This window comes from Salarias fasciatus, chromosome 5 (assembly GCF_902148845.1).
Source record: "Salarias fasciatus chromosome 5, fSalaFa1.1, whole genome shotgun sequence".
Classification (NCBI taxonomy): domain Eukaryota; kingdom Metazoa; phylum Chordata; class Actinopteri; order Blenniiformes; family Blenniidae; genus Salarias; species Salarias fasciatus.
Window position 1 is genome coordinate 9,776,530 of NC_043749.1, and position 121,896 is coordinate 9,898,425.

Genomic DNA, 121,896 nt, shown 5'->3' on the forward strand with positions numbered 1-121,896 from the left:
GGCAGAGAGAGGGAGGCTGAAATGTTATTGCTGCGTGTGCTGCTGGCACAGTGGGACCGTGTGTGTGTTTGTGTGTGAGTGTGTGTGTGTGTGTGTTAATCAAGAGAGAGGGAGGGAGGCGGCGAGCCGGTGAGAGTGAGCGGAGAGTTTGTGTATGGAAGAGAGAGAGAGTGAGAAAAGGGGCGGCAGCGTTACACACTGCACACACAGGACTGCTCAGAGGCAGAGGGAAAGACTGAAGCTGCTTGTTGAGAGGTAAAAACATGCTCTGTGCTGTATTTACTGAGTGAAGCTTTGGGTTTTAACTTGCCTGTGTACACTCTGTGCTTTAGTTTCTTGTACCTTGCGTAATTTCATCATCTCTGCAGTTACAAACTAACTTCTTTTAACATTTCCACAGCTTTCTTTCTCTCAGAATGCAGCATGTGGTTGTGCAGATCATGTCGGTTAAATCGCAATCAGACTGCTTGCTTGTCCCAGAAAGAGAATTTTCTTAACTGTAATTAAGGCTGATGCAGAAAGTGAAGTGGGGAGTCCCGCTGTGACCTACAAAGAAATACTTACGTTTTAATTATTCAGAGAAGAAAATGAATTCACAACATTTACATTTTAATGAGGTAATTTATGTGAACTTCAGGTTAGCAAGTTATGAACTCTTTATGTAACCCTTCTGCTGTTTATAGCTGTAAATGTCATTTATTTGCATAGATTTGTGCATATGTGTCCATCTATATGCATATTTGTCTACTGGCCTGAGGATGTCCCGTATTATGCAAAACATTTACTGCATACTGTATATAATGTGTAACTCTCTCATGCCTGGCTTTCTGCTATCCCAGCGCACTTCCTCCACATATTTATGTCTATTACGATGTTATGTGTCTCTATCTGCTCTGTTACTCCTGTAGACAGTGAGAGCTCACCAAATGACCGATCAGACAAAGACAAATGGCTGCGTCCGAGACCCAGTCAGCTGTCCTGACATCACTTGATAGATCCTAATGTTGCGTAGTGAAATACAGATGGTTACAGTGGCTGCTCGCAAACACCAGCTGCTTTCCTAATGCCCCACGTTGATTTATGAACTGATACAATGACAGGGATGCTCCATTTGTTTGTATAGTGTAGCCATGCTGTGTGTAATGGAGTTGGTCATGTCCCAACTATGAGCATTGGAGCAATGGAGGCTCGAAAAAGTGCAAATTTCTCATGCAATTATAGTTCAGATTTTGAGTGATAAACCTCTTTTTGTAACTTTTGCTGTTTCATGTCCTCGTGGGGACCCTGCAGCTCTGCTGTCCTGTGCTCATGGTGTCCGTCTGCATTAAAGAGAACGTAGAAACAATTAAATTCACGAGGATGAATGTAGTAGAGTAGAAAAAAAATCAAATCTGATGAGCCTCTTTGTAACTTGATTAGGTTGCTAGCTTATCGCTGTCGCAACGTTGTTGCTATTTATAACCAATACCAGCAGGATGCGCAGCATACAAAGAATGATCGTGGTTAATATAGTTTTACTGCTTTGCTCACCCAATAACACAGAGTCATGTTTATGAATTTAAGGAAGGCCACATTCATTATGTGGAGGCCGACAATAAACCAAACCGCATCCTCAATAGTTGTCTTCACCTTGATCTGAACGGTCAGTCTACGTTTGTCCCCATAAAGTCGACTCGTTCTATTAATAAGACTTTGTATACAGATCCAGGCTTCCACAGCATTCTCACACACACACACACACACACACACACACACACACACACACACACACACACACACACACACACACACACACACACACACACACACACACACACACACACACACACATCAATGATATCCTCAAAGTGTTTATATTTACCTTTGGCTTTTAATTTCCTGAAAGCCTTCGGGTGCACAGCAAATGTTGTTTAATATCTCTGGAATTATACATTTCCTATTTTTTAACAGGGTCATAGCCATGAATTTCAAACTGTATTAAGCTCAGAGGATGTGATCTTTTCAGATTTTTTTTTCTTTAAACGATTGGTCGAAATAGACTGAGGTATTTTAAAAAATACTTCTCTGTTACTCGGTGCTAAATGCTGTTATATAAAGAGCCAAGGACCCATCACATCACACATGCATGTTAGTTTACAGCTATCAGGCCGTCACATGTCAACCGAGAGCAAATTGACTGCCAAATCTCATGAAAATGTGATCAGTGCTGCTGCAGAGGAGACGACTGAAAGAGTGAGGTGACTGACAGGAAAGAGACAAAATGAGCCTTTAAGTGTTCCGAGGGACATTCGGTCTAAAATAAGGAGCTCTATCAAAATAGCTCTGTGAAATCTCTCTGCTCTGTGTCAGTGGTCGGGAGGCATGTTCAGCTGTTGACATCTCTCTCTCTCGTTCTTGCTTTCTCTCTCTGTTTGCCTCTCCTCTTTCCTCTTCCCGTCTTCCTGTGTCTTTTTTTTTTCCTCTGCGCTCTGCCAATATCTGCGCTCCCCTGACAGTTTGCTTTTGCTCTGAGCCCTTGTTCCCAACTCCTCCGAGCCAGTTTGTTACTGACGTGCCTCGGCTGTGCGCGATGCTTATCGGGCCTCTCTGTCATCTGATGTTGTTTATTCTGGTGGTGGGGGGGGGGAGAGCGCACGCTCGTGTCTGATGGCGAGGATGACTGTGGTCATCCCGCCCCGGGGCTTCGTCAGGAGGAGGAGTGGGACACAGGGCAGGGACGGACCCCAGGGAGGAGGAAATGGAGGAATGAGGGTCAAAGATGAGAGAGAAGGAAGAAGAGGGATAATAAGACACGAGAGAGCGGCCATGCCACTGAAGCTTCCAGATCACCCCTATAAATCACTCCTGCACGTGCCCTCTGGTGCCCTGCATCAAACGTTAACTGTCTGCATAAAAATGAAAAGGCCTCAGGCTTTATTTTTTAACTCTCAGTCAATGCTGCACATTAGCTAGCCTGTCTTTTTGTGGGACTGTGGAACTTGGATTAAGCAATGGCTATTTAGGGTTTTTTTTTTTTTTTTCCACTTTTGGACGGGACAGACTTACTCACTTCTCCCTCTCCAGAGTGTGACGTCGGCTCCGAGCCGGCTGTCAGAGTGAAACTTGCTCCTCACACTGATGCCTCCGCCTCAAACACCCACATTTATCCCCCGCTCCCCCTGCTCTGGGAGACCTCGGCTGGATTTCCCTGGAAGAAGAAAGACGATTCACGAGGTGACAGTGATCATATCAGATACAGATTGCCGCCACAGTCGCTCAGCTCTGGAGGAGATTAGCTGCCAGGAAACTGTGAGGGTTTAATGTGGTATTATACTTCATTTTGATTGATAAGACAGTCTGTTCTGCATGGTTGGCGGAAAAAGTCAGGAAGTGGTGAAAAAAGCCCTCATAATTTCTTAGAGCTTATGTTCATATCTTAAAGAAATACCGTAGCTCGCTATTTTTGGAAATTAGTGTTTGTTCTTTCGCAGAGAGATGATTTGTGATCGGCGTTCTTCTAGATGAACTGGAGCCAGGAGCTGATCGTTTGCGTCTCATGTAATCTGTCAAACTGTATCTCTGTGTGGATCCTGCATTACTCTGAGCAACTTGGCTTGACTTAGCTTTCCGTGGCTTTGGTTAGCACGCTTTTTGCAGACAGGACGGATTCCTCCAATCATTTTGAAGATTAGCAGCACATCTAAATGCTTTGCTGAAGATTTTATCCAATCTGACTGATATGCTAGCTCTGAATTGCTTCCACCTGAGAGATGTATCAATCTTCTTGTCTAACTCTCGGCAATAAAATAAGTTTCTCACAACATCAAACTGTTGCTTTAGTCAAAGTTAACGCAGTATCTCTGCCTGAGAGGGAGTATCTGAAAATCTGTGGGCGGTGGTGGGTTTAGAGCAGCGAGGTGATGACTACAAGTTCATCTGGAACAATCTCCCTGCCAACAAGGCACAACTGTGGCTCCCTGACCAAGGCTGCTGTTGTCCAGTAGCTCTCCAGGTGATGCACTGCAGCAGCACACACTGCTCCCACTGTGCAACTATTTTAAAATACCAAGAAATAATCAGTTCGGCATCCTAAGTTTAACCCAGAGGAAACAGATAATCAATCCCTGTTTTCATGAAAAGTTTCTCTCAGCCAAAACAAGCTGAACCGTCCGGTCCAGTAGCTGTCAGCCCGTCCCCGAGGGCGTGATCAAGTGACGCCGTTGGCACCTCAGTAAACGCTAACTCATGAACAAGACAAACTAAACCAGATGGCTCCGTTCCCAGTCCCTCCAGCTCACAGTCCACATGCATTAATGAAGACCCCGAGGCCGGTGGCGCGACCAAAGATGTGTGTACTCTGCATGTATTTGTGTGTGTGTGAACCTGAAGCCACCCAGCACTGACATCCTGTTGAAAATTGCTTCCTGTTGACTCTGGTTTCTTGCCCTTCTTCCCTCATGTGGCATCTCTGTGCTCTCTGCCTCCAGGTTCAGTCCTGTATGTCCTTTTGTGCACATGCGAGTGTGTGTGTGTGCATGCATGTTTTACGTGTGTGTGTCTGTCTCCTACTGTTCCTTCCTGGAACCGACTGCCGCTTTATCCAGTTAACCACCATTATTAAACCTGTTAAGAAGGGAATTCTGCCCCGTGGTTCACTTTTAATGCTCTTTCATTTACTTTTGTTGGTTTCACAACATGTTTATGATCTATTCTGGGGTCCATATCATGTGTTTACTGTCACGACTTGTAAAATGTAGCAACATAACAAAAAAGTGTTGTTCCACCGCCTGTCTGACAGTAATCACATTATGGCATCATCTTGTAAGTTCAACGGGAGCATATTTTGACTTTTCTCTGCCATGCAGTAACCAATTACAGCATGCCCTTTTCCCCTTCACTCCCCCTTTTACTCATTCCTCCCTGGATCACATGCCTGTTTACATTCCCCCTCCTTTTTCCCCTGTCACATTCTCCTACGCTTTCTGTCAATCCTGTGCTTTGCCCCTGAGTAACTTAGGTGTGCCTTGAAACAAGACTTCTATCAGTCGAGCTAAAACTACAACGGTTCGTCAAATTACTGAATCCATTTTTGGGTGATCAGCAGTGCCGAATGCCACTTGTAAACATGCAACAGTGACAGAGAGGGGAGTTGGCTCGAGACACATCTGAAAGTCAAGTTTTAAAGACGTGTGGCTGAAGTCTGGAGCCAGACAGGACACATTCGGAGGTCTCAATGAGATCCTGCCTCGTGCCCAACTGCGTTTGAGGCACACGAAAAGAAAACAGCCATTCAGGCAGGTCACGAGGTTTGGTTTCATCAGTGTGTATTAATAATGTCTGTTTCTGGGGAGTTGCACGGGGATCATGATGCAGCTGCTGCAAGCAGCCAGCCATTCATCACTATTCTGATGCAGCTGACACGATGAGATGCACGCAACAAACACGTTCTGCAGGTCAGACGAGTCAAACCAAGCAAAGAAACTGGAACATTAGATACCTTCATATTGATTAAGTCCATTCACTCATTCATCTCACAGACGGTTTTTATCTAATTTATGGTTGCAGGGTGCTTTAGCGATTCCAGCTATCTGCCATCAGAGGGATAACTCACACGCGTTCGTTCTTTTAGGCAATTTATAGCCACCAGTCCCTAGCCACTTGATCAAAGTTCGAACAGGAATTCAAAAAATCTATTTCACATTTCGTTTGAAAAGCTCCCCACTTTTCTAATGGTACCCTGGATTGTTCTGTTGACAAGAAGTACGGAGTATATGCATCCTTTTCAGATGTTTCTATGGGAGTGCTTGAGTTGTAGATCATTCTGATTGGCATTTGACTTGTTAACCTGTTGCCTGACATCTGTCAGCACCTGCATGCACTCAGCTGCAGAGGGCGGCCGAGCTGCCAGTCAATCTCACAGGATCGCTGAAAGGTCAAAAGCTGACACCGTGTCACCTGTCAAGGTTCAGCATCAAAGCTGATAACTGAGAAGGAATACTAAATACTCGATTTTGTTATTAACATTGAAGAAGTGTGTTTCATGCTATTTTTCCTGTCTTTTTTTTCATATATTTACATTATCAGAGTTCCCTGTCATTTGACTTGACTTTAAATGGTTACCTATCGTGGTCACAAACAATATCTACCAGGTTATCACTCATATGTCAAGCATTATCACTGTAATGAATAAAAAAAGGCAGATGAGCTCCCTGCTGCCTCAAATGTATAATCTATCTACCTTTTTCCCCTCGTAGTCTTTTCTAAAGGCCAAATAACTAAATCATTTTTTTTTTATTCAACACGTTCTATTTTCCAGAATGGGACTTTTTCAGCTACCTCTGCTTGTTAGAGTGTTATACACTGTGCGCACTTTGTTCAGCCACATGTCTCACTGGTACATCGTGAGAAACGGCAAAAAGAAAAACGTGATTATAACCTGCTCTTGAAGGGAAGTGCTGCACCTAAAGATTTACAGTGAGAATTCGTTTCACTATCCTCGCTGTCAGCTCTTCATCCTTCATCTGTGCTGCTGGAGCGAGCCCAAGAGCATTAAACCGAACACATGACTTAGCATGTGGTGGTTCGCTCCCAGAGTGTGTGTGTCTGATTAAATGAGAGGTGCAAAAATTAACTCTTTTATTTTCTCCATGAAGGTGACTCCCATCTGCACCTCAGCGCCAGACCTGGTACGGTTTTCTTATGCGTTGCTGTTTTGTTGTCTTTTCAATTTGTGCACTATGTAATGCACGGTCTCTCGACTCTTTCCTAATTGTACTTTCAGCACACGTCCATTAAATCAACATCCCTGAAGAAGAGAGGCTCCTTGCCGAGGTACCACAAAGTCTGAATCCACAGAAAACAACACTTTATGTTTTGAAGCTGAAACAGACAAAAAAGCTGCAAAACTTCACTATTTCCAGGAGTAAAAGCGTGGAGCAAGTGATGGAGCGAGTGATGGAGCGCCACTACGACTTTGACCTCACCTACATCACAGAGAGGATCATCTCCGTCTTCTTCCTGCCGGACCTGGAGGAGCAGCGCTACCACAGGAACCTGCAGGAGGTGGCATCCATGCTGAAATCGAAGCACCAAGACAAGTTTCTGGTTAGTCAGGAAAGCTGAGAACATCTATCAGCATCCAGTGTAACAGCCATGCTAAATTAAATGCCATCATAAGCTCTGTTTTTGTGAAAGTGTAAAACACAAGAAGAGAAACAACAAACTCAAAACACGTTGTGTGTCTGTTTGTTCCAGCTTCTGAATTTATCAGAGAAGAGACACGACATCACAAGACTCAACCCCAAGGTACGAGTATTCACACCTGAAAGGTGACAGCTGCAACCAAAACACCACCAGAAAGCATAAACCCAGAATGATATATGTGAGTGTATATTTGAGGTTAAAGCGGAGGCTCGCCCACTAGAATTTGAGCCATCAATCTTTCCCTGTGGTTCAGGTGCAGGACTACGGCTGGCCTGATCTCCACGCTCCACCCCTGGACAGAATCTGTGCCGTTTGCAAAGCCATGGAGACCTGGTTGACCTCTGACCCCAACAATGTCGTGGTCCTCCACTGCAAAGTCAGTGTAGCCTGACGGCACATGTGCATGCTTTTTTGCTGGGAAAATTCTCGAGCGGTGGGTAAAATATCATTTTGTTGTCACTGGCTGACAGGGAAACAAAGGAAAGACGGGGGTGATCGTGGCAGCCTACATGCACTACAGCAAGATATCAGCTGGGTAATTTCCATCACTGTTACATTATAAAGCAATCAATATGCCAACATGTGGTAAGAATCTGGTCACTGTTATCAATGTATGGAGACGATGTATGAATGTCGCGCAAGATTTACTTCATAACGAGGGAATGCCGAAAAGCAAGTTGTTTACATTTGCAGATCCAGTTATTTCATCTTGATTCTCACCACATGTCTCATTAGATTTTAGAAACTGAAATTAGTTCAAAATGAAAATTCAGATTCTGTCACTGCTTAATTGCAGTGAGAAGCTTTTCATTAAAAAAAAAACAAAAAAACTTTAAACTTTTTTTTTTCCAAGACTGTCAGCTTCAACTTGTAAACATCAGTATCAAAACATAAACCTTTGTTTGTGTCCACAGAGCAGACCAGGCGCTCACCACACTGGCTATGAGGAAGTTCTGTGAAGATAAAGTCTCCTCTTCCCTCCAGCCTTCTCAGAACAGGTCTGCAACACTAACATTTCCCCTGCTACCATAAATCACGCCTACCCGGGCTGCGGCTGTCGCCCGAGTCGCTCTCACAACTCATAACATCACGCTGTCGCCTCTCTTCGACAGATACATCTACTATTTCGGTGGCTTGTTGTCAGGCTCCATCAAAATGAACAGCAGTCCTCTGTTCCTTCACCAGATCCTCATTCCCTCTCTACCAAACTTCCAGACAGGAGGAGGTCAGTTTCACTCTCGCTGATGTTGGTCTAATTGTCTGCAGGGCTGTAACGTGATTCTGGGTGTGAAAACCATGAACAGAGACTCTCAAAGCAATTCAGAGAGTGTTCTTTAATGCTGAAGAAAAAACACAATACCACCTTTGTCTGCAAACTCCCACCTCATTCGTCACTGTTCTCTTCAATTTCTCTGCAGGTTTTTATCCTTTCCTCAAAATCTACCAGTCTCTACAACTTGTCTACACTTCAGGCGTTTAGTAAGTATCTGGACAGCTGTGTGGCTGTAACAGTGTGTGTGTGTGTATATGTGTGTGTGTGTGCTCTCAGTTTACCTCCTTCAAGCAGATGTCTTCCCTATCCTCACTCATTTTGGCAGACGTGGACTCTGCAGGTCGCTGTCTGTGTTTAGCTGTCACCCGCTCTGTGCTTACATTGAGGCTGAAGTTGTTTACCAGTATTTTACCCAAGTGAGACGTGTTTTGACTTGTTTTATATATGTTTTAAACTCATCGGTGTGTGGTTGTGTAGTGACCCCCAGAGCTCCAGGGCAAGAAAGCTGTGTGTGACGATGGAGCCAGCGCTGCTATTGAAAGGAGACATCATGGTGAGAAACAGCAAATGAGGAAGTTAAATACTTTTTAACATGTTTTTGTGCTTGTCAAGCAGAATCCTCAGATTTTTCGTACTGGGGTAAGCCTCAGTGTCACTCTCCTACCTGTATCTCTACAGGTGAAGTGTTTCCACCGACGGAGTCGAGCAGCGGAGAGGGAGGTGGTCTTCAGAGTCCAGTTTCACACGTGCACTGTTCATGGAGCCCAGCTGTGGTTTGGCAAGACGGAACTTGACCTGGCCTGTACAGGTAGGAAAAATATTGCCTCAGGAGTGTATTTTACTTTTACTTCACCCTTGTTTCAAGGCACTGTAATATGAACATACTGAATATTATGTAATTAAGGACCTTCCATCAAATTATCAACTTGTTTGTATACTGGAAAAAAAAAAAAAAAACACACTGATTCTTCAGACCAGGGGGTGTTTTTGTGTGTTTTGAGACAAACACTGGAGGACAGCGTCACTTTAAATGAAACAGAAACGCTTGCACATTGCTCTCTATGCAGCAGTCTCGTGACAGCTGCTCTAAGTGCTACATGCTGACGTATAAATGCAATGTATAAATAATATTACACACTCGTGCTCAAAAAATAAAAAGGAATCTCATTTCAAAGGGCAGATTTCTCTGTGTTTTGCCCTGTTTACCAAAGCATCTTTTGGCATCTTGGCTCATTTACTTCCATTATGAAAAGAGTAAAAGCAAGCGTCTTTATTATTTACGGTAACTTTGGTCTTCAGATAGCACATCTTCTTGTGGATGTCTTTATCACTCTCTGCACTTACAGTCTGGATATTTTAGTCACTGCCTTTGTGCTCATCTTTCTGTGTAGATGACAGGTTCCCTCCAGACGCTACAGTGGAGTTTATCTTCTCCAATGGGCCAGAAAAAATGAAAGGTGATTATTATTATTATTATTATCTCTCAGCCTGTCACTGTATCTTTTGAAGCATTTTATGCACCACATCTCACTTTTAAATGTTACGAAACCTGTGCGCTCCAAGGACGGGAATATCGCAAGAACGACACATCAGTGAAAGTGGATTACAACACGTCGGACCCTGTGGTTCGATGGGATTCCTATGAGAATTTCAACTTGCGTCACCAGGACAGCGTTGAAAGTGAGAAACATACACATCGCCGTCAGACGAGAGCGGCGGATTAACAGGGGGAAATGATCCATCACGTCACGTTTTCTTCTGCTTTCCATCAGATATCTCTCATACGAGGGGTCCTCTGGATGGCAGCCTGTATGCTCAAGTGAGGAAGCGGCGTGGACCGGGCGCCACTGTCTCAGCAGTGTCTCCCAATGGATGCCTCACAAGCAGCCCAACAGTCAAGACCCAGACATCCAACCAATCCCAGGGTCCCTCCTACAACTCCACACGCTCCTCGGTCACTTCAGATCACTTGAGTGATGCATCTCTGTCTGTTAACTCTCCTGAAAAAGAAAGCATTGAAAGCCCATTGAGGAGGATAGAAGGGGATGACCGAACACCTGAGAAGACAAGAGGAAAAGAAAGAGACAGAGAAACAGCGATTTTGGACGATGGAGACCCATCGAGTCCTGGAGGTCTGAGACGGGAGCGTTCGTGTTGTGGTAGAGGAAGTGCAAAGTGTGGTGAAATGGGACGGGAGCGAGACAGAGAGTCCTGCCTGTCCAACGGCCACTGTCTTGGACGTTGCAACAGCGTTAAAAACAACCCAAAGAGTCAAACGCTGCCAGCTTTGCCATCCAAGTCTGTGTCTCCTCCTCCTCCTCACTCAACTCACATTGAACTGTGCCACCGCCACAGTGCCCATCCTCTACCAGAGTTACCCTGGGAACGATCGCCCCCGCCTCCACCCCTACCGTGTCTCCACAGGCCATGCTACAGTTATTCTGCTCCCGAACACACACACCCACACAGCCACACCCTGCCAGCCTCAAACCGACTCTGTATGGGAGAAGAGTGTCACCTTTTCCATTATTCCAGCCACGGCCCAGGCTCTCACCTCCCCCACCAGTCGCAGCCCTCAAGCCCTTACAGAGAAATGTTCTTCAGCTCCGCTGCGCCGTCCTCTGCTTGTGCCTGTCAGGACTGCTCCAGTAGGCGACAGCACCAATCGGCTTCAGTCAGATCATTCCACCCGCTGCACGCAGACCAGCCAGACCCACACTGGTCCCAAGGAGCAGGGGTACATCGAACAAGAGAGGCACTTCCGCTGTGGGAAACTGAAAATCCGTGGGAGCTGGCGAGAGAGGCAGAGTTCTGGCAGCGCAAGTCGCCCATGACGGGGTTTCGCCTCTGCCACCCAACAACAGACCAGGCTCCAAACCAGGAGCAACCCAGATTTGCCCTCGTGCCTCCCCATAGCTACCCCATGCCCCAGTCATTGGGGGACTTGAGAGATGGAGCCAGCAGTGGGTATCACACCCCCCCACAGCTGCAACACTCCTGCCCCTGCTCTCCTTATCAAGCATCCCCAGCCGAGAGCCACGAGAGCCGCGGTTATGCCTCCGGGTATCACTCGGGATCAGCCTCACCTCTGCCTGCTAGCAGCCCATCTCCTGTGAAAGGAAGACTGCCCGAAACACCTTCAGGATCCAGAGAGCAGCAGCAAACTGAGAATCACAAAGGTGAATTTGCCTGATTGATTTCCTATGGGAATTGTTTTTTAAAGATGGAAATAGCATCTTTTGTAGTTTATCATGCCTTTATCTATTTTAATCTGTGTTTTTAAAGTAGATAAGGAAAAGGCAGATGCAGAAGATAATGTGTCCCAAGGTTCAGTGAGTAAATCTGAGTCCAACGGACAGTCAAGCACGCCCGGACTTGACTCTGATCATGACTACACAATGATTGGGAGCAGCAGTCCCACACACACAGAAGACAGGTATGTTCAAAACCTTTACTAAACCTAGAAAGAAAAGGTTGCCCTGTTATTGAAAGTATTCACCTATTTGTATGATTTATTTCTCCTTTTCGCTAGTGTAAATGCTGACAGCCCTCCGCAAATTCAAGAAATGTCTACGCATCAAGAGTCCGAGACAAATGACAGCAAATCTATCACGCCAACAGGAACACAAAGCTCAAGTTTAACCATATCTGTGAGTCCAACAGAAACATCAAGTGGGTCTTGCCAAAGTTTGACTCCTGAGGGTAAGCCTGAAGCTACCGCCGTCTTGGGAAGTCTAAATGACAGTAAGAAATCACATTCTTCAAGCTATGCTACCGTCATCATCACCCCAGTCCAAGTGCAGCTGAATGGATCGGCCCTACCCAGCGATAGTCCGTCTGAAAGCAACAGCAGAGGGGCTTCCATGAATCCGTCTGCCAGTCCAAGTTCTACCCCTTCCACCCCAAATTCCCCAAGTACTCCCCTTGGCTCCCCAGAGCTGCAGTGTTCCCCACAGCGCTCCACATCCACTGCTGACATACCAGGACAAAAACTGACTCCAGACAGAGACAGTTCAACTGACACTAAACCTCCCTCCCCCGTGCCTGACGGATACCACACGCCGACCTTCCCCTTATCATCCTACTACTACTCGCTACTGAACGTCCCCCACGTCCCGTACACTGGCTACACTGCAGTGACAATCCCCGCCATCCAGCCACCCCTCCCAGAGAAGAAACGCTTTTCCTCCATCGCAGGATCCCCGAACGGGCACAGCCATCTCCTCCGAGTCTCCTCAGCTCCTTCACCCACCCACCACGTTACGTTTTCCCCTGCCGTAGGGGATCAAAGGAGGGGCTCTGCACAGCATCCTTGCAGAGAGGATACAGACATCAGGGTGAATGCAAAGTTTGTCCAGGACAGCTCGAAATATTGGTACCGGCCGGGAATTTCCAGAGATCAAGGTGAGTGTTGGAAAGAAGACGATGTGGAGCATATGCACAGTGTTGTGAAGAACATGTCATGCGTCTAATGTCTGTGAATCATCTCCACAATTATGTGTCTTCTTCACAATAGCCATTGCTGTGTTGAAGGACAAAGAACCAGGAACTTTCCTGATTAGAGATAGTAATTCTTTCCAAGGCGCATATGGCCTGGCTCTCAAGGTGGCTACTCCTCCTCCTAATGCCAACATCACTGCAAGCAAAGGTATGCAATTAATGTTTTATACTTCTACTGTTGTGCTTTCACTGGCGTATCTCGTCATTGGTTTAACATTAGCTTTTAAGAATTTAAGAATTTTTGTGGCTTTAGGCATACGAGAGAAAAACTCATCAGAATAAAGCAGCGACTGTATCTGATCAGTCAAAAAGAATTACATTGTGCCTTTTTTAATGCCCACTAATAAAATAAGCTTGTAAACATCGCATGCCTTATTTCTCCTCTCATCCTCTTTCTCTTTCTCCTCCCCCCTTTCTCAGGGGATCCTCTGGAACAGCTGGTGAGACACTTCCTTATTGAGACTGGGCCACGGGGAGTGAAGATCAAGGGCTGCCAGAACGAGTCCTACTTCGGTCAGTTGAGATGACACTTTGATTGATCTATTTTGCTTTTTTTTTTTTTTTTTTACATATACTCTCATACTTATTTCTTGTGTGCTTTTAATCTTCCTCCTGTGCAAAATTGTGTTTTTGACAAATAAAGGCCTTGAATCTTATTGTAATCCCCTCTAATCTGTCTCAGTTTATCAATAGTCGTTCTTTTGTGTCTGTTTCGTTGTCACAGGAAGTTTATCCGCTTTGGTGTACCAGCATTCAATCACTCCCATCTCTCTGCCATGTGCCCTTCGCATCCCAGACAAAGGTAGACATAACAGACATTTAAATCTAGCACCAAAGTTACATACATTACTGAAAAATAAATATGAATGTGCTTAAAGGAGATGAATAGTATTAAAATGTGACTGAGGTTCATGATGTCTCAGATCTGGTTGGGGAGCTTCAGGAGATGCAGAGTGCAACACACACCAGCACGGCAGCTGACCTCCTGAAACAAGGAGCAGGTAGCGCACCAACTCATCTCAACGCTGCAGCAGCTGCAGTTCTTACCTTCCACCAGCTGAGACTGCTAAACCCTCACATTTTCGTAGCACCGGCCAGCGAGACCACATTGATATTTACCTCGATTTTTCTCTCTCCAATGAAACAGCCTGCAACGTGCTCTACCTGAACTCAGTGGAAACGGAGTCCTTAACGGGACCTGAGGCGGTTTCCAAGGCAACCAAGTGTACTCTGGCTCTGAATCCTCGTCCAGTGGCCACAGTGGTCCACTTCAAAGTGTCCTCTCAGGGCATCACACTAACAGACAGCAAAAGAAGGTATACTTATATATTACTTATCAGATCAAGCATCACATTTTAATTCAGTACGGCAATTTTGGAAGTGAATGAAGTGATATCGTGCTTTATTTCTGGATACGCAATGTGGAATATGCAAAGCAGTTTCACTGCAATTTATCCTTGTAATTTTCAAAAGGCTAACGGGATCATTTTTTTATGCTAAGGCTATTTTTTAGGAGACACTACCCAATCAACAGTGTCACCTTCAGCAGTCTTGACCCCCAAGATCAGAGGTGAGACTCTGAAACATGAGAAGATACTTGTTAAGAAATGTCACCTGTGCTTGTGTAAGCTATAGCTTGTATCTTCAGTAGATGAGTAGATGTGCTTCTTTTTGCAACAAAAAATAAAAAATAAATTCCTCTTACAGACTTATATTTTTAGAATATAAGATCCTTTTTTGAGGTGCTTGTCTGCTTCTTCACTCTGAGAAGTGACTGTAGATTGAGCTTGTATTACAAAGCAGCCTCCACGTCCCTGTGATTCATGTATTCCTACGTTTTGTCTCTGTGTTTCTATCCGTGTGCCCGTGCTTCAGGTGGACTAATTCTGATAGCACGTCAAGCAAGTAAGTGCTTGTGTCACTGTGTGTTTCTCTATGTGAGTCATGTTGCCGACCGGCACCGTCTTTTTCTTTGCATGGCGACTGATCATTAACAGATTTTTTTGATTACATCTACTCGAGAAACTTCAGTCTCTACCTGTGGTGACTGCCGTTCTTCACGCCAGTAATTTGACCTCTGTTGTTTTTCTGTCCGTTGCAGGATGTTTGGTTTTGTTGCGAGGCGCACCGGCACGGCCACGGAGAACGTGTGTCACCTGTTTGCCGAGATGGACCCCGAGCAACCCGCTGTAGCAATCGTCAACTTTATCAACAAAGTAATGCTGGGGCCACAGCTAAGAAGATGAGAGCGCTCAAGAGTCTGAGAACTCTGGACAATTAAGAGATGTTCATATGATTTTTACTTGCTGTTTTACACCACAAATCATCCAAAACTACATTTTTGCTCTGCATCTGTGCTGCCCTCTGTGGTGCTTGGCTCTAGGACTGTTGGCTTTCTTCATATCGGCGGATAACTCCTCCGCAGATGAAAGTATTGTCTCAGTGTTGGTTTACAGAGTTGTCAATGAATAGTTTGAAAAAGCCAAAGACTGTTTCAACTTTGAGTGATCTACTGTTGCCAAATGAGATTGAAGTGAGTTTTGCACTTCTTTTTGTTAGAATGTTTACTGGTGATCCATGAGACATTTGTTTTCATGTTTCAGGCCGTTCACATGATATGCAACAAAATCCACATTTTTGCCACGTTACTTTATCAAGGTGTCTCTACATCGACATTTACAAATGGTCGGATCCTCAGAAGGTTTAAAGGACGTAGAAGACCGAAGAAGCAAGTGTTAAGGTGGCATAGCACAAAATATTCAGAATCGTTGATAAACATTGATAGTGAACTATGAAAATGCTCCACTTAAAAAGTAAACTTCCAGCATGTAAACGCAAAATATCATCTAAATATAACAACTTAGTATATTTATTCACAGTTGTACTGATTTGAGCTACTTTGTACAGTTTGAGCAACTGGTGCTGTTACTGCCTTGTCCAAAGTCTGTCCCTGGGTCCAGTCACAGCCACTTAAATAGCCTGTACCCAATATCCTTGAGACATTTTTTTTGTGTTTTAAATTATATAATCAGGGTCCATTGGCCCCTCAGTCACTTGGACAGCCCTGCAATAAATAGCCGATATGTTTCTAAGTTCATATTTGCTACATTTGGATATATAGTACATGGCTTTATCTCAAAATGAGATGTATAAACAGAATGAAGGGATTATAAACTGAAATGTGATTAAATCCATTTATCAGCTATGGAAGAACAAATAGGATAAAAATTTGATTGGAATGCAACCATAAAATTATAACGTATAAATGCTGAAACAAAATACAAGTACCAACATTTTTAGTCCAAATAAAATACTTGAGTAGATTTAATTAGCTACATTCCACCACAAGCATGGTTTGCTTTTATGTTCGCAGTGTGACATGAGGAGAGTAAAGTATGTGATTTACCTGAACGATACTGTGTATTTCGAACACAAAAGGAAAATGTGTGTTTCGTTGCAGATTAATTCAAAATACACAACTCCAAAGAAAGAAGATTTCAACAATCAGCTATTAATTTTGCAGAGAAGTAACTGGATCTAAAAATAAACTTAAGTGGAATTCTAAACATGAATGTAATGAGTAAAACCAATATCTGCTTTAATCCATCATCTACAGCCAATCGATGCTGATAATGAGTGAAGACGGAGGTCACCCTGGACAGGTCGTATCTGCCTTAATCTGCCTGTAATGTCTTCTACAAATAACTTAAAAAATGTATATTTTATGAAGCGAATAAGAAATAAATGCAATGTAGATGGTAAAATGAGACGGAATAGAAGGGTTAGATAGATCGTATCAGCGGGAACTACTGCCCCATTTTCAGCACATGCAGCAACATTACAGAAGAAAAAGTGATGTGTTTCCAAGATAAGTTTCACTTCAAACCAAAGACTCACTGTGTCAAAGGATTTTTGCTTTTTTCTTCTTCTTTTTTTTAATCGTATATCTATATCATTTTTGTTTGGTATTTGTGTGTTTTTATAAACTAAGTCAGCATTTAAATGACTTCAACACAATCATTATTTTTCATATTGGATTTTTATGTTTTAAAAAAGTAATATATTTTAGGTGTCTGAGGTAGTGAAAAGAACTGTGTATGTCACATTTGACAAGAAAATTAAAGACTTTCAAAGTGGGTGAAATGTGTCCTCATTGGAAAGGTTCATCAAGTATTTCTGATATAGATATTTTCCCTGTAAACAAATATGTTTCCTTTACACCTCCAAAATCTGTCATTGAGACTTGTGCTACAAAAAAGACATCATAATAACAAGACATAATCACTGGTATTAGCAAGACCCTATTTTAGTGGTGATAAGTTTAGTTATAACCATTTCAAAGCACAAAGCTTGAACTTTCACCTGTGACCACAGCTGAATCCCACTTAAAATTAGATAAAGCGAGTGTTTCCGCTCCACAGCGTCATGCTGGCTTTTAATCTATTTTTAATTAGAGACACTTCCTATTCACTAGGGTGAAAAGGATGAGGTCCCACCGAGATTCGAACTCGGATCGCTGGATTCAAAGTCCAAAGTGCTAACCATTACACCATGGGACCATTCGCGCTTGTCCCATCTAAATTTAGCTATTCAAAGATGTTGGTACTTATTACTAGAAACTATGACGAGGAGTTGTGGTTTGACTTATTTGCGATATCAGGCATAGGATCTGTCCGGGTTTTTTTTTTCTTTGGTAGTCACGCAATACTGCTGAACTATAAACAAGACGGCTTTGTCTACCTTTCGCTGCTCGCTGCCATGCTAAAGCTAAACGCGCTAAGCTGTTGGATGGCAGTGTCGGACTGAACGCATGTGAGCATAATGCTAGCACACGTATGCATGCAAAGTTAAATAGTGGAGGGTGAATACCTCGTTAGGCTGACCGAGCTGCTCCGTATCATCGTGGAAGAATGCATGCAATGAGAATTTGACAAACTGGAGCGCCACACCAGCTACTTACGTCGGTTCCCTTTGCTACTCCTTATCAGATCCGCTCTGTGCAAAAAAATAAAAGATACATTTTCAAAATATTTCTGTACAGTGGCTTTATCAGTGATAGCTGTTTATCAGCTGAAGTCGCATTGTGAACATTTGAACATGCTTAATCTGTGTGAATTTGCAGCATCTGGATAAATACAATCTGCTGTGACCTGGAGGAGACCTGTGGAGTGCGCTGCAATAATACTCCTAATATTTTGTGCTGTTTGTATAACATTATTTTGTTTCATTATCAGAGGTTTTTGAAATTTTTAAATCATGGAATACGATGTAAAATAAATACTGTTGCTCCTCGTCCTGGATGTTTTCCCTGATCCTCCCAGAAGGGGGCGCTAGAGGGACGTTATGAGACCACGTTTGAGCTCCCAGCTGCTGAGGTAGAAGTCTGGAGGAAAACAGAGCAAATGATGGTGTGAGACAGAAGATATCTTTAAAAAACAAATAAAGGATCGCATTGACTAAAACGTGACTCTCTCTCTCTTTTCTCTCTCTCTCTCTCTCTCTCTCTCTCTCTCTCTCTCTCTCTCTCTCTCTCTCTCTCTCTGTTAGTTGTAAAGCAAACAGAGTTCAGTTCGAGCTTCTTCTTAGGATTTAAACTAAAAACAGTTACCTTTGGTCTTTTAAATAACTGAATTCCAGAAATGTTCAAGAACTGCTGTAATTTCCAAATAAATAAAAATAAAATCTTTTCAGCAAGTCATCAAACCACTATACTTAATATTTACCATAAAAAAAACAATTATAAGTGTGTCTTAACTAGAACACAGTGGATGGAAAAAATTATATTTGTTTAGGAATGTGACAGTCCAATCTGATGGCATGGAAGACAGATCCATCTTGAACCTGTTGGTTCTGGAAATAAAATTCTGGTCATGTTTTCCATAAGGCAAAGGACTGCACCTTTTGTGGCAAGGGATCCGTTTAGTCCTGCATGAGTTCCCGGGCCTCCTTCAAGCATCTCCTGTGGTAAATACCCTGTTGGGCTGCTCATTTATTGCCTGTGAGAAACTATGCTGTTTATATCACCTGCCGTATAACTTTACAGTTCAGGGCAGCGCAGCTTAGACACCACACAGTGATGCAGCTGCTACAGTTACTCTCACTCCACATGTAAAAGGTTCTGTCGGAGCCATGTTGAATTTCCATGTTTACATCATTCAGTAATACTGATCCTGAAGGAGCTTAAAAGTGCTGACTCGCTCCACTTTAGTCCCTTCGATCAGGGTGTTTTCTCCTCGTCCCTTTGACCCCATGGGGTCCATCATCATCCAGCTCACCTTGTCCTGTCACCTCATTACAGGTTTTATTTTTTTTAATGTGGACTTGCTGCAGTCACAGAATGTTTATTTGAATACATGAAATCAATACAAGTTATCTGAGTAAACTAAATGGAGCTTATTTTTGAGGCCACTGAGGGCATCCAGATTGTTATCAAAAAAACGTTAGGGCTTTATTTAATTGTTAGAAACATTTTGGACTGCAGTTAGACAATAGACACGTTTTGATATCAATATAAAATATCTGAAAACAAATTTAGATTTTTTTTTTTATATCATGTTGATCTGAACCCTTGATCCATTGGTCACCGCTGCTCCTGTGAGGAGGTGAAGTCTTGAAGAGACAGAAAGTAGCAGATGTTGTATGTTGTTTATTTATGAGGCATCACTCCAAAAACCTAGTTACCTCTGCTCTCTGGTTACATTTAAATGTGCTGCTTACAATGTGAGGTCAGAGGATATTCAAACATTAGTTGTTGCTCTTGTTGACAGTAGACTAAAAAAAAGGGTCCACATACAGTACATGACTGCCAAGAAATACAATGAACTCAAAACCCACTGTTTGACGTTATACTTGTGAATCACTGTTTTTTTCTTCCAAAAAAAAATACTTTGAAAAAAGTTCATGATGAACTCATCTGGAGTGTGATAACAGGATAACAGTCTAGTTATCAGTGACGAGTTCAAAAAAATCCTATTTCTTTCACTGTGTTGTGACCCAATGATGTTTAGAGCTGGCTAAAGTTTGGAAGCACGCCTGACACCCAAAGTTGGATAAGGCGGAACTGAAGATAAATAGTAACAAAGCAAAGCTGAACCAGGATGCAAATTACTGATTATATTCCTATAAACTTAATTGTTGCAAGACTAAAGAAACAACAAAAAGCAAAAATGTACAATAAATCACCAAGCACAACAGGGGTTGGGAAGCTAAATGGTCAAATGGCTATTCTTTGTGTTCTCTGGACTTTTGTACTCTCACCTCTGATTAACTCAAAATACTGTAACAGTCCCTTCAGGAAAAACATCAGACATTTAGTGACTTCAGCGTGTGCGTTACATGTAATCTGCCTCTAATGGTTTTCCAAATGATTCACTTATATCTGGATTTTTAAAATATCTTATTATAGATCACTTTCCTGAATGTAGGCCACGGCTGAAGACAGTATATTCAAGCGTTTTGTCTTCTTTCATGAAAGCCACAGCGTTGATGGCATTGGTGTTATTCTCAAACCGATAAAAGTGAGGCTCTGCTGTGGTGGCAGTGATGTGTGATCAGTGAGAACCGCACTGCTTGGGTGTTTGCATTACTGAGAAAAAGAGGGGGAGGAAGTGCCCATCCTCTCCACCGGTGGCCCTCCTGTCAGCGGCTCCAGGATTCAGTTGCACTCAGCCAGAGTCCCACAGGGTGAGGTGAGTTGTAATAAATGCAGTGCTGATGCTGACAAGGTTCTCACCTACTACATCAACGCTCTCAAAGTGGGATGGGCTGTGCAGGGTTAAGGCGGCAGCGACATCCTGGGTTGAGCTAATGCTGATTGCAAAGCTCATTGTCTGTGATTTGCCTTGGGCAAGCCCGCCTGTGCGGGTTTTGACCACTCGTCTGAGGCATTTCATGATGATAGATGTAAGTGGAATCGGGTGGTGCCCCCCCCCCCCCCCCTTGCAGGATATCCTGAGTTCCTTAGGCATGCCATGGATGGATGGATGTTGTATTGCAGTCAAACATTCCAGAAATGGACGAGGGAAAGATTGAGTGCATCTCCTGATCATGTTGTGCTTTCAGGATCCAGTAAAAAGATGCTCCCAGGTAATGAGAGTGGTTTGGTGTACCTGAGGGCCAGTTTACACTGAAAGAGACAACTGAAACAAACATGTTCCTATCTCAAAACATGTGTTTTGAGAGATATACACATATACACGTGTATATGAAACTGTCTTAGCTTTCCAAGCTTTCCTTGGTCAGCCTGCAAATGTTCAAAAATGCCCTTTAAAAAAAGCATTTAAAAAAAAAGCATTTTGTTACTTCACTATTAAGTATTACCATGCATCAAAGCACAACACAATGCATTTTATTAAGCCCTGAATCACCCTTTTCTAAAAATGCTCATTCTTTAAATGTGCAACATTGCTATGTATTACAATACTTCCTGATCGTTTATGGTTCCTGTACCATCAAATCTGTCTAATTGTTGCTCTGTTACGATGTTATTCATGCCTCTACACTTGTGCCACGAATACTAATTCTCATAGTTCCAGTAGGTCAAGTGTTTCTGATTTATTATTTCCACTCCCCTGATTTCCAAACAGCAAGCCAGCCCGCTGTGAACCACCAGAGCATCTGAGGACACAAAATGGCCGGGGCCAGGATACAAGTCTGACATGGGTGTTGTGGAGCCAAATAAATCCCCGTAAGCAGAACGGCCTGATCCAGAGCTGGTGCCAGACTTGGAAAGCACCCAAGCCACAGGACAAGGATCAACTCTCCATGAGCATAAACCTAACACCCACACATTTTACTACCAGCTATTGCATATGAATCAACAGTTAACAGGCTTATGACACATGTCAAAGGTGCTGGAGGGCTCAGGATGGGCACACTCTCAGGCACAAATAGATCCAGAACACAAAGCTGGCATAAACAAGCCAATAGTTGACACTGAACTTTGAACATTGTGTGCTTTGAAGTTACAGTGGGTCAAGTTGCATGGGTGATTTGAACTGTTTTGCCACCAAACAATCGATACCAAATAACGGCCTAATGTGAAATAAACATGACTATTTTGGAGAATGTACTGGGTTCGTGTTGCTGTGAGGAAAGACAGGAGATGACCAGGTAAAGGTCGAAGGACTGCTACAAACGCTAGAACGATAACCAGGTATTGAAGGATGATATGATGAACAGCTGAAGTTACATTTGCATGGCAATAATACGGAACATAGAAAGGAAAATGTTAACTATGTAATGTTTTTCATTAATCAAAGCTTTTGACAACAGAATAAATGATTGTACATATCACTTCATGAACCGATTTAATTCCACTGAGATGTGAAGACTCTTTAAAAACATCACAGATGTACATTTTGTTTCCATGATTAGTTGAAAGAGGATATGTGACCGGATAGGGCCCTTCTCTCTCTTTCCCTCTCCCCTTCTTATCTGAGGCCTTTACAGTGTTTACATTATAGACACACCTCTGACCTTCACTCAGGCCCCCTCCGCTGGCCCTCACACCACATACACACATAGCCACCACCTCTACAGTCAAATACCAGAGATCCTGTATGCACAGAGCACTTCAAGCAAACACCAAAATAATGTTACAAGCAGGTGCAAGAAAAAAAGGATTTGCATCATGCACAGGACCAAATGAAAACGATGGCGTTGGAGCAGAGATGCAATGTGGCAGAGTTGTTCAATCGTCTATTTTTAGCATACTCTCTGCGATCTGTCATGCATTGCAAATGTATGGCAACATCGCCATGCAGCGGCTCTGCCTCTCAGCCTACCACTGTACTGCAGAGTGGACACACCCCTCCGATACTCACGCCTCGTTGCACACATTTGCAAAGTGTCAAAGAAATCACGCAGCAAAAGCGGCGAAATGAAAGCGCGTCGGCCTGACATGACTCGTGTTATTGTTTCGGCGTCGTGATATCGATTTCGTTGGCGTAGTGGCTTGCTTAGATTTGTAATTTAATACTCAGCGCTCGCGGCTGCAAACAAAAGACAGAGGATGTTAGTGGGGACAAGGCGGCCTCGCGGGGACAGCGTGTACCCGCGGAGACGCCTCCCGTGTCGGAGGCTGGCACGGTGGTCCTCCCACACAGGGGGTCTCCGTTGATTCAGAGATCCGAGGCGAAAGGGTGTTGCTTTAAACCTCACGCGGTCAAAGTTGTTTACCTCTTCGTTACCTCTGACGTCACGACACACCCCTGTTTGAGGGGGCGGGGGCCCCTAGTGACGAACACTGTCATCAACCAATCAGCACCCGGCTGAGCGTAAATCTAACCAATGACCGCACAGAAGACACGCCGTGCCCGTCTGTGATTGGCTATCGTAGGGGCTGGGGGGAAATCCCTCTTTCCCGTAGAGATCCTGGAGAGGGGGCGGTGCATAACAAAAAAGTAATGGCCATCTATTTGGGTCTCGAATAAGGAGGGATAGCCTATTTCCCGTCGGACTATCGTCGGTGTGATTAAGCTATCCGTGTGTCGATGCGTGCGTTCCGCTGTCAGTGATTCCCGGTGGTGCGCAGAGCCTCTCGGCGGCCGCGGTGGCAGAACGGTTCACAGGCGGGGTGCTCAACTTAGTGCCGCGGTTTAGGGTTAAATCAGCCAGCTAGCCACGCTAACGCTAGCCACGACCACGGCTGCTGTGTGAGCCGACGTCTGGAAGGGCGGACGAGTTTGACGTCTTCTCCTCAAGTCTCCTCACATTTCTGGATCCAGTGTGTCGCGCTCTCGCCCTCGTTTACGCTAAAAAAAAAAAAAAGAAAAGAAAGAAAGCTTCCCCGCTCAACATGGAGGAGACACACTTTGCAAGTGCATGAAGACCAACGACGGATGACGGATAAATAGGATTAAAACCAACTCGGTCTTGATGGGGAAAAGTTGAGCTGAGGTATGAAACTCGCATGCACAGAAGGAATGCTGGAGTCAAGAGTGGAGTGTTTGTGATTTAGATTGCACAAGAGCTAAGGACATAGTGATTTAGCACAGTTTAGATCTGACGTTTTGCCGAAATGCTGTTTGATCACCACGTCGAGTGTGTATGTTGCTGTTGAAAATAGTTTCAGCGTTACATAAACGAGATCAACTGCAGGTCAGGTATTAGGGTAAAGGCCCAATGTGTGACTTGCGACATGCCATTTTGCTTTTTGTATTGAACAGGATCAACAACTTGGGGGAAAAAAACTGAAGAAAGATTTCAAGTCTTACCTTATTGTGCAAGGGCATGCAAAAACCTCAGGTGAGCCATTTTCATTTATTTTATTGCGTTTAAATCACACCTGATGTTACGCACTAAGTACACAATGAAATTGCCTGTCCACGTGTAAACAAAGTTATCTGTTGTTGCTTAGAGGTAAGAGCTGCTATCAGTTTAGCAGGACTGCTACAGATTCATTACTTAATGCTCACACAATGTGATCACGAAGCTCAGGGGAACAAGCTGTTGCTTGGTTATTTTAATGAAGCCTGCGAAGATGTGACCTAAATCAGTGACACTCCTAACACCAAAACACTGAAGCATCATTTCAGGGGCTGTTTGGTAAAATCATACAGAGTTGTAACTTACAACACTCTGAAGTAGAGAGCATGTTTTAGTGTAAACTAGGAGGATTTACAATAATTTTGACCTATTTTTTTGCCTTGTTACCAAACCGTCAAGCTAAATTTATTGTTTTTATTACACTGTAGTATGAAGTCAGTGTTCCAGGTATAAAAGTCCCAGACTGATAAGCACTCAGTTTAGAAATCTCGTTTCCTGTAGTCCCCAGTCATAAACCCCAAGCTACTGTTAAAGTTTCTGTGTCGCTTCCATCAACACAGCAAAATACATGTGCTGTGTCTTTGCACTTTACACACTGATTTTTGTTGTCATGGTTAAGTAAGCCTCTGGATCATGATAACATAACTTCAAGCCTCTTATCTGTTTTTTCATCTGAAATTCAAAGTAGCCCCCCTTTTTTTTCCCTCTCTGCCACACATCACTACAACATAAATCTTGAAGAGGACAAATCTAATTAACTGCAATGCCATTTTGTGTTTTTTTTCTTTTACACAATTTCTTATCTTTCAATTTCTGCATGAATGTCTTCACTATCCTTGTGGCTTTTTTTTTATCAGCTGCCTCACAGATCTGGGCAAAATGGTCTTCCCCCTCATTAAGTTTCAGCTGACATGAGGTCAGCCACCATATGTGTTTTAAGCTGAAAATGATGTGGAAATTCACTGAAAGCCAGTAGTTTTTGGGACGCATGGACACAAACTTTAAAGATGAGCACACAACGAGCTTCAGATTAGTTGTAAGACTAAACTTTGACCTGCAGCTGAAGGCTTAAAAAAAAACGGTCTTGGTTTGTGTCTTTATTGACTGTAACTGCGGCAGGTTGTTTATGGAGCTGCGGTGATGGTACAGTCCATTAGGTCTCCTATACATTGAAGTCCTCCCCAGCCCCCACCGCCACATCCCCCCCCTTTCGTGACTACAGTAATTGGTTGCTTCCTCCTACATGTGACCCTATAGAAAGAAAGGGCCTGCTGTACCTAACTGTAAAGACCCACCTGTATGTACCTCCATGCATGCATGCCTTTTTCCACATACGTTTAGTTGCCTTTGAGACTAATGAAGTGTTAAGTTCTCCCTAATGTCTTCAGGTCCGCAATTACCTCCTGTGGTTGATGGTTTCTAGGCCAAGCACATCACACAGGTAATATCTGTGGTATATGGAGTGCAAGTCATTCAGAAAATAAATGCCATTGAGAGGCAAAAAGTACTACTGATCCCTGTAGAGAAGTTCATGTTATTTATAGATTTTTTTTTAATTATATAATGTTACAATTTTATAAGACAGTTTTTTTGTTTGAATTTTTTTTCTTTTATTTTAACCTTTCAAGAGTGGACTTTAAAAAAAAAATAGTTCCAAGTGTTGTTCATCTCCTTCATGTTTTTAATGGAGGTATTTCCTGAAAAAGAGACAGCATTTTATGAAGGTTATATAACTTGACTTGTGGGCTAAGAGCTTTTTGCACCCACATATCTGTTGTCTGTCCGGTTCTGTCTAGTTGGCTCGACATGCGCGACCGTGTGCTGGAGAATGTGCATTCTCTGTCAAATTCAGCATAGACATAAACAGGACTTTTGGTGTGTGTTTGAGTGGGCCTCTCCCTGCCTCGTCTCTTTCCCCTCTCCAGAGTCCAGCAAGGGGCCCAGCATAAGGGGGCAGGCTGCCGTCACTGCCTCTCTCACTCTCTCCCCTCGCTGGCCAGCAGTGGGGCCTGGCTGTTGGGGGAGGCGGGGTACAGAGACCATAGGTTTGGACACGGGACATGGGACCCCCACCCCCACCCCCCCCACCCCTTCCACCCAGTTTAGCCCATCCTGTGTGGGGCACAGGTCACCTTGTCATGTGCTATTACTGCTGCTGTAACATGCTCCCTGTGATCGTAAGAAAAGAGCATGAGATAGACCCGTGAAGGCTGCGCGAGGGAGAACAAGCGCGAGGGAAGCGAAGAGACAGGATTGGACAAGTCTGCTCTGTTAGTTGTTTAGCTGCATTACAGAGGCAGTTTGTACATTCTGCTTTAGTTCTGTCCATACTGTTTTTTTTTTTTCATCTATTCTATTCTTTCAGCTATCTCTTTTGATAATTTCAAAAACAGAATTAAATCAAACCTCTAATGTTGATCAGTCACCCTAGATCACTCTTTACTTGTGTCTGTTTTTCATCCTTAATTTCCGTTTTTTTTCCTAACTGTATTGTGGGCCTATTTGTGCTTTTATGTATGGATCAAAAGGCCATGTGTTTCCATTGTAACCCCGTTCCCTGTGCAGACCAGGTCATTCCAGATCTGATTGGTTTTATGTCTCCTCTGTACCCGTAGTGACCCAGCCTGAGGTATGCAGTAGAACACATCGCTCTCTTTTCTTCCTCTGACGAATCCTCTCTCTTTTTCTCACTGTCCCTCCTGTGTTCCACCTTTATTTCTTTCCATCGCTCTTTACTCGTCTTTTTTCCCCCCCTTTAAGTGAAAGTTTTGGCAGCACGGTACAATTTCAGAACCATTTGTGGGATTGCGTCATGTGATGTGGAGCGAGGATGCTCATTGGCCTGTCATGCCCCGTCTATGGCGTTCCAGAGCAATTCCTCTCTTTTTCGCAGTGCTGTTACGGGTCTGGATGTGATTCTGACTCTGACTCTTATGTGTTGGGATGTGGTCTGTAAGCTCATTGCTGACATTCTTTGGACGTGATGCCAGAGGTTTTTTATTTCCCGCTTTTCCTTCTCTCTTCTGCGCGTCTGTGTGCACTTAAAATGATCCCTCCTTGAAACGCTGTCAAGGATCCACCCCTTTTACTTGCTTTCTTTATCTTGCCCCATCCTCAATCACATTTCATTTCAACGCCAGGCCCTAATGGCATCACTTAATTAGGTTTGTTAGATGGGTAGGCGTGGGTTGAGGGTGGGTTTTTATAACTGCTTGATATTGACTTTGATGAAAGTTAATCTAACATCTGGGCTCCGCTCCAAATCTTTTTCACAGCTGAGGTTTCATCATGTTTCTTCTGTAAGTAACAGGGCACCTGACAATGAAAACCAATGACCACTTTCCTGTTTGATAATCACATCATTGTGATGCAGTTGAAAATCTAATCACAAGTGTTGCAGAGTGAATAAGTCACCTTATTTACAGATTTTTTTTTCTTAGTGGTGTTGGACTCCTGCCACAGTCCACCTTGTCATTCAGTCCTGTTTAAAAATCCTTTTGTATATTCTGTATACAGTCGCTGCAATGAGCTATAATGCAGTAATGCACAAATTCCTGTAACCAAAATACTTGTAATTCATGCAGTATCGGTGTGAGAATCTGTTACTACTTCCCATATTAGCTCCTACTAAGCTTCTACTCGGATTCTCAGATTCACACCATCTGCAGTTGAGACCTTATTTGGGATCAACTGACATGGAGTGCCAGCTAATTAGTAGGTGCATGTTGGAGGTTTCCACCCGAGATTCACTGGGATGCAGATGGTGCAGAAAGTTTACGCTGATGAACGTGCATTGGCTTGTTTCATTTTCCAGGAATATTATGCAAACTTTGGTGAGATACTCCTTCAACTTCACCGCGTTAAACCCTGCCAGGTGTCCCTGTAGTAAATATTTAATCACCGGACTTTTCATGTAGTGGAAGATAGCCTCAGATTCTAAGGATATTTGGTTACATGACAAGACCGGTGGTTTTTCAGGCATGTTGATCTTAATTCAGTCCAGGCCTCCAGCAGCACCCAATCATTTATCTTTAGATTAGACGATGTCTTCAACTGTTGAGCATTAGGTCTTCTGCGAAGAGCACCCTATCTTTAAATCTAACCTGAGACCGGTTATAACATCAGTCCCCCGAGTAAGAGAAACATGTGTGTCATTTCGGCCATAATGTGAATAAATCAAAGGGGGAAAGGATGAGTCACTTCTCCACAGCATGCTAAGTAGCACTTGTTCTCCCTCAGCTGGTCTGTTGGGTAAAAAGAAGAGAGGAAACTCCCTAGCCTGTCCTCCAGCTACGCCACCAAAATTGGGGTAATGTCTTTATTTTGCAGCTTTCACCACCCAGTTGAAATGACACGCTGCAGTCTGTCTGTGGTACCCTGCAGTAATTACAATGAGCCTCATCCCTTGCTCATCAGCCCACTGGCGCTGTGTCGGTCAGACCTTTGCCCTCCGGCCTCAGCATGCTTTGCTTTTTGTTTTATCATTTTAATTCTGAGTCCATCAATTATTTATAGACCGAGTGTCATTCGGTTTCAAGGTTAATCTGCTCTCCGATCAGAAGGTCGTACTTTTGTACTGCACGATCCGTTCTTTTCTCAGCTTTTATCTGGAGGAAGATAAAGACTTGATTAGGCTTGAATGAAGATCGTTTCATCCCAAAGCGGAAGAGAATAAATTGTTTCACTGTGGGTCATACATTTAAATGATCAAATTTAAAATAATCAGAGATTTAGGGAATTTCATTAATTGTTTATTTTCATTTAGATCTTTGCCATACTTCCCTGACAAACCCAATAATAGTCCTAAGTGTTAACTGTGACCTTTGGTCTCTCTCAACTATCACTCGGTTCAATAGGGTCCAAAATTCTAACCCCAATAATTTCCAGCCTTCTCTGGAAACTGCAGAAAACATCTGCAAAACTCAGAGTCTCTCATCTACACCTACTGAGGAAGTGATGGGACTGTACATATCATTTTTTCATTAGTTTTTAAATGAAGTCCCAGTCACAGAGCGTGATCTTTGATCGCAGTGGTCACATCCCGGTGTGTGTCACTCACGGGGAGTCTGGAGCTGTCACAGTGGCTGCACCACGAAGGCTCCTGCATTGGGAATAAAACAAAGCATTTTCTCGCACAGACACAAAATGGAGTTGGCCAGCAGACAGATTTCACACCGAGAGGTGTGTACAAACACACACGCATACACACATACACACCAAAATTAGCTGCTTCGCTGGGAAATAGGACGGAGACGAAACCAGCAGAAACAAACCAAGATGTGATCCCAACTGGAATACTGATCGCTTTTAGCTGTGATCCTTCTCAAGATGAAGGACTGTCAGAGATGAGACGTGCATTTATATTTAGCCGCTAAATAAAGCCAGTTCTGATAGTGTATTTTTAGCCAGCTTTTAAAATAACACAATTTTGCTGTTTGTGTTGATCGTCCTTTTTTGGATCACAACTGCCAGCAGAGCAGAGCGGACTACGATGGTTAAGAAAGCCACAGTGGTGAAGAGGTCTCCCTCCCCGACGTGCTGTAGATGATATACTATATCTGTATGTTTTTACTCATTTGCTGCCCACCACCAGCAGCACTCCTCTCTGGCATGCTTGTGTTGTACATCCCTTTGTCCTCCCACACTTTTCTCACAGCTCACTGCATTTCCTCTCGCTGAATGCAGTCGGCAAACAATCACTTGCTATGCAGTTGTTGGAAAGTCATTTGAAAAGGTGTGAGTAACACGGAGAAGTACAAACACATCTGAAGTAGGTCAGCAAGGCGTTGAGACACCATTAATGCCGAGAACCGGCTCGGTACATGTTTCAGATCTGTTGCGCAGGTTCATCAGAATTCAGTGGCGGGATGAGCACCGTAAAACCAAAAATATTTCTTTATTTAGGTTTTCATTGGTGGTGTGTGACACGCCGAGCCAAAGTTTCATAAAGTTGTGCAGTTAAAATGAAATCTGGTGACTTCAAAGACCGTGATATATTACACCAATTACTTTCATTAAACTATTGACTGACCCCATGTGCCCCGTGAATGGGGACACGGACATCCTTTAAAAAAAAAAAAAAAACACTCGCAGTATTACTCAGAGCAGCCTTGTATTGATTTCTATTGACCCTTCCTTCTGTGGTGAAGCAGAAATCATGGCAGCAACACCCCCTGCAGCAAAAGAGAAAAACTTCTGTGTAGTGATCAGACATTTGTTGTATGATTTTTTTTTTTTTTTTTGGGACATTTGCTGCCACAATTAGAATTAACCACATTAGAAAAAGCTCTGTTTCCATATCAACGCTAAACTGAAATGTCACTGGGCGTACCGAACATTTTTACTGCTCTTGTTAATTGCATGATCGTGTCTTGAAGTTGAAGAGTCTGGAAGCATGTGCATTCATTGTGGTTATCGAGGCTCTTATTTTGAATTAATTTAAATTACCTTTTAAATTCTTTTGCATGCATCTGTATGCGGTCAGTGCTAACTGGCCACATAAACAGAGTGAAAACATTCCTGCCCTGTGATGTTCTCAATAGCAACGCGGCGAGGAGATTACAGAAGGCCGAAGAAGTTTTTGCTGCATGAAAGCAGTTCAGTGTTACTCCAGTAATCCTGTGTTTTCACACTTGCTGCCAAGTAATTCATGGTTCAAATAAGGGCAAAGCCATGAAGTGACACATGCGTAAGGTAACCAGGTGACGGAAGACTTTGAATAAACAACTCAGGTATCACAAGATATTCTATGTAAACCCTCGGGGCTTTCTTAAGGAGGCACAAGTGTGTAAGAGCTTCTTCAGCTGCTTTGAGCTTATTCCTGCTCAAACTAGTCATGTGGCTCAGATGAGCCATGTTAATTACTCCCAGTACTTTACTTGACGTGGAATATGTGCAGCCTGTGTCATTCGCTCACTGGAACTGCCCTCGTTTTCCTCTCTTGTCTTTATGACTTCTGATATATATATTTTTTTTTGTGACGCGAGCACAACGTGTTATAGTTTCTTGTATTTCAGGGATTGGTAAAACAGCGCAGACGTTCACTCGATGACTGTTGTGATCGCAAATTATAACACAAAGCCTCATGTTGGCTCGCGCTGTTGCTCAACACACAAACGGATTGTCGGGAGGATAGAAGTGGGCTTAAGATCGAAGAGTCTGTTTTTGTTCACTTCCGCGTTAAAATAACACTGCAGCCAAAGAGGTGTTGCCATCAACCACATCAGACAGAGGAACGGATTGAACAGGACTGCTCTGTTGAAGGTGCAAGCTAATGAAATGACAAATACAGTGTCAGATGTTTGCAACATGTCTGACCCTGCCGCGTTTGATCAGATGAAAGAAAAATGCTGAAACTCAGCAGTATGTGTTTTGGTTGTCTGGTCGATTCCCTTTGGCAGATCATCACATTAAAATGTTCTAAATCTTTAATGGAGTTGGACAGATTTTTGAAATTACAACTGCCTTTTGCATTGCAGAAACAAACAAAAAAAAAATCTAAATTCAATTCCATGCCTTACTTGCTCCTGGTTTATCTGAAACGATAACTTTTCAGAAACATTTTGTTCTGACAGTCACTGTAATAAACAAGTAGCAAGTCAATGCAAACCATTAACCTTCTGAAACATGTATATCAACCGGACGGAATTTTTGACTGTGATCAGTTTATCGCTTAATATTGAATCTCTTTGCTGGCAACATTTTTATGAATGTTTCTTAATTATATGACAAAATTGAAAGAAAAAAATGAGGCGTTTCTGAAGATGTTTGACAGGCGTTTTTTTGTTGCGCAGGATTTCAAACGAGAATCGGTTGGAGTAGCTGTTTATTTGTTTGCTGTCCGGAAAAGCATTTAGTTTAATAAGTCTACTGTGAGATGACAATACCAGATCAGGAGCTGTAAATAATTAAGGAAGTTAAACGCTGCTCTCTAATACCGGGACTCGCACATCGATCCTGCAGCTGTGGGACGGCCTGCTTAAAGAAGAGCGAAGAAAAATGACTTGATATCAGCCTGGTTTGAAGGAGAAAAATAGGGTGTTGGAAAACAGCTGTCACATTTTAGATTTATCAAAGTGACTCTATTTCACTCAATCCATCTGTATCTTTGAAGTGTTGTTATGTCCTCCTTTCAGCAAATACGTTTTTGCAGGAAGCAGCAAATCTGTTTATCACCTGAGAGCTTTTTAGTTCAGATCTTCAACAGTGGTTTGCCCCAAAAGGTTCACACACTACAAGTACTTCCACTGATTCAATCAGTGACATAATGCACAATGTTCCTGCTTTATCAATAACTAATCGAAAAAAACACACACGGCAGTGATTCTATCAATGTCAAACAAGTTTGCCCCCATCTACAAAAACACTCCTTTGGCAGGTTCCCTTTCAGAAGGGAAGTACACCAAGTTCTGGTAAAGAAAATCCATAATTGTTTGTCCACTGTGGAGCTGGACTCAGCCCCGTGCACTAATCACAAATTACGACGCTACTACTTCGCGCTAAATGAAAGAGGGTAATAGTTTGCAGTATTGCGACAGTGGCAGACTTGATGGATGAAGCCAAGCCGCGTATACAACACAATATGCAGATCATTTCAAGAGCAAGACATTCGGTCGGAGCCTAAAGCTGCAAACCCATTCCCCGGCTTTGCGTGCTTGTGACTGGAATGAGTACAGATCTGCTCTAATAACCTGATGCATTATTTAGAGCTCTCTCAATTCTACTGTGCATTTAGTGTAATGGCCTGTCAAGGCTGAATGCAATCACAGAGGACTGACTTCAGTGATCATTCGATGATATAGTAAGGCAAATGGGTGTTTTGGTTCACAGTGAATGATGAGTGGCTCCGCCTGCAGTTAGTGCTTTGCCTCCAGGCAACACAACTGATTTTAATTTTCATTATAATCATCAGGTCCATTCATACTGCTGTCAACTTAGGGAAATATAACATTATACTGAAGCGTATTTTCAGTTTTTGAGGATGAGAATTTTACAGCTGTTTACATTGCAAAGTCCATCCTCCTTTTATTGCCTCGGCCCAGCCGTAGTGGTCAGAGGTATGAAAGTTGCATTTCTGACTTTCAGTCTCAAAGAGAACGAGCCTGAATACCATCCCTGTGGACCCTCAGCAGGGGTTAACAACAGAAGAGCTGGCAGACTTGATTTTCTTGGATTTGGATCCGCTGGTGACTTAGCTTTAATCACTGTGAGAATCACATGGATTTTAACACCCCCCCCCAACCCGATTCGATATTCCAACACAAGAAATGATGATTCGACCAGAGAGACGGTAGACCCCCCCCCGTCTTCCCACCAGACAAATCACAGCCTGATCATAGGAGAATGAGAAAGGTCTTCTACAAAAGGCAACATGACAGTGACTACCTCGGTGTTTTGTTTATCCAAACATAATTTTTTTAAATTGAAATCAAGACACAAAAAAAGAACACAGGAAACTTTCAAGTCTTGGTTTGAGAAATACAAATTCATAAAACCACAAAATAGTTTTTTTTAACACTTGGCTGCTTTGGACACACCTCGTCTGCATTTGTCTTTGAGTTTACAAGCGAACCTCACATATCCTCAGTTAGCCTGCAGGAACAATCGCATTGTTTCGGACACATGGAGTGTGCTTCCCTGAAATGTAACCCTGAAGCCTATTCACAGTTTCATCTCCAGGATATCAAGTGAAGTATTGCCCGAAGGCACTCGCACAAAGACCTGACGTGTGTTTAATGTGACTGATGATGGGGGAAGTCTTTGTAGCTGGTGTCATTCTGAAGGACCTCCATGTCAACATTTGCACTCAGAAAGAAAGGAATACGAGGAAGGAACTCAAGTCGTGAACCGGTACAATCGGGAACAACAACACAAGTGGAGGACACACACACCCACGCCTGTCGTCACTTCACACTAGTTGGTTATCATAATGAGGCAAAACAGGGTGGGCTCCAACTTACGTAATCAACGTATGGAGAGATAACAAATAATCCGCCCACTGCAAATCAAATCAACCGCTATCATTATTATCGTGGCGAGAAAAACCCCAGTTCTAGTGAGCTGATGTGATTTTGTAACGTGAGCGATGGAGATATGTTCCAGTCATCTGGGTATATGTCCTGCTTCAGTAGCCTAGAAACTTTTCCTGTGGCCTGTTGTCCATCACTGATCACGTTGACCCATCTGCTAAATCTCCTGTACCAATATTTGCACACATGTTTGGTTAAAGATGTATCGGATTCTCCCGCTTTTTGGGGCCTTTTGGAGCGTCTACTGAAGCCGGAGCCGCCGCTGTGCTGCGCCTGCAGCAGTGAGCCAACAGCTATATCCTGTTTTCATGCATGTTTTGACCTTTTATTTTAATAAAGACTAAATCTCCTGGTAATGGAGTTGGACAGGATCACAGTATGTTTGAAAGTCCTGCTTGTCATATTCACAGTCAAACCAAAATAATTCGGAAAAAAAAGAAAAGTTGCAAAGCTTTTTTTTTTTTTTTCCAGTCCAGACTGAGTTTTTTGTTGTTTTGGAATACGATCTGAATGATGAAAAGCTCTGTCAAATTATTGTAAATTATTCAGTCAGGTGTCTTACCTCATTTGGATGTTGATTTGTGGGTTTGTTGCAAATTGTATTGGTCCGGCTCCCCCTCCAGCACCCCCACCGCCACCTCCTTCCCATCATTTGCTTTGCTTTCAGTCTGCAGTGGAAGCAAAGAAAGGAATAAGAAAGGAGCTTTGTGAGAAGGACAGTGATTGTTTGTTTATGAGGATGCTAGCCTTGTGGTGACATGCCTTTTTTTTTCTCCCCTTCACAAGGCAGCTAAGTGAAATAGATACTTGTAGCAGTATGTAATCAAATGTAACCCAGATACATCGTTTTGGAGCAAAATGAGAGTTTTTCCACTTGATTCATGTGGCTCCCATTCCTCGCCCCGGGACAAGGAGCTCTGGATTTGAATTGAACTTCTAAAAATTGACCAGAGAGTTTGCATGTCGACAGGTGAAAGCGGACATTCTCATGACCCAGAAATCCTTTTAATCAGCCCCGTTTATTTCTGTTTCTTTCTTGTTTTGTCCGTCCCCTCGTGTTCAGTGATGGAGCCCTCCGTTGTGAGTACGTCCACGCTGGCCCCCGATGAGTTCGACAGGAACGTGCCGCGGATCTGCGGCGTGTGTGGCGACAAGGCCACCGGGTTCCACTTCAACGCCATGACCTGCGAGGGCTGCAAGGGCTTCTTCAGGTACGCCGCCGCGTGCAGGTGGATGTCGAGTCAAAACAGATGTGAACCGCAGCCGGCGGTGCACATGCATGAAAAAAAGCTTCGCGCAGCCAGCGCAAAAGTTTAAGTAACCCCGGTGTGGGAAAAACAAATCTACATATTGACAAAGTTATTGATTCATGCATACACGAGCCTAGAAACACAGATCGGAGCTTGCATATTTAATGGCCACCCACATACTTACATGCATAAAATATAATTGCTGCCCACAGTCACACAGGAACACACACAAAAGCACCGACGACACCGGCGTTCGCGCTCAAGCCGCGCAGCAGGCCGAGAATACAAATGAGCTGGATCCTATGGTTAATGTCTCGGTCGCTCCCCGCTCATTGATACAGCCGCGAGTTTCCAATTTATAGCCGGAGACCAAACTAAAGCGGCTCATGAGTCGGCCGCTGCGCGTGTTTGATAGATCCCGGCCGCTTTGCGTACGTTCCTCTCAGCAGTGTTGATATTCAAAGAGAGAGGAGAGGAGAGACGGATGTTTAATGGCGTTCTTCCTCGTCTCTCAGACGGCCCTCTTGTGAACTCCTACACGGGATGTGTGTCCATGTGCGTCCACATCTGTGTATAAACGTTCATACATGCATGTCCATTTGCCGGCTAAATCATCGCGGTTTGCGTCACTGTTTGGCAAGAGTCATCTTTCACCCATGGATTCTTTGGCTCTCGTCCATATTTGTGCAGTTTCTCTCAGTCCCAGATTTGAAGGGCAAAAAATATTTATCCACTTCTGCCATAATTATTATTTATGTAAAACACTGTCAGAGATTGCCATTTGAGCATGATCTGTTGAAGTCTTCGCACGCAACGTTTCCAAGCGTATTCACACACATGTTCTGGCACACACAAGAATGTTGAATAAATTAAGAAGAAAAAAAAAATCTAACTTCATTCACTCTCTTGGCTTTTTCCACTTTGTGCATGCTTGCAGTCGTCTTGCGTATTTGCATTTTAATGGACTCTAAAAATTGTTCCCGGCTGGTTTAGACGCAGTATGAAGCGCAAGGCCACCTTCACATGCCCCTTCAACGGCAGTTGCACCATCACCAAGGACAACAGGCGCCACTGCCAGGCTTGCCGGCTCAAACGCTGTGTGGACATTGGCATGATGAAAGAGTGTAAGTATGACAGGTGACCCCCATGTCCTCTGACCTCCATTTGTTACGTCGTGAAGTTATTTTGGTTGTGTACGAGGATCTTAGATTAGCCCGTCAGATTTGGAGCATGGTGTGAGGATTTTTTTTTATTATTATTATGGACAAACACTGATTTTTGGACTTGGACACACAAATATTATAAAATTATATTAAAAAAAAAGATTTTTTTTTTTTTACCAATATTAAAATTTACGCAACTTGTATTTGCTGTCCTGGGGAGCCAACTGTCCACTTGTAAATATTATGTAACATTTGGACGGAGGTCAAGTTTCTCTGGGTCTTTGCCCCATTCCAGTGTTTACATGTTCTGTTTGAGCAAGTGGAGCCTCCCCACATTGTGTACAGTAAGTAAGCTCCATCTGAAGTTTAAACACCTTATGTACAATATGACCGGGCCCCTTCTTTCCAGAGTTGTCGTTTGTTTTCATAGTCTGTAAATAGCAGGTCCATCTTTTCTTGTTTTCTTCTAATATCCGGATATTGTGCACAGGCCTTTTCTTAAAGCAGCCAGGTTTTTTTTTTTTCTTTTTTTTTTATGTTTTTTTTCCCTCCCTGGCAGCTGAATGTTTTCTTTTCCCCCCGCAGTGTTTGTGTGAGTACTGCGAGAGCGCCGCAATTTACTGTACGCGAGCGGGAGTCGGTGGCGTTTCTATTTGCCGTTGTAAAAACAGCCGCGTGTTGTTGAGACTCGGCTCTCCCTCTCTCTCTCTCTCTCTCGCTCTCTCTCTCTTGCTCTCTCTCTCCCTCGCTCTCTCTCTCTCTCCCTCTCCCGCCTCTGTTTCTGTGAGCTAATTCAGTGGCTAGAACAACAAGGAGCGAACAGAACAAAGACAATGCGCTCGGTTGTTGAGTACAGCAGGGGTCTCAATATGGACCCATCCCCTCCCACTTTCTTCCTCCGCAGAATAACAACCCACCCCCCCCCCCCCCCCCCCCCCCCCCCCCCCCCCCACCCCCACCCACCCACCTCTGCATTGACATAGCTGTCATCACAATGTAAAACACGAGTACTGAAACGCTTCAAAAACAGTGTACTTTACAGTCACTTTTTGATGTATTCTTTTGTTCTACCTGTTCGTCCGCCGGTTGTTTTTCCGTTTCCACCCCAGATGTTTTCTGTTTGGCTTTCGTATTGTTATTCCCACACAAAGAAGTTCTCACACGCATGTTTTTTTTTGTTTTTTTTTTCCCCCCTCTGAATGTATACTTCTTCAGTGCGTATGAAGTCCCCACACACTCTCCCTGTGTTCTGCCTCCGCAGTCATTCTGACAGATGAGGAAGTGCAGAGGAAGAAGGACCTGATTCAGAGGAGGAAGGACGAGGAGGCGCAGCGCGAAGCGGAGAGGGAGGCGCGGCGGCCCCGGCTCTCCGAGGAGCAGAGCCAGGTCATCGCCACGCTGGTGGAGGCGCACCACAAAACATACGACGACTCCTACTCTGACTTCTGTCGTTTCAGGGTTCGTTTTTTCCACTGTCGCTAATTTCACTGCATTTATTAGCTCTGAGTAAAACTCTGAATAGTTCCTTGTGGTTACAACAAGGTCAATAAATCTGCTTTTATCTTCACTAGAATTTCTCTTTGTCACTGGAATAATAATGAAATAATCGAGCAGCATTTTTAACTGGTCCATATTTCAATCATTTCTTCTTCAACGGTGATGTTTTGCATTATATATACATTGGTAATTAACACAGTAGTGAATAGATTAACCTGTCAGTTTGCATCTCTTGTTTCATGGCTGTTCTTTCTCCCCTCGTCCTCTTTTCCGGCTGCAGCCTCCAGTGCGTGAAGGCCCGGTGACACGAAGTGCCAGCAGAGCTGCTTCCCTCCACTCCCTCTCCGATGCCTCCTCAGACTCCTTCAGTCATTCTCCTGGTAAAAAGAAACCCACGCTCTGTGCTCTTTCCTGAAGATCAAGGAAAAACCGTGACTGCTCCGCGATATATTTAGTTTCCCAATGTCTCATTTAGAAACAAACGAATTAAGAAAAACTACTTGACGTGCCGATCAAAACGGAACCTCTCACAACTCGGAGAAAATGTGCAAAAAACCTGTTTTCTTTCAAGTTGCTTTCTTTCTCAGTTTCCCTTCAGTTTGCGTGTTGCCTTATATAATCTGTTAGGCTGCTTTACTGAGAATCTGGTTGGGACTCGTGGTAATAACCTGTACCGCGCGGACACCTGACTCCTATTAGTAAACAGCGGTTCATTAATGTATCTGTCACTAATGGAGGGAGCGCGGCGAGCGGCTCGATCACGTGGACCGCCGCCGACACTCAGCAGAGACAAATAACTCAAAGCACCCGCAGCTAGCTGTGCATGCATCACATGCTGTATGAGCTGTCATGTACCATTCATCTGACGTCTGCCGAACTGGCGCTCGTGTATTTTCAGATGATCTCTTCAGTCAACAAGCCGTTATTTATATCATTACTGTCTGCCCGTGCGACGAGCGTTTGTAATCCTAAAGAGGCAGAGTCAAGTTGTCATTGGCTTCCTTCTTCTCTCCTTTTATTTTATGTGCTTTGTCTTTCCCGTCCTGGTGACCGCAGAGTCCGTAGACACCAAAATGAACTTCAACAACCTGCTGATGATGTACCAGGAGCAAGGCAGCAGTCCGGACTCCAGTGAGGAGGAGGGCTCCAGCTTCTCCATGCTGCCTCACCTGGCTGACCTGGTCTCTTACAGCATCCAGAAGGTCATTGGTTTTGCCAAGATGATCCCGGGATTCAGGTGCGTCCAGCAATTTAAAGACGTGTTTCTGGAGAAACTGACTGATAAACAGTGGTCATCATAGTAGCATGGCAAGTCAATCATATTTATATGAGACATAAATCTCTCCCTGTTTTCGCACAGCAAAGTAAAGCAGAACCATTGATCACCTTTTACCCCAACGCTTCCATTCCTACCCATCTGAAAACGACAACATAAACATCCCGAGTATCTCCCACTGTCATGTCTTTGTGAAAACACTGCAGAGAAAAAGTAGAGCAGAGGTCTCACTGCCAGTATGGTCAATGTTAGGAAAGCAAAAAAAAAAAAAAAAAAAAAAGAAGAAAGTGATCCTAGAAGGTGACAAATGTGAATATAAACTCACTTGTGGTCTCAAAAAAATCTTGAATTGTTAGTTGTAGCTTTCTTGGGGAAACCCTGCCTCCTGGTGTGTTTTTTATTGACGTACGTCCTCGTGACTTTTTGCTTAAATGTGTGTCGAAGACTTTGAACACCTGCATGCTTGTTTTCTCTCTCTCTCTCTCTCTCTCTCTCTCTCTCGCTCTATCGCTCTCTCTCTCTCTCTCTGTCTGGTTACATGGTGTTGTTCTCCTGGAATTTCCATGGTTTAAAGGTCTTTTCTAATACAGATCCGGAAACCTTTTATATAATGCTGTTGTCTTACTGAAGACGGTTATACATTTGCCAGGTTTGTGAAGCTCAGCCTCGTTTGTGTACTAGTAGGTGACTCGTGGCACGCCCTTCACTGCTCAACAGTCAACTGTTTGCTCAACAAACAATCCAAAGCCTCCGTTATCTGATGATCACATGTTTTATGAGCATGTGATTTTTGCATCATACAGAAAATACGTTCCTGTGTTTTAACCTCGGAGAGCCTCACACGGCCCTTTAAAGATACGAACGTTTCTCATGGCGGAAAATATGAGAGTCAGGTGAACCTGTTATGTGAGAGGCAGGTATAATTACGGTGGATGTTCAAGGTCTTATCGTTGTTTGTGTTCCACTTCCACTCACAGAAACGGTGGGCTTTGGGGTATTTGTCTCTTAAAATGTTGACAGAGATGAACATGGTGTCTCAGAGGGGGGGGGGGGGTCACCCCGAAGTCAAGGCCGAAACGAGTCCGGGCCTGTATTTCCTGAAAGTTGTCATTCTCGCTCGGAACAACTGACGGACATGGCGGTTTACTTCAGGAATGTTTGTCCTCTTACGCTGTGCTTTATAATCCTTTAAAGACAACCCGGAGACCTCCCCGCTAAAAATGTGAATGTTTCTGTGCACGTTCTCATTCCGGCTTAAAAGACGTGTGTCACGTTCGATGCAGGATTTTAACTGCTGGAGATTTATTTCTGTTTATTAAATGTGTCACTTTTACTAAATCAGCCGCTGCAGCATTAGGAAATGAGCAGATGTTTTTTTTTTTCTTCTCCTTTTACATCATTTGTCTCATAAACTTTAAAAACTCACTTCAACCTTAAAGACCTGAAGTGTTCCACGCCTTTGTTTGTTTATCTTGTGAAAACGTTAATCTTTATAGTGACTCTACGTTGTTTCTGCCACAGGGAGCTGACAGCGGAGGACCAGATCGCTCTGCTCAAGTCCAGCGCCATCGAGGTGATCATGCTGCGATCGAATCAGAGCTTCAACCTGGAGGACATGTCGTGGAGCTGCGGCGCGCCGGACTTTAAATACCAGATCAGCGACGTCACCAAAGGTCAGTGTTGGCTCCTCCGTGTGTTCAGTTCCACCGCTGTGAGGACGAGCCGGTGTCCAGGATTATGCACGCGCACGCCGGTGGCGGCACGTTAACACCTTTTTAACTCTGGAGTGCTTGTAGTTAAGAAGGTGACCGTATCGTTTAGGGTGTGAGAAGAGATAGCCTGTGCACACACCCAGAGGCAGAAGATGCTCGTGCAAATGTTTCTGAGAGAAACAGTCGTACATTTCTGCAGAAGCCCCCATGGGCATGGCTTTCATTTGCCTTTCAAACTCGACACTCTCTCCCTGGGATCAAGGGAAGAATGTCACTCTTGACCTGCGCAGCACTCACACACATATCTGAACCAGGTGAACCAGCTCTGTTGTGCTCTTCTTAAAATATCGTGATGGAGTTGACACAGACTCGAGAATTCTCATGCAGTAATTAAAAGTGCAGGCATTACCAACTCTTTTGAACGTCTCCGAAAAACAAACTGTGGTTGTTAATGAATTAAATTCTATTAAGGAAAAATACTTAATCTGGTTGTTTTTCAATCCTGCTCTGTTGTTCAACACAAAAACTACTCAAGCCAAGAAAAATTGCAAAGCTGTTCAGTTATAATAAATAAAATAATTGGTGATTGTAATTAATTCAAGGAGTCATTTGGTGCCGAGTTGTTTTGCGCCGCAGGCACAATTTGGCATGTGCAGAGAAATGACTGAAGCTTAATTCATAGTGCAGCCACAAAATGAAGAGGGGGAAAAAAAAAACCCACTAGTGGCGCAGTCATTATAATCAGTGAATGTTTTGATCAGTACTGCGCAGCTTCTCATTTACACATCGATATGGAAACACATCACCTAAGGAACAGTACGATCTGCAGTCCTGCTACATACCCCGTATCACACGATCTCCTGTCCGGGAGATCTTACTGAAAACAAACCAGAGAGTACACAGCATGAGATTAGAAGAAAAAAAAAGCTTAATCAGAGATTATTCCAACAGGCAAAGTGAAATATTAATGAGGAAGAGGGACGGTAATGTTCCCCAGAGGGCCTTTCTTTCTCCTGCGGTAGTCGGAGTGAGAAGCAGCAGCGCAGGTTGTAATGTGTTGATCGTCTGCAGCGGGACACACGCTGGAGCTGCTGGAGCCGCTGGTGAAGTTCCAGGTGGGCCTGAAGAAGCTCAACCTGCACGAGGAGGAACACGTGCTGCTCATGGCCATCTGTCTGCTTTCTCCAGGTATGCGGGTCTGCCGGAGTGGAGGAGGGTCGTCATGAATTGTTCATGATTGAGCTCAGCTTCATCTTCCTGATCGAAAACCCGCATTTGATGCGGTGAATTATCATCTTGAGCATTAATTCGAAGCAACGCTGCAAACTTTAGATCGACGTAAATCATACTCGGGGCCCCGCTTCTTGTGCTATTTCAAGAATTTTCCATCTCCTCTGAGCAATAGCTCGTACGTGAGCACGCATCCTGGTGTGCGGTATGCATTCGCAGCGAATACAGTCCATTTATTATACATGTATAGTTATGCAAGGAAGCAAGCATGTGTAACTAAGTGGTTATTTGCATCCCTTTGTGAGTATGAGGCGCCTCATTAACAATGCATATGTGTTCTCCCTGATCTAAACTTAGCAGGCCACCTGACCGGACTGATAAAATTATGTAAACAAAACACCACAAAAAAACTACAGAAAGTATTTTATGTCATTTACAGTCAGATTCCTCGAATTCCCAAAAAATGGGAGCAAAGATCAGGATTTTGACTTTTGAGAGGTTGAATTGTGGATATTGACGGGTTAAAAAAGAAAAAGGCAAAATAAACCGCTTTTAAAATGAAAGTTCAGTTATTGCAGTTTCATTGTTTTCTTTATTTTTCTAATTTATTTGCTTTTTTATATATCTCACATTTTGTTACTTTCAGCTTTCTGATATTTTTAAAATCATCTCCTATTTTGTTTAGAAGAGTATTTATTAGAAGTGTAGTTTGTGTAGCCACCATAAATACCTCAAATCTCTCCCGCCCCCTCTGCCTCCGCCGCTGCAGACCGCCCAGGTGTTCAGGATCACGCACGGATCGAAGCCCTCCAGGACCGGCTGTCGGAGACCCTGCAGGCCTACATCCAGCTCCACCACCCGGGCGGGCGCCTGCTCTACGCCAAGATGATCCAGAAGCTGGCCGACCTGCGCAGCCTCAACGAGGAGCACTCCAAACAGTACCGCTCACTGTCCTTCCAGCCGGAGCACAGCATGCAGCTCACCCCGCTGGTGCTGGAGGTGTTCGGCAGCGAGGTCTCCTAGAAGGCCCCCTCCCGACCCCGAGCTGGAGACGAGACCCCCACCGGGTGGAGAGAGGAGAAAAAGAAAAAAAAAAAAGAAGAAGAAAAAAAACCCATGGAGGAAGGAAGTTGAGGATGTGCTGGATGGACTTAATGGAGGTGTGGAGGAGGAAGCCAGTGGAAGAGAGAAAGTGGAGTATGTGTGTGTGTGTGAGTGTGTGTTTATGTTTGTGCGTGTCTGGCTCTATGTCTTGTCTCAGAGTCTTGTTGTTAAGGCCGAGGTTGTGTGGAGAGAAAGCAGATGTTAAGAGACACAGCAAAAACAAGGGAATTTCATAAAGTACACATTAACCTCCTCATTACAACACCTGCCTACATGCAGTGTTTTCGTCTGTATTTAAATCAACCAACAGCTGCTTCGGATGCCTGGACATTTTGTGCGCGGGCGTGCGCCGGAGACGCGCGCGCGCCCGACACGACACAACACACTCAGTTATTCATTTAGCCATTCAGTTGAGCTACCTCTCGGTTTTACTGGGGTTGTTTTGTATTTTACATCACCTCCGTGAAACGGCAACTTTTTTTTTTCCCCCACACAAACAGTTTCAGATACGGATCACATTTCAGTCTGTCGGTGCAAAAGCGAAACGCGGTGCCTGCACATGATGTCGCGTTCCGGTTTTTCTTTTTTTTTGTTTCATTTGTATTTTGTATCTGCTTCTCTCCAAGGCAGCGCTTGTATACGGGGCTGTGTTACAGAATTCAGACACACGCCTTTCACCTTTCACCAAAGGTATGGTAAACTACTTCTCTCAAAAAGCTTCCAGTACCTAAAAATAACCTTTGCTGCTCCATGGCTCGCTTTACTCACGCAGCCGCTCGGCAAGTCGTCCGACGAGCTTCGCGGCCTATGAAGGAAAAGTGTTGGTCGCGCCGGTGTCTCCCGCGGAAGGCAGAGCGGAGACCGTCGTTTCAGTGAGGTTTCCGTGGGACTCTAGGGTGCCTGGCTTCGAGGGGTGAGAATTATCCACTAAATGTGTTAGCTACTTTTTACACTGCTAACTGTCAATCAAAGCAAGCCGCCATTTTGGCTTGTTACTCTTTGGAAATGATCGTTTCCTGTTGGTTTTCCTCTGTTGATTTCCATGTAAATAGTTAATTCCTATCCCATGTATCCTGAGCACTGTTATACCACCTTTTACTCAAGCCGATGTATTGATATACCGTATCTATTATATCATAGATTTTAAAGGGCTAAAATGCCAAATCTAACTGGAATAGTAAAACGAGGCCAAAGCGAGAGGCCTGTCTTCTTGTTAATATATAGCTGCATACCATTTTGTTTTGTTTTTTTTTTGTTTTTTTGTTTTTAGAATTGGCATAGAAATGGATATAATTGCAATACCTTTTACTTTTCTTTTTATTATTTTAAATGTACGTCATTTCACCTTTATGACAATTCCATGAATTGTTGCTCCTCAGTACACAGAGAGCTCAGTGGGCGGAGAGCTAGGGAAGCTGCTTCAGACCTCCACAGATCACACACCCCTTTCGTTTCTGACTGGGAAGTGGATTTTCTAGAATGTCTGAGGGCCGGGTGGTGTTTGGTGCTGCTGCTGCACACCTCCTCGCCCCTGGTCCTCCTGTTTGATGATGTATGCTGCGCAGCCCTCTAGTGGCTGATCCTGTAAATACCAAGTGTTATGAGAGTGAATGAGTGAGAGAGAGTGTGTGTTCGCGTGTGTATATATATATACATATATATGCATACATATATATATATAAAATATGTCTGCCACTGTACATAGGGCTACATAGATTGTCAAGGCTATTTTTTTCAAAACAAGATATATATGCAAATATAATTGACTCTTTATTTTATTTCTGTCCCATAATCAACATGTTCTAAAACACAACGCTCTTTGTTTTTAACTTCTTTGTAATTCGTTTTTATATTCCTGTAGGAGGTATTTTAAGAGAGACTGATGCAGGAATCGCCTGTGTTAATCGTCAAAGCCAGATTGTTGTGTTTTTAAACCTGTTTAGTAGTGTTTTGATGTTAATTTCCAAGGTTCATTCTCAGAAAGAGGACAAGCTAAACATACTGTGCTGCTCTCAATTATAAGCCATATAGATCACCAAGCTAGTTATACATTACCGTTCATGATGACTCCAGAGCCTTGGACATTCGCATTATGTAATCTACTAAACTTTTTACTACTTATCTATGGCTTTTTTCTTCTTTTTTTTTTTTTTTTGGAACAATGAGCTTGTATATGACAGGAACTTGTATGCCTTCTTTCTGCTGTCAGTCATCTTTGGCTTATGCTTCATCAGACAGCGATCAATGGCTTGTAAACCAAACTGCCAAGGGACCTTTACTGCTCGAGGTAACAGGCCCGTCGTATATGGCCTGCTGCATGTGGGATTATGGTAAAATTAGACAAGATGACACGTCTTATATATGCTAAGGCAAATTCCCCAAAGAAAGTCCGTTATCTGCCGAGTGCAAATGCTCAAAAGCTCAAAAGAAAAAGTCTCTTTTTGAGCCGAGCGCGGCAGAAGGGAGCGACGGGCCATCTGGTCGCCCCGTGTCAGCTGTCCCGTTTCCTTCATCTCAGCAGATGAGGGCCGACAAAGCGAGGATGACGGTGTGAGAGAGAGACAGAAAGAATGGAAGAAAGAGAGAGAGAAAAAGCATTTTTATTTGGGCCGAACGTCTGACATGTTCGGCCCACAGGGATTTTTCTTTTTCACTTCCTGCCGTCAGAGTCCGCTCGAACATCACTGTGGCTTGATTCCAACTCTTCTCGGTCACTGTGAGGCTCCTCCAGCTAACAGTCGGGGCCTGATACTTTGATACATAACCTTGCATAGCACAAATATTTCATCGTTTTTAAAGATTCCCCCGATTGTAATCAGTCTTTTTGTCCTCATCCTAAAAAATTTTGGGATTCGATTGTGTGTGTGTGTGTGTGTGTGTGTGTGTGTGTGTGTGTGTGTGTGTGTGTGTGTGTGTGTGTGTGTGTGTGTGTGTGTGTGTGTGTGTGTGTGTGTGTGTGTGTGTGTGTGTGTGTGTGTGTGTGTGTGTGTGTGTGTGTGTGTGTGTGTGTGTGTGTGTGTGTGTGTGTGTGTGTGTGTGTGTGTGTGTGTGTAACTCCCCGTGTCCCACAGGTGACCCTGCTGTGAGTGACCTTAAGGGAGTGGAAGCTCGAGTGTCTTTAGGCAGTACCACTCGTGTGTGTGTGTGTATAGTCCGTCGTTTTGAGGAGGGGTATGATGTGCTTGGTTACTGAAAACTGACTTTTGAAGTTTTGAAGTCTCCATGTTGATTTTTTATTTTTCTTTCTTCCTGAATGCATACTTCTGTATGTAGCTCTGACTTTGTACCTTTTTTTTTTTTTTTTTTTTGAGATAGAGTTGCAGTGTTGATTTGTGTATGTTAAACACAGCGGGAGGTTTTGGTGAATATGTAAGTGCCACGGGGAGACTTCCCTCCACACGAGAACAGGGTAAGAGAGGAGTCGCGCTTGGGGATTTGAAGCCGAACTGTAGAGGAAGAAGAAAAAAAAAAAACCCCAGGAGGATGTATTGTATCGCTGCGAAATGAGAGAGTAGATATTGGTCAGTGCCACAGGGGAATTCCGTATTTTATCATAAGAGAGAAACTTCTCCTTACATGACTGAATATCTGAGTGGATGTTGATTTCTTCAGGGAACTCAAGCATGCGCTCTGACTCGGTTCAGTGTGAAAACGATGCATCTCCCAGAGGTTCCTACCTGGTTTCACCACAAACTTCTTAACTCTTGAGTTGTGGTCGTTTAAAAAGAAACGTCGCTGGAACTTCCAAAAAAAAAAAAGAAGAACACATCAGTGGAAATCCCGACACACAAATCGAACCGATCCGATCTATCGAGATCTCCATAAGCTCGCTACATAACACCGTAACAATGCCTGCAATATCCAGCTCATGGTACACGATCACCAGCAAGCTTTACAGTTTCTCATGTCAGTAGACATTTTTGAAGTGTTTTGTATAACTGTTGCCATTACAAATCCTGTCTGTATGATATCATCCACACAGAACCGTTTGCTATCTCTCATGCAAAAGAACTCAAGTATTTTATTTTATTTTTTTCTTTGTTTCTCTCTTTAGGACAGGGATTGTAATGGAATCAACTCAATGTAGTTCTTATAAAAGAAAAAAAAAAAAAGGAGTGTCCACAATGGATGTACACCATAATCTACCTAAAAAACCTACCTCTTTTAGCTCAGATTTTGCTTTAGCATTAAGCATTTGCCTCTGTTTTTACTTTTATAATATTTGTATTCATGTTGGTATTTATTGCTGTCTAATGAGTCATACTTCAATGATTACCTCAGAGATATCTCACATATTTGGGAGAGTCCAGCTAATGAAGTCATTCATATTTTTTTTTTCCTTTTGTTTTGTACAGGATTTACTTTCTTCTCAGACTTAGCAATGCCTTTTTTTTTTTTTTACGCACAAAATACCAGGAGTGTTTTTTGTTTGTTTTTAATCTAGTGCCTCCACTCTGACCATCGTTGCTCTGGCTAAGCTGAAGCCGCGTTCGCGCTCAGAAAGTGGCGCCCTCCTCCGTGTCCTCGTCCTTTCTTTTCCCCCTCTCAGTGCAGCTTCCAGCAAAACAGCCTTTCATTGCTGATATCTGCAGCAAAAACCGAGGGAGGTGGGGGGGGGGTGACGCTTTCCGAGCGCGAAGGCAGCTTTTGAAGAAGTGACAGACCTGAAAGGCTTTGTGACGGAAGGAGAGGCGAGCGAGGCCTGAACTCCTCCCGGTACCGTCAGCTCAGTCCCAGTCCGACCCCCGTCACCCTCTCCTCGCTTCGGCCTCCCCTTCTGTCGTAAAGCCTGCTCCCACACCTTCATCATTCCCTGCCAACCTTTTGGTCAAACTTTAGGGGGGGGAGGATTTACGAGCAAGAGAGGGGGGCGAAATCCTCAGTATCCATGCAATGCTGCTTTTTATCTCGAGCTCCAGCGAGTTGTGCGAGACCGACGCTGCGTAACGCAAGCATCGTCCAGTGTGTGTGTGTGTGTGTGTGTGTGTGTGTGTGTCAGCCCCTCGGCGGCTCGGTCGGGCCCAAATCCACGCAGCCCGGCGGCGCCCGCCGGGGGAAAAAACGATTCCATTCAGATTTTAGTATCACATTACCGGAGCAACTACTCACTTTGGTGAATTTAAACCAAGTCTTTTTTTCAACTTTTTGTTTCTTTTTCTTTCTTTCTACTTGTCTTCATGTCAAACTGCTTCAGGTAAACACTGAATGAAATTAGAGAGTTTATATTGATCAGTGACTAATGAGGAATAATGTTGCCATGGTCACATCTGCCCCGAGCTGTGTGCCATAACGTGACCCTTTCACTGCAGGGGAGGGCGGCGCGACCCCGACCACGACGATTGTCTCCGACCGGTGCGCATTTAGCCGCGCGCACCGAGGACTAAATTCGAATCTGGCATGGCGCTCTCACCCTGCTTTTGTGAACCCAAATCATGCCACGTTCGATTTGAAACGCCTGAACCAACGAAAGCACTTATTGTAAATGCTCGTAACGTGTGTATATTGATCAAGCTACTAGCCATAAGCTGCCCGCTTCGGCCAGAAGAATATGGCTCCAATTATTAAGAGAATAAAGTCCTCTAAATTCTAATGTAATTGCAATTTTATCTTTTGTCTCTGTTTTTTTTTTTTTCAAAGATCTTTTTTCTATTATAAATTGGTGTTTATGTAATGTTATTTTTGTCGGATGTTTTGCAAATCAAAAATAAACAGTTGTACATAGCAGGAGGCTCCTGTGTCTTGTTTTCCATCAATGGGATGTTTTGTAGTTTTCCATTTTATAGCACAAATATTTCAAAAGGTTTTTTTTTTATTATTCTTTAGTTCTCCATTAAAAAGCAGAAAAAAATGTTGAAATTTAATATATTCACTTGCTGATTACAGTTTGTAGAACTTAAAAAAAAATCCTCAAAGCTCCGAGATATTTCTGTTTCTCACATCCAGACAGTTTTTCCTCCGAGCTGATTGCATAATGCTTCATTAAATTTTGCCATGCTAGTTTGTTTGTATTTAATTAACTGTGTCATCAGTAGATACATAAAATATATAGTCCCAGTTTACACAGAAATCTTTCCACAGTTATTAGAGAAGTTAATCATTAAGCGTTGGGTTTCACACCAGGTGGAGCCTTTCAGAGCTGCTTCATCTTATCATAATGAGGCGTAAAGGGTGCGATTACTCCCTAAACACTTCACTGCTCTTACAGTCTGAGATAAGATAGGACTTTGGACGCCATTTGCCCAATGTACAGTACTGAATATGCTGAATGTGGAGTCTAATAAAACTTCAAGAACACCACAGGAAAATACTCGTGGAATCAGAATAAACCTTAAAACTGTTCAATGTTCTTCAGGTGGTTTGAGAGAAAGATCTGGAGGTCAAGTCCTTCTATAAGCATGGTTTAGTCCCTGAATGTTTAGGGGAAAAAATGAAGAGAAAAATGTTTGAATGCAAATTTTAATTTAATATTAAAGAAAACCAACATGTTGTGACATGTATACAAAGTCACATGATAAATTCATGTTTTAAATTCAAGTATTTACAATAAATATGAAGAAATCGATCAACAGACAACAGAAGAAATACACTTTTAGTGTTACATTGTTCTCATTCTTATCCCTGTGTCTGCACGGGTTAGCTTCTCCAGGTGGTCCAGTGTATTCTAGAGTTATTGTACACACAGTGTTTATGTTCCATGGCTTTATTCTCCTGTTAGTCAAGTAAACAAGTTCAGTATTTTCGACCAATGTTGTCAGATTCTAATCAGTAAGCAAATAAAAAACACCCTACAAAACCTTCCTGAGCCTTTCTTTGGCCTCGGTCTGACTCAGCGCTGTGAAGTGATGATGTTTTTGAATTGATTTCCCTCCATTATGCATTATTTGTTGAGATGAACCTGAACATTTGGGTTCATTTGGTGATTCACTCGGCAGCAGGCGTGGGTTTGACTTTTCCACCAGGTCAGTGTCCGAGCCCTCGGAGCTGCTCGGTCAACCTCAGCATATGTTCCAGTTCAAGCCATCTTTATTTATAAAGCAGGTTAAAAACAACCTTAGAGAGCCAAACTCAATAGCACAATAAAAACTGTAGCGTTAACAAGCAGCTCACACAAATATCAGCATCTTTCAAAAGCCAAGTAGAAGAGATGAGTTTGAAGACTTGATTTAACAAGAGATAAAGAAGATGCCTTTCTGTTCATGTGCATATTAATACCAGAGGTAAGTTAACTTTACTTAGACCTCAGTGATCCGTCAAATGTTTTAGCTGTTCCTACATTTATAAAACTGCTTGCGTGTGGTTCTCGTTGTAAAAGATTTTTTTTCAAGTTATTAAACTTAAGTTGTTGTTGAATCTGTTTTCTCCAATGTTTTAAGTGTTTTATTGAGACACATCAAGAAGTTACTCAGTGTAAAGAATAAAAAAAAATAGCAGGTTGGCTAATTTATGCTGTTTGCTCTCATACATTTGCTGTTTTTGAAAAAATATATTATTACAATGAAGACAGACAAAGGCAGACACCCTCTGTGCTGTTTCCTTTTTTTTGTTTCCAGTGTTTTTGTCATGTTACCATTGGGCCACTAGAGGGCACTGCCCCTCTCCAGACTGCCTCTACATGGCCTCTGTGGCCTTCTGACCTCTCTGATTGAGCAGTGAGGTCAGTCACAGGCAGTCCGGGTCGATCAGGTCACACTGGACCACCTCACGGCAGAACTGTGGTGCATGCAGGGAAGCCCACCGCGGCAGATTAGCACCCTGCCGCAGACGTTTTCTTCAAGATATATTTGACATCTGCGCAATATGTCGGAAGAGATTTGAGCTCACCTCGACTCCTATCTCCCCGGCTGGACGTGGACAGGGCGAGATTGCACGAGCGTGCCGCGAGCAGGGGGAACAAATAAAAGGTTATCAGAGAAATCCAGTCATCGTACGACAGTTAATTGTCAGCTCTGGGACGAAGCGGGGGCACTTCTTTTGCCTGCTGATAAGGGTTTCGCTGGTGCGGTCTGTTGAGCCGTTGCATCAGGGCACGAGGTTAGATGAGGGAAAGAGAGGCTCTGGTTGCAGCAACATCCCTTAGGTGAGGGCCCTCTGACTGCGCTGTGTAACGGTCCAACGTCATTATGCACATCCTGTCCTTTATTCACATTGTGCATCGTTATTTCTGACAAACAGCAGCTATCATGCGTTGATCACTTGCTAAAAGTGAGAAAATCAAAGAACATTTACATGGGAAATAGTTCCAGGTGGAGGCAGGTGAAACGGCTCTTGTGATGATGCAGACTGACGTTCTGCATCACTAAGATGAGAAAATCGTTTAGTTTGTTTTATTTTTAAAACCTGACATGAATGCTGTTTGCAATACTGCAGGTACAGCATATTCTCATATCACTACAGGTGTCACCGGCGTGGATGAGACTGCACAAAAACTCAGCACCACACAATCTATAGGAAGGGTTGAAGATAAGCTCGTGAACACCGATGAGCATTTTCTCAGCTTTAGAGACAGACATTTTCCCCAAAAATGGGCAAAAATGACCCACTAAGTTAGATGAATGCGTACAGGGTGAACAGGACACGGCTGAGAATGAATATCAGTGCTGCTCTGTGTGACAGCATGACGCAGCTAGAAATTCAACGTCGGGACAATAGCCTCTCAGTGACAAACTCGTGAGGCCACGATCGTCAAACACCATGATACAATTTTGCTCCGTAATCATCCAAAACGGTGAAAACACACTTGGAATATGTCGTTCCACTCATTTAATGCTCGAGAATCAGTTTCTTTCAAATCGCATCATGAGATTCAAAAAGAAGAAAAGTAGAGACTGATACAAAAATATATCGTTGTAGTCAGCCTCTGGGTATTCGCGGCATCTCGTGTTCTCAGTGTAACAGTGAACTTTGTGGCGCGAGGTCGCGCCGGGACGCGTTCCTGGAACGTCCCGGCCAGACTTCGTTAGGGGCTTTTGGGTGAGGCAGACGCTCGTCACAGATACAAGATAAGGACGCGCACGTACGAACCGCTGCGTGTCGTCAGCGCCGCCATCATAATGGGGGTGGTCCTCAAAGGCATTTATTTCTGTCTGCGGAGGTATTAATACTGACGGGCGCGGCCCTCGTCAGCACATGTGCGCGCTGATAGGACCCCCGTTGTATTTTGTGTCCCAGCTTGAACCGTGGCTGTTGGGTTGCAGCCGCCTGCAGGGGGGACGTCAGTTGTGACTTTCCAGTAATAACAAGGGCGTGTTGTTTTTTTGTGAGTCCATATCTCTTGTATGTCTGTCCGTCTCTGTCTGCTGTTTGTGTGTGTGTGTGTGTGTGTGTGTGTGTGTGTGTGTGCATGTGTGCATGTATGTGTGTCACTGTGTTTTATTTCAGGCTAAACAGCCAGTCACAATTAAAGGACAAACCAAAAAATGCAAAACTCGTGTGCTGCATCTGCGTGTGAGACCGAGGGCCGATGGAGACTGAGGGCTCTTTTCTTATTTCTGCCTCTCATCCGATGATTTGGTGCCCACTTATCTCCGCTGGATGCTGGATGCCCTTTAATGCAAGTCATCCAAACATCATTAGGGTGAACCCGGCATGTGGTTTGAGCTCAGAATGTGAGGAACGCCTGCTCGACTCTCCGGCCCTTTATGGAGCAAAATAACTCTAACAGAAGAAAAAAAAAGCACATCATAAAGGACTTAAAGGATTCACAAATTGCAGCTATTTATTTTATAGTCTCAGGGGTTGTAGTTGGAGAAGCACACTCCAGTTTCTATGAATAAAATGGAAATGAACTTAGGATCAAAAACATGAGTGAAATACAGAGAGATGTTTTCCCCACAGGGATCAATAAAACATCTTAAATCAGAAGCACACTACAGTCTATAGTACAGTCTGAGTAGTGAATGACAGTAAAGTGCTTTCAATGAATGAGACAAAAAAGAGAGAGTATAAGATAAAATATCTTTTGTTAAAGAAATTTGATACAGCAGCGAGGCTGATGGCGTCGATCAGAAGACCTCGAGGAAAAGTTAAATAGAAGAGCAATTATTATCATTCATTACACAGTGAGCGACTGTATTCCTAATATAAAAGGAGAGAGAAAATAAAATTGAGCATTAGAAAGAGTGGTGATGTGTCACTATCAGATTTAGTTCAGTCCTCTCTCCCCATGCTGCCGATTGTTCCTCCAACTGCACAAAAATCTTTTTGTAATTTTTGGTAACCCTTTACTTGAAGCACCCCTGCAAAACACATAAGTACATTATAGCACTGTATAACTATAGTTATAAATACTCACAAATGATCACAATGCTTTATAACATCAGGACCTAACCCTAACCCTAACCCTAATCCTATGCTGTATAGTGGGTTATAAAGCATTGTGATCTTTTATGAGTGTTTATAACTACTTTTAATGTGTTACACCAGGTGCTTCAAGTAAAGTGTTACTGTATTTTTGTTGTTCTTGTGCCTTTTTTGCTTTCCAGGATAAAGGAAGCTGTGTGTGTGTGTGTGTGTGTGTGTGTGTGTGTGTGTGTGTGTGTGTGTGTGTGTGTGTGTGTGTGTGTGTGTGTGTGTGTGTGTGTGTGTGTGTGTGTAAGGAAGTGTTCTCCTTGGACAATAATGGCTGCAAAATTGCATTAATGGCCAAACATTTCCTCCATGTTTTCCCGTGCCCTATATTTATACTCAGCAGTACACACACACGCACACACACACACACACACACACACACACATACACCCTGCAGCATACCACTGTGTTTATTCACTTTCTCACCACTTCAGTCATGAGGTTTCTATCATGGCCCTGATTTCATTATGCACGGCGTTTGGGTGGAAAGTTGGAAAAAGAGCAGATTTTGTGTCTATGAGCAAAGCTTTGACTTAAATTGCAGTTTTCTTTCCAAAATGTATTTATTGGGTAATAAATCCAAATTTTCACTGAATTTTGCCCATAATCTGCTCACTGAGCATATTCTGCTCCCTCTTGTATTGCAGATATGTCTACGCCTGTGATTATTCCCTCCTGATTGATACACTCGATCTGTTATTTTCCTTTTGAAGTTAATATCAAAGCTAAATTTAGATCATTGAATTGTCTCTCTCAATTTGATTTCACACATAATAACATTCATTTTCCTGTACTTCTCCAGCTCAAAGACGGTGTTGTGCTGTTTCAACTGTAAGAGGCATCTCCACTGTGTTTGGAGACTGTTTTTTTTTTTTCAGGTCACATCCTAAAACATCTGCATGCTGAAGCTCAAATGCTGTGCAAATACTGCGCCCTGCCTTTGTGAGGCCCTGGTTCCTTTCTCCAGGAAATCTACAGAGATTAGACAGTGAAGATGAACAAAGTGCAACCAGAGTAGCATTTAAATACCGTACTCCACTTTTAACAGTCATTGCTACAGCACGTTAAAGGTTTCGTTGTATGGTGAAGTGACAAAAAATTTAAAAAAAAGAAGAGAAAACCTCTCTTGCATGTACAAGGGACCCTTCAACATTCATTAGTTTAGATAAAATGATCAAGATTTGTTGTTGTTTTGTTGTTGTCTCTGTGTGGAACATGAAGGAGCTGTCACTTCATGCACTCTGACTCGCACCTGCGCGACGTTTCCAAGAAGAGTGAAAGTTTTCCGAGCTGAACGAGGTTAAATAGGCCAAGTTAAACCCAGCGAAACTAGGTTATTAGGGAACATTTAGCGACTGTAACAAATTTCCCTGGTGTCATATTTCACAAGTTTTCCACAACAAATGTGACACAGAAATGCCATGATCACGCTGAGCAGTTGTTGACGGCTCTTTCAGAAGAATCAGTAACTTCATTCACTTTTCATTGTTCAGCAGAAATGTGGGGATTGTGTACATGCAGTGAAGCCTTCAAAGAGACAATTACAGCCGTGCACATTTATCATTATGGCATTTACTGCATGCACCACTCCCTGCATTGTTTTTTTTTATTTTTTTTATAATCATTCGCTCTGTCAGCTTCAGACTTGCAGTGTGACGCTTAAGGCATCCCTCCCTGAAATCATAAATTCATTCCTTGACTTGACTCTTGTTCAGTCCACATACAGTACGCATAGACGAAAATGTTAAATGTCATTGTGTGGCGCGGCAGCTGAATGTCTCTGTGGTTTCCTGAACTGGTATCACACACGTAAAGAGCACGGTCCCCGTCGCCCTGAAGCGAGCGGCAGGTCAGACGAACGGCATGTCAGCGGTGAAAAAAATCAAAATGCTAAATAAACTGCATCACCCGTCCGATCTGCGCTTGTGGATTTTCCTACAGGCCACTTATCTGAACTCTGGTTGCCTACATTTCTATTGTGATGTTGAAGCATTGAGCAATTTGTCCCTCATTGTCATCGGCCTTGGTTTGAGCGTGTTTGTGTGTTTGCAGCTCTACGGCCTGAAGCCGTGTGCTGAGCTATGTGTGTCTCTGTAACGGGACATTTTCTTGGTAATAAAAACCGCACAGAGTTTCTGATCTCAGCTGGAAGTCGGGGGACACCTGTCAACCTTCTTGTCTGCTCTGTGGTCAACCTGCCCTACATACGGAGCACGGAGCACGCCCAAAACACATCAAACACCTACTGTGTGAAGTTTGTATTGATCGTGGCATCTGATTAAAACATTTTCTATGTTATAGAGAACTCAGTGAGGGGAATTACAAATACATTATTGCAATTAAATAGTATTTACAAGTCTTTTATGAGTGTTATTATGATGCACTTTTACTCATGGTTAAGAACAACTCACATTATATCATTTAGTTTGCTATTTTTAAAAACATGAGTTGATACTAAACACAGTTTTATGGAATATTCAAATTTGGCAGAATAATAATAACCTGATTCTATGAACACAGAAATGTCCTTCATTACATCTAAATTTGTGCACATTGCACAATAGAAAAAATAATGATCTACTTTTTACAGACTTTATGATTTGTTTGCTTTTGCAGTTCTTTAGTGGAATGTATAATCTTAGTGTGGTTCTGCTCGAGTACAAATTGCGAGTACAGGTGGAGAGACCAGCAGTAACTGTAGAATATGTCTTTAAGAGTGTAAAGTTCACCCAGAATGTACTTTAACAAACCTACAAAAAACACACATTTTCACATTTCTAATCTCCTGTGAACTCTTTTATTTTCTAAAGTTTTTGATTTTTCGAAAACTGATTTGTTGGACCAGGAGCAGCTCCACTGAACACTTGAGACTGAATCCAGTATCTGCTGTTTTTGCAGCTTTAGTTTATATTTACTCCTAATTACGTGTCTTCAGATGAAGAATGTTCCACTGAGTTCAGCAACCTGCTGTTTAGTGCTTCATGTGAAGCTGACGGTCTGCTTTCGGAGCGTTTCTCTGTTCACTGCGGTCTGTTATGACTGAACATCAGAACTTTGAGCTCTGTAAGGATGATCTGTCGTCACAAACCGAAACAGAGTGATGAGACATGTTGAATGTCTGTTAACTATGCTTCCACTTTCACTGCCGTCAGTCTCTCTATGTAATTTATATTTGAAGAAAAATTTGTTGCTTGATTCGAGTGTTTTCAGGCTCCCAATACATGTTGAACCTTGGCCTCCTGTTAGGCTTGGCCGTTCCCTCTTCCATTGTAGGGAAAAACACAAACAGACCGTCGCTCATATCCACTTTTCCATGGGCAATTTAAACTCACCAACACAGAAAGAGCAGACTCAAAACTAGATATTATCACTGTGAGGCGAGAGTGGAGGCCGCGACAACGCCACACCTCCTTCAGCTACGGTGGAAACAGTGATTTATCATATTAACATCATCATTCAGCTCTTGGTTTGTTAGGCTTCAAAATTACTTTCTTGAATTGAGGAAAACACACTTTGGCTAAAATAAGAGATGATTCACCTAATTTGTGTTACTTTACTTGCATATATGCATTTCCTCTGTCACAGTTATTACAGTGATTTAGTGTCAAACCTTCAGCTTAGGGAAAGGCTTTCTGTACAGCTCAGTGAATGAACGAATGAATCAACCAGTGTTCAACTTTCAGACAATAAAACGCAACACAAAGTGCTCTGAAAAGAATTCCCCAATTTATCTGTTCACATCATATTCCATGATCTCTGTAATTATCTAACACCAATAAGACTTAAAATAAACCAGTTTAATAATCATCACTGAAACTGTAAAGACTGTTATGTTTAGAATATGCAAAAAAGGTCATATTCTCTTTTAAGACCGAGATGAAGAACAGTCCATGCATTTTCAGAATGATAAAGCCCACTTCAGTTACTACCAAATGAAAGTATTCTATCCTGACTTTCATACTGAAGGTTACAGATCTGTACAAACAAACAGAACACTGGACTGACAGCTGTTTACTAATTGTTCAACAACAGCGAGAGATTAAAGGTTACACTCCAGAAGCAGTACAGGTGGCCGGTGTGTGTTTGTGTGTGTGTCTGTGTGCGTATTGTGGTGATGAGAGGGAGCTGCATTTCCGCCGGCACAGGTGCATTGTGACATGTAGCCCCTGCACAACCTTGATCTCATGCACGCTCAGACACACACACACACACACACACCGACACGCTCGCTTCAGATGCTCTGATAGGTGTCGTGTCGCCTTCAACTGCGACGACGGTGGTATTTTCAAGAGACGAGAGGAGGAGGGGATTTCACAAGAAGCAAAGATTCAGGGGTAAAAAAAAAAACTCTCGCAACAAAGTCTCCACGTGTGATCCAGGTGTGCACAGACTGTAGGTGTCACATTTTTCTCAAGAAACCGCCTAAAATACTTGGAGATTTTTCTGCAAGCGAGCATATCTGAGTCTACACGCCATGTGAGGCACTGCTGTTGTCTTCTGGCTGTTCTTCATGTTTGTGGTTGCTGCCTTTTTTTTCTTCTTCTTCTTCTTCTAATTGCAACTTTTTTTCTCCTATCTTTGAGTGGATGCTAAAACAAAATGAAGCCCATCTTCTGAAAATGGGGAGTGCCACAACAAACCACATACAGATGCTTTCCAGCACGACAATGCAGACAGTGACACAGAAACATAACGTTCAGATCTGTATCTTGGCCACATCTGCCGCCATAATTGATGGCAAACAGCTTAAGAAGCTGAAAATCTATGTGAATGAAAACATAAAACTGACCAGACTAATGTCAAGCTTCACTCCAGCCACCAAACTTAATGACCAGTACCCTCTTAGTCAGGGTGACTTCATGTTTTTTTCCACCGCCTCCCACCTCCTCCCACGCACACAAACACACAAGGGATCTGCAATTTGTTGTCTTCGCACTGGGCTTTTTTTTTTTTTTTAATTTCGCCTCTCTCACCCATTTGCGTTTTTTCCCAAGGCTGTTTCACGACACAGATCCCGATTAACGGGGGGGCGCGCTGGCGCAACTCTGTATCGGTCAACAGCTGAGCAACACATCTGCCGGGCCCCGGGTCCCCGCCAGGATGCTCTGGAGTTGATTTAGGCCGTCGCTTGACATAAACCGATAAATCTGTTGATTCCACTTCCAGAAACATCCACCCTCTCCACATATTGTTACTCTCAGCAAGCTTTTTTTTCCCCCCACAACTCCCCTTTCTTTCTTTCATCATCTCTTCTGCTGTACCTCGCCCCTCTTCTGTGAATCAACTGGCCGACCTCCACCCTGCCCGCCGCCCCCCCCCTCCCTCCATACAGCTGTTCCTTTGCCTCATGTTGCGCATTCTTTCATTCTTCAGGGCTCTGGCTGTCAGGGACCTATTACACTCCTTCCTGCTGTGTGTGTGTGTGTGTGTGTGTGTGTGAGAAAAAGAAAGAGGCAATGTAACAATTTGAGAGGAATCTAGGGCCTGAAAGACAGTGTACAGCTGCAGCGTGCAGCAGATCCCTGTCCCAAACACACACACACACACACACCACAGCTGTTTGTCTCTCACCAATTACTGTGGTCCCTGCTGGTTCTGTCCCCGTCCCCCCTCCTCCCCAGTCCCATAAGCACCTTCTTGCCGGTGCTATTTTTAGCTCCAGAGCCGAGGAGGGCCAGGGGCCCCTTCACGGCCATAATCACGGCATCCATCATGCAACCACCGCCGTCGTATTTTCAGTGCTTGACCTCCCCCTCCTTTTGTCTCCCACTCTTGGAACTTCCCCTTTCGCTGTCCTCCCCATCGTTGGGGCGCGCAGGCTCAGGTAATATACTTGGGAATGCTAAACAAAGGAAAAGCGCAACACAAAAACAGGCACCAGGCCGACAAACAACAAAGCAATTAGTCAGTGTTTGGTCTGGCTGGGACAACCGTGACCTTTCAGGAAACTCCCCCTTCCTGTGAGAGACGGGTCGGCTCACCGCTCGGCCTGCCTGAAAGCTGAGAAGCACAACAGAAAGCATTCTTGAAGGTGCGCGAGCGCGTCAGGCACAGTTGGTAAATGAATTGCTCCAGCAGGTCACGGCAACCCACAGAGGAGACGTCAGCCTGTCTACGGCTGAATGATGGTGCATGAAATCTATCGATACATGAACTTTTCATTGTCTTAACAATCATATGTAGAGTTTGCATGTTCTCCCTGTGCGTGCATGGGCTCGCTCCGGTTATTCCAATCTCCTCCAAAACATGTATTTGAGACTGGTTAATGACTCTACCTTGATCTTACTTTTTAATGTGAGTGCGTGAGTGACTGTGAGGGGGCTAATCTGTTCAACCTTAGGTGCAGAAATGTTTTCTATTTTCTTTAAAGCCACATTATGTTAAGCACTGACTTTGAGCGCAGAGGACGCGGATGTGACTTGTGGTTGCAGCAGAAGGGACATCAAAACCCATCAAGTCTCAACTGCAAGTTGCAACGTCATGTAACAAGTCATGTAAGGAACAAAAATAAAGCATTGTGCACTATAAAAAAAACTTGGCGAACATCCCAGTTCTACCAGTTAAACCAAAAACTAGAGGCATCATCATGGTACTCTGAGAGATTTCACTTTATTTGCTTCTTTCCAGTTTTTGGATATATCAGTGTGTGTGTATAAAACAAAAAGTCGTTCAAGACGTCTGCAGAGTGAAAAACATCTAGTTGAAAGCAGTGTTGATATTTCACTGTGGTGCAGTTTGATGATATCAGCATTAATACAGCATTTATCATAACAGCTTTTTCATGGAAGATTTTGTATTCTCAGGGTTCAAGACGTGTGTTTGAGGAATTTTGCATTTTTCAGAAGAATCTAAAATGAAACAAAGCTAAGTTCAGAGTGTGTGTGTGTGTGTGTGTGTGTGTGTGTGTGTGTGTGTGTGTGTGTGTGTGTGTGTGTGTGTGTGTGTGTGTGTGTATGGGCGGGCCTGACAACTTTAATTTGTAGTTTTAGTTCCTGAATCTTATTCCGGTGTCAGCTACTATCAAACTATTCAGATTTTTAAAGGTCATGACAAAAACAAATGTATGATTAATTCTTTTAATGATGAAATAAAGAGTATTTATTGCTTTAAAACACTCTAAAAATCCTAAAATAGCCAGAAGAAATGTATAATGGAAACAAGAAAACAAAGCAGAGGTGGTTGTTTTTAGACTTGGAGGAGAAGTGTTCAGCAATTTTCCCTCTTTTGTGATCTGTCTGCTCTGCTCTGGCAGATAAAGGTGTTTCCCCAGCCCCCCCCCTCTTTCCTTCTGCTTCTCCACACACTCATCTGTGGGGACTTTTAACAGGCTGCATGCAACTCTTGTTTCCAGATGAGCAGATCCCATTGTATTCCTCAAGGACTCCCAGTCTGCTTCTTATCAGCCCCAACGTCTTTTTTCTCCTTTTCCTCTCTGCCCTCCAAAAGGAACAGGTTCGCCATTTGTATCAACTTAACCATAAGGGTCCGACTTCCACTGATTGCTCTGGATTGTGAAAAATGTGTGTTCGGGGGTCTTGGGGCGTGCGTTCATCGAATACAGATTTTTTCTGTTGTGCATATTAAAACTGGCATCCTCCTGAGTGGAAATTCTGATAAGTTGCTCTCACGGAGGTAAAACGCTGAACCGATGAAACACAGAGGAAAGAATTACTTCAAGTTCATTAAATACTTGTTCCATAGAGACATATGCATCTTTTTTGGGGCTTGCTTTTCAGGAGGTTTGAATTTTTTTTGCTTCACTCGAAGTTTTCACATTGTATTCCCCCCGTAAAGTTTGTTTGAGGAGAAACTGAGACGGCTAACGCCGACCTCGCAGTCCCTCTCACTCGCCGCAAAGACAAAGGGTCATAACCTCCAAACATGAGTTTCCTTTGGTCAGTATGTTTTCCCAAAGGATGGAGTTACATTTGGAGCGGAGGGCTAATCCACCGCTGGCCGGGCGGCGGCAGAGGCGGGCGGACCACACAACAGCCGGGGGTCAGGAGAGCTGCCGACCTTTCAGCTGCACTTCTCCTGCGCAGACCGAGGAAGTCGTGGAGCATGCACTCTCTAAAATCAACACAGGTTAATTCAGTCTAACAGGACTAATGTGTGCCGGCTACGCTCTCTGTTACCGACTTGTTATGTCTGTCTGGGGCATTGTTATGTCTGCAGGCCAATCAGATAATGTATGTTTTAATAAAGTGCAAATAAAGACAAACTTAACATGAATTAATAAATGCATGTGATCCCTGCACATATATGAAGCTCTGATGGTATGATGGGAATGTGTTTCAGATAATTCTGTCTCAAGACTAGTTGATTGATTGATTGATTGATTGATTGATTTCATTAACAAACACCTTCATGGCTTTGAGCTCACACAACCTTGTCAAAGAACCGTTTACCATTCAGTTCCTCAAAATCTGACAAAGGAAAGAGAAAGAAACAATTAACAACCTCCAAACAATCAATGCTCATGAGAACAAGTCAGATTGACTCTATTTATGGTGAATACAATGAACTTTGTCTCGTAAACATCCTCTATAAACTTTGTCAAAAGGAAAATCTCTTTATTAAAAAGCCATCAGGCCTGGAGAAACAAAGCAAGCCAGGATTTTCAAGTTGGGTATTTTTAAACAGGGTTAAAAAAAATTAAAAGAAATGTATCCTCACAGACGCTAAGATTACAGAAACTACAAATCAGAAATACAAAAGACTTTCTCTTCCACTGTTTGGCCTCATTGCAAAATCATCATTTTTACAACTTGATTGTCATACTGCATGAACACCTGTACAGCTCATCTATTTAATCCGTTATTGCAGATCTAAATGAATGAATGCTCTTCACAGTTCTCAGTGGTGACAAATGTGAAAAAACCACAAGTAGCAATTTTCATTTTCTACTTTTTCTCAAGGGGAAATGCAAGTTTATCCAAATTACAGCCCCAGAATTTAATGCATCTCACAGCTATGACTTGCATTTTGCAATGCTCAATTTAATATGACCGCTATAGACTATTAAAGGAACCCACGAGGTTTGTGAGTAAATGAAGCTGTAACTGGTTAAAAGCTCCCAAATACCCCAGAGCTGTTTTCTGCTAAATCGACCGCCTACTGGATATTTTCTCCCTTGTTAATTCTACTCAGGCTGAAACAATAATTGTTGGGGTGAAATATGTTCACTTATAATGCTGAATGCTCCACTTTGAAATAGGTTGACTAAGACAGGAAAAAAAAACTCAATATGACAACAACCCTAACAAGTGATCTAAAATAATATCAATACACACACAAAAAATGCAAAAAAAGAGCATGTGAAGTCATTTTAACTTAATAATTTTTTGTGTCACATGAGCAATAACACAACATAAAGTGCTAATTTTGGCACATTAAGTGTTAGTTGTCACACTTTCACAACTGTTACATTATTTTTCATGTTTGAAATTAAGTTAAATGCTTGATGTGGCCCTGCGCGCTTTGTGCATCCCAGAGCGGCGCTTCCTGCCATTGTCTATCAGACATGACTACAAAATCTGATACACACACACACACAAACACACACAGTTTTCACCACCACCCCCCCGGAGCGAGCGCGCGGGGCTGACTGTCAGAAAGTTCCAGGGGGGCGGCTGAGGGGTGATAAGACAGAGCAACTGTGTCTTCTTTGTGGACAAAAAAAAATTAGGGGGAGTGATTAAGGAGAGAGAGACACATAGAGAGAGAGAGAGAGAGAGAGAGAGAGAGAGAGAGAGAGAGAGAGAGAGAGAGAGAGAGGTAGTCAGAAGGAAGTTCTAAACAGAGAAAAGTCAGGGGAGCTCGCGGTGTCAGGCAGTCGGACTGTGAGCGGAGCACCACTCCCCCTGTCAGAGGAGCTATCTTCTCCGCCGCCGCCGCCGCCGCCGCCGCCACGGATGAACCTCTCGCTGAATGTCAGCTCACAGAACCGGTGAGATATTGCACCGCTGTCTGATGGCTACCAGCTGTTCTGGAGCGATGTGTCTGGGAAGCGTGTCAGGGAGGGCTCAGCGCCTCTTCTGCTGTGTTGCAGATGTAGACAGAGTTTTGCTCAGGCTGAGGATGGTCCATCAAATTCCTGCTTGGGTTCATCTCCACGGTCGCTCCTGTTTTGCTTTTATTCTGTGGTGAAACCGTTATTACAGGGTCTCAGGTAGCTCCACAGCCATCAGTTGCAAATTCCTCACATTCACGCAGAATATTTGAAAAATTACAAGAGAGTCAGTGTGGCGAGCAAGAGGCGTTTAGTATGGCGTGCTTCATTTTTCTGGTTTCACTTGTTTGGGTTTGGACGCGTTGTTTCCCGGGATGGGGAAAGGGGAGAAAATTGGAACCAGAGAGACCCACCCTGCGGAGCTGCTCTGTCCATCAGGGGGAGAGCAGAGAATGAGGAGGAGACACCGAGCAGCGGTCCCAGTGAACTCTCAGCCACACGGAGATGGGAGGGATTGTTCGGCAGTGGGGATTAATTGAGCCGCTTTAACACTGACGGTCCTGTGCTTTCGAGCAAAGACCCCCGCAAGTGAGAGAGCAAACACCGAGGAAGTGTTGACACGTCCCATCCCGGTATATATTTTTTGCCCACCGGCGCATCTTTTAATAGAAAACTCCACCGGCGCCGTACATCACTTCCCCACCGCGTTATTAGAAAATATAGGCAAGGAGTTTGCAGGGCCGACTGTGTGGCAGATTTAGCCTCTCGCCCCCTCTTCCTTGTTTTTGTGCGCTCTTGCATAAATCTTGCTGCTTTGAGATGAAATGCTGGCCTCAGCCTTTGCTTACTCTGTTGCCCAAAACACTAAAGTTTTTTTTTTTTTTTGCTCTATTTTTACCCTCCCATGTGGCTCCGTTTTTAGAGACAAGCCCAGTGGTTTGTTGAACTATAAATCACTATTTAATTGCTCTGTGTCCTCTCCAAAAATAATAGGGCTTTAATGGTGACATCCATGGTTTTGTTTGGATTTGACTCAAGTAGAGGAATAATGTAACATTTTGTATTTTAAAGAGTTTGAAAATATTCTCTTGTGATAAGCTGTGTTCTGCTAATATATTGAAAGATTTAAAGGTTAGTGTATCAGCTGGGAGAATCGATTGCTGTTCAGTGCAGCAGTATCAGTGATAAAAGACAAATGTCCTTTGGCAACATGTGAAATCTGTCCGAGTATCCAAACTGTATGGAGGGCTTGATGAATGTGACAGTGTGTGACTCCGTCATTGTGATAAATCGTCAGACACCCAGTTTGTTTGGCTTGTAGAGGTCGAGGGGCAGCAGGTTAAGAGGCCACAATCAGCTAAAAGTGGCCCTCAGGGACGAACTCTCCCTCTCACAGACCAGGCTACTGCAGCTTGGCAGAGCAGACCGGACAGCATTGGGAACTCTATGTTCAGATTACATTATCCATTATCTTCATGTAAAACCTGTGAGTCTCAAACTAAAGTTTTGTGAGGATTTCTTTTTAGAAAAAAATGGGTTTGATGATGATTCTCTTGTTTTAATCTCAGGTGGTCAAAGGCGTCTTTTTATTCCATCAAGATCGTGACCTTTGAAATGTTTTCGAGATGCTTCACGACAGCATGTTTCAGACGGCTTTACTGTAAGAGAGAAGTGTGAGCGCCCAGGATGGATCACCTCTCCTTATCTCGGTCTGAAGAGGGCCCTTTGTGATAGGAGAGGCTGTGGAGTGAGACCAAGTGAGCGCTGTGAGGCGTCGAGCGGCGAACACGAGACAAGTGGCTGACAAGAGGGAAAGTCAGCGCCTGGCTGTGGTTACTTCTTTAAACAGTAGTGGGGTTATAGAAAAGTCACAAATTACTTGGAACGTTAACTCTTACATTGCATTTAATTGCCTCTCAATTAGATCTGTCTTGATAAACTACACACAGCTGCATTGTTGCAATGTGGCGACACATTAGTGAAGTCAGTCTGATGACTGATAAACTCCTCACGCTCAGCTCAATTCAAGTCAGATAGTTGGAGAAAGATGCTCTATAACCTGCGTGTTAATGGTTCTTAAAATAATAACTGGAAGCAGCAGCACATAAACAGCAGACAGCTACTGAGAAGGTGTGTTCACAAAATGCTCATAATCATCATAGTAATGCCACTCACGGCTGGTTAGTTTTTAATTTCTGATAGGACGACCGAATTTAGTGTTGGACCATCAATCTTCAATTTCTCACAGGCAGCGTCGAGAGACAGCAGCTCTGCGGCTTTACAACTTTTTCTAAATAGAAAAACCCACAGAAAGATTAGTGATTGTAGTGTTGTTATTACTTTAATTGTGTAATGAGTTTGTCAGTAGTTCAGGTAGTAGTGCTGCACATTCCTGTGATTGCAAGGCTGGTAGTTCGATCCCCACAAGTGCTTTGGGCAACTCCAAGTTGATCGCAATGATGCATGGCAGCTGTCTGCACTAGTATTTGTATTTGTGTGTTAATGTCTCGATATGACAATGTGTAAATTGTGTGAAACCGCCTAGGAAGTTAAAATGTTTTATTTACATTATTACCAGAAATACTGGAAATCCAGCAACACGCATTATTTACCTGCTGTAGATTCTCACTTCATGTTCACTCCTTCTTCTTTATCATTATTCTGACAGGCTCTTGCATGTGTTTTTAATCTCTAATCAAACAGTGAACTAGTTGAATTTCACCTCTTGAAGATGAGTACTAATGAAGCTTTAACTGCTCTAAACCATCATAGACTATATGCTTTGTTTGTATTAAGATCCAATCAATGTAAAGAGCAATGATGTGTTTCGTCTTTTATATGACAAGTTATTAATTCATGGACCAGCCTTTGTGAAAATGTTGCGTTCACAGCGGCTTCAGTGACGTCCCTCGCCTCTCAGGTTAGATCACGTTGACACGTACAATAAACAAGAAGCCACATGTTCCAAGGCTTGCAAACTGTTCTTAAAATTTGTGTTTGAACTTTTTTTCCACGCGTGCTCAACGCAGGAGTGCGAAGGCGTCGTAAAGCAACACGCTTTCCCGCGTCTGTTTCCAGAGAAACGAGGCGAGCGCCGAGTGCTGCCGCTCCCCTCTGTGGTCTCGCTCTGCTTTGCTGTCGGGGATGGAAAGGCTTTAGATGCTACCCACCGCTGTGAAGCAGCCTCCAGCACCTCCTCGGTTCAAAGTTACCACACAGCTGCCAGCTCCGGCTCGGTGGGACCGACCCGAGCAGGCGTTCTTTCTAACACGCAGAGTTTAATGAAGAACGCTAACGTGCTGCGTTCTCACAGTTTAACATTTGAAATAAATGTTTGGATTTCATTTTTTACTTTTTTTTTTTTCATTCATAGACCAGTTTTATTAACATTAGGTTCTTATTCTGAAGCAGAATTGACAGTATTTCTGTTTTCAGGAGTTACTGTTTTCACTCACTTACAGTCTGATACAGTTTGACTTCAACGATATGTTGAAAAGCAGTGAAATAAAAGCAGTTGGTTAATACATGTAATAATATGTCTTTCTGAAAAAACTGAGGTAACAACTATGAAGTCATTTTGCGACGTATTACTAGATGGTTGTACTTCCTTCTACAGCATCAAAAATAACAAAATCACTCCATGGCACTGGATGTGGTAACATCAAGATCTTCTGTCATTTTGTTATTTAGACACATTGAATTGATCTCGATGTTTAAACAGTCACTGTGAGATTGAATCCTGATGTTGGCTCTGGTCTAGTTTGCTCAACAAGTAGCTAACTTTGCTGCTTGACATTTACTGGACTCGGGGATGAAATAAGTTGCTCACTGCAGTTTAATTAGGAGCCAATGCAAGTGTTTGAAAATGAAATAAAGGGGACGATATGTAAATTGAAAGAAATGAGCTGGAAAAACTTTAGTCGGGTGAAAAGCAAAGCCTTCTTTTAGACAATATAAGACAAATCTTTTTTATTATTATCATTATTTAAATATATTATTGCCGTTGAGTACTTCATGTTTGCCCCAAACTCAAACTCCATGACAACCATGACTGCTAGTTTAGCAAACTGTAGATCCAACTCTATTCCCTCAAAAGTGTTTTTGCCTGTGTCACAATATGACTTCATACTAAAAATAAGACATGCCAACCAAACAGGATTAAAAAATGTGCTCAGTCTGAGTTCATGCTGGGCTTCGGGGTCATTTTGTGTCACATCTACACGTTCTCCTTTAGTTTGCATGGATTTCCTCCCCAGTCTCAAGACTCATTTTTAAGGTTAATAGGTGACTCTAAATCTCCTTTAGGAGTGAATATGGGTGTGTGTCTGTGTGCGTCTGACCTGTGATGGACTGGTGACCTGTCCAGGGTGCAGCCCGCCTCCTCCCACACTCAGCTTTGATCAGCTCCAGCGCCCCGCGACCCTGAGCTGGATAAAGTGGTACAGAAGATGGATGGATGGAGAAAATGGGCTGAGCTATTTCACTGATATGTGACTTGTTGGTGGGCTGCTGGATGTTAAGTGTGGAGTTGGACAAACCAGATGAATATACTTAATAACTTAAGATTTTGCAGTGCAAAAGTCAGACAGAGGTATGTCTCTTCTTTCCATCTGTGGGGTGACTAATCGGCCCTTTTGGCAAACTGAGTATACTTTTAAACCTATTAAACTACTTTTAGACTATTGAACCTAAAAGAAAGCAAATTGACAGGACATTTTAAAAGTGACACGTGCAGATTTTGGGTTTATTCTGCCTTTGTGGCATTGTTTTGTTTATATTCTCACCTCAGAGTCTGTTTTGTGTACATATGAGTGTGGTTGGACAGGGTGAAAGATGTTTTTAGATCCGCAACTTGTACCCTACTGCCAGAAAAAGTACCTACCTGATTACTTCACACACTCCTTAAAACGGACCGTGGTGTTTACTGTATCACTCCAGTATTATATCCTTTATCCACATCAAATCATTAATTTCAGAGCAAAAAATGACTCCCCTTTGCCAAAAAAAGAAGTTGTTCCTGGGTGTTTATACTGATCAGAGACATTGCTTTACCCTGTATTTATTGTTCGCACCCCAATACCTTTTCCTGCACATAATCACTTTGTTATCCACCATATCTTTTCCTCAGCTTATTTCTTTTTTTTTTTTTTTTGTTTTCATCCTTTCTGGCAATCTGCCCTGCAACTGCTGCTCCCTCCATCACTGTATTGCTTGACTGCATTCCTCTCATTCCTACCGGCTTCCTGTGACTGGAAGGGAAGAAAAGCCCCACAGGCCACAAACCCTCCACCTTCCAGTCGTGCCCCTGTGTGCCACATGTGTCAGCTCTCCCCTTCGTCATCGCGCCATTCAGTTTTTCAAAAACGTCCAGGAGTTTAGTGGAAAGTTGAATGAGCGTGAGAGCCTGGTGGCAGGATGACTTCTCCAGAGCGTATTGTTCACTTCAAGGTGGGGATGTTTTTAATGAGCGCTGTTTAATGACTCTGCTTATCTCTCTCAAGCATCCATGTATTTATGGATACAAACACAAAGGCTGACATACCGACGCTCTGACCAAAACACTGACACGGTGCCAGCGGTGACGCTGCCTCTTGGTGGCAACAGTAATCTCAAGATAGCGTGAAGCTAAACGATAAGAAGTATCGACCTCTTGACATCAGATGATGGAAGGGAAACAGAAATACGTACATCAGTCGTGCAAGGCCAATAACCAAACATCCTTTAATTTTCTAATAAATTCATGTATGTTTATCATATAATTCTATTCTGGTTGAGTAAATGCTTTTACATCGCAAGCTAAAAAAATAAATGCACGTTTTACTTATTGATATTTAAATACTTTTTTTAAAGTTGATTTTAAAAGAATGCAATTTTAGGGGAAAACATTTCAGGACAGTTTTTTCATGTGAAGAGAAGCGTGAAGCATGTGCTCCTCAAACTGGAATGTTATGAAATTGAATTTGTTTGAGTGTAAGTCAGATTATTCAGGCCACCGTCAGCCCCGTGACTCCGGGATGGACGGTTATATCCTGCCAAGAGTGCAGGAGGGAAAGACACACTGTTGTTGGAATCAGACAGCTGACCCCGTTGTTGATTGCTGTCCTCCCATTCCACTTTCTGCTCTGAATACATGATGAAACTGAACTTTAGCAGCACAGAGTCGCATTTTGATCTGCTCTTGTCTTTCTTTCAGGACTTGGAAACTCCCAATGGTATCCAACGTTGTCGTTACAGACATTTATTTTTTGCCATCAAGTTTTACTGCGTTCAGCAATGAGCAACTGTCAAATTTATCTGTAGACTTTGCTACAAATTGCTTGTGTGCTATCAGACATTAAAATGAAAAGACATTAGTCTTGCTTTATTAGCATGTCCCCAACTTGTTCACAACGTTTCTGATTTTTCCTGAATTAAAAAAAATCATGGAAAATTTGCAATAAAGTAGAGGTTTAAAAACATATGACTGGAGGCTGACGTTCTGTTCTCCATATCCTAAATATTTTTGCACAGCCTCCTGTGGTTGTTCAGTCATTGTGGTTGTTGTATTACCTTTCTTTTTTCAGTTCTGAGTTGTGTAACACCTTGTGTTATTGTGTCAAAATGCATTGGCTGATTATGTAAGTCATTATTGGAGTGATATTCCTGCTCTTTTTTTGTGTGTTGTCAGCCTGAACTGAGCTGCTAAATGCTGTGTCATCAGCATATTTGCACATAAATAGCTCAAATTAATTATATGTAATTGAAAGTTTGTCAGCAGTGAATGAAACTTTGAAAAGATTTGAGCCCTGCCCCTGATTCATTTTTTTTATGCGCTTACTGTAATTACTGCTATTCCTGGAGAGATGCGCATTTTGTCTGACATAACCAAAGTGACTCAGTCTTTTGTCGTGTTTTAGTTTCAGCTCTCGCTGTACCTGTACTACCACTTTCCTTTGGAAGAAAATTCAAGCAGTTCAGTCTATATTTGTCTCTGAGAAACGTTTCAGTCTGTCGACTGCACCTGCGGACCTTTTTCATTACTGACATTATGAGTTATTAAAAAAGCGCGAGTGACATTTGAATAAATGTTGGTTGGTTGATTAAAACAACCACGCCTGTTTTAGTTTCAGACCTCTGATAATGCTCCCATTGACTCACTGGCACATAGACATAATTCACAGGGACAAATGAGTAATAGAGCCTTTGTTACTAACCTATTAATAGCAACACCTGTGATTTACCTATTGTTCATAAGTACAGATGTCTTCCAGGTGTGTTTTTCTTTACATTTTTAATTATACAGTCAACACAGAAAGAGGCTCATAGCCTGGTTGTCACAAAGAAAAAAAACTCCACTGCAGACATCTCTGTGGGTGTCCACAAAACAAAATGTACTCGGAGGATAGAGACACCTTTCGAGTGAGCAGTTGATCACATCAGAGAGTTTTCTTTCACACTTCTAACCAGGGGGCCTCTCACAGTTTCAGGGGAGGTCCCATGCTAGAAATGAAATAGTTACAGCAAAATCACACTGCTTTCTTTTACTGAGGACTCATGCATAAGGTTAGACCCACGACTTACTGCCACATGGAAATTTAGGAATTACATGTTACAGAATTTTGTTGTTGGCTGAGTGAATATCAGGGAGGAAGGTGGTCATGGTCTCCAGCTGTATTAGCTGTTACGCTCATGGTTTTTCACTGTACTTTAGTTTATGTTGATTTGATTTCATCATGTGTGCATTACCGCCCATTCTAAAAGCGTGTTTTTGTAAAATTAAAAAGCCTATTAGTTTTGGAAATTTTGTAATACTTCCCACTTTGGTTTTTCTTCACAAATCACATTAGCTCTAACTATCAAATGTTTTATATTAAACAAGTTAGGGAAAAGGGAAAGGCAGAAGTGTTAAATGAAACACTTTCTTTGTAGGGTTGACTGTGATGGTGTCATATTTTAGAAGTCATGCAGGAGTTAAAGGAAATCTCTACATGAGATAAAATTCTTACTGGATCTCTTTGTAAAGGTTTCCTCATTCCTATTGTTTCATACGTAATAGGGTCCTTAAAAAATAAAAATAAATCTGGATTGGTAGAATGTGGCATTATAAAGGGTCAAGTCAGAGGGGTCAAACATAAAGCTTCAATTTGTGAAGGAAATGACCAACTAAACTGAATACACTTCTGTCGACTTTTTAGCAGTTTTCCTCGGCATGCAAAAGGCTGCAACGTACAACAGTCGTAGGAAAACTTTCCTAGACATTTCCCTGTATTGTTCACCATGAAAAATCATTAGAATAAGCTTAACATTGTGAATGGATTCACTTTTGACACTACCTGCAAAATGTTTTGCAGACTTACACTTTTTTCATAAAAATATCGAATTTATCATGTGCTGAATATATTTAACGAATATAAATATTTGTAATATTTTAATTCATTTTTTTTTTCAAATATTTTTCGAAAGTACACTTGTGCGTGGGTCACCGTGCGCTGTCGCGCATGCACGCTCGCTCCCACGCGCGCGGAGCTGCACCCGGCCGGCAGCGGCAGATGGAGCCCGCGCGCCGGCGGCGCTCCCCGCGGAGGAAAGTGAGACTTTCCAGCTGCTTTTTTCGCCGCAGCTCGAGCAGCGTCGGGCGAGCGGAGCGGGGAGGAGACAGACGCGCGCAGAGCGGCTTCTCGCTGACAGCTTTCCCCCTCCGGAGCTGAAATACGGAGGCTTTTCAGAGCTTTGCGCCTCTTGACAGCCGGGGCTTTTAAATGCGAGCATAAGTCAGTCGCTTTAACGTCAACTTCAGTCCAAGAAATTATGAGTTTGCCAGAGATAGACCGCTGGACGACGTTCACGCCCATCTTTTATAATTCTCTGACTTGTTGCTGCTTTCGAAAGATGTCTTTCACTCCCCGCTGTGTCGCCTGAAAGTGAAAACGCGTCGTTTTGTGAGCTTCACCTCTAAAAGGTAGGCGAGCTTTCTTTTCTCACCACTAAAGTAGATTAAAAATAACTGTTGAGCTGTGCAGTGTTTTGCTTGTATTTGAGCTTAAGTGCATCTCAGCTGTAATAGTTGCTTGTTTGTGAATTTGAACGTTTGGCCTGTATCCAAAAGCAGCAGGTGTAAAGTTCATCAGGCTGTTCTTTATAAGGCAATTAAAATTCATTTATCTCTTTTTTTAAATTAAATGTAAGTCAGCAGGTCATGACCCAGTGCATCTGAGTGCATGTGGCATCTCCAACACAAGCTGCTCTGCGTAATTATTACCCTGATGTGACAGACAGCAGCTCTGTCTTCAGTGGATAAAGAAGGCAAAACATTGTACTGTTATTGCATTACAGCTGCTGGATGTATTTCTGCTCTTAATTACAAAAGCTTGACTCATTTGCTACCAGGCAACAATCGTTCTGTTGTTTGAGGGGGAAACTCTGTGCTTTATTATGACAGCGGTCTTAGAAATTTGTCCGATCACACCCAAGCCTTCCCATCCTCTGGGAAATAAAAGCACTTGAACACACATCCACGGCCGCCATGTGTGCTGTAGTGCTGTCATGTGTCCAGGTCGTCTCTCCCTCTCAGCAGGATGCTTTAGTTTCATGTGAGCCATGCCAGAGGAATCACTTTTTACATTTTTCTCTTGCATTTTGGAAGCCTCCCTAAGTCATGTGTCTTTATTTCCTACTGTCACTTTGCGTTTGTCTACCTGCCCCACTGCAGTTCCACTCAATCTCTGTATTCAAGTTCCCATAATGCTTTTGCACCACAAAGCCAAAAATTCCATTTGAGTCACAAATCATGACAGACATTTGCCTCATACATCATGTAACCACAATCAGGTGGAATTTAGCCAGCATAAAAAAGCCAAGAATTCCCACTCATGCTGCAAATGTGGATATTCTGCCTGTGACTCACTCAAGATATGTTGCTGTCAGCATAAATGATCTCCTTTCCTCTTAAAGCTAGACATACTTTGGTTTGACAAGTTGTAAGTAAAGCATGTTATTCATATAGCTGTCAGCAGACAGATGAAGGGCGATAAGGGATTCCAGCAGATAGCGACGGTGTGACTTAGTCTGGAGACGTGAAACTGGTCTCTCCTTTATAAACAGTTATGTTTCATAATCAAAATGCATTTAAAGTGCTTTTATTTTAGCATTAAACTTAGGAAGTGGCTTGACACATCCTGTGAGGGGGCCAGTGAGGAGGTTTATTGTTAGTTTCTGTTTTCTTCTTTCTGACATCCCCTCTAGATAAAACATTTAAAAGAGCAAAACTATTACTTTTATTTTCAAACTAGCTTTTTCTTGAATTAATTTGTTCTCGAGACATGATAATTATAAAGCTGTCTCAACGTTTAAGTCTCTGTGTCAAGTTTAGATTTTTAACCCAAATCCTGTAACTAGCATGACAAGCGCTGTACTTTTTAATTGCCTAACAGAGCTTATAATGTGATAAAGGTCAGGAAAATTCATTACTGCTCGGAGAGAGACAAAACATGCAGAAGTTCTCAGAAGTTATTGTTAGAGAACTTATACTTAGTCATTATTAATCAGTCAAGTTTCTTTATTTGAATGGCTAAATGAAGAATCAGAAGAAAATCAGCCTCCAATCACATGATATGTACTGATAAATAGGTTTTCAAAGCCAATTTCAAATTATTGTGTTTGTCTACCAAAGGATTATTCTACAAATAATTTTGAGATGAGATGTTTGAAAAATACAGGACAAAGCCAAAGAAATGCTCATGGTACTTTCACGTCAGAGTCAATTTGATTGGTTGTCATCACAAACGTTCACCCAAACATCAAAATACTTTCATATTCGCATTTATTTATTTGTTTGTTTTACTGTCAATGAGCAAACCATTTCAGATTAGTCATCTGAAATACATTGAAGACTCTGCATCGTGATTGTTTTATGCTTGTTTTGGATGGGTACTACAGAGACGGTAATGGACCTTCCATCACTGCAGATTAAACACCTTTTCCCTTTTGTTAGTGATTTGAATGGAGGTTAAGTAAACAGCAAAGCTTTTGTTCAAACAAATCTCTTGACCACAGGTTGACTTCTACATTTAAAATAGGAAACGTGACAATGTCAGTGACATATTTAGTAATTGGGTCGTCACCGGGGTTCCTTTTTGGATATATTTCTTTGCTGCTGTGTAGTTGTGAGAGGGAATATCAACCTTTTCCCAGGACAGATAACCTTTAAAAGTGCCCAGTGTTTTCCCAGGGTGAGCCACAGCACTGCGCTGACAATAGGGACAGTGTTCTGGACCGGCCAGAGCCCCAGATCACATTTCCTGTTCCTGATTTAAGATCAACTCAGCTGACTACTGATACACTCTGCTCCTCAAAAACACACACAGCAGGACCATCGCTCTGCTCTGCGCCGTGCGAGTGTGGGTTAGTGAGACGAAGCAAAATATGAAAGTATTCAGTTAGCCGATATTTAGGCAAATACTGTCATTGTTTTAAATGTTTGCTTGCATCAGAAGACAGTCGCCTCATTGTTACTGACGGTGGGGTTTATTTAAAACAAAGAGGACTCTCTGTGTGTGTACTTTTCTTACCTCGTCTGCAGAAAGAGACGGTTGTTGACAATACGCCTGAGGCTTATGGATGACTTACAGTCGGAAGTTAACATTGAAAACCGGTTTTTCTCTGTCAAATCGTGTACATAGGACAAAAAAAACCCCAATGTGTGGTTTTTTTTTTTTCTGGATGTGTTGGTTCATAAAGACCATATTCAGGTGGGTAACTTTATGCCAATATCAGAGTAGTGATGGATGTCTGTGGGTGGAGGTGAGGTGGGCAAACCACCGACCCGAGGGAAGTGAGACGGTGTCACCGCCGGGTCAAGTGGTGGCTCATGCCTTATTTTACATAACGGAGGGCGATGTTAATGTGATGAGTGTGTGGTATGTCTGAATAGGGTGTGTGTGTGTGAGTTCTAATGCTCTCTGTTGTGAATGACAAGCACCTGCTTATGCTACAAAGACAACAAGGTCAGAACATTTTAGCAGTGATACACATCTTGTGTGCGTGCCCTTGGGCAAGGCGAAGTTTCAGGCTCATGCCAATCTTATGACAGGACGCCAAGCCAAATTTAGCCCTGTTTTCTGCTCCGAAAAACGATGACCCCTGGAAACCCACAGGAGAAGTTCTGAAACAATCGGCAGTCTGTTTGTCTGTGAGAAACCGAGCCAGAGTGACACCAAAGAGCACGCAGGCTTGTGATCCTCTGGAAGTTAGGCACAACTGTACAGTGAAGAAGAGACCCCCTCACCTTTTCCCACCCAGCTTCAGGGACACAACAGCAAGAGCCCTGTTGTGACTGTCTGACCTTTGAACTTTCCATCCACGAAAGTTGCTGCCACTGCACAGAACAATACCGACGACTGTGACAGAGAGAAAATCCTAGATGACAGACGCCTCATATGTGCTTGTGCAATTATGTTGTGACAGTCAAGTAAGAATGTTTGACTTACTTTGTGACATAACATGTTACTCAACAGGTTACCGAAATAACAGCTTAGCGTTCGCTATTGCAATAGTAAACAAATGGCTACACCTTAAATAGATCATGTAAGCTACAGACGCTTCTGCATGACGGATCACTGATGAATATTCTTTGTATTTGGCCATTCGAAAGTACGTGATTTCATGTATAATTCCTTGTGTGGGCTGCATGCTGGTGTAGTAGGTAGTTATTACATTGCACAGTAAAAATACATCAGTTCTGCTCTGGGCATTGGGCTTTTCTGGGTGGAGTTTGCATGTTATTCTTGTGCATGCCCCGGGGTTGTTTCAGTTAATTAATGACCGTATATCATCTGTTGGAGTATGTGGGCATGAGTGATTGTCTTTCTGTGATGCACTGCAGAGTGTGTGCTGCCTGGGACAGTCAGCTGGTGTTGCTCCAGATCGGATCTAGAAGATTAGTAGATTGATGATAAGTGTTTCAGCGTGAGGAAAATTTTAGCTTTTTGCTTCCTTCCAGTTTGTTCACACCAAGTTTTCTTTCCTTTCTTTTTTAATTCATTCAAATTTCAGCATGTATTGAACTGTTCAACAGAAAAAGCATTGTGTTCGAACTGTGTGTGACGTGTTATCATAATATTCATTAGGATCAGAGGCAAATATTAAAAATCAAACACTTGCAATTAGAGTTATGGAAACAGCAGTCAAACACTTGATGTGTGACTTGTAAAACATTTGTAGAATACAAATCATGTTTAAATATCTGCCAACAGCATAGTACATGTACTGTATGCCAGGACTGGCATCGGTCAATGTTATCCAACATTATTAGTTTACCAATGGTTGTTTTAAGCCCGTTCTCTGTTCACATTGATTTGCAGTGTTGCTGATATATTTGCGGCTGGAGGTACTGACAGCCACTCACACACACATCATACACATACAGAAACATGTGTGGGCAATTGCGAATGCTATTAATACACTTATAAGCACACACATGTGCCACACACTCATAAAAACAAGTGGCATGATGCTAATAATATTTCTGAGAAACAGTAATGCACAAACCCGGCGTGCATGTGCGCTCGTATGATTACGCAGAATCACACAAGTGTTTACTGACAGGTGACACTAAAAATAAACCGCCATGGTTACAGGAACTGAAACCGACACAGAGAGTCACAGTGTTCCTTCAAAAGAAACAAATGGGCACTATTAATACACCGACACCAACATGCACCACCGCCGATGCGCCCATACACGTGTGTGCACCCTCAACTGTCTCCCAGGCAGGATCCCACTTATGCAAACACAAAGACCTGCTGTGTACACTCTGAAGAAACAACTGCAAGCTATTAATATCTCGGGCCGTATAGGATGGACACAGACAAGCGCACACACATATGGATGAACACATAAGGAGATTGATACTCCAGCTGCTCGGAAGCGGAGGGACAGAATGTGCCCAGCAGCTGTGGATTCCTGTAACCGGCGGGGGGACGGGGGAGGGACAGAGGAAAGGACCCAGAGATAGGTGGCCGGCCGAATTGAATGGTGTCCAACACCGTTGAGCAACTGTAAAGAAGTACTCATGTTGAACGGGCTGTCGGCATGAGTCGATAAGCTTGATAGCTAATTGGAAAATCCCAACGGTTCCCAACCGGTTTTCTTTGGAACTCCAACAGATTGAAAGATGTCTCCGCCGATATCTGATTTGAAAATATTGCAGCGAATCAAAAAAAAAAAAAACTGGAAGACACCCAAACTGTCATGAACACTGAAAAGTAGGTTCCCAGGTCGGCTCTTGATTGTAAAAATTGTCTTATTATAGTTTCCTTCTGAAAAGTCTCAGGGCAGGTTGACTTCGGTATCCACACCCCCGACATCTTCACCAAAAAAGAAAAAAGAGGAATTGCTGTGACAGGGAAATGAAATTTTATTTTGCTAACCATTTATAACCAGCCATAAAATTCATTACGATACTAAAGCAGATTTTCCAGGCATTCATCTGAAAACAAATAAACGAAACTGAACTCTGTAGATCATGGGCAAATTGACAGAGTCTGGTCCGCCCAACACAATTATCTCTCACTGTGTGAACGTGAAACAAACTAGGCAGACTTTTCAAGAAAAGGCAGTGCTGTTTTCATTAAGAGATTAGTGAGACCAGCGCACAGAAGTCTGTGCTGCAGGAATGAAAGCTTGCTACCTTGTTTTAGAAACAACAGGTTTTTCAACATTGGTCTGAAGAGAAACACATGAAGACAGGATACTTGAGATGTTTCACCTGAATTGACAAAAAGCACAAAGTTGAGTGATTTGGAGCATTTTAGAAGACATTACTTTTGAACAAATTAATTTTTCTCTCTTTGTACATGCAGGCTTTCTTATATTATTGGTTCGTCTTGACAATAAAACATAATATAGGTAAAATGTAGACCTCAAAGTTTTTATAGGTTATTCAGCTTTTTTTTTTTCTTTTTTTAATAATCTGGTCCCTTTGAGATCAATTTTAGCTGTATGAGGTCGACACGCCCACTGCAGATGGACATTTGTCAATAAACATAATTTAAATCCCATCTGAATGCAACACACTTACAATTGCACTGCATTTTGTTTGATTGCAGGAATTTTAACAGAAATAAATGCAAAACTAATTTAAGTAACGTGTAAAAAGCAATTCTACACATCTGTGGCAAAGTTCATGTGGCCAAATCTCAGTCAACTCTCATTTCAGTAGTTCTGGATCTGCATCACTATGGAAACCCGCTTTCCAAAAGGTGGTGGTTATTTGGGTGATTATCTCCTTTTCTTCTGCAGTTTGACGCATTTTTGAAAATACTTTGACTCAGCACACAAAGCCCAAACACTCCACCATTACACACCCACGAACTGAATTGTCTGGTAATGTTATTTCTACTTCATGCAAAGTTTTACCTCTCACTCCTCTCTTCTCTCATGCTGCAAGTGTTTATGTGTGTACTGACGGTAATTATCGCTTAAGCGGATGTGTCACTTCCAGACACCATGTTTCAGTACCACCGGGGTGTTTACTCTCAATCCACTACAATAAACGGAGCACATTTTTACCATTTTGTGGGAGGTGAATATGGTTGAAGGATGTCTGTAACCCTCTAAAGCTGCAGAGAGTGAAGCCAAACAACCAAAATAGCAGCTTCTGTTTGCCTAAATGAACCAAGAGGATGTTATGGTGCAGACTAACTTTAGAAACAGGAAGTCAGTGCTTCTTTCAACGAAGTGTGTGTGTGCGTGTGTGTGCGTGTGTGTGCGTTCTTGTATTTCTATCCTTGTCGGGGCCAAATGTCCCCACAAGGATAGCAAAACGTGGAACGACGTGCCTTGTGGGGACCTTTTTCCGGTCCTAAGTAGGAGAAACAGTGTTTTCTTGACCATGTTGTTGTTACTGAAAAAAGTAAAAGTGCAAAAACATTTCTTTAGGGTTAGGGGCTAGACATGAATGGGAGTCAATGGACGGTCCCCACAAGGATAGAAATACAAGACTGTGCGTGTGTGTGTGTGTGTGTGTGTGTATTTGTGTCAGCACTGCAGCGTGTTGCAGCAGAGGGCCCACAGAAAGAGGATGGTGGTTGTGAAACAAATATGCTATTACAGAAACCAGAAGTTTGTCTCGTGCCTATTTTTAGCCCCGCAAGGCTGAAAAGAGAGACAGAGAAGCACGCACGCAAACCTTATCGAGATGCGTTTCTGCTTAGTTTCTAAATGTGCCAGATTTTTATCTTATAATAACAACTTTCGTTTATTTTCGTCCGGTCAATAAATTACTGACTAGACTCCTAAATAACAATACTGGTTATTAAAAAAAAAAAAAGCACTGTGGCACTACGTCTTGTAATCTGATGTCAAAATCAAGCGTGTACTGTACATGTCGTCTCTCTCCTCTCAGTAATATGATAGGAAGTCGTCAGGAGCTGCTTCAACCCCTCAGGGTCAAAGCGGGCGAAACCGTAACTGTTGGGTCGGCTCTTTGAAGACAGTGACCAGGCTGGTTTTGTGTCCAGTCATTTAATGAGTCACACTGTAACTCTGCCCCATCGAACGGCTTCAGTCTCAGCGTGAAAGCTGAAAAGGCAGAGTGAAATTGAACTTTTAGCTGTTGACGCGAGCCAGTGCGTACAGAAAGTGTGTGAATGTCTGTGGAAGGATGTTTAGTGTTGCAGCGTCGCAGCACAGTCTGTGCCTGTTTTCTCTGTAAAAATATACCGCAGGTGTTTCTTTCTTGTTTGGAAGAGAGACCGACCGACTTCCTGATCATTTCCTTTTCAGTAATTTGTGTGTGTGCGTGCGTGTGTGTGTGTGTGTGTGTGTGTATCAGAGAGAAGGTTTGAGCATTATGTGAGATCACCCCACACACACACACACACACACACACACACACACACACACACACACACACACACACACACACACACACACACACACACACACACACACACACACCACTGTCTTCAGTGATTGTCTGATTTCCTTTGAAAACACTGACTTCTTCTGGTAATTCATTCTGTGCTGCTGCAACCGGTGCTTCCTGTAACACTTTCTGATTTGACTGCAGTAAAGCAAACGTTTGAAACTTCACAACAATCTGTGCCGATTACCTTCCAGAGTGTTTCAAATCGCACAGCCACACAGACGCTATCAACCTGTGTGTGAAAGGTGAAGTTACGTCTGACGTGTCGCGGCCACCATGAGTTACCTGGTGAGATTCCAGTGATACTGGAAAATGTGCAGAACAAGAGGCGTGGAAAGAGCTGGCATGTTTTGTTTCTTTTTTTTTTTTTTTTTTTATTTAAAGGAGTTTGTTTTCTCATGGTTTTATCTTGTTCATCAAAGTTTCTTATGTCACCCTAAGGCCTTTCTGTCTGATTGTGTATTGCACTCACAGCAAACATGATAACATGAAATTGCTGCAATTAACAACTGGTGATGGCTTCTGTATTGAGCAAAACAATAAGTTAAAAAAAACAAAATCTTGGATAAAATTGTTGATAATTATCCTGAACTGTAAATTGTTTTGGTCTCAGTACCTCTTTTTTCTGCTGTACGACCTGCAGAAGTGAGTGAGTGAGTGGGTGTGATTTATTCTTCAGAGGAACTATATCAGCTCAGAATGCCTTCATGGATGTGATTATTTCTCTCTCAGTGGGTCTCGCTTTGGTGAGCTGGGGCCAAACCACGTTGCCGGGCTTCTCACAGCTTCCTGTGTGGCTGCAGCAGCAGAGTGGTGCAGGAGGACTTGTTTGCAGCCTGCATACGGAGGTTTATTCTGGACAATACCAGATCTCAGTTTGACTTTAAGTTGCACTCTTTTCAGTTTTTACTCCCAGCACAAGTGACTAACCACGATGAAGAAAGATTTTCTTACTATGCTATCATGTGAGCCACGTCGTCACAACAGATGTGTTACTATGTTTAAGTTCCTTTGAAATAATCCAGCAAGAAATGCCAGTAAAGAAACGTCCACTTACAGGAATCATGTGAGTAATGTTGAGTAATTATTTTACTTCCAGTCATTCAGGCGTACTGGCTCAGTAAATTTCCACATCTTTCACTCCCTCCCTCGCACTGTCCCTCTACCCCAGAGGGTGCAAGGTGTCTCCTTCCATACTGTATCCGTCTACACTTTTGTGTCAGTACCGAAACATTCCTCACAACATTTATGGGTTTCAGGTGTCATCGGCATTGACACGTGAAAACAGCATTGAGTTACCTGTGAGCTTGCATTTGCTTTTGTGTTTGTTCTCGACACTTGAGAAAAATATCAGGTTGCTGATTCCTTACTGTCCATTATCATCGACCTCTCAGCTCATTTCATCTCTTACGGGTCATACTGTTGTGCCGCTGTAAAAACATTTGTGTTGAAATGTCAGGTTTCTCTCAGATATTTACAGTCATCTTTGGCTTGAATAAATGGATCAAACCCTTTGTTGTGCTCTTGCCGCACCTGTAAAAAGACATCTGTCTTTTGTTAAGAGGCTGAAGCTTGGTTCAGTTGTCTCACTCTCGCTAAATTTAGGTTTTTTATTTCTTTTATTTTAATAAAACCTGGAAGAGCGATGACAGATTGATGTTGTTAACTCAAACGCTTCGACCACAGAAGGTTCAAATCCAACTTCCCTCGCTGTGTATTTCATTCTTTCTCTTTTTTATGAAGGCTCAGCATATACAAACAGCCCTCTCTAGCGCTTTCTTCAATGCTGTGTTGTGTTGGACAATGGCCAGTTCACTTCAGGAAGGAAGGCTTGAATGAAATGAAATATGACTGATGAATGTGCAGAGTTCAAGTGGACATCCCAGCATGAGTTTGTGCCATATAAACCAAGTGCAGTATAAATAGTAAATGACTCTTCCATTGTTCCAGTCCTTTTTCTATGTATATCTTTATAAATACATACTTCCTCTTGGGAATGTTGTGTTTCACCCTCTTTATAACTGATTGATTAGGAACCAGGACAGGGAAGAGATTAAATTAAAGAGTATTGACTTTTTTTTTCACATTAAATGGACAGCTCAGATTTCCACAGTCATTGTTATCCTTTAATAAACTGTTATGTTCTCTTTCTTGTCTCTCGTTCTTCAGTGGATGTAATCTTTGGAAATCAAGTTTTATCACCTCTCCGTGAGACGCGGCCCATGGACCTAAGTGTGACCCACAGGCTGTTGCATCCAGGCCCCGAGTCGGCCATGCTGGCCCCCCGTCCTCCCTTCTTCCTGGGACCACTCACCGCTCAGAACTGCTCGCAGTTTTCCCAACAGCACTTGCAGGTAAGACGCAGGTGAAGCTTCAGACCCAAGAAATATCTGCAACTGCAGCGTTGTGCAATGAAACTGTGACTCAGAGCTGCACAAGCATTTAAATACACATAACAGTGAAAGGGTAATGATAGATGTTTTTTTTTTTTCTGGCTTTTTATACAGAAAAACAAAACCTCACATATATCAAGACCAAGTGAGGAAACAAAGAAATGCTAATTTGGCTTTGTCTGTTTTCACACTTGTTAGTCATCTCAGTCAGCTTTCACCAAGCCTCCATTACCATAAGCGTAAATGAACAAGAGGCGGGTCGTGTTACTGGAAACACGACACTTTCTCAGGATTTATTCAATATTGACATTCATCACGGATCAACAGGTTCATGCTGACCTCTGAGCGCTTCATTGTTTGCCTTATTGAGTTATTCAAATCTTGTTCAAATATTCATCCGTATGCATGATTTCACTCTTCAGGTTGTGACAGTAGAAACTTGAGCCGCCTTGTTTTAATGTCACATACGCCGTCCACACAGAACTGACTGATCAGTGTCATTCAATTTTTTTATCTTCTCAGTATAACATGGAACAGAGGAAAAGAGAGATGGAGGAGGAGCAAAGAGAGGAGCTGCAGCAGCTGATACGAAAGAAAAGACCTGTCCAGAGTGAGTTGCGTGGGCAGCGTCTCTTCATCACCGCCTTGTATTTTCATGCAGTCCACAAGGTTGTGGCCGTGCTCTTCTTCTGAGTCATAGCACAGTGCATGGTTCTGTAAAAAAAGAAGGGGAATTCCACTCTGATGGACACTCGGGTTTCAAGGAAGCTTGTAATAAAGTCAAACCAGAGTTAAACAAACACACTTTGTGTGTTTTAGGAAACACTCTGCTATTTTTGCTGAGACTTGAAGATGGACAAATCTATTTTTGAAGCCCCATTTTGATACACAAGGCCTTGAAAAGAAAATAATTGTTTTACCCCACAATGAAAAACATGTATTTGCTATTTTACAGTATCATTGACTCTGCTGGTCAGTCTCCTCTGTGATGTAAATAGTTCTCTTTTTTTTTTCATAGTAAACCTCTTATTTCAACTTTAAATGTCTTGCAGGTGCTGTAGCCAGTCCGCTGGTGAAGCAGAGACTTCGGGAACATATAATTATGAAGAGCCAGCCCACACATGACAGGGTCGCTCCCAGCCGCAACAGTCCTGTGTTGGGATACGGGTGAGAAAGATTTCACGGCAGAATATAGACTCTGAGAACTGTAAACGCAACTCATCCTCAGCACAAGCAATGAAACAAGAAGATGAGCACAGAGAAAAAAAAAATCCTTGATCTGATTTTACTTCTTCCTCTTGTGATGAAATGAAAACAGAGAGGGTGGCGTGGCAAAACAAAAAGCCCAACCTTTGAAGACTCTTAAGAAAAATTTGCATCTGCACGCACTGTGCATGTCTTGATATATTTGTATAACTAGTGTTACACTATGCTTAACCCCACGGACACAAATGAATGTAGACTGTAACATGTTTCCCAAATTGCTCATGTTTTTCACTGTTAAAAATGAACTAGTATCCACTAGATTTGAAGATGTTTTTGACTCCTTTATTTTAAGAAAAGGCACTGTCTTCATATCCACACATGTAAACAAAGTCTTCCATTGTTTTTGTCGCCCAGGCTACCAGTTTCTGACTTGTCCCCGAAGCCTCAGCCTACACCCTGCGACCAGCGTAAGGACCTCGCCCTGCGGAGAACAGGTGAGGCACCTGTTTGTGTGGGAGATCAGGGTTGCCACCCTGAGGTTAGAGCGGTGAAGGTCACTGGTGATTTTCCATCGCAGGTGCTTTCTCTCATGGCTCGCTCTTTGTAATCTGAGTTGAAACTCAGAGTCATCTTATTGCACAGCCCAGTGGAATATTTCGTTCAGTGTGATACTTTTTACTGTCTCAGCAAACTGTCATTATGTTACATGTCCTGGGCTTAAAGAATCACTGAGGGACAGAATGGACATTGAGATGAAGGGAAACTCATTAAGCGTCGAGCCGGAGGGGCGAGAGAGAAAGACCGAGCGGCCATAAAAACAACAGCAGCAGTGAGACACAAAGACCAGAGCAGTTACATAACTTTAACTGATGGTATGTGTAAAATGAACTGCGTGAGAGTCCGGAGCAGGTCTCCCTCTCTGTTTGAATGAGAGTGGGAGTGGTTCTGCTTTCCTGTACATTTCTGCCGCTGCACTGGCTATTATTTATTTGTGTTACCCTGGAACTTTCACACCCACGCACGCACGCACACACACACACACACACACACACACACACACACACACACACACACACACACACTCACACCCTCCATTGCTTTTGTTGGCTCATTGACAAAACAAATACAAAACAAATACCCTTGATCTGATCTGAGCCAGTCACTGATTGATTACTTTGTTTGGGTTTTATTGGAGTGTGACCAATGTATACATGGATTTATTATTTTTTTAAAGCTTTTGATCAGGGATTAAGCACAGATGACTTTAGCGTGGTTCTGTAGTCGAAACTACGAGACTCAAAGTAGTCTGTGTGTTACTGGAGCAATTTATTAAAGGCAGATAACAGTTGAAGCTTTTGGTTGTAATGCTTCTTTTTTTTAAAAAAAAAAACTGAGCTCTATATATTTTGAAATGTCTTTTTGCATGTCTTTATGTATTTTGCATGTCTGTGTGCAGTGTCTGAGCCCACACTGAAGTGGAAGCTAAAGAAACTCATCGCTACAAGGCCAAACCCGCTGCAGCGCAAGATCAGTGCCCCTCCTGCGGTCAAACACAGGACTGAAACTCTGGGTACGTTTACCTCATTGATGACGTTTCCATATAGCTCTTTAGACACAATAAGATATCCACTCACAATTTGAATAATTGAAACTGTTTGAAATATTGTAACGTGCGAATGTTGCGTGCTGTGCAGACTCCTCTCCGAGCAGCAGCAGCAATCCAGCCTCTGGGTGCAGCTCACCAAACGACAGCCTCCATTCAGATAACGGGACTCTGTCACTGGCTCAGGAAGTGAGTCTTTCTTTTATGTTAAAGCTGTCGTCCTTATTCACAAAAGAACTGTGAGCCACAATCTCAGATGTGTGTGTTGGTTTGGATATAAGTATTAAAGTTAATCAGTAACATTGTAGCGCAGCACATAAAGAGTTCATGGGGATTCTGTTATTCAGCCTCCATCATCATGACACTGTTTCACTTTAACAAAGATTATGACTGCATTTTATATCAAGTCATTTAATATTTCTTTTTGATTTCAACACCAAAAAATTCAGAAAATTATTTATTTTTATTTTTATTTTTTTTATTTTATGTATTGTGTATTTTATTTTTATTATTTTTATATTTTTATTTGCTATTTTTGCAGGGTTTTTTTTAAATGGTCTTTTACTAACTAAGCAAGGCAGCTGTATTTGAAAGATGCAATTAGTGCAAAAACATTTCACTCTTACTTACCTTTATCACCTCCAGATGTGTATCTTCCTGGATAATTTTATGTTTTTCTTTATTACAGTCTCAGAGGTTGCTGATGAAGGATTTGGCTCATTTCACTTCGCCTCCCAACCACACAGCCATGCCCAACATCACTGCCGGGCTTCCCGCACCGGTGAGCAATGAATGCCTTTTCATATTACTGCTAAACTTCCGCATTTCCAGCGATCAAGTTCCTGTGTAATGTGTCCCTTAGTAGGCCACAGGTCAGTGGTACTCAGTGATGCTATAAATGTGTGCGTATCTAATAGAGAGTTTCTCAAACTGTGCGTGCATACTTATACATTTACAGAAGCATGCGGTATCTTCATGCTTTCATTTCCCTTCTGATTTCTGTGGTGCTTTCATATTTTTTCAATCAGCTGTGGTGATTTCCTCACTTGATGAAGTTGTGTACGCATTTGTTCAGTCAGCTGTAATTCTTTGATTCGTTAAACTCTCGTTGTCTTCCATGTGTGTATCTTATTTTGTTGAATTCCAGAGAAATACCATTTGTCACCCTTGTTTTCACTTCTTCACCCAGCCTGACCTGCGCTTAGCACGGCCATTGGCAGTGTCTGCCCTGCACCAGGTGTTCCTGCCCCTTGAAGGAAGTAGTCCAGCTCTTGCTCAGGGCCTGCAGCCGGTGCTCGTACTGGAACCACATACCGGGCTGGTCCGCACGCAGCTCGTTTCTCGTGAGTTCATCATTTGGTAATTATGGTAATGCAGAAGAAGAAGCAACTCCATGAATAATAAAATAGCATTTCAGATCTTTTTTTATAAAGATGTAAAAATGTTTTATGTTTTTCTTAAGTGTGATAAATACTGGTGTCACTGCTGATATCTTACACTTGAATATTGTTAGATATTCTCACTTCTCCTAAATGAAGTGTTTTCTTTGTTAAGAATTGGTGTGAATATTGCTCCTACTGATGGTTATGTTGCACAGGTCTGCAAATTTTAGGGTTCTGATCTTTTTTCCTTGTTGTTTTTAGCCTCTGGTTATGTTTTCAAAGCTTGTCCAAATTCATTCACTAAAAAATAAATAATTTATTTAAATTAGTCGCCTCATGCATCGTTTCAGTCCCTCAATATTATAGGTGGTACAAGGGCGCTCTCTGCTGAGCTTTTACCAGACCTACTGCTTCATCCACATCACAGAACGTGTACATTTTTTCTTCACGTCACTTGTTAGTGTTGTGATTCTTGTTAGACTTACGTTTCAATTTCCATTTTACTGTTTTGTTTTTCTTTAGTCACGAATGTCTGTGCCTAACATTTACCCTGATCTCTTTTTAACTTGTCCCTAACTTCACATTGTGACGTCTCTTTTCTGTTCTCTCGTCTCCAGTTCCTGGTCTGTGCCCTGTGCCTCTGCAGCATCACCAGCCTCGCCTGTCCTCCACCTCCAGACGAGAAGCCTCGCTGCACTCCCACCGACCTTTGGAGCGAACACGTTCCGAGCCGCCGCCCTACAGCCATTCATCCCTGTCTCTGCTCAGCAGCCATCCGCAGTACTCCCAGCACCAGCTGCTGCAGCAGCAGTACCCCAAGAGTGGGATGGACAGGTTCAAGCAAAATGCACAGCTGAGCAAGGTGAGAGGAGACACGCCATGACAGATCACTTCTCTCAAAGTCTGACTGGCTTTTCTGAAAAACTTGATGCAAGAGTTATTTGTTCAGAACAGCTGTGCACAAGCACATCTGGAATGAAGACTGAGTACGTGCACGTCTGCTGACATGCAGATACATTGAGACGCTTTGTGTGACGCAGATCCCATCAGAGGACATGGACCTGGAAGAGACTGGATCAGGGTCGGGGACGGGGTCTGTGTGCGGCTCCGAGCCCGGCTCGGTGTGTGAGGACGGCTACCGCAGGAGACAGAGCAACGCCAGCATAGACTCTGTCTACGACACGGAGTCCACCACCTCGTCCCGCGAGAGCCTGATCGAGCCCTCTCACCCTCTCAGTCAGGTATTCAAGTCAAGTTTCCCGAGCACACACATAATAGAGAAGGTGTGTGTGTGTGTGAATGGCTCCATGAGGTTTGCTGTTGCAGTCATATTTCAGACCAGTGCATATGAATCCAGTTGATTGGAGCGAGTTGTTGCCATTAGGAGGCGCTGTTGTTTTACATATGCACTGTGAAATGGGTGAGAGGCATATTAATGGTGCAGAACTGTTGGCCTTGCTCACTTTTCTCTGTGAGTCACTCATTCGAAACAAGCAGCACTAAATTGACTGAATGATGTAACAAAATTGCAATTTATGAATGAGAGGCGTTGGGCTACTCCACTGCATATGAAAACCCTGAACTGCATGCTGCAGCGTTTAATACTTATGCTCTCTTCTTCACCTCCTGTTCTGGGAAACACAGAGGCAGGTGGTCCTTAGGCCGGGTCTCCAGGTAGATCACCTGGGCGTTCCTACCCTAATTTGGCCCCATCAGCCTCTGGTCCGGACGCAGTCCTCCCCAGCAGACGTGGACGTTAACGTGAAATCTCCGACTTCACACCCACCCCCCAGCATTCCTTCGTTGTTTCTGTCCAGCACTGCAACAGACATTCAGCTGAATTTCACCACAGGTGAGTGTCAGCTTTTGACGAGAAACAGTTTCAGAAACCTGAATTTACAACACCGATTTAAATATTGTGCGTGTCTGGGTGTGTGTAGGTTTGGTATACGATGCTCAGATGCAGAAGCACCAGTGTACCTGTGGGGATAACAGCCGCCATCCTGAGCACGCAGGCCGGGTCCAGAGCATCTGGTCTAGACTGCATGAAAGAAACCTCAGGAACCAGTGTGAGGTACGGCGCTTATAATTAATCTCTTCACTAGTAGTTGCACCCGCCTTGGGCTTTATATTAAGTTTATATGTTTGAATATGATCCTACCTTGTGTGTTTGTGTGTGTGTGTGTAGCGCATCCGCAGTAGAAAGGCCACCCTGGAGGAGCTGCAGTCTGTCCATTCAGAAGAGCATGTGCTTTTGTTCGGCACCAACCCGGTCCACCGTCTCAAGCTAGACAACCGGAAGCTCGCTGGTAAGATCAGTAATAACGCAACAATGAAAATGTAAGAGTTATGAAAACAATCCTCACTGTTGTATTTTTTTTCATTCAGAAATCTTGTCTCAAGAGATTCTGTTCATGTTACCTTGTGGCGGAGTAGGGGTGAGTGCTGCACGCAGTCACAAGCACATATGCACGCACGCACACGGACACGCTGAATTTTTATGCAGTATGAGGCATTATATTTTGACAAACATTCATCTTCATCTCGGCTCTTCTGAACTCGGCTGCAACTGCCACTTGCCTGACCTGTGCTTATTGTACACTTGTTGAAATATGAGTGAAATTAATCACAATAATAATAATAATAATAATAATAATAATAATAATAATGACAATAATAATAATAACAACAACCCTCACCGTACCCTGACCCTAAAACAGTTTCATTTAAATAATGATTGATATCCTTAATGAGGACTGCCATTGTTTTGTCCCATCGTGATATAACTGTAATATGCTAACAGGTCTAGGTCTCCACTGGTATAGAAAAACAAGATCATACACACACACACACATACAAAAACACACACACATACAAAGCAGGAGCCTTTAGAACAAAAGTCACGTGGGAGTCTTTCCACTTATCTAATTGCCTTGCTGAATAGCAAACATTACATGCCTGATTACTTCTCATTACACAATTAAGCTAATAGAGCTACAAATTGCAAATACTATTGTTTTTGGCCAAAATAACTCAAAAATTCAGATTGTTGGGATGTCGGGAAAGAAGAAAAGCAAGAATATCAAAAACACAGGAGAGGAAGATTTCTGAGTTGGGGTCAACATCTGGACACAACGTGATGAAATGTAACAGTGTACAATCTGAAAAGCAACAATAAAGCGGATAGGATCGCCAAAAGATGTTACACCTCTGATATGACTAAAGGAGAAGGGAGAAGGCAGGAGGGGGCTGGGTGTCGGTTGATAAGAGGACTGATCTGCCGAGATTTCCGGCCCTCGGCTGCTCTGGTTGAGCAGGGGTGATTGAAACAAGATGGCAGAGTCTGTGATAAAAGCAAATCCTCTGATTTCATTGTTCCATAACAGGGCAGCAGCGCACCGCCGGAGAGGAATCTCAAAACTTCACAGGAAAACACAGGATGGAGATTAAACTTAGAATAGATGGAATGATATGAGCATCACTGCAGGAGAGGAAGACAAAGTTGTTAGCACACATTTATTTTAAGCACATGAGTCAAAAGCACAACACTGTACACAAGTTATATGTTTTCTTTCAATTTCTGTAGGTAGATTTGTTCATAGATTTTGTGGCTGAGTCATTTGAACTAGTAGAATGCAGTTTTTATTTTGGAATGTCATGTAAATTTTCATTCAGATCAAATTTATTTTAAATGACTTAATAAACCTATATTAAAATTAAAATATTCTGTAAAGACAGTTCATTTACATGGATTTTAAACTGACTCTGTGTGTCTCACTCTGTTTTCCTGACAGGTAGACATTGATACAGTCTGGAATGAACACCACACAGCCGCTGCCTCCCGCATTGCAGCCGGATGTGTGACAGACTTGGCTCTGAAAGTGGCCCAAAGAGAGCTGAAGGTGTGGCTTTGCGTAAAAGAATAATACTTTGGCATTACCATTCTGTGTTTTAGTGTGGAAAAAGTCAATAGTACAGTGTAACAGTATTGTCATGTACAAAGGGAACTGAGTGATAAATATCTGTAAAAGCAAGTGTATCCACAGCTTTAGAAACTGAAGTGTTAAATAAACAGCAAGGTGTTCAGTTTTTTTCTGTCTCCTCTCAGAATGGCTTTGCAGTGGTGAGGCCCCCTGGACATCATGCAAACCATTCCTCCCCCCTGTAAGTACAGCAGCACACACACACACACACACACACGCACACACACACACACACACACACACACACACACACACACACACACACACACACACACACACGTACCAGGAGCCAGGAGGCCTGCAAAGTGTTTCAAAGGATTTATTACAGATCAGCCAAACTTCTGAGCAACAGAGAGAGGGAAACAGGGCATCTTAATGTGTGTGTGTGTGTGTGTGTGTGTGTGTGTGTGTGTGTGTGTGTGTTACCTCCTTGTTGCCTCAGGCAAACGACCTCCCCCGCTTGGGTTTTTTTTTTCTTCTCGCTTTCAAGACACAAAGCAAAGCACCTCAAGAAATTTTGTGCATGTGTGCGTGCATTGTACAAGTGTGCCCATGTGTGTTTGTGCATGCATGGATTTGTGACAGTCTTTGATGGGAGGTATTAGCCCAGTAACCACATTCAGCTGGGACAGTGTGTGTGTGTGCTCAGCACTCCTGGTCGCTGGTTATTTATGGGACTATAATGACTTTTTTTTTTTTTTTTTTTTTTTTTTTGATGAGTAAAGTTTGGACAGCGTCTTATGCATACGGTACACGTACACACACGAGCGCAAAAGCATTTGCGATTTACGGCCCTTGCTGACGCTGCCACTTCCACCACCCTTTCATTGTTTTTCATACATCAACAGTTTTTGTGCATACCTCCACCGCAGACAGTGAGTGTTGAGGGAGCCGCTGGATCGAGCTGGGACTTTATTCCTCTGAAATCATCTCACACACCCTGCTAGTAATCATCACCGCGTTATGTGAAATGTGAAGTGAATTTTATGATAAGCCTTTTTTATGTTCGCCGCAACTTTTGTGAGTTCTGCATTTCTCAGGAGTTAAATATATTTCCACTCAGAAGAATAATCCAGTAAGAAAAGACATTTTTTGTTTGTCATCAGGGGATCGTGAAATGTGCAACGACTTGAAATGAAGCATCCTCATTTGTAGAATATCTGCAGTAAATGTTAATGTGGCCGGAGCCTCTCTTTGTGATTCTGCTGTGACTGCCACCGTCTCTAATGACACGACACCAGGCCCGTCTTAGAGGTTCCTGGGGTCCGCGCGGTGACTTTGCGTGATTAATTTGCTGAAGATGTCCTGATGAAAACATGTGGTTGCCACTCATCCTGTCTGTTTGTCTACAGGGGCTTCTGTTTCTTCAACTCCGTGGCCATCGCTGCCAAGCAGCTCCAGCACAAGCTCAACGTCAGCAAGATCCTCATTGTGGACTGGGTGAGGACCCACCACATGAGCAGTATCACTGCTCAACACATGGACAGGAATAAACAGACAAAATACACAAATACACAGTCACAAAAATGTATCACAGGTACAAACAAGGTCCCAGATGCCGAGCAGCCCTGTACAGTAGCACTGCGTTTCATCATTTAGCGCGTTTGGACACCTCTGGTATCCATGTGTGAGCCGAGCCGTCATGTGTGCTCAGCGCGGACGCCAAATCACACACAGAGATACGAAACGCACGCCCACACATACATGTGCTGATATTGATGCGCAGCCAGGTGGTCGTCTCTGTTGTGTCTATGAGTCTTCGCCACATCTTCACATACTGCATGCGCTCTGTCATAATACCACATCAAACACTGGAGACATATTTGACTTGGTCTAAAAGTGTCCAAGTCAAAACACATTTAGACACAGAATTTATCAGTTTTGGATTATGTGTTGAGAATTTGTTTTATTGTACTTAGAAGTAGTTTTTTTTTTTTTTTTTTTATCCGTGGCGGTGGGCGGGCCCACTGTCCTCGTGGCTCTCCACCCTCTCATACAGCGTGCACGCTATGCGTGAAAACCCGAACACACTCCATGACAGAGCGAGCAGTCTGACCATCTGGGCCCTCGCTGTTGAGCCGCTACTTTTTATACTTGCCTTTTACAGCAACACATCATCAGTTGGGTGAAACCAATGTGTCTCACGATGTTGTAAACCCCGCTCGAGTTTTCTATTAGTGGATAAATAATGAGAGGAGCCGGCTGAGGTGGTTCAAGCGTCTAATGAGGATCCCGACTGGTGTCCTGTCATTGGAGGTGTACCACACATAGTCGTTTGGCGAGAAGCCCAGAGGTCCTTCTAGGGTCCGCTGGAGGGTCTCATTTGGTCTGGGTGCAGCTCGGAGATTCCCACAGATTAGCTGGAGGAGCAAACAGAGATATTTGTTCTTCTTTGTTCTCTGCACTATCCTAAGAACCTCGTTTGGTTTGATAAGTTGGATGGATATTTAATTGTATTTATCAGATCTTTCTTGTATTGCTCGATTGTCACTCAGTGTAATAGTTGATAGTTAGTGTTCTCATCTCACAGTGCAAATATTCCCTGTTCAGTTCCAGGCTATAGGAACCTCTATGGAGTTTGCATGTTCCCCTTGTGCCTGCTTGTTGTGAATTTTCGGCAGTTACGTGAAGCCATCTGTGTTTTAATATTTTGCTGAAAATAACAGCAGTCGTAAGCTTCTTCCTAAACCGCCGTCCACCTGTTTTTCCCAGGATGTGCACCATGGCAACGGCACACAGGAGGCTTTCTACACAGACCCGAGCGTACTGTACATCTCCCTGCACCGCTACGACGATGGCAACTTCTTTCCCGGTAGTGGACACCCCAGCGAGGTATGTACCAAACAGCCCTCCGTGGCAGCGCCGTGTTTATCAGCTGTTGTTTGTGTTGTTATGGTGACATCTGGGTGTTTGTCTGTGTCCGCATGCACCTAGATTCCTGTGAACCCAGTCGTTTAATAGTACCACATGAGAAACGCCGACTATTCACCCAGTCTCCTTTTGTAATGTAGATTTGGATTCTGATGCAGCTATGTTTTCCATGCTAATTCGACAGGCTACACAGTTCATAAAAATACCACCCGTGTCTCATAAAAAATAAATATGTTGGCTTGGAAATCTTTGGCAATCGTGCGATTCCAGTGAGACTTTAGTTAGCTCAAGAGCCTTGTGTTTAGCATTTACTTGTCAAAACAGGAAGAGCAATTATAAATCAAGCAATTATACGCATGGTATGAAATTTCAATTATAATTTGGATTTGATCACGAAGACTGGCTTTCATGTTTGCTGCCTGTACCTCACCAGGGAAAATAAGACAGAATAATGTGTGTGTGCTGTCCATTGACAACAAAAGTTTAGGTTTACCACATCTGTCCTGCTGCAGCTGTCACAGTGTGATCAAACAATTTACTGATAACTCTGGATCTTTTCATAACTTGTTTCAATATAAGTGTCTCCCAGATTTAACCTGATGGTTTTTGAAATAAATTTGAGATTTTTCTGTTGTGGGTTTAATGTGTGAAAAGCTGAACAGAGGTTTAAAAAAAAAAAAAAAAAAAAAAAAAAAAGGGGGGGGGGGGGGGGTTGCAGCAATCATCCGGATGTTCTCACTTTGGTTTACTGCATTCTTCAAATTGCAGTTTCAAAATGTTGCAAAGTTGTTGAGTAACTGCCGTAAGTTTGCTTCCATACTTTTAGTTGGTTGGAGAAACTTCAAGGCTTTGGATGTCAAAACTTCACAACAGGATGTGTGCATGCCGATGTTTTCGTACAGGAAATTGAGATGCCTATGAAATCTGCCTGTGGTCTCACCAGAAACCAAGTGTGATGACTATCCTCAGTCAGACGAACTGACCCCAACCCACGCTGGCATCCACCACCCATTCAGTTCCCCCCCCCCCCCCCCCTACATTCCCGCCGCTCGTTCTCCCATCCTCCCCCACAATAATGAGGCTAAAATAGTCAATGTTTTCCCATAAAATCCCCCGACGAGGGACGGCACATAAAACGCTCTGCCGGCTTGGATGTGGCTTTTCCTTAAGTGGCCTCTCAACCTCTGTTGAGCAGTGCGGTAAACCTCTGGAGTCTCGCTGTCCCCCGTGTAGGTATATAACACTCCATGGGGTGGGGTGTGATGTCATAGCCATAACAGAGAGCGCCGAGTACCTCACAGAGACCAGCGGAGGCCTAATCCGGTCCAGCATGTCTTCAGACATGAAAGAGAAGAAAAAGGACACAGAGTAGTGCAAAAGACTTGGAGCTACGGCAGGACTAGTCTGCCTGTGTATGCGTGTATGTGTGTATGCGTGCACGTGCATGTGCGCGCGGGTACATTACCAGTTGGCAGAGGACAGGACGCCTCATGTGTTTTTGGTTTGCCCTGTGAACATCCCGTCCACTGAGAGAAGAATGGAGACAGGCGCTCTGCGATGCTCATCAGCATTCTTTCTCTTTCAAGCATCCTCTCACACTCGTACGCACACATACGCACAAAGGAAATCACCACGCGTTTTTGCCAAGAGCGTGTCAATCAACCGTCTCAATCTCCCCTCAAACTGACACATTGACGGATGGAGAAGGGCTTAGAGAACAGCTAAATGGCTGCTAGCAGAACTACAAAGGGAGACGCAGGAATCCTTCAGCCTCCTTTCCAAGACCCGGGCCTCATTTCACTCCCTGCCCTGAAAATGTGGGGTCAAGCCCAGCGGAGCTCCGTCGAGACTCGGCCTGGCATTTTGCTTTACACGCCAATCTTGATATTTCTTTTTAAAAAAAAATCCACTAAAATAATTTACAACCCATTAAAAGATCAGCGCAGAGTCATACACCATTATTTCACATGTCATTTACCAGACCTACTAATTTTCCGTGCACATAATGGTATAGTTCTTCATTTTGTATACATTTCATATATAGATACACACTATGATTTCTATTTTAATCTTTTTATTTTTCAAGTCAGTCTGCATTTGCCAAAATAAAAGCGATTCCCAGTATAGCGGTGCTCTGAAATGGCTCAGAATGATTTAAAAGGCCATTTGACAAATTGCCTCAAAATCAAAATGGGGGGACAGGGGTGTTGAATTAGCAGCCATCCGTCTTTAATTTAGGAATCATAATCACTCCCTGCTGTAGCTCTAAAGAGATACAGTCACTTTCTCTCAGATGATGCAATGCAAGGTAATGCAAGAGCGGTGCAGATAATGTTTGACGCAAATCTATCACCTTTTCTCAGCGTCCGCTGTGATTCATTAACTTTGTTGCCATGCACATAATCTGTTGTCTCTCTCTCCCTCTCTCTCTCTCTCTCTCGTCATTGTCCAGGTGGGAGCAGGTGCAGCCGAGGGCTTTAATGTGAATGTCGGATGGACGGGCGGTTTGAACCCTCCGATGGGTGATGCAGAATACTTGGCTGCATTCAGGTAAAGCAGGAACACATGTTGTCTGTATTTGCCATGCCACACTTATTTCGATACTATACTATAAAGTTCAGCACGTTACTGGAAAATGAATACACCACCATGCGTTGGTGAACGCACCGTGACTTTCATGTGCGAGCGCTTTGTGCCATTGTCATCTTAACAAAAACCTGCAGACACTCCACTCTGAGCATCATGCTTTAGTTTCCCAGCTACATCGCAGCTGCGCATCATGTTGCTGGACCAATGCTCTGAAGTTCTGTCTGCAAGCTAAGTTACAACAAAAATTGCACTCTGAATATTTCGTGTTAAATCTAAAACACGCTGATCTCGTGCTTCTTGTCCGTGATCACGTCGGCCAGCAGCTGTGCCGGCAGCTCAGGAGCGAGTGCCAGCCTCTTCTGCTATCCAGGTCTGGAGTGCACGAGCTGATCACTCCCATGTCTGCCACACCGGTAACACACCGGCTGTCGGTGTTCCCGATGCAGACGTCTGATATAAATCAGGGCGTTGCTGCTGTGGCCGAGAGTCAATATAGCCTGTCTGAAATGAGATAACCATTAATAGGGCTTCTGAGTCGATAGCAGTAGTATCACATTAGCAGTGAGTCATTGTGGAGCTGAGTTGAAAACCACAATGTGTTACCCAGACTTACCTTCGCTCTCGCCGCACTTTTCGTTTCATTCAAGCCGTTTTTTTTCCTGAATGAATACGGTTTGGTTCTGCACTCGACCGTAATGAACTCAGAATGTTTCTGTCAGCAAAGCTGGCTCGCCACCAGATGATTAAACAGTATGTGAGCTCGACGCAGTGCCGCATGCAGCAGACACAGTGGGTGGGCTCCTTGTCAAAGGAAAGATGCTAATGAGCTAACCCATACTGGTAAAAATCTGTAGGCCCAATATGCAGACTCGGAAACACTAAGTCCAGTGTTTACTGGAGCCCTGCATGCTAATTAAGAAACAACTGGCCTTTTCCTGAACAGGCGTCTGGTTTTGGTATTTTTTTCATCCAGTTTAGGAAATGGCAAGTGTTTTCATGTGTAAAGCTTCCTCAGTTTCACCACAGCATAGTACTGTAAGGTATTGTGTGGTGCATATAGAAATCAAAGCTGTGTGGAGGAGTGTCCCGGTGGTCCGGTGGTTTGAGGCTCGCACCGCTTACTGCGGCTGTGATGTCTAGGACGCAAATTCAGGGAAAGACCTTTGTCGCATTTCACCATGGGGAGAAAATTACAAAAAGGAAGAAAAAAAAAACACACAAGATGCATTGTTTGAATAATATTTCAGTCTGTTGTGTCTACACCCTGTGAACTGCGAGCTGAAAATGAATCTATAACACACTATCAGACAGAATATGATCGCTTCATGATTTTATGTTCATGCAATTAGCTAAACCCACCCTGCTGCCAGCTCGGTGATTTTATTCAAATACTTGATTCAGACGACAGGACGTCCCAGACTTTCTGTTTCTCCTCGGCGGGGAACAGAAAAGTAGCCGTGGTGCGATCTTTAGTGGTCTTCGTGGTGTGTGTCTATTTTTTGGGTGTGCGTTAGTGACAGGGGGAATATTGCGGCGGAGAGCAGCGGTGGGACTCGAGTACAATCAGGACGGGGCTCAGCTGCATTGAGATTGAGTGTCATGACGCAGTGTGTGTACGTGTGGAGGATTACTAGAGTGGTCAGAGTCTGAGGTCAGTCTAATCACCGGTAGCAATGCACATATGCAACTTCCAGCTCCAGAGGCAGAGCGTGTACGCGCAGGTATTTCAGCTGGTGCCTTGCACTTATGCGAACGCACACATTTTCTCGTGCTTTTCTAAATGGCTACTGACCAATGATGAACTATAGAGGAGAAGAGAATACAGCAGAGCAGAGGAGAAGAAGAAGAAGAAGAAGTGGGGGGTGCATTGTTAGGGAATCCAAAGGCGGTGTAATTAGGCCCAATGGATCCCAGATGGCTGGCTGTCAGTGACGTGAGAAGAGGGACGAGCTCCTAATAGGAACCAGACGCACACAAACGCCTTTGAACTGCCGCTGAGCGAGGGCGAGAGAGAGAGAGAGTGAGAGAGAGAATCAAACGCGGCATGGACTGCGCGCTCTTGCTAAATAACTGGCAGCGGGAGACAAGAGGAAGTAAGAAGGAGAGCATAGAAGCAGGGAAAGTGGTCTCCTCCGAGCATGTGGGCGTCTCAGTCCAGATACGGCGAGGGTCTCGTTCCTACCTTTCTCTCTGTCTCAGTAAACCACCTGTCGAAAGTCCCACCTTCCTACATTGATTTTTTTTTCTTTTTTCTTTTCATATACATGCACGGAAGTTTTGCAGCGCAGTCTTTGTTCGGCAGCGCTCTGCTTCACGTTTAAACAGTTGCACACATTCACACCTGGGAGGTGCTCCACCTTCCAGCGCTGGCTGCGAACCAGGAGTGGATCAAGCCCTCAGATCAAGCACTTGGAGCGTTGCCTTTGATAATTCCGCTTTTCATCATTTTCAAATAGCGGGAGATTACAGTGTGGTGCATGTTTGCAGTTAACAATCCAGAAAAAAGCCGTACATTGTATGAACGTTACACTTGAAAAAACTGTCACCACAGCTTTATTTTCTTTACCATTCAGATGAATATAACTCTTCTCAGTTCAGTGATTTGTCTTTTCCACTCGGCATTGATGTTAATCCTCACATTGCTTATTGTATTCAATATATTCATGTTCCCACAAACCACCTGTTGACAACACAAACATCTTAAGTGTCCCATATAAATCAGGCTGGGCCTGCAGAATGCATGAACGTGACTCGACGCACAGCGGTCGGTTGACGGCACGGTGCTTTCTCTCCACGTCTCCAGAGCTGTGGTGATGCCCATCGCCCACGAGTTCTCCCCCGACGTGGTTCTGGTGTCGGCCGGCTTTGATGCCGTTGAAGGACATGAAGCATTGCTGGGAGGCTACAAGGTCACGGCCAAGTGTAAGTACAGCCTCACTCCAGTCAAGGCCATTTTAAATGTTCAAACTTAATATCTATGAAAAATGGAATTTAGAAATTAGTAAAGTCAGCAATGCAAATTTTCATAGAGTCACACTTCTTGCATGTAGAAGCATTTTTTTTTCACGTTCACATACTTTGGTTCGTCTCAGAGCGGGGTGTTGCACAAGTGATTTCTCTTGTTTTTGGTAAGCATGTGTCACAGTTCTGTGATTGACGTCTGATTTATTTTCCAACTTCACATTTCACCTTTTGCTGCAGTAAATATTTACCTGTCTTGCATTTGTTACTCTCCTCCTGTTTACGAAGGCAGAATATCAACAGACTTTGACAGCGCTCGTGTTAATGGACACATAACTGAATCATGAAGCTCAGTTATTCCTCACAAACCTTAGTCAGATGAACAAACACTCAGACGGCTAAACAATCTCAGTTCCGATGTCAGACTAGATCAGCAAGACTCACCGCATAGTACAGCTTTAAACTGCATTAAAATCATTTTTATGAAATAAAAACGAGCATGCCGACATGTTGTCTGTCCGTATTTAGTGTTTTTCCACAGTCCGTGTGCTGAAAATCTGACCTTAAAAGGTTAGCTCTGTGCAAGGAATAAACAAGCCAGCAGGAGCTGGAAAGCCGGTGAGGCTGGAGTCAAATTACAAATTCAGATCGAGGGGTTGCTTCGAGGTAAACAAATAATGATTTACATTTGTGTCGTGTTTAAATGAAGTCTTGAATAATGACAGAACTTGAAAAAAGTTCCAAATTAATATATTACATTACGTCTAACGCTTGTCTCTGTTTATATGAAAGAAAAACCTTCTCATTACATCCTATATAAATCTTGTACATGCAGGAAATTGTGAGCACTAACAAATAGAGGAAGTGACTACAGCTCCAAATGAAGACGTGAAACCAGCTTGTAAACATTCTCTGCAACCTTTGAATCAAACGCTGGCTTCGGAAAGTGTGGATAGCTTTCAGCAACCTTCATTTTCACCCCTGTCCAATCAGTGCGTGGCTCCGCTTCCCGGATGTGTTTATATTTGGGCGTCTGTTTGTGATCCGGCCAGGTTTCGGCTTCTTGACTCGTCAGTTGATGTCCCTCGCCGGGGGTCGGGTGGTCCTGGCTCTGGAAGGAGGGCACGACCTCAAAGCCATCTGCGATGCCTCCGAGGCCTGCGTCAGGGCCCTGCTGGGCATGGAGGTGAGATGAGTGTTTGTGCACGCGCGTCCATCTTTGCACAGGTGCGTGGTCTCTAAACACAGGCTGTGCCCCGTGTCCCAGGTGGAGCCTCTGTCTCAGTCCGTGTTGGACCAGAAGCCGTGTGAAAACGCGGTGCGCTCGCTGCAGAGAGTCATCCAGGTTCACGGTGAGAACTCAACACAGCGTGCAGCTTCACGCCTGCTGTGACGCCTCCTTCACAAGTCTGCCTGCATCTGTCTGAGTGTTGTAATGAGTCCGAGCTGCATCTGTGAATAAAGTCACATCAAGTATTTTTAGCTGTCGTTCCTGCAGTTGCTTTGCTCTTAGGTTAAAGAACCTTCCTGCATTTATCCTCTACAAACATGCTCTACACAGTATATTCAATTTAATCCTTGATCGTGCAAGTTGTGTTTATAGTTTTACTGATAACAGCATCAACACAATCATATTTATCTCTTTGCTTTACAAGAGCATTGTGTAATTGAGTGCCAATTGATGTGTTTATCTTCAACATGGAAGGAAATCGGAAAACCGAGTTTTAATCAGCACTGTAAACAGAAAGCTATTTTCCTAAACATACACCTCATACTTTCAGTGTTCTTTTAGAGAAGCAGAGATATTGTAGGACAGAAGTACTCGTTGTTGTAATTCTGCTGATCTTGGGCAATCTTGAACCACTTTGTAAAAGGTTTTACAAGATTTTTTGAATGTAAGGCTGGTACTTTTTAACTCATTTAAAACTTTGAAGTTTAGCCATGTCCTTCAACACCTTAAGATAAATAAAAATACAAAGTTAAATGTATTTGATGGATGGATGGATGAATGGATTGATGGATGGATGGGTGCTTTAATGAATAGCATTAAGTTAAAGAAATTCAAATTCACAATGACTGAACAACAATCAAATTAACCAGAAAACAATAGGTTCAAAATAATGCCAACAAACACAATTCTATACATAAATACTTTAAAGTCACTAAAGTACACTTCTAAAGTTAAATACGATTATCAGACACAGATACTGATATCAGATAGTCCCCAAAAAATCTGAAAAGCAGGATAGAAACCAGAAAAGAAATACTGGTATAGTGTTAAATAGAAGGTGTTGATTTTGTGTATTTAACGCATGCAGCACAAGCAGTGCTGGAAAAGTCAAACTCCGGTGACGCTGCAGAGCGTGACGCTCCAGTGAGTCCAAAAACCTGAAAATCTGTGAGCATTTTTGCTCTTTGGTTTTCTCATCCCGAATTTTATGGGTTTTCAGGGGGTTGTTCATTTATGCTGTGAGCTCTAAGTGCAGCACAGCATTAACTTTACATTTGTTTCTAATAACATTACACACAGCGGTACGGCACATACCCTGCTCCTTTTACAAGCTCTTTATTTGTTTCGAGATTTGTTGAGGACGTGGATTTGCATAGGGCAGATGAGGCTACAGAGTCTGTGGGAGGTGTTTCGCCATCTTTACAGCTTATTGTGTTTACAGTTGGGCTCCTGCAAGTTAAACTTTACCGATTGTTGATTTCAGTTGTTTGATCGCTGGAATTTTTTTCACACTTCGTTTGTTCTTCTTGGCATTTTCTTGGCGTTCGTGGTGCTTTTACATTCTGGCTTGAAAAGTCATAAAAAAATACTGTTGACGTTGATGAAAACTGACTTACATTAGCTGTATCTCTCTCTTATCTCTACCCAGACCAAAAAATTCACATCATTAGCTGCTATTGTAGTATTTTATTTAATGTCCAAATGATTTTGATTTAAAGATATGACTTATTTGTCGGACAAAGGAGACTTTAGATCTGCTTCGATGGGGACATCCTCAACGTTCCCCGTCTCTATAAGTGACCTCCTGTCCTCCCTCATCCCTCCTGCTCTCTGACCACCTCTCCTCCTTTACATCCCTGTCTCCCATCCCTCCCTGCAGCCGTCCCACACACAGACAGTCGCACGCACACACTCGCGCACGGCCGCCCTGGCTCCAATTATCTTCAAACACTCCTCTGGCACACGACCTTCGCAACATCCTCTCCTGATTGCGCACAAATGTTATCCCAACCAAATTAGATTAATTAAAAATATTTGAATAGCCACAAGAATGTTAAGCCCATAATTTATGCCCGGGGTGAAATATGCGTGAGTTGCGTGCGCGGCCGGAACGCGGCGGCCCGCGGATGAGTACAATCTGATTGATGGTTTTCTTCTGCGCGACGCGGGACTGCAGGCCAGCAGATTGAATTTGAGTTTACATTTGTGAAATTATCAACAAGGATATTTAGACCACGGGCTGTTTACGTCACAGTCTTTGCTTATATTCGGATCAAACGGCCACGACTGGAGGATCAAACACCGAGCGGTGCTTTTTAATAACGCAGCCGCTTCCCCTGGAGGAAGCATTCAGGATGAAAACGAGCGGAGCCATTAATCTTTCTCTCCTGTTTCCTCTCTCCTCTTTCTTTCTTTTTCCGCCCGTCTGCGTCCTGCAGGTGAATACTGGCAGAGTGTGAAGGATTCGGCGGCCACTGTGGATCAGTCCTACCTGCAGGCTCAGAGACGCAGGCTGAGGCGGGACTCGGACAGCGAGGCCGTCAGTGCCATCGCCTCGCTGTCGATGGGATCGCTCAAGTCCGACAGGTCAGGGAAGCACATTGTGTTTATGTAGAGTCAGGAAACAACAGGAAGATGTTTTTATTCCCTGTATTTAATGTGCTTTTATACTTCCACAATATCTGATGTATTAAAACTTTACTTTTTCTCTTCTTTATCAAGGAAACAACCCGATAGAGTGGCGGAGAAAGGTGAATCTCACTGAACAGAGGCTCCTCTCACAGTTGCCTTCAAGCAGTGGAAACACACACATACACACACACACACCTGTTCACACACAACGCTACACATTCGGATCATCACTGGAAGCACAGGAACTCCACCTGTGTGACTGCTGGCTGCAGGCGGACCACTCCGACACACACCAGGACCACCTGGGCCTCAGTGCTCACACACACACACATCCAGCAGGCCTGAACTGAACCCAGCCGAAGAGTTTCTGAAATACTTGTCGACGAAGGGCTCGCGCTCTCCGGTAGCTTTGGGAGAAACGTGACGTAGCACCAACAGACTCGACGGAGCGCAGCTCTGCCACTTGAACCGAGGGCTTTGTGGACAAATCCAGCAGGACCGCTCAGACCACCGCGACCTCGAAGGCAGGGGTGAAAGGTCAGCTTGGCTCACCGGAGCGGGAGGAGCGCAGACACTCTCACCAATCTCGCCTCCAATCGAAGGAACAGCTGACGTCTTCGCACTGTCTCCATGATATATGTCGACAATCAAACATCTTGTTTGTTCATATTTTTAAAGTGCATTTGAATATTCATTGGTTTGACCTTTGGCATACATTTTGGTGGATGTCAGCATGGGATTTATTTATTTTTTAAATCCTGTAATCCAGAGTGAAGCTACAATGAAGTCTGAGATCCATATGTTTCTTATTGTTTTATATGTCCACATATTTTCTTAAATCTTTCTTTCTTTCTTGGCCTGTGAGGAGAGCACATGCAGCAAGGCGTCTGGTTGCTGCAGTTATTGTTATCGCTCCCCGACAGATTGAAGGAGACACGCCAGTCTTTGAAGAGCGTCAATACGTAGATATACTGTAGATTGTATCTGTGGCATTAGTCACAATAAAGAGCTAATACCTCGAGTCACTGAGGCGTCAACGTCAGGGGAGGAAGCAAAATCGTCCAAAGAGTTGTTTTTTTTTTTTTGATGTGCTGTCAAGAGTGACAGAAACTTCCCATGATGCCTCGGTGCAGTGTGACCACTCAGTAATGATTGTATATGAGACACATTTTGACATTTTGGACGTGACTCACATCCAAAGAAAAAGACTTTATGACAATCACACAGACACACACAGACACACACACACACAGACACACACACACACACACACACACACACACACACACACACACACACACACACACACACACACACACAAAGTGCACTTACTCTGCTCTCAGAAAGGAGGGTCAGGATGACGTGGGTCTCAAAATCTGAACTTTGATGTTAAGTGGACCAGTGTTTCTACCTGTGGATGAGCATTCCTGCTGTTTTTAACCAATATTATTGTTGTTGTTGTTGTTTTTTTTATTCCTTTTAATGAGGACAGCCTGATGTGTGTTTCGTACATCGCCCACTCAGCGCCGCTTTGTTTACTGTCAGCTCCGGGGATGTTTGGCTTCCTGGACCAAGCGGTGGTGCTTCAGCCGTCAGGACGGAGCAATAATCCTGAGATAGTTGAATATCCACACAGTGCAATTGGACACAGGTTAAGCGCAACCAGAGCTTATGAGAACAATGTGCTGTCCCTGGACTGGCATGGCCTGAAGAACTTCAAAGACTTTGAAGAGTTTGTGAATGTTTCTTTTCTCTCTCCAAACAGTCGGAAAGCACTGAAAGCACAGAACGGAGATATAAACAGATTCATTTGACATGACTTCTATTTATATTTTGGGATTCTGTGTCTTTGAACTGCTTTTTGCGTGTCTAACCCAATTATGACGGTGCTAATACAGTATGTGTGTTTTTCTGGAGTTTTTCTGTGTTTCTTTAAGGTGTGTTGCATACATGCAACTCAGACCATGTCGGATATTTGTTGATTGTGATGGAAAAAAAAAAAAATGTGAAAGCACATGACAGTGGAGCGGTTTGAGCGCTACGTCCTGCGGGACGGCTCAGCGGAGCAGAACATTCACGACATATCTCCCGTCTTAACGTTGTTGTCTTAATTCATGCAAATGATTTATTTTTGTATTTGATCCAAAAAAAAAAAAAAGAAAATTACCCTGTGAATAACGTAGAGACCAAATTGTTGTTGGAACTATCAAACTGACCAACCTGTGTGAAGGTAGCCTTAAAAAAAAAAAAACTGAAGCTTAATTAAAGCAGACAGAGTCTGGTTTGATCAGAACTGACTGTCTGACTTTTTGTACAGTTGTATATATTTTCTTTTGTTTTCCAGTCTGAATTTTAAGACCTTTCTACTATTCTTGTTTCCCCTGAAAAAAATCCTTAATAAAGGTAAATTATCAGCATTCGACTCGGAGCATTCCATTATTTTTCTTGTGTTTTCAAAATGCAGGTTCATCTGAAAATATTGCATCAGTGGAAAGTTTTGATCGTTGAGCACGATATGAGAACTGAAAACACTTCTTCACATTTTGATAAACGAGAGAGACATGCTACCTTATAGAATATTAAAACACGTTGAAAGACTATTTTATATTACACGACTTATATGCATTTGTTTTTATATTTTATGTCAATGCATTGAAAATAGGTGAAAGTAAACTTTCCCGTGTTGTTATTTTGCTCCTGTACGGCCGGGGTTCTGTCAAACCTGGAAATGCTCTCAATAAGCGAAACGTTACTATTTTATACTTATGAATTAGGAAAGTCGACATTTCATTATCTGACATTTGGTTTGACCATCTTTGTGAAATTTGTAAATATTCTATTTTAACTGACAGGCAACAGAATTCACTGCATTTGGATTTGGAGTGATGAGCAGCGGCCCGCCTCTCCTCCAAATATGAAAGCATCGCACTTATCTACAGCAATGAGAGAAATCTTTATTGTCCACAGGAGATGACACAAGAAAAACCATCACAGGCAGATTTTAAAAACTGCAACAACAAAAATAAAAGAGACATGATGATCAAACAGCAAATGACTTTAAATGGTTACATCAGCTGTGGTTAAAACCACTTCATCGCCACTTTCAGACAAAAAAAAAAACTTCAGCATTTTTTTTTTTCTGATTGCGTTTAATAAGATTTTTTAAAGCATCAGGGTGAAAAAAAATAAGACCCACTTAAATCAGACTTTATAAAAGAAGCAATCTGAGCGGATGAGTAAATAAGCAGACTGTGACCAGTTCTTAAGGCGTCTTTCAATTCTTGCTGAGTGTAATACATGAGCAGACTTTAAGTAATACAGTGTGCATCTTCCAAGATTCACCAGCGGAACACATCGGGAGCCCTCCAGTTCCTACAGCGCAACAAAAGACGAAGATCTGCGTCAGATTCCCCGCGCTGTTCCTCCCCCCACAGAGACGGAGGCCTCCGGAGCCAGAGCGATTAGCTTATTAGCATTTTAGCTGTAAACATTCATTGGCTGTGACCGCCCTCCAGAACCATCGCTGTGCCATCATCGTGAGTCACCCAGCGAGAGGAGTCAGGTGGTAATCGCGGCGTGAGCGAAGGCGCTCCGACCAGCAGCCATTTTGTTTCATTGTCACCGCAGGCCAGCTGTCTTGTTTGTTCTCTCTTTCTTTTTTTTTTTCAGTCTTTCATTGTTCAAGAAAAGTTCAGTTTCAGAAACTCTGTCGAGCACATGTCCGGAGAAAAAAAAAAAAAAAAAAAAAGATTACAGCGTTTCTGTGAGCCTTGAAGGGGAAAAAGAAGACAGGAGATATCTGGTCGAGGCGGGCGGGAGATAATTTCTTCGATGTGTAGAAAACTTTCCATTTTTAGATTTTCTGCAAAAGGAAATGAGACAGAGATGAATTAGAACCGTGGATTAAAAACATCGCGATAAGCGGACGCTTCACTCGGCGGCAGCCTGAAACCTCAAACTTCAATGCAATTACAGGATCTGGGTGTTGAGGTTGTAAAAGTTGTGTACCAACAAACAAACATGTCAGTTTGGTGGGAAGTGGAAAAGAAAAACAAACCCCACAGCTCCCCGGCTTTGACCTCTCCTGTTTTAACAAGCAAACATTTCATCTGGAGTGTTACTCTGAACTACGTAATTACAGCGTGCCTCGCCATGCTTCCAGAGAGACGCTGGAAAGATGGAGGGAGAAGCCCGGCCAGCACGAGCAGGTCGCATGTTTGTGGGTGTTTTTCTGTATCGTGACTCTCTGCAGAGCGCAAATTCATAAACTCACATGGAAACAGAGAACGTGGACTCGTGCACAACCTCTACAAGACAATAGTTATCAAAGAAACATTCCAGGATTGGTTATTTTTGAAAAGTTGACCGTTTAGTCATTTCAGTAATGAAATATTTACATTCAGTGCAGATTTTTATGATAATTTTTCAAATATTTGAATTGATAGAGATTTGATTTCTAAGTGTGTGATTTTTGCAGGAATTAAGTCACTTAAAAACCTTATTTGCTACTTAAATAGTTGAAATATTCCCCAAAAATATGTCCGTATTGATTTTAAGTAACAACAACGAGAGTAAAGTTTATAAAAGAAATCAGAATATGGATCATTTGTTTTGTGAACATGTAGACATGAAGCAGGACTTTCATTTTTTAAAGAAAAGCATCAAGCGCTTAAATTAATTTAAAACGAGAGCCTACACAGTGGCAAACTTTGAATTTAAATGTAGCCAATTACATTAAATAGTGTCAATTATACGAGTAAATTATATGAGTAAAATAACATTCTAATGGAAAGTACAACCAACCACAAATTCTGTTTAATGACAGTAATGTGGATGTTTGTAAAGTCTTACTTCCACCTCATGTAACAAACTTAAAGTTTTGCTGTTAAGGCCATAAAGTGTTGCAGAATTTCCAACTCTAACTGAATTGTATCAAATAATCAGAACCTGGTAATCCTTCAATTAAAATGGCAGATTAAACTTCAGTTTCAAATATCCTCTAAGGATTTCGTTTTATTGACATTTTGGTTTTAAATGTTTTTACTGATTTGGTATTTCTCAGTATTTTTAAGTGTTTTTATCACTTTTGCATTTCTCAATTCTGTTCCTGCATGGCCACAAGATTCTGTTACCATCCTTAATCTTCACACTCTTGATTTTTTTTCAGGTTAAGTAACAGGTTGATAATGGAAATGATGATTTCCTGAAACATTCCTGTGCCTGAGTCTTGTGTTTCCTCCTTCGCCTTCCATTTATCGTTACGGCGTTGTGTCCATGAGGCACGAATACATGCATGCAGCTGTGAGATGCACAATCACTGACATGCGTGCACGGAGGATCTCTCCCACCTGCGCTCGGCTCTTAGTCTGAAGCTCTAAAAATAAAAAAATGACTGTCAGAAGCCACAATTTCTGGATGAGGCTTTAAAAAAAAAAGGCAGATGAGCCGCAGAGGACTTTACATCTGGTCCCAGATCAGCCAAGAGCGAAAGCCAGAGGTTTAATATGCACAGAAGAGCATCCAACAGCTGGTCAGTCCAAATTGTGAGACACACACACCGACACACACACACACACCGACAGACACACATGGATGTGGCAGGAGCAGGGGTTCCAGCAGAGGAAGGAGCAGTGACAGGCATTGTGATTATAGTATAAACAGTGAGCGCAGTATTGTTTTTTCCTGCTGAAACAGAACAATCCTCTCATCTGAGAGGCCTCACGCTGAGCCAGACACACACACACGTCCGGAATCGCGCTCATCTGAACGCACAGCACTGTGATGTGCGTGTACGTGTGCATGCTGTGGACAAAATATCGGGGTTCCTCAAGAACAACAAAAGTGTAACTTTGTACTTTTCATAAAAATTCTGGCTGATTCCTTTTTTTTTTTTAATGTTGTCAGAGGACGTCCACACACACTTCATCGACACCTGACCTTTCCTGACCTCGTCTCACGCCTACTACTGCTCGTCTGTAGAGCCTTGAGGTCCCAGCGCTGCTCCTGCGGAGCTGGTCATAACAGGCAGGGTTACCAGCAGCGATGTGTTCAGGGACAGTTGGCTCCATGTGCTCGGGCCCTGGCTCCTCCACTCACAGCTCCGACCGGAGGCCTTTCTGCCTGCTGCTGAGGCCACAGGAGGTTCCACGGTGGAACACCTGCAGCGTGCACGTGGCCTGCAGCTGCGTGGCTCTGGACAATGTATTGTGTATACGCTGCATGCAGTCCAGTCGTGCTTGTGGTATCGTTTGTGATATTTCTGAATAATGCGCAAGTGCATGAGCGCCACACGTGTTTGTGATCACCGGTGTGCACGCGCCAGGTTGCGGCGTGTTTACCTTGACCTGAGCTCATGAAAAAAATGCACGATACAGACGTGCGGACTCATCCCGACAGAGTCTGCTCCCTGTCACACCGATGGCTGTCGCTGGTTTGGTGCTGGAATGCTTTTATGCTGTCATTTTTTATTTGGAGGGACTTCCTGGCTGCCTTTTTGAAGGCATGTAGCGCTTAAGCCTCGCAAAACTCAAACCAGGAGACCAGAGAGATACAATCACTGAAATAATATCTGCAAGTGTATTCCTGTTTACTTATATGCACCGACACACACACACACACACACGCACACATACACACATACACACACACGCTGCAGCACAGCTAATTAAAGTTCTCTCCACATACATACACATGTACATGCGCTGACATACACAGGCTCGTGTGCCTGACCCTCACCCTGGTACACACACCTTCCTAATACCTCACAACTGTTTCCAATCTAAAGGTTCCTGCTTGTCTGGGCCCCGGCAGGGCCTGATTGCACGATACAAGATCCTGAAGAGAGAGAGGGCAAGGCTGCAGGGGGAAAGAGAGAGAGAGAGAGAGAGAGAGAGAGAGAGAGAGAGAGAGAGAGAGAGAGAGAGAGAGAGAGAGAGATGTGCCTCCACTCCATAACCCTCCACTCTCCCTTTTCTTTCCCTCCTTTCATCCTGTACCTGTGCAGGAATCTGGTGTCTGTTAAAGTGGTCGGGGGGAGGAAAAAAAAAAAAAACAAAAAAAAAAAACTGACCCTAGAGATTGTGAAGGAAAACATTTGTCTTAAATTCATCAGAGGTCTGTCAAACACTGGAGCCGGAGAATTTAGATCACCGTGATGATAGTAAGATGTTTGTTCATTTTAGTTCATGAGGTAAAACAAGCACGATGAAAACCTCGCTCTAAATTTGTTCCCCACGTCTGATCATGCTGTACACAAAGGGCTGCATTGAAGGCTCTGCACGGTGCCCACTGGCTTCATCATGTCAGACTGAGGAAACAGGTTTATAGAGACGCTGATCACATGTTTTGAGTACACACTTTTTTTCCTTGAAGGATAACATGAACGTCGCATTTGCTTTTGCAGAGAAACATTTGCTTTTATCGAAGATTGCAATGACATGTATGATATGTTTTACTTTTTGGAATAATTTCGCTTACTTTTAAAGTTTTAAAATTGTACTTACCTAGCATTTTATTTGCATGCAAATACTGTGTGTTTCCTGCAAAAATCGAATGTTTGACTGGCATTTTACTGTTTATCAAATTTTATTCGATTAGATATATTTTTTTTACAGCTTTCGACACTATTTTGATGCTAACATATTCCTCCCGTTTTTTTTCCAGTAAAGTGAAACTGAAAATAGAAAAATCATTTACACAGAACAAATCTATTCAGTTTAGTAATTCTGTGTTTACTTTGACAAATCAGCATCATTATATAATAAACAGCAAAATTGTGACTAATTATTGACATGTAACAGTTTCATTACTTACTGAAAAAAAAACCTTATTAGTATTGACAAAAAAAAACAGGAATGTTGAGCAGTTATATCTGGCGATTAAACAGGTTTTTGTAACTTTATACTGCAAAGAAAACCCAGCTGGGTTCAACATATTTGCAATATTTTAGATTTGATTTTTTTCTATTTGTTAAAAAAAAATGTGTCAGATTTTTGTATGCATTTTCACATTTTTCCATGTAAATTACAATTTTCAAAGTTATTTTTAATGTTATGCTTTGTTTATATTCGATTTATAACCATGAGTTTAAAATAATTAAGAACCAATACTTAGTTGACATGAGATATAAGCACAACTATCAAGAAAGACACACACTTTTACTGTTTACATTTGTCAAGAGACATTACAATACTTTAAGCTATTTAATAAAAAATACATTAAATAAGCTTCAGTAGGTTTTCCAGATAATTTCACTGTATTTTTCTGTTTGCATGTGGTCAGACAGACAGTCCACAAATGAGAAGACATGCACAGCTTGTGTGTGTGTGTGTGTGTATGTGTGTGTGTTTGTATGCGTGTGGAGACATGCCACAAACACGTGGACGTGTGAATGAGAGCATGAATTTGTGTTTCATCACTTGCAATCTGTTACTCTTTTCTGTGTAAACGTGTGTTTGTGTGTTTGCATATTTTTTGCGTACCTGAGGGGCTGCAGTGGAGCGACTTGTCGCACTGGACGGAGCTGTGAGACAGACAGTGGAGAAAGGTGGAAAGACGAACGTCCTTGCAGAGAGGGGGGGGGGGGGGGGGGGTAAACCGGCAAAGAGAGCAACAGATGTACGCAAAGGTTTCAGATGAAAAGGTTAAAATCAGACCGTGAGCAAGGAATTCAAAGGTTCAGAGGTCAAGAAACGGGTGCAAAGACAGACACGGGTGGGTATGGGAGGGGGCTGAGATGTGGACACGAGAGGAAGTGTGTGAAAGAAGTTCAACGGCTAGTGGCTGGTAGACATGGCCCAGGCCCCCTCCATCCTCCAGACGGAGAAGGCGTAGCTGAGTCTTTCATGGGCCAGGTAGTTGCAGCTCGCCAACTTGGCGTCCATCTCGTCGCTCTGCAGCACCTGGTAGAGGAAGTCAATGTAGCGCGAGGCCAGCTTCAGGATCTGGATCTTGCTCAGCTTGTCTGACGGTAGCGTTGGGATGATCTTGCGGAGCGAGGCGAACGCGTCGTTCAGGGACTGGGTGCGTTGGCGCTCTCGCACGTTGGCGATGACTCGCTGAGAGTGAAGCTCCTCGAAAGGTGGCTCCGTCCTGGGGCCTAGAGACGTGGGGGCCAACGACACAACTGTTGTTGGGCTCTTCTTTACCCGTTTTGGTCCGGTGGGCAGCAGGCTGGTGGGGCTGCCGGTGCTGCTCTCCTCCGCCTGATTGAGACTGTCCTTCTTGGGATACGGCGAACGCTTTCGTCCCTGCAGGTTCTTCTTCGATCCCCTCTCCAGCTCCTCTTCGCTGGCCCCTAGCCCTCCTTCAGGGGAGTTGGTACAGGATACTTCTTCTCTCATTGTACCGTCCACTGATGGCCCTCCTTACCTATGCCGTGCTGACAGGACGCTGAACGCCGGAGCTCCCTTCCGCTGACAGCTTCAGCAAACCTCCGCCTGATGGCACCGCGCAACAAAAGCCTTCTCTTTCCGTCAAGCAAGCTCACGTCTGCCGAAACTCCATCGGATTCGATGCCCTGCTGTCCCGTTTCCTGGTTACCTTGTTAAATTTCTCACTTTCACAATCCCCTCTCAACCCAGCCAGACAGAACAACAACAAACCATCTGACAGGCAGGTCCACCTCCGCCTCTTTTATACCTAAACGCGAACCCGGCGCCTGCGGGCAGCTCTCATTGGCTCAGCGGACCTGGAGAGGGTGTGATCCAGCCTGACACAGGCAGGGAAGCAGGAAGTGCGGTACAGCAGGGCGGGTGATTGAGAAAAGGGGGTAAGTTGTGCGTTCAGCCAATAAGAAGGACCGTGTCTAATGTTGCACTGATGTCTGAGGCTTTATGGTTTCCAGATTGGGCTGAACCTTCGGTCCGCCTGCATCCTCACGTCTGCCCCAACCTCCTGTTTTTGACAGTCACCACATTTGAATTTCAATATCTGAAGCACGACTGAAAAAAAAAAGTTAACAAAGAAAACCTGAAACACAAACTTTCGCTGTGTGATCATCAATTCATTCAAGATTCAGATGGGTGAGTTAAACCAAACATTTGTGCGCTGCGAGCTTCAACTGAATAACAAACCGATTTCAACAAGATGTGTGTGGAGAGACTGAAGAGGGGATTATAAAAGATTCTTTTGTAATTCCTGTTAAGGACAACTGTTGACATTTGCGCGAACAAGTAAAGTTGTGCAAGAAAAGCATTTTGTAAGATACATTTTCCAAACATTCTCTCTCTATTTTTTAATACTCATATCCACCAAACAACTATAATCTCTTTGAACACCTTGTGTCCATCCATTGACCTGAACATTGCTTGTTTCCGAAAAGTTCCTTATGAGTAAGCGCTTCAAAAATCCACTCCTGACGTCGGCGATCTCACGTCTCTGTGTCGAGTTAGGCAGGGGAGAGCAGGCGGGCAGGACCCCGAATAACCCCTGACCTCGGTCGCCCAGAGACCTCAGTCTGCGGAGGTGAGAGAGCACCTAATTGTGCCATCCATGGCCTCGAGGCAGGGCTCACACATGTTCCACCTCCACGCAGGCCCATCTGGGTCTGCAGCCACTTAAAGGCATTTCCCTGACGTTACCAGTCGTGACACAGCAGGTAGACCCTCCTGGGAAACTGACGGCAGGTTGTCCAATTTGTGTGACCTACAATTTGGACAAATGACTAAATCTTGTGCAAATCTACCCTTGAATCTCTATCAGTTTCCCAAAAGTCATCTCCATTTAGACCTCCATGCGTCACAGCGTGAGTGACTCATCCGTGGATCACTGCAGAGAAATCTTGCGGGGCAGTTTTCCACCGCTCGGAGCTGAAGAAAAGTTGTACTTTTTGATGACAGCACACCAAATGATAGACTATACATTTCAACGCCTCAATTTTCATAACATTAATTACATCTGTCATGTCTCTAAAATTGCCTTGAATCCAGAGCCTGTCCGGAGACATTACGTTAAACTCGTCTTATTTACCAACAAGAAGTTTCATTTGATTCCGACTCAATTTCTACACGCTCTATATGCTTGAAAGCTTCCAGGCAACAATTTGGGTGTGACTGTCACAGCATTTGGAGGATCTTATGTGCGGAGAGCGCTTCAGAAGATTTTTGATGAGCCCCGTGATTGCGCTGGTTTACATTTCATTTGCGGAGCAACGTCGAACGGAAAGTAGCTCAATCCCAGTTGGGTTCAATCAAGTTAGAAGAAAAAGAAAAAAAGGAAAGAAAAAAAAAGTCATCTGGCCATCAAAGCAAAGCTGTGGACAGAGACAGTGAATTATATGAGGGTAAATTTACATAACGGGCTGAGTCAACTCCAGGATTAACTAGTATTAGGGCATTGGGAACTCTGGTGGAGATAGAGGAAGGACAGAAAAGTCATTGTTGCGGAGGCTAATCTCAGGAGTTGCTGCTTACCTTTAGCAAAAAAAAAAAAAAAAAAAAGCGTGGCTCCGTGCCACCATCATGGAAAAACTGAGCAAACGTAGCGGGCAGGCCAGCAGGAATGTCGTGGCGCAAAGAAGAATAGAAAAGGGAGAAAAAAGAGGGCGAGAAGGGGAGAAGAATAAGAAAAAAGGGGAAAAGAAAAGGAGAAGAAAGGAAAGGGCGAAGGGGGAAAAAAGTGAGGCCGTCCAAACAGAACCAGATGCAGGAGTGTGGAGGCTCGTTTGATCTCCATCCTCATAGGCTGATTGATGTTGCACATTTCATTTCCTTGTCAGAGTCTTGACATAATGTTTCACTAAACACTTAGGCCCTGCTCTCATCTTCGCTGTGTTTCCACAGGGGTCATAATTAACCCTTTCTGGAGTCCAAAATAGATCATGCACATATCAGTATATATCAATATACAGTGCATAGGCACACACACACACACACATACACATACGCACACGCGCACAGGGCGCTTGGATATCAAAAAAGAGCCGATGTATTGTCTGTTTCTGTCTCTGCGCCATATGGTTTCGACCTGACTGAAATATTGCACTGAAGAGTAGCCACGTAGAAACTTTGAAGTTCAAGGAGAAAAATTGTTTCTTTAGATTCTTAATGCAGTCAATTCAATTACCATCATGCACCGAGAGGTCGGAGCGCCGCGGTGACGTATCCAGCCGGTAGGAGCGCGGCGGCGTGACCAATCATAAGTGATGTGTTTGAAAACCTGCACTGGCTCAACAAAAGGAACCAATCATCGAATTCCTCCTCACCTTCACCCGGAGAGTTTCTTCGCCCTCCCGGCCGCTGTTATTGATGTTTGCACACAGCACATTACGCCCCCCCCCACCCACCTCTCTCATTCCCCCCCCCCCCCCCCCCCCCCCCCCCCTCCCGCTCTCCCCTTCACTTCATACCCATCCTTCAAGGGCTCCATCCCTCCTGAGGAGCTTATAGTGACACAAAGGCGAACATCTGGGACCCATTTCCCCCCTGGAGAAGCCCTTCCTGTGGGGTATCCACTTAGAGGGGTTTGGGAGAAGCGGGGTGGGGGTGGAGGAGGACGCTGAGGGGTGAAGGTGCGTGGCGGTTGGGGGATGGAGGCGGTGGCGACGGAGGCGGGCGGGGCGAAGCGGAGAGGCTTTCGTGCAAACTAATAGTAAGGTTGAAAGGTGTGGATAATATCTGAGTCAAAGTGGAGATTTGAGGCGAGGGCTGCCTGGTTTTTCGAGCCGGCGAGCGGTCTGATTGACAGAACGGTTTGGAATGCGCTGCCGGGATACTTTAGTGTGCAAAACCAAGAGAGTTGACATCAAACGGGTTATTTCATGATCTGTCAGTGAGATTTTTCCACCGTCTTCTGGAATTTTACAAAAAAAACTTCCTGACAAACTGAAGTTCAGTAAACGTCACACGTGATATCCACTGTTATGATGTGTAATGCCTCAGTCATGAAATGCAACGAGTTACTGTTTACCCATAATGCCTGTGGATCCCAACAACTGTTCTGAAAAACTTTTAATGTAAAATTTATTTACACGTCATTCGTTAAATTTCAGCCAAAATTTGATTGATGTGATTCGTTTGTTCTTCTCATGAAATAAAATTGATGCATTTTTATCCCCCTACTGATAAACAACAATTCACCAAAAAATGCTGTATGTGGACCAGATCCTCCTCATCACCAATGCACCTTTATGGAAAAAAAACATGCAAAGTTGTGAAGACACTACTCATTATTTCCACACAAAACACATCCAGAATGTTTCATCTTTGGGCAAGAACTGAAAAACATACTGACCAGCTTCCAGCTTTTTGACCTTCTCCCTGCAATATAAAATAAACACAAACTTTGTTGCTCGGGCCTTATCATCAGTAAAAAAAAGACCGTATCAGGTGATTTTACTTTTCTTAAACTCACAAGACGACTCGTTTCTCCCAGTTGGCAGACGGTGTATCTTCTGCATCTGCAGATAGGAACACTGTCATCTTTCATCATGGGTGAAGATTCCTAAAATCCAGAGATTCAAAATGCTCAAGTACGCTTCATAAATTAGCGTCCAGCACATTCTGAGACATATTCTCTGCCTCACCTCTTAACAATGTGTACTTTGTCAAACTTTATCTTTGAACATTGCTCACAAAGCAGTGAGTATTTACTGCTGAAACAGTTCACTGCAAATAACAGGTAAACTTCTCACGATAGCATCAAAAAACCCAAATTCAACAAGTGAATCGATCTCATGGTGAGATTATTAAGACAAACGTTTGCAGATACGTTCGTGTTCTCGCAAAGGAAAGAGTGCAAACTTACATTAGAAGACATGTCCCTGCCGCCTCTGCGTGCAAGTCTGTATTATTCTTGTTTAGCTGTGATTTATCTTCTCGTATTAGACCGTAATTTATCATAATATTTAGCTCTCGAGCTTCCTTCAAATGCCCCTGCTTTCATGTGTAATTTAGCCAATATCCTGCTCTGGCTCTGATTACAATGTTTAAGTGCCGGGGTCCATCCGTGGCACATTACAAGCAGTCCCAGTGGAGCTCACAGCTGAGCTGCGGATACGGCGCGCCGGACGGGCGTGCACGGAGCGGCGGGTCGGACCGGGTCTGGGAGAGTCATGAAACATGCAGTGCATGATGGTTAAAAGAGATGGGTGAACTTATTTGGCCTCTGGATTAGAAACATGAGGGCCAACGTGACAGGGCGCCTTATTAAAAAGCGATGGCTGGATGTCACTGTGACGTACGCTGGCGTTTTACAGACAGACATAAAACATTAAAAGAAACATTCGGCTGGGAACGAATGCTGGATGAATGTGTGTGCATGTGTGCAGAATGTTTCCTTACGTCATGTCGCCTCCATATGTGCAAGCGGCGGGTCATATGATCCACGTGCATGTGATAATGTGACACAGGGGCGACGCGTAACAAGTGCATTAACCCCGTAACGTCGCGGCACATGAATGTGGCATGAAGCTGGGCTTTTCTTTATGATCAGTCACTGCAGGCTGCATCAGGAACAAACAGAAATCAAGCCGCTAATTCGAAGCAACGTTTATAATGCTGACTCCAAACAGCTGGGCCGAAAGACGCTGACGTGCTCACACTCTATATATAGAGAATCATCACACCAAAGTCATTCTGCTGAGTCAGCCTCTCAGATTCAACATGTTGGCTTCACTTTTTTTTTTTTGTAAACAGTAATATGTCTGTTGATGAGTCGGCAGATGGTTGCTGACCATGTGGCGGCTCGGGCTACAAAATCCGGTTTGTCAGTGAAGTCTAGAAATTAGCAAGAACTGTTATTGGGAAGCGCTTTTTTTAACTTCAAAACTACACCTGGGTGCCAGAGGAAGGGATGTTCCTCCTCTATTTTGCCTCAATTTAAACAGAATCCAATACAGAATTTTGAATCATTTTTAACCAGAAACATTTGATTCGTGTATTTGTTAAATTGTCATCAGCAGCACCTCCAGTTCGATTTTCTAAGTAGAACACGGAGGGCTCTCTCCCCTCCTCTGGTTGATGCATGTCTACTTCTACTGTATTATTTCTATTATAGCAGGGGGATAAAATCTCCCTTTCACAGTGATTAAAGTGACTTAATCATTTCATTGGACAAAATGTAATCTAAAGTCCAAATAAAGCAGAGCTCACATGATTCATTTTCTAACGGCGTGCAACCCAGTGTGAGACTAAATCACTGCATTTGGTTCCTGTTGGGCTTTTAAAGTCAGTGCACATTAAAAGGTTCAGTTGTTAGCAGCAGTTGAGATCAATATCCAGTTTAAAGCACTGTCAGAGGTGTGTTACTTTAAAAGTGGAATTCAGGTGAGTAGATTTGCAACTGTTTGACCGGTATTTCATCATTTTCATTCGTGTCCACTATCGATTTTGAGAACCTCATTCAAATAAAAAAAAAAGTTTCGTATTCTTTTTATTGCTTTTGTATAATTCCTTGTAAAATATCACAGGAAAATAAGATTTTGAAACACCCTCCTCCAGATCCCAGCGGCCTGCATACCTCCCAATACCTCAGGATTGATTCATTCAGCGTGAAAATAAGTCTCCACAAGTCAACTTGATTCTGACATTTTCACACGAGGCGACTGTCAGGGAGTCCCTGCTGCTGCCGACAAGCTCACACTTCAAATGCCGGTTCCTGGAAACGGTGTCAACCTGGGATCTCCGGGATCAGACACTATCACGCATCCAGTTTTTTCAAACGTACAGAGAAGCAGTGTCTCGAGGAGCAGAGGAATGTTGCGTTCCTCCAACAGAGCTATTGCATTAGAAACATCAACAGAGCCAGCTTCAAAGAGATCCGCCTTCACATTGAATCAGTCCCCATTTCCATTGGATTAGATGGCCTTACCAAAGTTACATTGCGCTAACGTTTCTTTATGGTTTCTCAAATCCCTCGCTCTGGTTCTGGTTCCCCCTGTGAAGCCACTTCAAACGGCCTCTGCCATGGCATATCCCTTTGTGCTCTAAAACAGCAAATATGTGTCTCTCTAAAATGTTTCAGATGCAAAAGTTTGCAGTGGTCCCAGAGGCATGGCGAGCGTCGCGCAAAGAAACTCAACAGTCGAAAGAAAAGAAAAAAGAAAAAAAAAAAAAAACAATATCTGAGTGTGAAGGTAAAGATTCTGTTGGGCTGTCAGCAGGCAGGCCTTCAGGTTGGAGAGGGAAATGAAGTGACCAGTGAGCGGGGGCCACAGACACCGACACATGCACGGAGAAAGTGGAAAGAATGGCGAGAAAAGAGCAAAGAGTGTGTGAGAGCTCCTGCGGCAGTAAATCAGTGCGGTAATGGGGAGAGATGAGAGGGGAGGGGGGTGCAAAGGTCTGGAAACATATGTTTCAGTTTGTAAATAAAACAGTAAATTGCTATGGATATTGCTTAAATATCTGTGGGCTTTGTACCACACTTTGCGGAAGTTCCTCGGAAATCATTCTGGGACTGCCTTCTTAAAATGCCAAAGCGACTTGTTAATGTCAGAGAGGCCATCTGGTTCTCGACCAATTCAAGATGTTTGCTTTTCATTTAGCTTTTTCCCTCCTGATGTTTCTTTTTTTAGATCAAATGCTTCACTTTTATATTGTGAATACCACCGTCCATCATCCACGGCGGCGAAGCAAGGAGATCTCTGAGTCACCTCACCTTTTATCAATAACCAAATACCTTCAGTCCGCTACACACACTCATTTCCTTTTATCTCTTTTATTCATTAGTTACGCTTTTTTAACTTCATTACCTCAACTAGTAATTTTCAAAAGGAGATGTTTTGCACTTTTCCACAGTAATCCAACATATTGTACCTACCTGAAATGTCAAGAAATAACGCACTGCAGAGAAACAGACACCCAGCAGGACAGAGAGCTGCTTAAAAACTGATTCCCCTCGTCAGCTACAGAACTGTTTAAGTAAGGCTTTTACAGTAATGAATAAATATTATCCAAGTACATCAAACTGAGCTTCCTTGTGAGAAGCTTTTATATCAAAGGGGAGAGCGATGATATGAGAAAGAGTCACACAATTTTCTCAAACCAAGGAAGAAGGTAATTTTAAAGTATTTGCAATGCTGAAATATTCCGGGTCTAAAGTTGTGTGTATCATTGGATAACTGTAGCATCTGAGGGCAGAATCTTTGATGAACAGATCATCACTGACACCATATTGCAGGAACAATGCATAGTTTGGTATACAGAACATCAGTATAGGGTGGGCTTCACCTGCAGACAGCCTTTAGGGTCAGTCACCTGCAGAGAGAGGAGGCTGTTGGGGGCAAAAGCCAAATCATGGCATGAACAAATCAGCAGATACACAACTTTAACTGCGCTATTATTTCAGTGACACTATGACAGTTACGCACTCTATTGAAACATTAACAAGGTATTCTATCTCACTGGCGTGAAAAGATCATCTCCGTTTCCTGTAAGTCCCAACAGTTCTTCACTATCATGTCGCACACTGTAAAAAAAACATTAGGACATAAAAATGCTACTTGGCTTCTGACGATGCAGGAGCAGAATTAAAAGTTGGTTTTTTTTTTCTTTCTTTTTTTTGAGGGGAGGTAGCATGAGCTCTGTGGGAGGGGGCTCACTCTCTCAACATTTGAAAACCATTTTGTACACAAAATACACGTGAAAGGTGAGCAGCGCCCACTCCCCGTAGTGGAGGAAGGCATGCCAAATAATGTTAATAAATACTAGAGTGAATATGCACTATCCTCTGCCATTATGCATTTTGTACCATTTTCGGCTCAATAGTTTATGAATAGCACACATTTACTTTGTTATTACTTTCAATCGAGACAGCATCGGCCCCTAAAATGCATGCCTATTAAAGAACAGCACAGCTTCAGTTTTTAATGTTAACACTTTACCACACACACAAACAGGTGTGAGAGCAGGTGGACACACAATATTCATTTCAGATGCATGAATTCACACATTATCTTTTGGATTTTGTAACAACAACACATTTCCGTATAGAAAATACGCAAGGTTTGTGTTCTTGCGCTCCTGTTCTCTGGTGTCTGATTGCACAGGATGTTTGGGATATTTGGGTTTTTTGAGTGTCTCAACTCTTGTGTTCAGTCTCGCCACACTCAGCCAGACTGCCAGTCAACACGACTTCCTCCCTTGATTTGGGGGGAAAGGAGGCCCATAATTGAATGAAACGAGACCCCTCCCTCTCTTTATGTACTACACACACACACATACACACACACGCACACACGTTTTACGGGCTGGTGTATAAAGTTAATAGGACACATTTGGTTCTAAAGCACCCAGCTTGCTCAACGGAAAGTGAGCCAGATTGTTTTCAAGTTCTTAATGTTAAAGTTTATGACAGCCAGATAGAAAAAAAAAAAAAAAGTTTCCATGGTGATTTAACCACAACATCGCAATTACCTTGATAC

The 121,896-nt window shown here is 43.2% G+C and overlaps 4 protein-coding genes and 1 non-coding gene across 8 annotated transcripts in view; 3 read left to right on the forward strand and 2 right to left on the reverse strand.

Annotated features, from left to right (window-relative positions):
• The window catches only part of LOC115388818 (tensin-3-like), a 19,311-nt gene extending 2,220 nt beyond the window's left edge, over positions 1-17,091 (forward strand). The window contains exons 1-25 of one of the 3 annotated variants that reach the window (XM_030092104.1): positions 216-255; positions 6,633-6,665; positions 6,761-6,810; positions 6,900-7,083; positions 7,234-7,284; positions 7,436-7,558; positions 7,653-7,717; positions 8,097-8,180; positions 8,295-8,407; positions 8,601-8,661; positions 8,933-9,008; positions 9,134-9,263; positions 9,847-9,912; positions 10,019-10,135; positions 10,228-11,634; positions 11,741-11,891; positions 11,988-12,859; positions 12,972-13,103; positions 13,376-13,468; positions 13,680-13,757; positions 13,879-13,956; positions 14,103-14,271; positions 14,457-14,525; positions 14,831-14,860; positions 15,057-17,091. In XM_030092104.1, coding sequence (XP_029947964.1) covers positions 6,922-7,083; positions 7,234-7,284; positions 7,436-7,558; positions 7,653-7,717; positions 8,097-8,180; positions 8,295-8,407; positions 8,601-8,661; positions 8,933-9,008; positions 9,134-9,263; positions 9,847-9,912; positions 10,019-10,135; positions 10,228-11,634; positions 11,741-11,891; positions 11,988-12,859; positions 12,972-13,103; positions 13,376-13,468; positions 13,680-13,757; positions 13,879-13,956; positions 14,103-14,271; positions 14,457-14,525; positions 14,831-14,860; positions 15,057-15,201 — 4,272 coding nt within the window. In that variant the 5' untranslated portion in view covers positions 216-255; positions 6,633-6,665; positions 6,761-6,810; positions 6,900-6,921 and the 3' untranslated portion in view covers positions 15,202-17,091. Of the gene's footprint in view, positions 1-215; positions 256-6,632; positions 6,666-6,760; positions 6,811-6,899; positions 7,084-7,233; positions 7,285-7,435; positions 7,559-7,652; positions 7,718-8,096; positions 8,181-8,294; positions 8,408-8,600; positions 8,662-8,932; positions 9,009-9,133; positions 9,264-9,846; positions 9,913-10,018; positions 10,136-10,227; positions 11,635-11,740; positions 11,892-11,987; positions 12,860-12,971; positions 13,104-13,375; positions 13,469-13,679; positions 13,758-13,878; positions 13,957-14,102; positions 14,272-14,456; positions 14,526-14,830; positions 14,861-15,056 lie in introns of those variants that run through there. The other 2 variants (XM_030092105.1, XM_030092106.1) reach the window with 2 other exon arrangements.
• Positions 17,092-17,442: 351 nt separating this feature from the next.
• trnaq-uug (transfer RNA glutamine (anticodon UUG)) lies at positions 17,443-17,514 on the reverse strand. Its single transcript has one exon. It is a non-coding gene; the product is annotated as a tRNA-Gln (tRNA).
• A 5,828-nt stretch (positions 17,515-23,342) lies between these two features.
• On the forward strand, positions 23,343-49,205 carry LOC115388232 (vitamin D3 receptor B). Its single transcript, XM_030091252.1, has 10 exons — positions 23,343-23,854; positions 24,124-24,202; positions 35,315-35,462; positions 36,495-36,625; positions 37,926-38,122; positions 38,442-38,541; positions 39,218-39,398; positions 40,959-41,110; positions 42,221-42,337; positions 43,149-49,205. Exons 3-10 carry the CDS (start codon positions 35,317-35,319, stop codon positions 43,400-43,402), a joined length of 1,278 nt encoding a protein of 425 aa, XP_029947112.1. The 5' UTR covers positions 23,343-23,854; positions 24,124-24,202; positions 35,315-35,316; the 3' UTR covers positions 43,403-49,205.
• Positions 49,206-63,626: 14,421 nt separating this feature from the next.
• Positions 63,627-105,952, forward strand: LOC115388805 (histone deacetylase 7-like). Of its 2 annotated transcripts, none has more exons than XM_030092084.1 (25): positions 63,627-63,779; positions 82,855-83,039; positions 83,601-83,688; positions 84,131-84,245; positions 84,699-84,778; positions 85,741-85,854; positions 85,979-86,076; positions 86,576-86,668; positions 87,077-87,230; positions 87,887-88,131; positions 88,310-88,510; positions 88,914-89,121; positions 89,210-89,343; positions 89,458-89,578; positions 89,658-89,707; positions 91,064-91,171; positions 91,378-91,433; positions 92,605-92,692; positions 93,965-94,084; positions 96,576-96,673; positions 99,516-99,634; positions 100,726-100,859; positions 100,941-101,025; positions 103,343-103,490; positions 103,626-105,952. In XM_030092084.1, exons 1-25 carry the CDS (start codon positions 63,761-63,763, stop codon positions 103,666-103,668), a joined length of 2,904 nt encoding a protein of 967 aa, XP_029947944.1. In that variant the 5' UTR covers positions 63,627-63,760; the 3' UTR covers positions 103,669-105,952. The 2 variants fall into 2 exon arrangements, with proteins under 2 accessions (XP_029947944.1, XP_029947945.1); XM_030092085.1 differs by lacking the exon at positions 63,627-63,779 and adding an exon at positions 72,399-72,720.
• A 551-nt stretch (positions 105,953-106,503) lies between these two features.
• On the reverse strand, positions 106,504-113,117 carry LOC115388786 (twist-related protein 2-like). Its single transcript, XM_030092058.1, has 2 exons — positions 112,016-113,117; positions 106,504-107,397 (listed from the first exon to the last, which is right to left on the reverse strand). Exon 1 carries the CDS (start codon positions 112,874-112,876, stop codon positions 112,310-112,312), a length of 567 nt encoding a protein of 188 aa, XP_029947918.1. The 5' UTR covers positions 112,877-113,117; the 3' UTR covers positions 106,504-107,397; positions 112,016-112,309.
• Between the last annotated feature and the right edge of the window lie 8,779 nt (positions 113,118-121,896).

Bases quoted from the DNA above. Each gene is read 5' to 3' on its own strand.
- LOC115388232 (XM_030091252.1), top strand. From the start codon at position 35,317: ATGGAGCCCTCCGTTGTGAGTACGTCCACGCTGGCCCCCGATGAGTTC. The intron at 39,399-40,958 runs GTGCGTCCAGCA...TTTCTGCCACAG, and splicing joins AAGATGATCCCGGGATTCAG to GGAGCTGACAGCGGAGGACC. The intron at 41,111-42,220 runs GTCAGTGTTGGC...GATCGTCTGCAG, and splicing joins GATCAGCGACGTCACCAAAG to CGGGACACACGCTGGAGCTG.
- LOC115388786 (XM_030092058.1), bottom strand. From the start codon at position 112,876: ATGAGAGAAGAAGTATCCTGTACCAACTCCCCTGAAGGAGGGCTAGGG.
- LOC115388805 (XM_030092084.1), top strand. The intron at 84,779-85,740 runs GTGAGGCACCTG...GTCTGTGTGCAG, and splicing joins CCTCGCCCTGCGGAGAACAG to TGTCTGAGCCCACACTGAAG. The intron at 96,674-99,515 runs GTAAAGCAGGAA...CCACGTCTCCAG, and splicing joins GAATACTTGGCTGCATTCAG to AGCTGTGGTGATGCCCATCG.